Here is a 144,179-nt window from a genome sequence, read left to right on the forward strand (position 1 = left end):
AGCACAGTGCTGAATTTAATGCTGGACTGAACAATGCCCAAGACACAGATCAGTCTGAAACAAGAACTAACTGCTGCAAAAACAAAAGGCTTTTAAAAATTCATTTATTTAGTTCAAATTTTGATGCAGATTTTATGTTTGTTTTATGAATTGTTAATCCCAGATGATTCAACCACACGCACTTCTGATAGTTTAGGTTGAACATCTCCACATGCTGAAATCAGTATTTGTGCAAAACCCTTTCATAAAGCAACTTTAATGGATAAACCTCAAATCCAACCTATCTGCTGTATGTGGATCAGGTGGTCAGCCTGTAATGTTTAGGATGTATAAGCCTGGAGTAGAGCAAAAAGTGATCATGACACTAGAAAGTTGGCTCAAGCCATAACAAAGCAGTACTTGCTGATTAAGTGGTAGAGCCTTCAGGAGATGTACTGGGAGCAAGCATGGACTGCTGCCCTTGGCAGTGAATTGGGTGTGAATAAATGACAAGTCAAGCTTCTGTGAAAGGTAGTTGAGGAAGTTATATAATAGAAGCAAGAGCAGTCTCTCTTTGAATAATTTGAAAGGGTCTGAGGAAATTTTAATCAGGGGGTAGGGCTGTGGTTCCCCAGCCTGTGCAGGAGGGTGGCAAGCAGGTTCATGACTGTCTGGGCACCCAGAGCAGTGATGTATAGCTGGAAAATCTTGAGAAACATATTGGTGCATTGTTTTGCTCCTGTTTTGGCATTTATGTGCCCTGTTCTAGTGCCCTGGTATATGTGGGAGATATGATTTCTGAGATTAGAGTGCCAACCTGATAGAAGAGTTCTGGCTGTTTGTAAAACATAACCAGAAGAAATTTTAAAATGGTTAAATCGCCAAGAAGTTGGTTCACATAAATAAGAGTAAGAAATATGGAACACTGTGATGCTTAATTCACAAGTCGCTTCTTCTCAGTCATCAATTTCATCTGGACTACTTCAGCCAGCAATGTCGAGCAGATGTAGAAGTGCTTGCTGAGTTCACTGCAAATATTTGAAACAGTGTACAGGGGGCTGTTGTTGGTAAAAGACCAAACACAGGTATTGTTTTAATTGCCTTGCGGAATCTTTTAATAAATAGCTGCATGCTTTTTGTGGATTGGCCTCACAAATTTAAAGCTTTGCTTTGCCTGATATAACAATTGCTCAACTGCATCAACAGGAATAACTTGAACACTTCACTGCTGTTTTATTAAAATAAATGTATACAACTTCAAAAGGCAATTAATATTTACTTAGCTAAAATGTTTCAAATATTAATCGCAGCTTCAAAATGTTGACAAGCACTAAAGCCCAGCAAGTAACATGCTTTGATGTGTTTGTCTTCTGGCAGCTGAAGAGAGAACTGATTTAAAATGTAAATAATTAGTTTGCTTAATATTTTCTTTCAAAATGTGAAATCTGTTTGTTTTTTTTCCCCCTCAAAATTGTGGTTTAAATTACATATATATAAATATATGATTTTACAATGTGTCTCCCAAAAGAAAATGGATTCAGCTTGCTTCCTGACATCCTACTGACTTAGTTCTGTGCCTCTAGGTAACTCACTGTTTAGATTTGGCACATGTTGGCCTCAGTGTGGCACATTTTCCTATTTATCTGTAGGCACACAAGCACCCCTGCTGAGGCCACTTCTCCATTAAGGTCAGCAGGATTACTTAGTTTATTTAAGATTAAATTCATACATTTTTAAAGGATTGCTGCCATAATAAAGATATTTTATCTTTTAGTATGAAGGGAATATTTACACCTTAGGCATTTCAAAATATGCTTTTAAGGAAATTGTTTTAATTATTTTGCAACAAAATAGACCAATTATTGAGGTCTGATTCCCAGCTGGGGTAAGTCAGCTTGCAGACATTAGAGGGGCTATGGTGGTTGTAGCAGCTGAGGTTCTAGATCTACGTTTCCCTAAATAGATGATGCAGATGTACAACTTTTACACTCACAGTGGCAACTTAACAGATCTAGCCGGCAATGCAGGAACACCTCGCAGTCCCAAAGGAACCCTTTTATGCCTTACCTACACAAATAGTCTTTGAAACATTGAAAGCACAACAACTAAACTGAATTTTGTATTACAAAGGCATGACCAGAGAGGAATTTAGGTTCTTTTTGAAAAGAATATAATGACATAGAGCTCTGAGCAAAAGCCCAGTGATGCTCTAGGCCTTTCTGCTGCCAGCACAAGGCAAGTCCCATGAAGGCCTGTGGGACACCAACCCTGCTTGTGGAAAGATGCAGAGGAGTCAAAAAGCTCGAGAGAGCCTCACCAGGCTGTTGGGGCTGCTGCAGTAACTGATAGAGGGCACACACAAGTGACATCCCTGGTAAGCTCCTGCTATGACTGAATTTAACGCCCTGCAAACCTATGAATTCTGCCCACGTCATATTGGATACTGTGTCCTTCTGTGATATCCTGTTTTACAAGCAGATGAAGGTTTCTAACCAGATGGCAATATTTACACATTTCAAAGTGGCATTCAATTTCCCCTCTGACATTAAAAGACACTGAAGCTCCACACAGATAAGTTATTTACAATGGCAATCTTTGCACAGTCTGTGTTAAATACAGCCAGCTAACCTTGCAAAAAATTACCTACAAAGTCATCCCAACAGAGTTCCTATCAAGACTGAGAAGGCTGGTAGAGCAAGTAGAGATGTCTGGGCCTACCTCACCCGACTAGAGACCTTTGCAAAGGTGGTCTACAGCTGAGCTGAGTCCTGCAGGTTCCCTTCCCAGTGAGGGTGTGTGTCAACACTGACACCCCAGAGGCTCCTGGCTTGTGTTGGCATCTGCCCACCTACCTTTGTGGAAACCATGTGCCCACTAACTGTCCCATTTTTATCACAATTAATATAAAGCAGAGCAACGTCAAGAGTTTTCAGTCAGTAACAAATTAGTCGATAGGTGTGCCTTCCTCTGCTAAAATCTACACACATAAACCCATGCTCCTCTTTAACTCAAGGGTAAAAGGAAGAGGTTCTGCTTCACATTCATTTTTTTCAACTCAATCATGTGCTAAAAGCTATTCACAGGAGACTGCAATAGCGAGTCCCTTAGTGTCTTTGCCCTGTCTCTAGTCAATTCTAATCCCAAAATGCAGTTTAGCTATGTGTGGATGTGTCATGTTTCATCAGGGTAACACATTTACAGACTGACTGCTCTTATTTACATTGCTTTCATCTCTCCCTTTCATTGGCATTTTACAGTATCATATTATCAATTCAGCCTTTGGGAAAGAGGCCAGTGTATAAATCTTTAGAAAAAAGAAGATCCTGAGTGGATTAGCAAGTGACAGATGGTAGGCACCATGTCTTACCATGCTGAGGCAATCCACATGGGAGGCAGGTTGCCAGGCAAAGAGTATATCATGAACAAGTTCCGGCCTTACACAACCGATGGCAAGCAAGGCAAAGGCCATCCAAAAACCTGTGATGAGGAAAAGAAGTGCAGCAGCTGCTTCATACGCAGTCATGGTGACCAGGTATGAAAGAACCAACCAGCTTTCCAAGGCTAAACCCCCCAGGATCCACTGGGCTGGCACAGTGCAGCTGCACACCCACGTACCAGTGGCAGTTTGTGATTCACAAGCAACAGCTCAGGCGTAAGCTCAGAAAGCAGCTCCCTGCTTTTGGGACTGGAGCTAGCCTGCTTTAGACCAGGATCAAATACTCTGCATAGCACTGCACCCTTGCAGCTGGTCATTCCAGTTCACCATCCCCAAGGACTTGATTTAACCTGGTTGAAACAACAGCAAAGGTGCCTAACAAAATTCCACCCTGCCAGTCCTCCACCCCAGCAGCAAGCAGGACAGACCTCTTAAGCAACAGCAACCTACTCATGGTAGTGCTCCAGCACAGACCACAGGTTTCCCATCTAAAATACTACAACAGACACAATATACCAGCTCTTTGCCACCAAATCCTCCCTCATAAACAAGCAGCAGCTTTTTGTTGGAAGCTGAACAGCCTGATGCAAGGCTATGCCCAGCCAAATGCTACCTACTCCAAGTGAAGGGCTGACTTACAATTAACGCAAGACTTGGAAGTCAATTTGCAATATGGATGCTTATTTATTTATTGTTTTATCATGACACATAAAATACTATGGCTGCAATATCAGAACATGGTGTCATTTATAAAATACCAGTATTATTAATGCGTTGGTAAGATACTGTTAACATTTACAGAGAGGTGTATAATAATCCATAGCTTTGCTTAATGGGTTGCTTCAGTGACAAAACACCCTGGCAAGCAAATGATGGATGGAATACAGTAACTCTTTATTATCATGGTTTTCCTCCTTAATTACTAAATGGCTTCTAATGATATCAATAATTGTTGCTGAATCTAATCCTTTTGAATATGGAAGATAGATCCTTTGCTTTTACAGTATGTGTCAGAATAAAAGAGAAGCATCTGAAAAATAAGGAGATGGCATTTCCTTACAAAATGAGATGAAAAAATAAAACAATATATGGAACTTTCAAGTGTTTCTTTTCATATTTAAAGCTCTTATTTCAATATACTGTATTTAAACATTCTTAAATAATCATTCTGTACCTTTGATCTTCTGTTTCACCTTTGGAAACAAATAGAGTAATCTCACTATAAATGTGTGCAAATAGAAAATATATAAATATATTTACGGCCCACATCATAAAAAGGTGGTCTCGGAATTGTCATTTTTACAGTGATCAGTTGGGGTTCCTTTCATTTTGTCCTGCAAGTTATTTGAGCTCTGTTCTTTTAAGCCTTTGAAGTCCACATGCAGAGAAGAGCCAAGCACATACATACTGTCCTGTGTTTCATTTTGTAAACTGCTTGACGACGCCTGTAAAACAGTCCCAATGTGACTGAACAGTGGAGTTGATGTGATCCACTTCAACAAACTGAAGTCTGCTTGGTCGACTGCTGAGCTCCATGGGAATGTTGTTGCCACAGGCAACGACTCCACCTCTGAAGTGCTGCATCTGACTTCATGAAATCCCATGGACCTTTCCAGACTACTTGCTGATGAGGGGAGCTTGTTTTCCCCATACAATACAGCACCGTGGGGAGAGACAGCCACAGTCTGATCTGTTTTATGTTCTGCCTTTGTTTGCTCTTGGAAAAGTGACTCGCTTGTTTGAGAAGATGTTGGCAAAGGTGTGCTTTGGTTATTAGCCTTATAAAAATCACTAGCATTTGAGCCAAGGCTTGGTGAGAAACTGTCTGCAAAGGGTTGTGTCTGATGTATTGTCTCCTTTACATTCAACTTGGTCAGAAGTTGGGTGCGAATCTCTGGGGCCAGTTTACTCAACTGGCGTCCAAGCTGAAGCTGGGTTGGGAATAGTGTTCCCTGAAGGGTTCTGTACAGGAATCTGCAAGAGGAGAATGTGCATGTGAAAAGAAATGAAAGAAGGAAATACCCAATATGTTATTAAGAGAAAATATTCAAGACAAAAGTACAACACAGAAAAATAAGAATGTTCTATATGTTTTTCTTATGCTTGACACAAGCAAGCTTGCAGATGGAAAGCTCTGAGTGCTATGCTAATATTTTGATTAATAACAAGCAGAGTAATAAATCTATGTCTTTAGCCAGTGATCCATCTTGTGATTACACACAGTCTTTCATCCTTCCCAGTGAGGAATCAAAGGCAATGGGGATCAGCCTCCTACATCTACAAATAGCCAAGTAGGTCTACAACGTACTATCAGAAATTCTGTACTGTGCACTTTATGTGAGGATGGATTGAATCCAGAAGCATCACATAAAACCTCACAGGGTAGCAAATCTCTGCATGGCCAGGAAGTTCAACCAACAGTCTATAATTATCCTGATCCTGTGGTCTATGGCCATGAGCTGTGGTCTTTTCTTGTGGTCAGGAGCACAGAACAGGTTAGACAACCTGACTTCATAAAATCAGCTGCTGAAAAAAACTGATTTGGGTGGTAAGGCAAAATGAAAGAGAGGGAGTAGAAAAAGAAATGTTTCTTGCCCTCCCAATCACATGCATAAAGTGCCTTCATATATGAGAAAAGATATGAGAGAAGATACAATACCTGGGCAGCAATGCAACGACTGGTGATATAATGCAAGTGAAATAGAATATAGGGTCTCCCATCAGCCTTTCCATAGTCCAGTAGGGATTGGATGGAGGATGGCAGACTGGGCAGGAAGCATTGTAAACCAGAGCCACAAAGAAAAATAAAATGATACTAAAGATGCAAGATGACCAGTTGAGAAAAGTCTAGACCAAAACAAAAAAAACCAACAACAAAAGTATAATGAATCTTTATATTCTGAGAAATATGCTGTGACTCTTAATTAAAACTTAATTTCTGGAGTCAAAGCCATGCACAGCAAAGAGTTTAGAACCTTGTATACTTAAAAATTCTTATTATAGATAAAACTCTACAAAGCTGTTTGCAGATCACAGTTTAAAACCTTTTTCATGTTTGTTTAAAATGCTTACTAAAAATAGAATATGCTGATGGAAAGAAACAACAATCTTCTGTTTTTTAAAGATAGTGCTAAGAGAAGAATTATGTACATGCCAGTGAGTTTCAGTGTAGGCTGTGGGTACCTTACCCAAGTTTTGGTTTCGATAGCCAAATGCAGTATGATGGTGAAAAGAGCTATTGTGGTGATGGGAGTTCCCCAGGAGAAGATGTCCACCTCTGAATCATAGTAAGTCTGTAAGAAAGGAGACAGAACTTAGCCTAAGCTGTATTGCCAGTTCTCCTCAAAATGCTTAAAATAGAAAGGCTTAAACCAAACACTTACAAAATAGGGAATGAAGAAGCAAACCAGACTTTGGTACATAGCATCAATCATGTTCATCCAAAACATGTGTGGTTGGTACTCCTGTGCCATTAAAAAAAAAAAAAAAAAATCAGATCATAATGAAAATGCTATTTGCCAGGATAGTTATTTTGAGGTGTATATTTCAATGGGCAGTTTTAAGGGCTTGGGCAAATACCTTCATAACTTCACCAATCACTCAGTTAACCTGGGGGATGAAGCTTGAAGAGTCTACCTGCAAGTCACTCTGTTCTGGGATAAAAGTCATTTCCCTCTTTTCTTTATTTTTTTTCCTGGCAGAGGGTGTAAATTGATGCTCAGGCCAGGAAACATTTATGAATGTGCCCAACTTTATGCACCACAGTTAGAGGAGTTAGACTCTAACTACAGTTAGAGTTTCAGGAGGAGCTCTGAGAGTTTTAAGAACATGAATAAATGGCTTCTACATCACATACACACAAGCACAGAGTATTTATTCACAAAAGAGAAACCAAAAAATTCACATATACTTTGAGAAGAGGATCCACAACGTCAGGCTTTAGTGGTAATTCATGCATCAATGTACGACATGTTACAAATATGTACATAAAACATACATACATATATCTCTATGCATGTGCAGAAAATTGCTTGCTAAAAACAATATTAAACTAACGTTTTGGTTTAAAGAACTATACAATTGCAGAGGTATGGATGGTCATATAAAGTACCCAGATATAAGAAAAAATAGTTTGTAAATGGCAAAAGTTTTATTTAACTTTGGGATATAGTCTACATCTCAAACCATGAGGTTCATCAGGGCTCCTTCCCTTTATGGAGAATATCAGTGCAGCCTAAAAATGGGAATTGAAAGATGCTTGGAAAAAAGTATGGTGATATTTGGCTTACTGAACTAACAGGTAGTTAATTACTGCATCAGGTTGCTCAGAGGGATTATGGAATTACCACTGTTGGAGACATTCAAAACTAGACTAGTTAAAGACCGGAGAAACTTCATTTAGGTTTGAAGCTGTTTTGATCAGGGGTCTGGACCAGATGGCCTCCAGAGACATTTAAATTATTCTGTAATTCTATAGACTTCGAATCGGTGATATTTTTTTGAAAGAGATCCTACCTGAAGCAGGATTTTTAAGTTTTTAAAATGCCTTTTTAGGTAATTATGCAAAGAATATGACCAATAGATTACAAAAAAACTTAGAGTGATCTCTGGGCTTGTCTATGAGAAATAATTGTACTGTGAACCTGGGAGAGTTCTCAGTTTGCCAACTGAAGATAGACACAACCTCCCAACAAGCTTAAGCCATTACAAGATTTCTATCACCTTAAAAATATGCAAAAAGAAGGTATTAATATTACAGATTTTTAAAATGCAATGCACTGGAACACAAGAAATACAGAAAACGGAAAACAACAGATGAAAAAGACAGAACTTGGACTAACAGACTAAAAATAAGTTACACTAATATGCTCTTTTCATGTTTCCAGGATGGTGTCTAGCAATGCCACTACATGTGTGGGGTACCAAATGCAGGTGTACACTTAGAGGTAAAAAACACTCACTGTCTCCTCTCAGAAGACACAATGTCAGACACTTTTAAGAAGGTTTTTCCTTGGAAGGAATGTCTCTGTATGGATAGTTTTGCCAAGCAGCATAATTTCCCACAGTACACTGTACCTGTAATTACCAGAAATGGTTTGGCTTGAATCCCTCCTGGAATTCCTTCTGTTTTCATTGTACAATTCAAGCAGGTGAGGATGAGGTGTTTTCAACAGATATTTCAGCTGAATCTGTCATCTGCTGGTGACTGCCTCCCTCAGAGACTAAGTCTATTGACCATGCTTACTCCCAAAGCCATCTTTCTCTTCAGACTGTTTGTAAAGGGCTGGGGCCTGAAGTTTTGAGTAAGTACTTTGAGGTTATTCTGCGAAAGCACTAGGCTGCAAGGTGCAATCTGTTTTACCTTTATGGTTATTTGTGAGCCTGGGAGGTGTTCAGCTTAGACTGACTTAAAGCATCCAGCCTTCTCTCTTGTCACATATTAAAAATATAGCTGGTTGGGGGTTTTTTGTTCATTTGTTGGAAGGGGGGTGGGTTTGTTCATGTTTTGGTTTCATTTTTTGTTTAGGTGTACTTTTGACATTTTGACTCAGATAGGAAATATCACAAAATAATAATACTGACTTCTCAGACTGTTTTTATCAGTCATCTACCCTTTGGGACCAGGGTTGGTTTTGAGTTGAAACTAAAGATGTTCAGTAAAGAAATTACAATAAGCAAGAAGTTTTTACCTCCATATTCTGTCCACTTTTATAAAGCTGAGGTACAGCAATTAACACTTCAGCGGGCACATCCTTATCTAGAACACCAGTGATGAGTTGTGGAAGAGAAGAGAAGAGTAAATTAAAGAAGATGAGATACCACTGGTCAATCATTGAAGAGCCAGAGAACCCACAGTAGAACTGGTACCAGAAGAGAAGGGCCACAAACATCTGAAACAAAATGAATAATGCTGTAAATACAACAAGATAAGGAGGATCATCAACCCATTGTGTTCTGAAACGATTCCAATTTCAGTTTCTGCAAGGACTTATCTATGAATCCTAAACTTATGAACAATCCTTCTGAAGATATCTAGTCTAACTCACTTCCTGATGTATGGACCTCTTAGCTAAGTTGCAAATATTTGGCATGCCTGCAAGCCTTTGTGCTGCTGGAACCTCAGATCTCAGGCATCAGGGATGACTTCACATAAAATTAACTTTCAGTTCAAGTGAAATGCTGAGGTGCAATTTAACTAACTGTATAAAGCTCTCCCAACCACCACTGACCTCTAGGTATATGAATACTGATGTCATAGCACTCACATGACTATTATAAGAACAAATATTTCCATAATAATATCCTCTGCTGGCTTGAGATGTTTTGGGAGGCTTTTCTGGTCTACAATAGATAAATGAAAAGCTTTTTAGCAAGGCCAACACGAGACCAGCAGCAGCAAGGAAGACTAAACTGTAAGGTCTAGAAAAGTTATCTTAACTATTCTGTCTCTGTATTTTGACATTCAGCAAATTAGCAGTGCTGTAAAGATTTCTCAGTCTCCCTTACTCTTCAGCTCTATAAAGAAATCAGCTGCATACACAGCTGCAGGGGAATGGTTCATGTAGTTGGGCTGGAATCACCCAAAAAGAAACAAACCACACAACTGATTTCTTCTACACTCTCTTCAGCATGAAGAATCTTGAGGGTTTTAGGGCTCAGGAGAGGTGCTAACCTCACCTGTTGATGGAGGATTTGAGGTCTAGGAAAAGACAGGCAGCTTCCAAGAAAAGGAAATAAACTCCCAGGTTTGGTTCTCCTAAAACTACAATTTTTATTATTCTCTGTAAAGTGATTAACACTAAATGAAAGGTAACTAGAAAAATGTTGGAAACTGTTCCTCAAGGGTTTTCCTCATTTTAACCATGAAGAAGGGAAATGACATGACCTTTCCTTTCACTTCCTCCTCTTTTTGCATTCTGTTCTCAAAAAGCTTTCAGCCAGCTGGAGAACATTAACCCTTCATGAATTTTAGATATACAGAGGAAAATATAGATCTTTTCTATCTGTGTGCCAAAATGTGGGTGAAATTTAAACATAGGAGGAAAAAATGTCTATGGTCTGCTTAGTCAGTGAAAGCTGCTGTAAAGAAAGTAAGCCTATCTTGTGAAGTGAAATTGCCACACCATAAGAAGGTCAGTCCTGCAGTACATAAACGTATATATATATTTGTGTGTATATATATATATAGCAGACATATGCTCAGGTAATGTTTGCATACTACATTGAAGTGGCTTGTATATCAGTGGCAACATACATCTCACTGTTTGCGAGCCCATACTATAAATTAACCTATTAAAAGTTAAATGGTAATATTTTTTTAAGGATCATCTCTAGAAATGTTTCTGTAAATACCTTTCAAGAAAAATATCTTCCTCTGGCCCAAACTGAGTTACCAAAGCTTCAGTACAGTTGGGTGGGACATGGCAATTTCATTCCAAAATTGAACATATTTAGAAAATTATTTCCTTTCCACACCCAAACCCAAACAAAATTCCTTGCGTTATTTCTCAAAAAGAAATTGCAATAAATACATAAATTTAGATACCTTTCTCTTACTCATTTAAAATAAAATAAAATGCACCTAATCCAGGAACTAAGAAATTTTCTCTCTAGAGCCTTGTTAATAGTAACCTCTCTTGGAAACAGTTTGGTTCTGACAAAAATGGGTAGTTTGATTAAAATACAAGTCAGCTGAAAATTTTACTAGCACCTCTAGTATGGGTCTCAGCAGTACTGTTGAAGAAAGCTGTACAAACAAATGAAATTTCAGCAGCCAAGCTTAAATCAGACTTTTTTCCCCTGAAATTTTATTTTGTATTAAACAAGTGTTTAATTCAATTTCAGATAACATGTTCTCTTTTGCTTCTGTACATTACCCCCCTGAATAAGACAAAACAAATTTAGATAAAGATTTTAAATAAAAAAGGTTTCCTTTCTTTCCCTGCCAGATGAGACTGTTTTACAAATGTGGTCCCAGACAGAATCTCTCAGTGAATGAAGAGGATGTCAAAAAATGTTCAGTGCTGTCTTGCAGAGATAATGTCTGAAGAGGAAGATGTGCATGCTTGTGGAAGTAGAATTTTGTTTACACGAAATCCGTTTTCATCAAGCTCATATATTTCTAGTAATTCTATGTTTTAGTTTATATTTTACTTGTATTTTTATCGTCTCCACCAATCCAAACACCTTTTTGTATAAGTCATCGAAGTTTCCAAATGGCTTTTGCAGCAATGTGGAGTTTAAACTTTGAATTAAGCAGGTTCTAGTGGAGAATGGAGAATTTCACAGTATGAGCAAATGGCGAAAAACACACTTGAAGAAACAGAAAACTTGCAGAACATTTGCGGTGTAGCTATCTCAAGTCTCTGTGGAGAATCATCCAGAATAGTCTCCTTGTAAAAGGATCAGGTGCTCCTACATTTCCTTTTATAATAATCTTTCCTTCAGGGCAGGCACTGTGTCAGACATATTCATGTCTGGATACCCAATTACAGCTTTAGAGTCAGTAGCAACAAGTATTTCTCAGAAGGCTCTAAAGGGTGTCAAAACAGAGCTAACACAAAGAGATTTCCTCAGTTATTTTCTAGCCTTGAGGCAGGAGCGTCTGAAAATGTCTTACTAAAACTGGCATAAAAAATAATACTTGTAATCAAGGGGAGTTGTACCAAAGAAAATGGAAGATTTTAAAAAACTGAACAAAAATGTAGATGTGTAAGTGGCATCTCTGACTGCTTATTGCTGGAATGTCTTATATTTTTTACTTCTGGGTTTTTTTAGCTATTATTTTGATATAAGATGGCTATGCATACACTTCTTGGAAGTTCAGATTTGATACCGTCAGTTGGTATCTTGAAATATCCAGCACTGGGAGTGGGAGTACAGATGTTCGGCATCATTCAGGATCAAGCCTTAAAATTCAGGCCTTTGAACACCGGCACATATTTCACTTCTGTACTTCAACTGGTGTCTCTCCACTCAGTGCAGCATTACTTGAATCTGCTTGCTAGTTCTGACTCAGGCAGCACCTCAGACTGCAAAGTCCCTTCTTTCTTCTGTGCCTGGAAGGACATCTGCATGCAGTCTGTAGTCTGACCACAGAAGGCATTCTAACACGCTTGTTTTAACACAAAGATGCTTTATTAATTCTTTAACACCCTTAGGTAGTCCTGTGATGTTCAAAATTTTGAGCAAATTATAGTTTTCTCCCGATAAAAACTGAGGATTAGATTAAAACTGGAAAGCAACTTTTACAAAACTGAAAGCTACTTTTTTTTTTTTTCTGATACTGAGGATAAAATCCAGCCTCCTGCACACAATTCATATATTGCCCTCTGGAGCAAACAGAGGTGTGAGCGGTCTAGTTCTCCATTTTTTCCTGCTTCTTCATATACCTTGCTCCCAAGGTGATTTGCAGCTGTTGTAAGTGAGCAAATCTATGTGCCTATGTCAGTGACTGCCACCCAGCTGGTGGAGTTCTTAGTTGTCTTGTTAGGCAGTTTTCAATCAATCATCTTTGTACTTCAAGATCAATGCAAAGGGCCTTTGTTGAGGCGAAGGAGTTGAGCTGCCAGTAGCTCAATGCCCAGTACTGGATTCACTCCTGTTTCATACACCAGGGAGGAAATACAGACCCATCATCTGCTCTTTACCATGGTGTGCTTCCTTGCTAATGCACTCTTTTGCTTAGTTGGGTGTAAGATAAATCAGGAAAACAACTTCCCAGTTTCTGCATCTGAGACACAGAAAGGACTCAAATTATCTCAAGTCACTAGGGAATATGTACAGCGATTCATAAGCAATGATGAGATATGGTCAGAAAGAGAAAACACACTCAACCACTACTTTGGACCAATACTGGTGGCTTTGGCATTACAGACTTCTGTATCTAGCCAACTAAATTCTGCAAAACTACTTTATAAAGAAACTTCTCTGAAGCAGTGCTTGTTATTTCTGTTACCTAATTTGCACATTCAGCAGCACACTGTAGCTGTTATGGAGTGGGTCCTGTATTTCTGCAAATGGCAGCCAGCTGTCTTTCAACTCTGCAAATTTCTTTGCAGCTTATTTATAAACCATTTTAAGCCTGACCTAATGCTCACTTAGCACAAAATAAACCCTGGAAACATGTGGTGCTACAAAGGTTCCAAGTCAAACACTTACTGCATTTTTGTAGAAGAAATACAGCACCATGTTGGCGAGTCGAGAATAACACCAGTGGCCATGAACAAGCAAAAGCTTCTCCAAATGCCTGAACCTTGGGATTGCAAAGTCACTTGCCATCACCGCCTTAAATGAAAGAAAAGTTGGAATCCTTGTTGTAAAGCATCACTTTCAACAACAACAATGAATTTAGTCATCTTCTCGACTCATACAGTCAATAGAAACTGTACTCATGAGGAATGAAATCCATAACAGCTCACATGAAAGGCAGCTATTGCTCCTTTGATTTGAAATACCCGTGAGCAAACCCAGCAGCTTGGCAGAACATGCAATGCGACCTGGTCGTTGCCCAAAGGAGTTTATAGTCTACATTCCAGATGGTGAAAAGCAACAGCAAAAGGCGAGAGGTGGGTAAAAGGCTGGCAATGGCAGTTGCCTGAGCATGAAGGCTTGGGGTCTATATGTGAACATCTTGGTGGCTGTAACATCTTTCTCTGTGAAAACTACAGTATGCTTAAAGGGCAAAATGAATTTCCAAAGAATAAAATGGAAAAGTACAATTAAGTGGTTGCATCATAATTACTGGACATTAAAAGACAAAACAATAAAAAGATTAGTTTTAATTACATTTGCTCTGCTGGTTTATGAAGTTTACTGGGCTGTCCTGAGATATCAGGATTTTGAGGGATTTTTAAAATTGCACGTTTTCTATAACTGTATATGAAAAAAAATACACTAGATGAGACTACCAGGGGACTGTGCAGACTGTCAGATCACACTGACAAAATGAATCACCCAGTTTCTCTCTAATTCTGACTAAATTTCAGGGTACGGTACATCTAGATGAGACCTTCTTGTGTTATCACAGCTATTTCATGATTTTCCTTAGCCCTAGGATCACACTAAGATTTCATTTAATATTGTTTTACATTTCATTTCCTATTTTGGTATCATCTTTCTTTTCACAATTCACAATTTCACCTTTCATGAGGAAAGGTGAAAACCTCCAAAGGGGCAATATCTTCCTCACACTCTGCTGGGTATATTTTGACTGCATTTTTAAATGAGACATCTTTCCTTTTAAGTTTTCCTAATTCCCTTTCTTGGTAAATCATCATAAGGTCTCCGTTTTCCCAAGTAAGTGCTTGTATAAGCTATTAAAATAAACTTTAAAACAGTATGCAAGAGAAGGCATAAGAATGCATTGCAATTTAAGAAGTAGATGTATATAAGCACTGAGACATTTTTTAATATGTTGACACATTCTAGGATTTCTCAGGTACTGAGACACACTTGTTATAACCACCCAGCACAGAAGTCTGATTTGTTTTGCAGACATACAGCTATCTTGCAGTCTGAGAAGAACAGAGCTATGCTATGTCTGCTTCCTTGTCCTCCACACCATCTCAGCCTATTCCGATGTCAAAACAAACCCGTTAGCTTCGTTTGTGCTTCTAACATAGTACTTCACAGCACACTGTGAGAAGTGTCAGGATCTTTTTCTTTTTTAGTCCATTTTTATTACAGTGAGGAACACAGTAAGGAAGATAGTGTTATCCAATTACATTTGCATGTTTACTTAGTCTCAAAATATCCCCTCGATTTTCACATTTTATTTTTTTCTTCCTGCTTTTTCACAGGAAAAAGTGAATCATGCTCCACATGCTTCCATAGAATGTGGAAGGAAAATGAATCAGACAGTATTACTGTTTTGGACATCTCAATGCTCAACGCCTTCTGAGTACCTGCGTGTGTACGAATCTGACAGTTGTTTATAGTAGAGAGTTCTGCATGATTCCTTAGAACCTGGCAGAAAAGGAAGGGATCTATAAACATTTTCCACTCTGTTGAACTTTCATTTAGAAAAAAACAGATAGTTTAATGAGTTAATGAGAAAATAGCTTTCAGTTTTGAATAACTGCAAAGGCCAGGGGCATTTGAGGACTGGTTGTTCTAAGTGCATGAACTCAACTGAAAGTGGCATAAAGGGGAGAGGAGTCAAAAAAATGCTACAAGCACTATATATTTGCATTAGCAAAAAAAAATGATCTGAATACATAGGTGGCAAGAGCTGGTAAGAGATGATAAGACCAAGCAGTTTGGGGGAGACTTTTTTTAACTGATAGGCATGGCGGGGCCCCACAAAACCAGTCTTCTCTGGGCTCTCTGGAATTTGCACTGCCTGCAGAGTGATACTGCAGAAGTCATGCAGAAATCTCAGAGCCTGATGAAGGTTGAAGAACAACAAATACACTTGGCATCAGCTTAGTCCAAGAATTCCTTTTCTCCTGCTCTCTCCAGCCACCAAAGTCAGACTCACAAGGTCTATGGCTGGGATGCCATATGCACAATGAGTATCTGAATATTTTTACAGTAGGGTTTTTTTGAGTCTAAGTTACAGCTGCTAACATGATTGGAGAACCATTCTTAACAGATTACAGCCCTGAAAACTGTCTGTTTGAAGTGCACTGATGGCCTTTTATTGGCCCTGGAGATTACTTTGATTGAACTCACTGGATGATCAGAAGAAGGAGAAAAAGTGTAAGTGCTATGCTGGGTCAGGCTGAACCCTATCTTCCCTAGTATCCAGGCTTCAAGAATGGCCAAGAGAGGATTCAAGGATTCATACACATTGAAAGAGTGCATGAATAAATAAGAAAAATCTCTACCGACTTTTCTCCAGTGTAGTGTCCTAGCTTCTGTTGATCTGCATGCCAGAAAATGCATAAGTTCACACCCAAGTTCACAGCTCACTTAAATTTTTGTTTCATAAGTTTGTGTGTTGATCCAAATAAATGAATTATAGCATTAACGCAGTTCCATGGAATAAAATTCCATAGCCAACGTGTACACCGTGGGAAGGAGGCCTCTCTTCTCTTTGGAGCAAAACATCCAGCCAACATTGCAAAAAATGCAATGTGGGTCAGAGAACCACCCACTGATAACTAAGTTAAGGAGCATGCTCATCTGCTCAGGTCCTCAGGATGGAAACACTTCCCACTTTCTCTGAAGAGCTCTTTGACATATACTGAACTACTCTATTTTCTCATGTAATCAGTTTGCCCAAATACAGGGTAGGTTGTAGAAATGAGGTATCTTCCTCATTCTCTGCATCTTACTGCCATGTCTGGTACTAATGTGGCAACTGAACCGCACTAGCAGTAGAGGAGGCCGAGGTAATAGATAATACATTCCATACATACATATCCTCTCTTCTGGGAATGAGAGAAGTGCCTCTTATTCAGTGGTAAATACATTAATCAGGGGCAGAATGCATCCAGAAGACTACAAGGCCAGTCCCCTTATCCTGCTGTTCCCTGTGACAGGAAATGTGGAGAAAACCAACTCTTGGTATAATGTGTAGGGAGCAGTAGTTCTGCAAAGGGCTGCAATTTCCTCTTTCTTCACTGTTTTGCTGTCTGAATAGGCTGAGTGAGTGAGATGTGTGGATGGCTGGGCTAAGGGCCACCACCACACATGCAAATAAGCTGCATGAGTTGTACTGTCGTGTGCAGCCACTCCATGGAAGAAGTATACCCAAGCAATATAGGAGAGGAGAATAAAAGCCAGAATAAGATGAACATTTATTTCCTAAATAATGCATAGCTGAGCTTTTTTCCTCCTTTAAACCAGTATTTAGCTAATTATTTCTTTAATCATATTGCTTAGAGGGATCCGGTAAGTTGAATTTTCTGAGATAGTGTGTTCAAACTCACCACAGATCTGAGAACAAGCACAAGCTCAAACCTAAGCTGAAAGCACCCTTATGAAACACAACTGGCACTCCTCAGCACAACTTGCTCCTTCTCCTTTATTTGTGCTGACTATCCCAGAGGCAGCTTGATCAATCTGACCTGTGGGAAGTGCCTGTTTCATCCCTTCATAGGAGTGCCTTCCACTGAATGAGCAACATTACCTGCATGCCTTCTTGACCAGAGATCCCCACACCAACATCTGCCACTTGAATCATGCTGACATCATTAGCACCATCACCTAAAGATGACAAAATACAGTTTTGTTGTCACTAGTAGACCAGGAACACTTAGCAGCAACAAAGCAAAGGAAAAACAGTTGTTACTGAGTTGTTACTCATGGTTGAGTAGAGAAAGGGGAGTGCGTACTAAGTGTTGGGTGGCTTTATTAAGGGAGATGTGGGGTAGAAAAGGATATATCTTTGGAATATAAGGTTCAAAGGGCAAAGTTTCCAAGACATTGTGATCTATGTAGACCTTTTTATCATAGAAAAGTAAAAATAAACCGAATCTGTCTCTTTTTAGTTCAAGTATTGGGCCTGAACTGCACCAATAGTAAAACAGTGGAAGGCTGAGAATGAGCTTCTCAGTACTTCTGCTTCCTGATTAACTGTCCACCTGCAATCAGGTATGACTAAGAATTATATGAGCAAGGAGGCCTAAAGTCAATGAGGATGTCTACACAGTACAAATAAATAAAAAAAAATTAAAAGTAGATGAATGAAAGAAAAAGTCAAGAGACTAGAGTTTACAGTTCAAGATCTACCATTAAATCTACTATAACTGGTAGATTTAATTGGAATGGTTGCACAGTTACCACTCCTTGCTCTGCTTCCACTCATGATACCACAAGTGATAGGTGCCATAGAAAGGATACCAGAATGAGACATGTATCTATTCTGAACCTCTTAAATTTACAACTGATGTACTAGTGGAAAATGAGACCCTATTAGCTGATGACAAGACACTTGGTTTTAAACTTCAGTGGCTGAGGTGTACATCACTTCTCCCCACTGTTTCCCTGTTGTTGGCACACATAAGAGTGGTATCCGATCGCCCGACAAAGCCGATGTCTTTGTGACTGTGTGACATAGCCCGAGTTAGCTCATATTGGTTAAAAGGAAAGATGCATACTGCTAGGCTTTTAAGCCAGAACAGGAGCTTGTGCTCAATTCCTTAGGCTCAAGATGCTCAGAAAGAATGAAAATACCGGCTGCCCAGTATCCACTAGTGTTTTTAAGCATTCTGGATAATTCAAGTAAAGGAGCCAGACGTTTTTTACAACATATGCAAATGGTTATGTCCACAGTCAGCCACAGATATAAATTCAGTAGGAGGGAGGCATAATTGAGCAAGATATAATACATTAAGCATGAGGATTATGATAATCAGCACATGTTTGGTGATGAGGGTGTGACACGAGTCTGGCAATTATTATATGTACTTAGGGTTACTCATGGGCTGGTCCAACCCACATGTGTTCCTGCTATGACTAACCAATACAGGTAGATGAAAGCAAGTGTGTTTGTGACAAAATATGCTGCAATCTAATGCAACAAGAGCCTAAATTTCAGACAGGGAAAGAAGAGCTGGTTGGCTTTTCTTGTGTAAAATTCATGGAAACATGGAAGACCCTGTCAAATCTAAGACAGGCTGACTGCCCCTTGGCCAGTTGAGTGAATAGCTGGGAAGAAGGGTAGGTGTTGGCATGATGTCAGTCGTAAATCCACTCTCTGTACTAACAAGGCCAAGTCATACCCTGTGCTGTACGGCTGATTCGTGAACAAAAAACCCAGAACCTTGAGTTTAAGCATGACTGGACAAAACAGTACTGAGCATAGCATTTTTTCTGTGCAATACAGCGATTGCAAAATGGTGCTTTGCACAGCATCAGCTAACCCAGATGTTCACAGTTGTGTTCAGACATGTCAAAATCTCATAGCATACCTGGGTTCTGATTACCTAACTTCTGTAGGATGAAATCCCAAATACTACTTCAGAGTTCTATCTTGGTTTTCATTAAATAAGTTAGAATAAATATGTTAGAGCTGTCTAACATGTTTTCAGACAAAACTGGAAGCCTGTTTCAGTTGTGAGGAAGCTGGAAGGGTCCTACTGCAAGTCAAAAAATCAAAACTCTCAAGACAGGCTAGTTTAAACTGAGGTATTTACCTATTGCCAAGGTCATTGCTTTGAGTTTGTCTCTGACTAGTTTCACTACCATGCTCTTTTGGAGTGGGGTAGAGCGACAACACAGTACTGAACGGCATCGCTTGGCTAGTGCAAGAAATTTATCTTCTAGCGTAGGTTCCAGTGCATAAGCTAGAGTCCTTCCATCAATCACTAGGCCCAAGCTGGAAAGCACAGAGGCAGAGGGTGGATAGAGAGGGGTGAACCCCACAGTCATGTTTCCAGTAGCTTCGTCTATTGTGTTGTTTGAAAATTTAGACTCTACGCATTGCAGACACTGTTCCAGCAAGACAGCACATGTCTCCTGAAAAAAAATTCAAAATAAATATGCTTAAGAGAAAGGAACATGTATTCAAAGGCTTTTGTTTGCTGCATGATTAGGCATAATGAATATGGGGAATGTGTTCTATTTGCTGCGCTGCTAAAGTTTTAATTTCTAAAAATTTTCTTTTCTATTTGCTCCAAACACAATTCTTGCAGAAGTTATGACAACAACAAGGAGTAGAAAGGCTTAAAATCTAATTCTTCTTTAACATGCAGTATTGTATGCTAAACTTATTTCTTTTAGCTCCTTCTCAGAATAGCAGTGCTGGGAAATGATACATAATTGGTACTAAGTTAAGTATGGTGATGAACACCATTATGTATACGCCCACAACTCAGATCAAAGTGTTATGCATTGTTAAAGGCCAATTAAAGGTTATTTAAGCTTAATTCTCTCTCCTAGCTATACTTAACTAAAAGATGTTATTGAGAATATATGAACGTTTAGAAGAAATGCTATTGGTCTTACAGCAAAGTATGACTAAAAAGAAAAAAACATGGAAAATTAATTTACCAGTTCAGTTGATAACTCAAGAACGGCAAATGCTGTTATCTTTTCTTCCTTTTTGAAAGAAATTGGAGCTGGATACTGATGGCCTACCTCTCCTCTGCTGATCTGTAGTCCAACTTTATCACCTCATTTAAGGACTATAGCACTATCAGTCTGGTTCCTTGTATGTTAGACTGTATCAGTAACCAATTTGTGACTGTCTGCTTGCAACAAGTTGAGTACAGAAAAGATCAGTAATTCAGAAGGATTAGAAAAGGTATATTAGGAAGCAAGGCATTACTGTAGATGTGGTTTTCTGCCTCTCAGTGTTAGCATCGAGATTTAAGTATTGCTTCTATCTCCAGAGAAAAAGCCACCTGAGAAAACATGAATGACTGAGTTATCTAAATACTAAATATCAGTGGCAAAAAATAAAGCACAAATTTTCAAGAGGTTATCAACTGCTTTTTTCCTCAACATGTGTTTAATAACAGGCCTTTTAGGCTCATTAGTACCAATAAACAAAACTAGAAATGTTTTGAGAATGCATACCAAAGACGGGTATTTATGCTGCTATGGCATATTTTCACTCATGGTGGAATTCACTATACAAAGTTACATATCTTCAGCAAATTTATGATACATGAGACTATGATTTAGAAGCATGATTCACTGAAAAGTATTCAAAGACGTGTCCTACCTGAAAATTATGGACGAAGCAGGAAAAGAAGAAAAAAAAAAAGAGGGAAAGGAAAAAAAGCCATCAAATTTTTAGTTGTACAAATTGAAAATAAGGCAAAACTAGTTCACTGGTAAACTTGTATATTGGATATGCTTACTGGTGATTCAGCATTCAAAGTGATGATTTCTTCATCGTGATCTAGTAGCTTGCAGGCATATGCGATATTAACAGCTGTTTCTTGCTTGTCTCCAGTAAGAACCCAAATCTGCAACCCAGCTTTGCGCAAGTTTGCAATGGTTTCTGGAACACCATCCTGTAAACGGTCTTCAATGCCAGTGGCACCTAAGCATATAAAGAAAGTGAAATATTCACCACTAAAGGAACACTTAGGGTTCCCCAGTTCCCCTGAAATTGCAAGCTTGAATTTAAAAATACAAAACAAAATCAAAACAACCAGCAGTCATTTTTATTGGAAAACAGCTAAATTACCAATGGTTACAAGATTTGGGCAGCTTTTTGGGGCTATTGAGAAAGAGGAAAGGAAAGTAGCAGGGGTAAACCCTTGCATCAAGAGTCAGCAAATCTAGAATTCAAAACTTCAAAAGCAACCCGATGCCACTTCTAGTCCCAGAGGTTTACAAGGCTTACTGTCTCTATGCTCTATGTTATCTTCACTATTTCTTCTGGATGTTGCTAGAGAAGGCATTGGTTCTCAGAGATATTTCAGTTCTTAAGGGTCCTTAAAACCCTTTTCTCAGTGAGAAGAGGCTGCGTCACTAGAGATTTCTCCCTTTTGAAGGGGAATGACAGCAGGACTGCACCTTTGCAGCAGCACATTAGGCTGCAGACATAAACCTTTTCCTGCCTTGTTGCTGCTCTTTGCTCTTGCAGAAAGACACTAGTGGTCAAATGAGATATAGCAGAAAACAAATCATATTGGCCATGATGAGAAAGTAAAATGTGCCTTTTTCATGCTTTCACTGTATCTTTTCACCTGTTTATAAGAGATTGGGTCTCTTTTTTACGCTTACATAAATCGATTGACGGAGACAAGATTTTCATATATATGAAAAGCGGCAAAAAGCCACTCAAGACCAAGCTCAGTGTAACCACTGATACATCAGTGCTCCACTGAGTGTCAGAGAGATTTCAATGTGAGGAAATGCAAGCCTAGCTACTAGAGAGTGAGGAGGTGACAGACATGTAAACTACCTGGAACAACAGGAAAAACAAAATAAACTTTTCTCAGCTATTTATTATTCCCATGGTTGTTCCTTGAAAAAAAACCCAATTAACAACAGAAGTCCACCACTCATTTACGCGAAAACACATTCATTCTTAGGGCAATGTTGGGAAAGCTATTATTATCCAAACAAAGGAAAATATATTCCTTTTCCAGACTCACTTCTTATTCCCACAACCTAATCATAACTGATCATTGCAAGATACAAACCACAGTATGAGGTTCTTGGGGAATGACTGAGCTGATAGTTTACTACTGGCTAGAGCTCGCTAGAGCTCACTAGAGTGCAGTCAGAGCCAACAGGTACAACCATGGTGGAATCATTTTCATAGAATCATAGAATCAGCTGGGTTGGAAGGGACCTCCAAAATGGTCAACCCTTGATTCACTACCGCCGTGGTTACTAGACCAAGGCACTAAGTGCCACATCCAGTCTTATCTTAAAAATCTCCAGGGACGGAGAATCCACCACTTCCCTGGGCAGCCCATTCCAAAGCTTGAGCAGCCCATTCCAATGCCTGATTGGCATTGATTACTGTGGTCCAAATTAGGCAACTCATGCCCCCCCTTTAAGTCAAGAGAGAGAACCAGACACTTCAAGGCATGATTCATCTAACCCTAAAGTGGATATCAAAGACAGATCAAATGAACTGCACTTTCTTTTTTTGTCTCTCCATTGGCTGTATGTCGAGTCTTAGAGATCTGTAGTACATAGATCAAAAGTTGGGTGAGGTGGATCTGTCTCCCAGAGACAGGCATGTTGGCAATTAGTGAAGATTGTTTTCTTTGACAGTGTTGTGTCTGTCCCAGTTTCTTCACCAGAGAAAGCAGCTGGATGCATGGAGTAATAGTGACTATACATACATTTTAGAATCTTTCAACATCTCAGCTCAAAAGAGTATGAGCAATACTTTTTACATACACTGATTTTAACTGTAAGCCCTTGCCACAGAACACACAGGCCCTGAGTGCATGTGCTGAGAGTGATGTGTATGAGAGTTGATGCCTCTCACAAATGCAGTTTGTGAGCCTTGCTTTATGCATGTCTCTGGTGTCCCTGGAGTCATGGAAGTCTCTGACATGTTGAAGCGGCACTAAGCTAACGAAATTCTGTAGACAGTTTGGGCCAAGTCCTCCTCTTGTTTAGAGCAGCAGTTCCCATTTATGATATTATGTCAAATTCATCCCTGGCATACTCCACTCATTTCACTAGTGATAAAATGATGGCAGGAGCAAGGAATACAGGGTATGTCTGCTATGTTAATTATATCCCATTCCTTAGTGATGCTTCACATGACAGCCACGATAAAGTCCCAAAGAAGCCAATTTCTGTACTGTCAGAAACAATTTAAAGGAAAGAACAGATTTCATAGCCAAGCTTCCAGAAATTTTATCACATTTTAATTTCATGTCCGGCTCTCATTTCATTACCTAAGAGATGCAGATTCTTCTCTATCCGCAGTGCAGACTGAAACAGAAGTTCTTCGCGATTTTCAATAGAGGATTCTGCTTCTAAATGAGTTTTTAACCAACAGGCATACTCTTCTTTGCTGAGAACCTATTTAAGAGTATGTGAGGGCACAGTCAATGTGATGTAGAGGCATTCATACTTTACTGAATAAAATGAAAAAGAAGTTATGAATCAAGAACAATAAATTAATAAGTGCCTTCCGTAATCTTTGACAAGACTCTCCTTAAAAGCAAACTAAAAGACTTCATTTACTTACTCTTTTTGCGATACAGAGAGTCCGCAGCCCATCTACAGCATACAGATTAAGGTAATTCTGGGTTTTGCTTCGGATTTTTTTTTGATGTTTGCCCCGAGGGTCGTCTAGATAAGAATAAAAAAATAAATTACTGATTGAAAAATAACAGCAGTTGAATGGCCTCAGAGAGTAAAAACTTGTATACAGTACTCATTGTACCAGCACTTTATGACTGATACTTCTAAAGAGCTGTTGATGTTTCCTGGGAAACTCAAGTAAAACATTCCATTTGAAAAAAAAATAATCCTTTTGTTCTATCTTTTCTGTCTTCCCTCTTCAAAAAAGTCTCTGTGAATGTATGTGAGAAAGACCTTCTTTTTATTACTCCTTAAGTATTTCTTTGGCTTGAATATTTTAAGAAATCATGATAATGTTCACAGCAAACAATAATGTTAGAAATAGAAGTATGATTTCATATACACTACTAGCAAACACTTTTCCACAGCTCATAATGTGTAGAAAAATGACAGCTAAAAATAGCACTTAGTTTTTCACCAAGGTTAATATCTCAAAAGAAGAGGAAACAGTGCTCTGTTTTGTATATGTAAGTGCATGAAGGTCCTTCTGTCCATTAGTGCTGTACTGATACTACCTATCAGCCTGAATCAATGCAAGAAGTTCTGGGTATGACTATGATTTTTAGAAGAGAATTTACATGTAGAGAGCTCAGAGATAGTTTCTACCTTGCATACATCAGTACAACTTCCACTTACCTTTACTCTTCATTTAAAGTCATTTGTAGAAACTCAAAACCAAGACTGAGCATCTGTTTATTTTCTCTCTATAGCTGGGATTGGTTCAATGTGCTCCAGCACAAACACATATGTGTATTGATTTTGTAGAAGGAAGGAAACTGGGAGCTTGGAATCCCAATATTCTGGTTTTTGTTCCATTTATATCAACCACGTATCAAAACATTTCACTCACTATATAGCTATTTCCTCACCTTTAAGGACTATCCTATCCTCTCCAGGCCTGTAAAGCTGGGAGCGTACATACTAGTTGTTCCTAAGGGACTCTGTGAAGATTGTGTTATTTTCTGCATACCTTCATTTCAGTTCCATCTCTGATTAAGGTCATGTGGTGAATACTGAAAGGAATATTCTCATGGGCTTGTCAATCTATCTGTTAATGCTACCTATGCTATCACTGTTAGTTTTCTCAAAGGGACAATATAGATATGCTATTACAGAAGAACTTCCCTACAAATATTATTTGCAATTTCTTACACTATAGGTTGCAGCTCCAACACACACCACCAGCTTACTTCAGAAGCTATTAAAACAGCTCACAACTAGATTCAGCTGCAACAGAAAGTGGAATATGCATATACAGAACTAGCAGCCTAACACAGTTTCATTTAGCTTCTTTTCTATTTGTGCATGATAATCTTTTTGGCATATGTGACTTTGCTGTGTAATATAAGAAACTTTTTTTTCTGGAAGAAGTACTGCAGCAAACCTTCTTCAAGACTTCCTGTATTAGTGAGTTATCTTTTTTAACTTTAGAACAATAAAGCAGGCAAACATTCTTCCTAATTTATTGTGATACCTTAGCATTCTAGAGAAAAATGCCATATTTTTTGCACATCCCATATTGGAGTGGCTTATTTCAGTGGCTCACTGATTCCAAATGATGAAAACTTCAATAGGTGCTTAAACACATCAAAAGTTGTTTCTTTCCCTTTAAGGTTACATGGTGTTAATCACTTCAGATCCGTCTGAATACCATGGGTGCTAATGCATGCACTAATCATAATGTCAAATGCTTATACCTCCTTCAATGAACAAAGACAGTAATTCTCTACAAGTAGAGATGTGCACACCATTTTCTGTGCGAATTCTCAATTCCAGTGTGGAAGGCTGCATCTCCCTCCTTCACCAGCAAACCAATGACAGCTAAACCCCCTTCTAGCTGCTCATGTGCCTCATCAGTCCTACCCTGAGATTTATCTTGTGCTCTGAAGTTAGAAGGGGGAAAAGAATCTCTTGCAGACAAAATCCAGCTGTGGAGTTCCTTTTTATCTGGGATGCAGTGTCTATGCTGAGCAGTGTGACCACATGCACCATGTCAGTGAAAAGCAGCAAGTAAATCTTCTCCAGAAAAATGATGGAGCACTGGTGGCCTTCTGCTTGCTTCATTTCCTTCCATAATCTCAAGCTTCAGAAAGCCAGCCCAGTCATTGTTTTCTCAATGACTTATGTTCACAGTTCCTGTGCGAGCTGGGTATTGACTCAAACAGTAACTTTCTTATTTATGAACACAGTGTCTGTTGAGATAAAGTAAAAATAATACACTCTTGGGAATAATTTCAAGGCTTTTGGAAATATTTGTACACTATCAGAATACATCAGGTTCACAGTCTTAACTAGATATACAGGCAGAGCAAATGGAGTCAATTCATAAACATTCTAAGTTCTGAAGTTCATAGTGATTTACACTTTTCTGTAAGACACAAATGAAGCTAAAACATAATACTTCTGATTTTGGGCTCTTCCTCATGTCATTTTAAAATACTCTTCCTCCCAAACAGGGACTTCTGTGTCTGACAGGACCCAGTCATGCCATGTGGTGTTTGAGCTGGGAGATTATGGAAACAGTGTTGCCTCGGTCCTTCAGTCTAAGGGCACAAATACCCCCGAAGTCTGAAGATACAGGCTTGAATAGTGTAGAGTTCACATGTCCCTGAAGCACTAAGAGCAAAGAGCAAGTTGTGGGATTGTCATGTTGATTCACTTATTGGTCATTTCCTTGAAATGATAAATGGCTGAATTCTCGTAGCATTACATCTCCTCTCACACTCATGTTTCACTGTCACCAGAGAACATAGATTAAACCAGTGACACATCCTACAATATAGATAATAGCCACAGCATACATCTTCTGAGGCTTCCTTTACCTGGAAAAGACCTCCCTGTAATGGGAAAAAGATGCCATACCCGAGGGAATAAACAACAATTCCACTGACATTAGGATACTGAAGGCAGAGACTATGAATTCAGTTCCAGGAGCGAAAGCTGCTCAAGACAAATGTCAAAGGTTTTTCAGACAGATCTGCTGAAACATACAGAATTACTGAAGCCAGCAGTGGCTTAAGAGGACTAGAAAGCAAGGGTAACTGCTTATCATGTTCTAGTGGCCGCACTTTACATTGCTTGCAAAAGCAAAGTATACTAAAACTTATGGTTCAGTTTGGGCTAAAAACGAAAACAAAACAAAACAAAAAAACCAAAAAAACCCCAAAACACCAAAATCAAACAAAAAAACTCGCACAGTTTCACAGTCACCTTGAATTTGCTTGCCTGTAATGATGGTGGAATCTGTATTTGCCCGCTACAGAAATTGCTCATTCCCACACTGACCTTCAGGAACTCTGCTTCCCCCTCTCTGATGTATACCACCTTTGATAATGTTGTTGTTGTTTGCTTTTCTGACTGGTTTTACTGTTCTTACCCAGGTGGGCCCTAGACCTGCTTGAAATTTCTCTGAAAATTCCTTGATCCATTGAATCTACTGTTAATGGACACTGAAGCTTCAAATGTAGTCTGTTATATGGTGACAAAGTATTTAAGATTTGACATAAAATAATTTCTTCTTTTCCTTTTAAAATTCAGTTCCCATTCTGAGAACTCATTTCCAAATATTATTTTCTAGGTATATTATTAGAAATTCTCAGTGCTACAAATTCTGCATTAGTATTAGTACTTTGGAGGGAAACAAGTTTCCACAGATGCTCTATGTGCCTTCTGTGATATCAGATCTTTGCTAGAAAATTATTCATGAATACTTTGTTTTTAGTTAAGGACAAGTTGTTCTTAATTTTTCTGGCTCAGCATTGATCAATATGGTTGTAAACAGAACACTAATGCCAAACTTTTCTGTATTTCACTGAACTAAAATCACACAGTGTAAGTCTTTCACTATTGTTTACTCCAATTAATGTCAAAGTAACCACAAAGTCAATGTGTTAGTCAAACATGGGAAGTACCTCTAGCACTTTTGGGCTCTGTCCATACATCCTGGGGTAATCTTTAAACACTGGATGAAATTCAGGGTTGAAAATACAGTAAGTTAGATGCAAACTGGTTAATGCAAACTGAAACCCGTGTGTCTCCTCTAACTTCTGAAACCTTACAGAGTTCTTCTGGAATCCAACTGATTACAATTAGTAGCTATTTAAAGTAGTCCCCATTTCATATGACATCTGGGTGCTGGAGAATTCTCTGTTCTTTAGGGAAGTTTTGGGTTCACATCTACTGCTAGGCAACTATGTATTTGAAGCCAAGATTTCTTGTCTGAACAGCATCTCTCCTTTTGCCACAACCTTTTTGTTTTGATGGCTGACTGATTCAGTAGTCCTTTAGCAGCATAGTCAAACACACATAAATGTGCTTATTTATGCAACACGTTGCAGCAAAAGAATGTAAAGATTCACAAATGAAACAGAGGGAAGCTGCAATAGGAAGTGCTTGGGTTTCATATAAAATACTGCCAGTCCAAGCACTGGCAGTCAGGTTTTCCTGACAAATGCAAAATGCTTTGGAAAGTTTCAATAAATTCCCTCAAAATAAAATTTGCTAGTAGAAGATCTTCTACAGAAATTATTTTGACTCATTCTTGTGAGGTAAGGAACCCTCAATTTGTTGCAGAAAATTTGCTATAATAGCAAAATATTATAAAAGAATAGAGACAGCTGCCATTCACTATATTCATAACAAAAGCAGGCAGGTCTACTTGCTAGAGAAGGCAATAAGATACGATGACATCTTCAGCAGTTAAACAGAACTGCCTCACCCCCCCCCAACCCCACTCCAAAGGTAAGTAAGAAGTGTACCTGAAGAGCAGGGTAGAAGAAGATCCATAATAACTGAATCTGCTCCTTTAGTGTAAACATTTATTTCATCTGTCAGAGGATGCCTGACCACTACTGACATCCTCTTCCTGACAGAATCAAAGCCCAATGTGTGTAATACTTCAAAGCTTAAGGTTCCCAGGTGAGGTAGCTCCACTGATACCTGGTCAGACAGCCTTCCAACCAGAGAACAGTTATATGCCCTTGCTGCATAGACAAGAGCAGCTTCATCTGGACTCTCTGCTTCATAACGGAGTTCTCCTTCCTCAGGTGCACTCCCCACCGCTGTCCTGCCTTGCTGGGAGCTGTAGCCATTATTATTTATCTGCACAGAGTATGCCAGCTTCTCATCCAGTTTTATTAAAGTGCTCTCCGTAGATGTAGATGAAAGCACACTTAATCCAAATCTGTGCATTGATTTGCTTGTAGCTAGACTAGATGAACTGCTGCTGTTAGATCCAGAGGTCAATCGACTTGGAGCGAATCTTCGTATGAAGTCTTCAATGGTTTTTACTGGAGATTTTAGTTCAAATCGGTCTCTAACCTTGAGAAGTTAAAAAAGAAAAACGAAAACCAACAATGAACAAACCCCAAAGAAAAGCTATACAAGAATTCTGACATGGATATTCAGTCTAACCATCTCCAGCTAAAGAGCAGAATTTCTTTGAGAGCAAAAAGTAATGGTATTTGTATTTTGAGAAAAGAAAGTAAATGGACAAAACTGACTCGACACGAAAAAACCCCCAGACTTACTAGAACTTCGGAATTGTACCTGCATATGAAAGTACGTGCTTCTATTAAAACTGTTTTTTCTTCTTTAACCTCCTCAGTTATGACTGATGGATAGTCTATCAATGTTGCACCACCACCATCAGTAGTGTATACTAAAAGCTACCATTAGTATGAAACATAGTCATTCTTTGTGCATATTCTGCGAAGGTATTAAAAAAATAAAAGTTCACGCAAGATTTTTCTAATGAGAAGTGTGGTATCGGGAAAGTTTTATGAAAATATGCCAATCTTGACAACATTCTCAATAGACACATGTTGAGATAAATAATTCCCCTGTCTTACCTTTCAGCATCAAAGCATTTTGCTTCAGTTTTATCATTCATGTCAGTTTACATAATTCTGTTCTACAGATACTATAGTATTAACAGTAATAGCATATTCATAGCGATATACATTATATTATTGTATAACAGTGTAGCATTCCTGAAACAGCAGAACCGAGCATTCTCCAAATGTTTCCTTGGCACAAAACCACATCATTTTGCAGACTAGTTCAATTCTTATTCCAATCTGGAACAGAAGCAAATTGCAGAATTTTCTCCAGAATAGAAATTCCAGCTGCTGGCAAGCTTTAATATTACATTCCATTATAGTTCTGTGTTACAGATCATCTTGGGATTGTATTCTTGAAATTCTCATTGACACTGGTTTAGGCCAATTTAAGCAGTAATGATCATTATTTCTCATAATGAGCTTAAGATGCATCTTTTATATAATTTGGAAGTTTTAAGTGATGTTTTTCAAGTATATTCTGTTTTAAAACATTTTAAAAAATGTCTCAGCCTTTTCTTAATTTAATCCATACATACGAAATATTCACTGACAGCCTATATCATTTTCTGGTAAGTCTTGAACATTTACAAATTAGTTTCCATACACACAGACATATTTATGCTTATTAAATAAATACATTACAGTACAAGAAATCAGGGAAGTTTCAGAAGTACCTTGAAACTGTTGATGAAAGCATATCTTACCATGGATATAAGTGAAATAGCTGACATACTCTATACAGCTAATGCTTCACTAAACCCTCTGAGTCACACAGTGGTTCTACAAGTCTTCTCGCAACTAGTTTTAGTTGTCTCTCACTAGAATAGGAGGTTTTAGTTTCCCCAGCTTATAAGATAAATTAGTATCAAGACAAAAGAAGCTTAAACTCTCTTTTTCTGTTTCTTTAACCCACCTTCTGTCGGGGCTGATTCGGTGCAGTAACCACAACTGTATTACATATAGTCAAAGCTATGAAGAAGTCAAAAACGTCACATAGTTCTGGACTCAGATGGGATAATGGCTGTTCATGGCTCCTCATGACCTCCAGATGCTTTGCACATTCATTCACCTTTTCTAACAACCTTGGGTCAGGTGTGATGTCCTTTTCCTAAGAATAAATAGCAGTGTTTAATATTAAGTGGTTCTGCAAATTTCCAAAGCAGCAACAAGAAATTAAAACATCCAAAGCAGTGTCAATCTCAAGAATTTTGTGGTGGTTTTACACCACAGAGCAGAGGTGGGAAGAACTGTAAGACACCAATTCTAGACAATAAACAGTTAACAGTGAGCCTACTGGTAGAAATGGAAATGTGAGTAATGTGTTACTAACTTTTTCACTACAGATAATTATAACAGCAATATTTATCTACTTTGGAGGGAGTGGATAGGAGAAGAGTTACATACTAATTTTCCTCCCTCTCTCCTGTCTAATTCAAGACATATATTATCTATTACTAAAGAGTGGTACACTACAGAGACCAAAAGTGTGGAAAAAATAGACAGCAATGACATTTAAAGCTTGGCCTTACATCAGAACAAGAAAACAAAACCATCTTTGATTGTTTGTTAGAGAACAACAACCATCCACCCATTTGAAGTTAATTCATGTGGGTTTTTTACATTGAAATGCAGAGCACTTTCAACTTTATTTCATCAGTACTTTCCACTTATTTAATATATTTCTTGTGAGAGCAAACTCCAGTACTTCTTAACACAGGCAGAGGCAAAGATACAAAAGATTAAAAGACAAAGTGATCTAAGCCTCTTTTCTCAGTAGAATTTTATCTCCTGATGCTCAGCAGTTGATGAGTATGAGTAACCACAGAACCCCATGTGTAAAAACTGCAGCTTGGAATTTTATCAAAAGAGCTTACTCTTGACTGAAATCAAGAAGTTCCAGGAGCGCAAACAGCATCTTTCATTGTCCATATTTGTAATTTGCTTTAAGGGTGAATTTGTGTTAACAGTGCAACAATGCAAAATCCCTAGATAGACAAGATTTGGCTTCCCTCCTCTCTTATTACCATTCAGCTCATGTAAAACTTCTACAGAATTACAATAGTATAAAATAAACAAAATGAAGTTGCAAGGACATTAACTCACCATCATTTTGAAATGTAAAGATTTTTACTTTTTAAAATACAACACATGCAAATGTTTGATAACCACTAAAACACACTAAAAATTATGTTATGGTGCATGTCAACAGTGTCTGAGAATTGAAATACATAGTGTCCACCCCAGCACTTACTAGTTTTAAAATCCTCAGACAAAAGAGAAAAGAGGCATATGCAGAACAATTAGAGCCCTTGACCTCAAACCTTATGCTACTTTCAGCTTCTGTAGATAAAAGCAAGGCATAAATTTTCTTTCCAAAACCAAGGTGTAACTAAACCCAAAGGTTTCAGATTGTCTTTACCTTCAGCTTGTTCCCACAGGAAAGGTATTTAGATAAGATCTATGACAACATTTGATTGTTTTTGTACAAACAGCTGTGACTCCAGAAGCAAAACCACCAAAATGAAGTCTATAAGAAGTACATAATGTGTTACAGATTTCTTTACCTTCTTTTTTTTATTTATTTTTATTTTTAGAACATAGCTCTATTAAAGATTCAGGACATTCTGCATTTAGTTCTCATGACTTACCATTGGGCTACTGAATGCAGTGTGCTTTGAGAGTATGCTCGCTCTTTTTGCTTCAGCTCTGCTACCTGTGCGCCGGTGGGTTTTGGTGCTTTGGCTCCTGTGTATTACTTTGATGCTCTGATGGCTGCAGATACTATCGCGCTGGGATAGAGTTCCTCCTTTTGGGGCTGCCTCATCTTCCTCAGAATCAGGTTCTTGGTACATTGCTAAGCGCTTGGCTATCAGTAAAAATAAAGAGGAACAAATGTGGCTTAGAAGGAGGGAGAGGGACATCATGACTTTGTTCAACTGATCCGGTTTTAATATTATACTGTGCTTTCACAGTAATAATGAATGATTCCATTATCAGGAGATAACAAAGTGTAGTCTTAATTGAATGGTAGTATCTAATGGAGGATACAGATAACATAATTAGAAATGTAACACAATACAGTGTCTCCCTTATCATCACACTCTGAAAGGCAGTTAGGCTTTGCAGTAATTCACTGCATTCCTACAGACTATTCCACAGCTCTGCCTGATGAAATCAACCAACTAATTTGGTCTTCACTTGCAGTCTGAGTAGGAAATAAACAGTCCAGAAAATTTTCCTGTCCTTTCCAACAGAATACAGAAATTTCACAGGAAGTATTTTCCAGCAAAAATGTCACATCTACCAAGTACCAGTTAACTGACATCTGAAATGTCCTCGGAACAACATATCTACAGAGCACTACTGCCTTTACTTTATATACAGAGATGAGGTACAAACAGTGTAAAAAGCCTTGTTCAAGGTCAGGGCAATCTGTTGCAGAGTAGAGACATGAACACAGGTTCTTGAATCCCAGCGTAGTGTTAAAACTACCTGGGAGTCTGTCCCTTTCTCTCTGCATGACAGGGAGGACAATGCAGCATGCAGTAGGAAAATGAAGGTACCCTCACCTGCTGCAACACTTGTTTCTATCACCATTTGCTGCAATGGCTCACACAGAATAAAAGAGTTTTTCCAAATGATGTATCTTAGATGAATGCTTTCTCAGTCAAGAATCCAACTAAAACAATGTTAACAAACCAATCCTGGCAGTTTGATATAAAGAAATCAAAAAGAAAACAGAAAGAAGAGGTGTGAAACAGCTGTGGAATCCTGCTCCTCTCATGACAGGCTCTGTTTAGCTCTAACTGATAGATAACATATTTTTTCATTCCTAAAGACCATGGGCATTTAATAATCTGGGTTATTCATTAGGCAGACAAATGCCACTTTAACGAGTATCTATTTATTCCTTCATTATGTATTAATTGAAAGGCTCTTCATTATACTTTCAAAATAATCCACGCTATCCAGATATACAGTACAAGTTACATACTTGTGGCTCAGCTTTGTTTTCCCTCTCTAGTGTAACAAATTAGATTTGGCTAATAACAAATGATAAATCACTAGAATGTAGGTTAATTATTAAGGCATTTAACAAAATAAAAGAAAAAAATTCTTTCAAAATACTTCCTGAGAAAAATCTTGCATTACATAGGGTGAGTTTGGCACAGGATCACTTTTAACGTAGCTGGCTTTACGATCAAAGAAAAATCCATCCTCACCATGCGCTACAATTTCCAAACATGTTTTAGCTGTCAGACAGCAGTTGGAGGAGTTGAAACCAGACCACACACAGTACATGGTGATAGCTTCATCAGTGCAGTATCATAAATCAGAGTTTTTTTCAGCTCCATTTGGAATATGTTAGGCTTTGTCTGAAATATGGGAAATGGGAGAGTTTCCCAGTGCTGGACATGAATGCACACCTGGTCGTTGCTCTAACTGAATGCCCAGGTATGCAACATCTTCCACTGCACTCTGGCTCCTGCTGGTAGAAAATTCAGACAACGGAGGTAGAAAGAGCCATAGCCATAGTTCATTCCATCTGCACAGGTTGCTGCAACTTCTTGCACATGCTTTGGGCTAGCACAGTTCTAAGCTGTCCTAGGACTCCTGCCCACTACTTTCCACTTTGTTCTGCTCTGTAAGCCTCTATTCATTTTCCCAGTGGAAATGAAGATCCCTATACTGTGAATTTAATTCAATTGATTATAGGTTTGTCTGTATCAGAAGGAATCTGCACCAAGGATCCAAAGTGATCTGCAGCATATACTAAGCACAGATCCAGGCCCTCGATCAAGATGAGAGCCAGACTGCTCACTGTTCCCCCCAGCATCACAGGTTCCTTTCAAAGAAAACCCAGGCATTCAAGGAAGAAAGGAAGGAGGGAGCCATGTGGACATCACAGTGTGTTTCTTTAGGATGATGCCTCAAGAACCAGAATGCAGCAGAACACTGAAGGGCTTTTGTCCTTCTCTACACTGGGGAGGTATAATGGAGTGCACATCTGGGGAGATATGATGGAGTGTACATCCTGGGATGAGGTTTGTGTGAGGGCAGCGCCCAGTCCGACAGTGCAAGCTCTGCATTCATTATCTTCTGCAGGTTCCCAGTTACATGCTGCAAACTCCAGGCTGAAAAAACATTGCTCAAGATGACACATCTCTAACGTTTTCTGCACTTTACCAACATTTAAGATTTAAATAAGTCATAGGAAAAACATTTTTGTGCCTCATTTTTACTACAGCTCTCAGCAGCAAAATCAGTCTTGAGCAGAGTCAGCACGATGTGTGGACATGGCTACTCTGAGGAAAAGCATAAAAAAGGCTTGTATTTGCCTTAGGGATAATCTTTTCCCAGTAGATGCTAGACATTTGAATGGTACACTGACAGAATGTTGTGCTGCTGCATCTCATAACAGGTTATATTCCCTGGGAAAGGACTGGCTACAATTACTTACTTCAGCTTTGCAAAATGTGCTAGCCAGTTGGTCCAACTTCTTTCTGAACAGAGTTTTTAAAAAAAGGATATATTTTCTTAAATAATCATACCTAATTTAAGCTTTTGCTCTGAAAACACGTATTGAAATATAAGACCTCAAAGACCATGAACTGAATAATTTTATTCCATGTATAAAAACTCTACGGTTAAGCAGAGAATGCATTTCATGGATAATACATTGTTATGCTTGCATACCATATCTCTGGATTCCTCATTGCTCTTTCTTCTTTCCTGCATTACATCTAAAAATATTTTGTTTATACAACACAGCTGCTGTTTCCTAATGCAGCGCTCATCTTATTTATTAGAATTATATCAACAGCACAGTCCTCTTTAGTCTATGTAATAATACCTATCTCTTGCTCTCTATATAGGTTTTCATTGTAGCACATTGATTTAATTGTTCCTGCCATTGAGAAAAAGGGGGAAGAGGGGTAGTATGAACTAGACTAGAACCTCATTTAAGCAAGTCAAATGTAATTCTTTTGATACAAATGGTGTTATTTCAGTTTATACCAAAGTAAGCTTGACAACAAAAACCAGGCCTGAGCACCTTTCAACATTTTCTCAAGTGCTGTCTTACACATTATGCAGCAAGAATTAAGAAGTTTGAAGAAATAATGAAACCCGGTTCAATCATTATTGTACAGTTAAGGTTCATATTCCTTCAGCTGTGCACAGAGTGCTTCTTTGGGAACATGCTGCTCTCTCCACCCACTCAGCCCTCTCCAATTCAGAACCTTTTCCTGTGAACATGATAACCTGAAAGACATTGTTGTGGGATGTTTTTCAGTTTCAGCACTGAAAATTGATGTCCTTGATCTTTTTTTTCAATAGAATTTCTTATTAAGGGCAAAGACACAAACAACTCTGAAAACACAGCAATGCAATTCATGAAAGTCAAATTTTACTATGCTCCAGTTAATTTTATATTTATGGCATGAAGAAGAAACAATAATTAATACTTATTCCATTAACTCTCTTCCATCTTTCTGAAGACAACAGGAAGCTATAACACTTCTGTAATAGTTGCTAAGTATTTGAAGATACATTCTTTTATGTTAAAACCCCATTTCTTTAATTTCATTTTGATTTTGCTTTTTTCTGTTTTATCTTCCATGCCTATGTTCTATGACAAGGCATCTATGACAGATACAGGGGGGATCTGCTGCCTTGGAATTTTTGATTTTTAATTTTTATAGGTTTTAGAAATAGTTATTTAGTGAATGTAGGTTTTAGAAGTAGCTGTATTACATCCCTTACCCTTTAGCATAGTAGTTACACATATCCAACTTTATTACCCCATTCTGTATCAATCCCCCCTAAATTCCAGCAGCATATTTAGTCTCTTTTTCAAGGCAGGCCTTCATTCCGTTTAAGAACATCTGCCTCCTGGCCTGGACAACAAGATATTACGCAGCCAAAGCAACCTTCAAACCCAGAACTTGGGAAAGCCTCCAAGGCTGAAGAAGATGAAGATGAGGAAGAGAGGGTCCTAAAACGCCCCCAGACTCAATTCCCGAGGGGTGGGTCGGGGGGCGGAATGAGGCAAAGGCCGGGGGGTGGACGAACAGGGATTGGATGGACATAATTATAAAAATTGTAGCACCTGGGTCAGGAGGTATGTGCGTGGTTTGTATTTCCCAGAGCCTGAGAGGTTTCATTAAAACCTTCCCTTACCTCCTCCTTAAATTGCCCTGGAGTTTTTTTTCTCCCTGAATCTTTTAGACAACAGTTGCCACACAGCCAGATGTTCCACTAGCTAGAAACATAGGATCAGGAAGCTGTAAAGAGCTTTCCTTCAAGCAGAATAAAATGGCAGACCCCCTAAACCAGAATAATTCAGCTGTCAGCGTGTGGGCCCTATTTCACTATGGGAAAATTCCATTTTGCCTCAAACTGTTGAACTGTTACTAAACTATCATGAAGTAAATCTAGATGTGCAGCACTTAACTCACACCACCGCACCACTTTATTTCCTAATTATTTTGTAAGTGCAAGCTTATTTCACTTTGAAGTGCACTCTAGTGTCTACATAAAGATTCAGTCAAGCAGCTAGCAAGCTATAAATTTGTACAAGTGTGCTAATATAATCTTAATTCACTTTTCAAGAACTTCCCTGTAAGGACAAGTCTTGAGATCAGAAAACATCAAGATTTCCCTTCCTCTCACTTCTTGGCATTAATAACCTTAAGTCCTTCATTAAGAACTCTTTACTCCATTTAGAAATAGAGACAATTCCTTCTTTTCTTGAAATTTTTCAGAAAAATTGTCAGTGTAGGTATATGCTTAGAGAAAAGTATTCCTTGTCTCTAAATATGAGTTATTCTGTTTTTTATCGGATTTAAAATGGGGCACTCCCAATGTGTTCTACATCTGCTCATACTGATTCTCTCCTTAGTTATCAATGAAAATTTTTCAAAAAGCAATAAAAAATGTAAAGAGAAACTACAAACAAGTTATACAGAGTGCCTGAAGCACGCATTTCTGCTAAAGGTTTTGAGCTTTCTGGAGAAGTCCTAAATGGACTGTTCTGGTTTCTGAAGATTGTAAAATTGTAAAGGTGGCAGGTAAGTCCCCTTGGAAGCAACAGCTACATTTATGGAAAAGGCTTTTTCAATTTTTATGCCTTTAAAAGAAAAAAAAAATCAAATTCTCCAACATGGCTGGAATATGCAGTCTATGTTCTCTTGACTACACACAAAAAGAGTAAGAAAGCTAACTACAAAACAGGCCCCCAAACTAAGAAAGAGATTTTTTTAACATAATGCACTTCCCTATGAAAATTACTTGCTAGCCAACCTTTATCAAGAAAAGGTGGAAAGCAGAAACTCTTTCTTAGATTTAGTGATTAAGAAACTTTGCTAGGCAAGAGAAAACCACTGAGGTTTTCATCATCTGCCTTCACTCCTATAAACTTCTCTTATTATTATGTTGTCTAGAGTTTTTTTTCATAGCCATTGAAAGGAAGGGGGAGGAATTCAAAGACTGAAAAGTTCTGATTTTTCAGATTTGTGTGGTTGTATTCATGGAGATTCAACTCATGTTTTGTCAACAGTTTCATACAATGGGTAGCTAAAACTAGAAAAACAGAGATCACATCCCATAGGCAAGAGTGTGATTAATTCAGCATTTGGAAAACAACTAGGACAAATGTCAGGCCAAGACCATCTGGTTGTAGCTAAATCACGTAACGGCTTTGAGAAGCACCATCAGTTTTTGGACTTATTGTCTCTGGAATTAGCACACAGACTTGGGGCATGGCCAGTTCCAAGAATTGTTACAAGCTGTCTACTAGCCTGAATGGAAGAGGTAATGGAATGGCCATGCAATTTGCCATATAGGGAAACAACTCCTTCCGGTTTTTTGTGGATTTTTGTGGTTGTTGTTATTATTGTTGTTGTGGGTTTTTTTGGTGTTAACATTCATTTGGGCTAGAAGGTAGTACTAATTGGAAGAATAATTCTGGGATTTAACCAGAGTACAGTGCCAACGGGCATTGCATAAATACCCAGGACATTTATGAATGGGATGATCATTCTTCAACTGGAGTGGCCCATGACATATCTTGCTCCTGAATTAACACTGCAAATCAAGAATAACCTTTGGAAGAGACCACAGAGCAGAATTAAGAACTCAGGTCACACAGACATGAGGCGGGAATTCTCTTCATCTGTATTGAGAATTCCAAACCACAGAGATAGAGACATGTATTGGAGAACCATCACAGATGAACAACAGCAAGCCTGATAAATTACATCCCACAAATGTTTAATTTTCTCCACTACCTGTAAGGTTACTGGATGACTATCTTCCATGCAAATAACTACAAATAGGTCAGTAGAATCCCATCCCTATCAACATAATCTCCCCAGGACCCAAACATGCAGCATGAATTCCCATATTTTGATCCAAATACGTGCATAATCCACCACCAAAATACTGTGACTTCAACAGTGATGAATATTTTATAGCGCTTGCATCATGGAACTGTCAATGAGTATGCTCAAACTTTCTCCTACAGCCTTCACAAGCATTCCTGGATTCCTCTTCGGCACTAAGATCTCACATAGCAGTACCCATGAGTAATACTTTGTACTACCTCCAGTTGGTCAAGAGATTCTGTCCCACATTAGTGCAATTTATTGCCCTCTATTATTCATGTTTTTGTCACCTCTTGTCTAGACTAAAACAATGCAATACTCCTGCGCATACCACAATCAGCCTCATAAGAAGCTCAGAGCTAATAGAGAATTCTGGAGGAAAATCTTTTCTCCAGCAAATTCATGAAACTGCCCCTTGCTTCCCATACTTAAAATAAAATATTAAGTCTCGCTCAGGGTTTCAGTTTTTATTTTAGAAGAATGCAATTGCTTCAACCCTGCATAAGGTCTGCATAAGCCTCTGTGATGAAAACCATGATTAACATGTCCGTGTCTGATGCAAAACAGAACTCTCCCTCACAATCATAAAGCTCACCTTTCACATGGAGAATTTATACAGCTTTGTGGTACAAATTTCCAAAGACCACTCAAGAAAAAGACATGCCACCTCAAACATGCCAAACCTAATACAGCATAGCATATGCCTTTTAAGTAGCTCCCAAACCCAAAAAATTGTGCACTGCACACACAGGTAGAGGAAGAAGGGGAAGGATCAAACTACATTTAAGGGAAGTCACATGCCTTGCTTAATGCACTAGTGGATGAAACAGAGATATGCTGATGATAAATACAGTATAATAACAATCCCTAGGACATAAAAGAATGGGATAATTTTTCATAACTGTGAATAAATTTTAGGGAGAAAAGTTTATAATGCAGCATAGAGAAAATTTATGAAGGTTATGCACAATCTGTTGGTTGAGTAATTAATAGACATGCAGTAGTCCTAGATCATGCTGAAAAAAATGTTTCAAAAGAAAAGTTCCAAAGTGAAGAAATTTCAGAGTTCAATCTGCCAGTGTAGACATAACTGTCCCCCCCTGTGTGTGTGTATGGCTCAGCCCCAGAGTATAGGGCCTCCAAACGACTTCAGAGAAAAATTCGCCAGAAAGTCTTACCATGGGGAAAAAAAGTGTGCTACATCTTACCCTTGTTGTTTGATATGGCTGAATGGCGCTGTTACAACTGAAATTTCTCTCCCAGAATATATGCCTGAGGCAAACATCTGGCATGGAAAACTTGAACCAAACAGTTAAAAGTTTAGTAAAGCTATCCATAACAGAAAACAGGATCTTATCATGAGCAGAGCCAAGCAACTGGAGTAACAGGCACTGCTACCCAGCCATAGCAGAATAACAAACTTAGGCCAAGGATCTCAGAACAAGGATATTTCCGTACAGAGCTATCTATTTTTACAGTAGAAAATGACCTGTTACCTTCAGCTTTTAAATCATGACCGATGTACAATAATTTTAAACTAATTTCTTAATCTAAAGCACTGTTCAAAGTTTCACTCCAAGTAACAACCCACCATTCCTGAAAAAAATACTCACATAAGCGAAGAAAGACACAAGATCGTCTTTGAAATAGATAAGAAAAGACAAAGGCATTTGACTTGGTTTTCTTGCATATATGGTAGCCTTAGGTCTCTTGCTAAGTGAAAGATTTTAGAATTTTCTAATTCTTGAAATCTTCAACAAAACCTCAGGTGCAGAGCAGGATGGCATCAGTTATAACATATGCCCCTAAACATATGAGGAAAATTCAGGTAACTCTGGTATAAGACACAGAAAAGCAGCTGACAAATCATTTGCAGGTAAGCACACAGCAATGATATGTTGTTAATGTACACCATAAAACTAGAAAGAGCTGTGATAGACATTTTACTGTATCTAAACAAGAAGGTTTCATCAGCAGAAAAAATAACTTACGGTTATAAAATCAGACTGCAGAACTGAGCTAACAAAATACTTGAAAGAAGAATAGTTTTCATTGTGTTATTAATACTGATTATAGAAAATGTAATCAATAGAAATTATCACCATTTATATAAAGAATTATAGAGAAAGATCTACTTTCTGTAGAGGAGAAAAAAAGAATAAAATACTGTGTAAAGGTACTGTGTATAAATCCTGTGTCGATTTAAAAATTGTATTTGTCAGAAGTTTTATAATGACTGGAGTTACAAGAAAGCCCAAACACAGCCAAAGGTGAAAAGAATGACTGAAAAAAGAATCAGTTTATGTATTTATTTGACACCTCTGTTTGTGTGAAATTCACTCTTCTTTCATTAACATTTATATTGCAATCTGAAATCATAAGAGGAAAGCATGCACAAACTAAGATTTCTGTTAAATACAACACATTTGAAGAAAAAAGATCTGAAAACTCAACACTCGGATTCAGGAGCCTCAGTTTAGTCTACATATTAGCTGATGATACCAAGCTCTTAAAAACGCAGGGTTTCAGTCAGAAATACCATCTTTCTGCACTGTTTCAGTTGGCAATACCATCATTCCCACAAGTAACAAAGTACACTCGGAAATTAGCATGAACAAGCAAATGATCGATGGCAAGGAAGAAGTAAAAAAGAATTAATAATCAGAGTGTCACAAGCAGTATCAGGAGTACAGCAACATACTCCTGGTTCTAATTCTTCTCTCTTCTTACCTACTGTGCAGAAGTAGGAAGTCACAGCTTCTCCCTGCTTAATTCTTTTCTGTAACACTGGGATAGTAACACTACCCAGACATCCAGTTTCTTAAAAAAGAGTGCCTTAACTGTAAGGTCTCAGTACTACTTTAAAGTAGGAGAAAAAAACCAACAATCCTTGCATAATCCGAAACTTCAAAATATCTTGTTCCAAGTTGACATCTTAAAATCTTTCTAAAGCATGTTTTAGGTTTCCCAGTCTCTTTTTATTATCTCTCTTATTCTTATTTGTAAACTGAAATTCTGTAGTGGTCTTTGAGAAAACTTTCTAATAAGTGATCTTTATATGTTGCATAGAATAAGAAACTTATTTTTTGCAAACGGGAATGCAATATTGTAGCTGTCAATATATTCCTGAATACAGACTGTGATTTGAAGAGTTAAGATTGATTATTTCAAAAATTATAACAAAAAATGTTAGAGAAAAAATCCACAAATTATAAACAAATCACAAAATTGGAAATTAGTTCAGAATTTTAAAAGGGTGATGAGATGACAGGTTGACAGGGGTAACAATCCTAACTTTTCCTTGTGACAAACAGCGACTTTTTACTGTTTCAAGAACCTGATACTTATAGATATTCTCTCAACTGCAGTGTTCATACAGCAGTGAAGATACCTTGAGACAGATACCTGTCACACAGGAGCACTGAAAAGAATCTGACAAACATAAAATATGCTGTTTGATCAGATTATGTTTCTTGTTAATATGTAAACCTGCAGCTTTGTTTACATTTATTTCACAGTACAAAAAGATAATCTCATTCCATGTTTCAACCAGACACTAATCCGTCTGTATGCTTAAAGCTGTTATTTTACACTATATACTTCAAACACAGCAAACGATTGCGATACCAGTAGCAATATTTAATTTGCTTAAATTAGCCATGTGCTCAAGTGCTTCATTACATCAAGAGCTAAAGCCAGAAGCTTTAACTGCCTTGACAACATACTTGTACTAGGTATTACAGAGTTCTCTGATAAGATTGTCATTGCTAGCTGAACACAGCCATCAAATTACACTAATCCGAAAACAGCTGTTATGGAGTTTGCTGAGTGTGCACATGTGCAATTTCTTTTGTTTTTCTTTTTGATTTAAGATTACAGCAACTTTTATAACTACTTCAGATTGCCCAAGGTACAATTGTTAGATAGAAAACAAGACCATGAGCTCACCGTTATCATCATGGGAATACTCTGTTCCAGAAACAGTGCATCTTCGGAAAACCATCTTGTTTTCAGTAAGTGTCCCAGTCTTGTCAGAAAAGATAAACTGCACCTGACCTAAGTCTTCTGTGATATTTAAAGCTCGGCACTGCAGTTGAGAGTCTGTTTCTTCATCATATAAATCTTTATCTTGATGAATAAAGTATACTTGGCAGATTTTAACTATTTCAATGGATACATACAAAGAAATTGGAATCAAAACCTAGAATACACAAAAGGAAAGAATTAGGAGAAAACAGAAGTAAGGATACAATAAATTATTAAAGTTTGTTAACTTCGTACTAAACTAGAACATAAAGAAGCTATGTAATTTAAGCATCTACTGTAAAGTTACTATCATGTTTGAAAGAGTTTATCTGTGGTGAGTTGCAGAGCTGGAATGCATTATTATGTCTAGAAGGTTGATTATCAACACTTGGACAGAAACAAATCTTTTTGAGGCTAATAAGCTGAGCTTGAAACTAGCTGGGAAAGGAAAAGAAAAATAAAAACCTCAAGCCAAAACAGAAAATACAGCCAGAATACTGCAAATGTAAAGGGACTGAATAAATTTGTTCTGCATAAATAATAGACTGTTTACAGATTCACTTTGCAGGAATAAGAGAAACAAAATGAGAAGTGCTAATCTCTCCATAGGAACAATTTCTTTGGCCTGCAAATTATTTGAATGAAGATCACATCTCATAATTGCTGCAGAAAGAGAGGTGAAAAAATTTCAACTGTTTTTTGAGGACTGTCAAATGAAATAATCTAATTTGTACCTGAGTTTTCCTCTGCAGATGTTTTTTCAGTACAGAAGTTCCTGAGTGCATACCTTACTTAGTTTGCTGAATTAGATATGAGGGATAAATTATAGCATGTATGTAAGTGGCAAATGTGGTCACAAACAGAAACTACAGTGAAAAGTAGATGTTTAAAGAATTCTGTGGTGAATTTTCTTAACCAATATCATAAACCAATCCTTCAGAGTAAAAAGTACTTTAACATCCTTTTTCACTCCCTTTTATAAAGGAGTTGCTGCCTCCAGTAAAGCAACCTCTTCGAGTGTCCCACTAGGCAAACTTCCCTATATCCCAGTGACATGAGATTCTACTACCTCTCTTAACTTACTGCCACCTTTACCATTCAAGATATTTTTTATCAGGACCGAAAAACTTTTAACAGAGTTTGCTATCTGGCTGTGATATGGATTTGCTAAGAGCAGTATATTTGGAAAGATGTTAAAAAAGAATAAAATTTTTGTTCATATCAGGACATTGTACCCAAAGTGGCATCCACAGTCTTAGAGGTGGTGTTCCACAGAGGGTAGACAGGAGGCATAAAGCTTGTTTTACCCCTGCAGGACCCATTGCATCCTCACTTCCTATTTGTTTAAAATAAAATACAGAATCACAGAATGGGTAAATTTGGAAAGGACCACAGTGGGTCATCCAACCTCCCTGCTCAAGCAGAGCCACCTCAGAGCACATTGCACAGGATTGTATCCAGACAGTTCTTGAATATCTACAGTGAAGGAGACGCCACAACTTCTCTGGGCAATCTGTTCCAGTGCACAGTCGCGTGCACAGCAAAGAAGTTCTTCTTTATATTCAGGTGCCTCAGTTTCTGCCTATTGTCTCTTGTCCTGTTATTTGGCCCAACCAAGAAGAGCCTGGTTCCATCCTCTTGACACTCTCACTTCAGATACTTACGACTGAAGTCCCTCTCAGTTGTCTCTTCTTGAGGCTGAACAAGCCCATCTCCCTCAGCCTTTCCTAATATGGGAGATGCTAAAGTCCCTTAAACATCTTCACAGCCCTCCACTGGACCCACTCCAGGAACTTCATGTCTCTCTTGTACTGAGAAGCCCAGAACTGGACACAGCACTCTTAATCCAGACTCACTAGGGCTGAGTAGAATGGCAGGATCACCTCACTTGACCTGCTGGCAATGCTTTTCCTAAGGCACTCCACGATACCATTTGCCTTGGCTCCAAGGGCACATTGCTGGCTCACAGATAGCTTTGCTGTTCAGCAGGACCCCCAGGTCTTTCTCTTCAGAGCTGCTTTCCAGCAGCTTGGCCCCCAGCCTGTTCTGGTGCCTGAGGTTGTTCCTCCCCTCGTGCAGGACCCTGCACTTGCCTTTGTTGTATTTCAGACAGTTCTTCTCTGCCTCTCTCTCCAGCCTGTCAAGGTCTTTCTGAAAGGCTGCACAGCCCTCTGGGGTATTGGCCACTCCTGCCAGTTTTGTGTCATCAGTGAACTTGTTGAGGTGGCCTCTGCCAAATCGTTGATGACTAAGTTAAACAACACTGAGCCCAGTACTGAACCTGGGGGGGGTACCACTAGTGACAGGCTTTCAATTAGACCCTGTGCCACGGATTACGACCCTCTGGGATCTGCTGTTCAGCCAGTTTTCAGTGAATTTCTTTTTAGTGCTTGATTTGCTTCTTACATGCCTTAGTGGTAAAAGGGAAACTACACATACTGCACATATGTAGCTTTATTACCACAAACTATGAACAGAGGTGACAGCACATACAACTTGATTACCTGGAAAACTATGATCACTGTCAGAAATAAATATAATGAAGCTAAGACAGGTGATAAATATTTGCCATCAGCTCCTGGAACATCAAAAATTGGTTTCTTCTTTTCACCATATTGCCATACCCATAGACCATGACCTGTAGAAGAATTGAAAGAGAGAAAAAAGCAAATTGACTCCAAGGAAAAGTGCTTATGGTATGAATTTCTTCTTAGAGCTATGTCGGAAATTGGTGTTTGTTTTCTACTATTCTGCATGACTTCTGCAAAATGCCCCAAACCCATGTCTTTTTCTGCCTTGGGATTTGGGGTTTGAGAAAGGGGTTTGTCTGGTCTTAAGGACAGCATGCAAGACTCATTTCACATAACTTTATCCAAACAAAGTGAGCTGGCTAGTCTGAGTTAGTAGTTTAGACAATTTCTGTAATTACCAAAGAAAACTTTGGTAATTTCTTCAGAAAGTGATTAATTTCAGTGATATTCTGTGTTTAAATGAAAGAACTCCACTGACTGCACTAGGTCTATCACTAGTCAGCTATCACTAAACTAGTTTCTGATGGATAAAGTCAGAAGAGACTTTAATTTTACTGTGTGAATCTTGTCCACCATATGTACAGAACTAATGAAATAACAGCACCAGCAGAATCAATAGCATGGAAGCTGAGGAATGAAAAACAGAAAAAATACTGAGCTGTGCTCAAAACATTTTTTCAATTGATTGTGCTGATAACTAAATAAAGATAAGATTGTTATTATTTCAGTAAAATTATGTTCTTGCTAAAGGGACAGAACGTTGCCTTTTCCAGTAAAGCACTAAGATTTACAGTCCTAAAAATTCCAAAATGGTATGCCTGACGCTTTTAAGGTTAAAAAAGGAAGAATTCTGCCACAATAAGACGCATTCAAACTATTTTCACTATTTGTCAGAAATTAGAAAAAAAGGACAAAAGTCTACTTAAAAAGTAATCTTTTGTAAGCCATCTTTGAGAAGATCCCTTACATCTTGATACAAAAACCCAGCACTAAACTGTTGAAAAATAAATCTGCCAAGTGAGCACATTATTTTGTCCTTATATGACCAGTTTGAATGGATTACCATCATGTCTTTATTGACGTGTATATTTTCAGTCTTGAGAGCAAAAATCAAAAGCTCCACACTGAGAATGACCTACATAAAGACTTGTTTTACAAATATCCTTAGATTTTCAAAAGAATTAAGTGTTGTACCTCCACTTACAGTTTCTCAACAGAAGCTACAAAAATTGCCTGACTTCTACAGAACACAGTTTTTAACGTCTTGAAGCACCAGGCACCTCTGGTTTCCAAGGGCTCGAGTAAATGTCTTTCCAGCTGTCTGTGGTTGTCACCACCTCCAGCAGTTTGCTCTGGCCCTCTGCTGGTGGCTTCCAGCCTTGCAGCAGACGGGACACAAGGGAAGGCACCCCTGTCACCTACCACGCGCCAACTCCTTCCCTTCACATTCTCGCCTCTCAGGAGTTTCAGATGAACTGAAGCCGCTCTCAGGGCACACCCCACTGCTGCTGCTCTGGGGGCAACACCTCGGTTGCAGTGGCAGAGGGGATAGCTGCAGGCAGCGGCTCCCTGCAATTGGAGCCTAACCATGACACTTGCAGACTGGCTGCCCGGCACTGAGACACTACAAAAGTGTGTCATGAACTCAGTGGAAACAAATATGCTGGGTGATTCACAGCTGGAAATACTCATCTTTAAACAGTATTTAACAATACCTGGAAAAAGGCACACAGAGACATATTTAAATGGCATAAGATTGTTATTAAACTACACCATGGTTGTTAGGAAACATTCTGGTGTTTATGCCATATGACTCACATACAAACATTACAGAACACACAAATATTAAGGACATGGAATTCATATGCCATACATAAAGAGTAATTTTGGGTGCCAAATGTAAAACTCAATTCCTCCTTGCAAATGAATATTAAAAAAAAGGTCTGAAGAGAATTAACCTGAGCTCCAGCAGTTCCTTTAAGCACTCCAAGAAGTCTAGAGAGTATTCTACTTCTAATTTATGCAAACTTACACTTTTACTTACTTCTTCTATGTTAAATCTGCAGCCTTAGGGATAGCTTTTCCGTGTTGTACACTGTGCTCTGGATTTAATAAATAGTACTGGGTAATAGCACTGTGCTAATTATGGTGATTTTCTGCTCATAAATTACTTTGTTGACTGATTAATGGCATGTTACACTCCACCACCTGTAATTTCGATGGGAGTACATATAAAGTGGGTTTTTTTGGACTTGGCATCCTTGAATGGGTAGTAGAATCTAAGCCTCCAGATCTCTGTGCTAATAGCATATATTCAATTGACACTAAGAAGCTATTTAGATGAGCTTATGTATTGACATATTTTGATTTCAAAGAAGAAAACACAGCAAAAATTAGCATGGAGGTACCTTTATGGATTTCATGTTTTGGCAGATACATATGTTTTCAATAAAGCTAAGTGCATGAATACCAAGACAGTGTGACACTTAAATTCCTACTTGTAAAGAGCACTTACCAATGGCAGAGAACAGACACATGATTAGAAGTATGAGGACACACCAAAGGACGTCAGCATTCATCTGTCTTTCAAGCTTACTGCGTTTGTAACGTGGTCCATTATTATTTAACAAAGCTTTTGTCTCATGCCCTGCAGAAGGAATTGCATCAAATGTGTCTTATGGAATTTTGTTACTATTTTAAGGAAACTATAAAAGGGTAGAATGTCTCTTAAGACAGAAAAACAGCTTTTACCTGCATAGATTACTATTCCTGCAACTTCTTCTGTATTTCTAATGGTACATCCACGTAACAAAAGATTATCTTTGAACAGTCCATCTTTTTTTCCATTTTTATGTATACTACAGAAAGTTTGAAAACAGAACAAAACACAGAATATCAAAACATTAAGCTTGTTAAATCATACTGTTCTGTAATATAGCAAGCCCAGGAAACATCTTGAAATTTAAGAAGTTTTTTTCTATCTGATGGCAAAATATTTCCTTAGATCTTCCTCCTGGGAAGATTCTCTGTCAGATTTTGAAAACTGAGAATACTTACCGAAGGATCCCTGACATGCAGCCGCCCAGCTGGAGCAGCACCAGTTGCTGTTAGATATACAAATGTACTGGACAAATGCTCACTAGAGATGTGCAGGCCAAATCGACAGCATGTGTGCAGCCTAGCTAATGCTTTGAAAATGCATTGGACTTCCTGTGCATGTGCAAACTGGCTGAGCAATCACAGTTAATCCAGTCCACCTAAAAGCAGCTGTGTAGTGGATATGATTAACCCACTATTCACATGTTCTTACCAAAGAAATCCTAGAAAGAAATACGGTGAAATTGGGAAAGGACTGCTTCAGAAGCAGCAATACTAAGGAAGATGTGCCAGGGATAATAAGTATCAGTTCAGTTAAAAGGAAAAATATTCCATGTATTCATCAGCACGGACAACAGAAATTCCTTTCAGAAATGTCTCACCAACTATCTAAGAAAAACCAAAATCACCTGCACCCTGGTGATTCTTGTTGATCAACACCAAAACACATGACGAAAATGTAAAAAAGTAACATTTCCACTACAACTTATTAACTACTGTGTATGAACTGACAGAGAAACACAGAAAACAGCCTTACGAGACTTAATAGGGAAATGCTAAACAATAATAACAATCAAAAAAGGGTATCAGAATATTTTAAGGTAAAAAAGACAAACCAAATAATAACTTCAAACCGTTTTTAAATGAATAAAATTTCATGTAATCAACTGCAGTATCCTAATACCTAAGAGAATATTAAGGCAAAGTCTGAAATGTTTAAATGTTCTGTCCTCACTTTCAGGTGTCAAAACCATCACACTTTCAAAGTCTAAAAAATGGACTGCTATAAAAAACTAGCAAAAGCTGGGAGTCCAAGAGAAATCCTGAAAAGCACATGTGCTATACTAAAATTAACACTGTGCTGCTGCAACACTGAATTTTATGTCTACCTGGATTTGAGCATTTAAAATTGTGTGTCCTCTGAAATCTGCAAACTGGTTTAAAATTGTGCTTTTTTTATAAAGATGGAGTTCTTTTTATTTGCTTCCAATTTTCTAAGCCTTTTTTCTGTTAGACTCCTTTTGTAAATGAGAACCAAAACTCTAACTTTAGTACATACTGCTAGGATCTCAGGCCTAAGAACTATATCAAATATCCTGAGATATGTAAGAAGAAAAGGTTCACATTGGTAAATTCTTTGTACTTGTTCCCAATCTAGTAGGACTACTTCCAGATTATTCGGTAATGCTGATTATGCTATGTAACCTCACTGGTCAATGCTTTTAGCAGAATATACCTGTAATATATACACACATTTATAAATAAGTTTATAAATATACACACATGCATATACAGTCTTTTTTAGTTCAGTGCAATAAATTATACCCACCCTCTGCTCAAAAAAGTATATATATTAAAAGCATTGGTGTTTCAACAAGTGTGCTTAGCTTTTCACTTTAAAGATGGAGAAAAAGCATTAGGTTTGACAGCTGAGGTAGCTGCAGTAGTGATAAGACTAGAAACGACCAGAAATGGAGAAGGAAGAAGTAGATAATATCAAGTTTGCAATTCTAACACAAAAATGAAAGGTGGCTTTTTCATCAGGAGAGAATTTCCCCTGCTCAGCCCATCTTCCCTGCCAGCCTCAGATACAAGAACAGAGGTTTTACTTCTGTTCTCTTCAGCAAACCTCCTTAATCTACTGCCTCACCTTTTGCCAAAGAAGCTTCAAAAACTGGGGGCTGCCCAACATCCCTCTTACAGTATGCCAGTAGGTGTCAACTTGTCTGGGCCTAAACTATGCAAAATAATTTCTTAATGATTCCATATTGTCAAAATTACATTGCTACCAAGATTCTGTTATTCCACTGCTCTTTAAAGCTGAATTTACATTAGCTTTTCTCATAAATTCATATTGAATTCCCAATAAAGTCTCCAAATGATTGTTATGATTCCTGTTAATAAATGGGACTTTTAAAGGATAAACCTACTTAAGTAGTAATTGCTCTGGCTTATAATTTTATAGCCTTCATCAAGTTTTTACACTTCACAGTAACAGTGAACTGTGCCAGGTATATTGCACATGGCAAACTTTATATATAATTACTTGCTTATTTGTTCTTATTATCTCATTTTACAAAACTCCTCCAAAGCAATGGTGCAACATCTGAAGTTAACCTGTGGGTGTCAATACCCCAATCTACTGCCCTGACCCACAGGCTGAGCCTTCTGACCACATCTCATCCTTACATGCACTTAGTGCTGCTTTTTACTTTTCCATATCCAAATGAAGTCAGACAACTTAACTGTTGCTCATCAGATCTTTAGAAAACATGGATGAAATCAAAATCTAGGAGTAAGAAGCTGGCAGAGGCTGGAGGAAACTCTTGTTTCCCTCTTGTCTACAGTCATGCCCAGTGACTCGCTAACAGAATATACATATAAGACAGTTGGGCATTGATGCTAAAATGAAGAAAAAATTACATACATAAAGATCTGGATTAAAATAATAATGAAAACTAGAGCTAGATTAAACTGCTCATTTTGATAACAAACCTGCCAATTCTACAACTTTATGTCTGGGTTCAGAGATGGCCTAGATCCCATTTCTAGCCCTGCAGAGTTATAAACTTTAAGCTTATTACAAAAGTTGAACAGTCTGTTTTCCCCTATCTGGATTCAGGCCAGTATAAGTTATAGGCAAAGAAGGAAAATTTTCTCGGTCATTATTTAAAACAGTGTCCAGCTGAAGCCTCTCAGATGCCTGGAATGCAAAGGCTAAGCTGTGAGGAAACGTGCTGCCAAGTGCAGGTGCAACGCTCTTTTTCTCTACAATTTCTCACATGGATGACACTGCAATGTTTAGTATCTAAGCATCTAAAATACAAATGCACCATGAAGTAGGAGAAATGGGCAGATCAGATGCAGTTAGCTACTATGCTACAGTACCCTGAAAGCGTTTGTATAGAAGTAAGAGTTTGGGTTTAATACAGCAACACAAAAATAAGTCCAATGGTAGCTCACTTCAGCCTTCTATTATGTTTTTCCTTGTTATGTGTTTACCAGCATTAAATAACAAGGAAATGTATAAAACCTATGTTCAAATGAGAGTATTTTCTTTCACTTTTTGTTTTCTTGTCTTACAAAGCAAATGATAGAGTTGGTATTACTTTCCAAGGCTTGACACTCCCAAAGAAAATATTTAACAATCTTAAACATAGTTTCAGTGATCAGTCAGAAACTTCCTGACTATAAACTGTGATGAAACTTAGTCTAGGTTGTTTTGTGTTTTTTTTTCCAGAAGGCGTGGCGTTACTGTAGAACACTAGAGAGACATCACTGTATATAAATATACAAATTTGTTTTTCCTTAAAAAAACTATAACATGATTTTATATCAATTTGGTTTTGATATGACAAGCTTTGAAATAGAAATACACACATGTATCCATATGATTCATATTAATCTTCATGTTATTATTAATATCATAATTATTACCATTATTGTTACAATTCCATGCTATACCTATTTAGGTATGATCAGATAAAGTTGTATGTCCTTGCCTAATAATACTTTTTTTATTTTCAGAGAAAAGTTGAAAAGTCAGAATGCCAACTACGACTTTTCTTTTTCCCTTGCCCATATACACACAAAAAGGTAGAAACATGATTTTAAGGTCAGTTTTGCTATTTTTGGAAGCTGGCATGAGATTCTGAATTTTTGCCATGCATACTGGCTAGACCCATACAGGCAGGGGGCATGTTAGGTTTTATTCTATTCTTTTTACACAGAATACTTCTTATAGGGGAAATAAAAGTGAGGGAATATGCTTGAGATATCTGAAGGTACAGAAACTGCAAAGCAGTATTAAAGCAAACACCTGAGCAAAACTAGTACTCTGTCTGTGTGTCTGCACACCCCAACTGTGTTCAATGCTGACCGTGGCAATATAGCTGAAGAAGTCATATGCAGTAATGTGCTTGCTACGCTTTTGCAGATAAAGAGTAGGGCCAAGCCCATCTCAATGCATTTTGCAGTATTTTTAAATTTTTTTTAATATTGTGTCTCCTTTTATTCTTGCCTGCCTGTGCCACATTGGTTACCTATAGTGATCGTGTTTCAGAAAAATTGTGGGGAACAGAGTTTTTTACAAGTTTAGAGCACACATACAAAAACATTTCTGTTCCCCAAAAGATTTGTCAGCACAGGCATTAGAACCAAAGAGCATTTCATATTTCAAACAGAAAAAAAAAAGTCTTAGTCAAAAGTGGAAACTTACTAAGTGGTCAAAACTTCAAGCAAACTTCAGCAGTAATGTCTCAGCACAGCTTTTACATATGGATTTCTTGACAGTCTATTATTTCATGGCACTCCTATTTAAATATCTCAGTATAATTTCTTTTCAGTTGAGCTATTATTGGCTGGTAGCTATCTGAACCATTCTTTCAAGCAGCAACCTTTGGTAAGATTTTGAACAAGAATTAAGATCTGAGTTTAACATGGAAATGATATGTTTCAATGCTATATGTTACTACTGTATGATTTGAAATAGACCCATGATTTCATTATACTAATGAATGAAATCTAAAAAGAGGGGGAGGAGAAGCCATCTGTGATAAATTAGGAGACTGAGAATTTATTTGCTGAGGAGTTGGTCCCCACTCTTTACTTCAAACAGCCCATGGTCCTTCAGCTGTAAATCTCTTGAAGCATAGCTGATGAGAGTTGGAAATCACCTGATGCTTTCTGCCATATTCAGAATTTGTGTCTTTTTTGCTGTGTCAATATATATTCACATCATTTGTGAAACAATAAAATATGAAGAAGATTAAATATAACCAATATTGAATAATAGCCATCCAAAAGATAACACCATGTTTTCTGCTACATAAATGGTTCTGTAACTTACATGCCACAGGCCTTTTCCATATGGAGTAAATAAGTAAAAATATAATGAAAAACAAATTTACGCATATTTTCTATGGTTTTCAACCTCTGCTCAATATTTTGGGGACTAAGATTCACACATAGAGTGTGCTAGAAAAGCTACCACAGTTTCTATTTCCATATCTGGAAATGGCATTTCTGCAGTACAGCAGGCTCTCTATTAATGGAGACAGTTACACACCCTCATGCAGTAATGTCTAATACTAAACTTTTATCTTTACATGAACTGTAGGGCTTTGTGCTGCTAAATAAAGGAACACGTTTTCCCACACTACAACTTGCTGTAGTTTCAAAGAAACTGTCCCAATTTACACCAGTTGACAGTACATCCTACACAATCTGTGACATCTGAGAGTAGTAACTGAGGTGGGTAAATGGCACCACTATAAAAAACTCCCCAAGTTCCAGCAATTTACCTTGTGACATTTACAGAATTTAATACTGTTTATCACTCCGAATCAATATGGGTGGGAAACCATTGTATTTGAAACACAATTATTGTGTGCTTAACTCTCTTCAGGCAAACCTGGGCTCTCTCCATGTGGTAACTGTATGGAAAAGTAAGTTTGCAAGAATCCATCTCCTAAGTCACCACAATCAGCTATGTTAGAAGCAAAGTGCTTTGCACATCCTAAAACATTTCTTTTGGAGAAGGACTGATTGGCCAGATATGAGCACCCAGTCAATGCAATTCTGTTTGTTTAGAATTAAGTCAAGTGGGTATAGGTGATGTGGTAATGTACAAGCACACCCATCATGTGAGCAAATAATTTTTTCTGTCTGAATGAGAAAAAAAGAATAATGCCATAGCTGGAGAAATATATGATTTTCCTCATTGACACATATATTAAAAGAAACATGCAACAGATCCATCTTCATAAAAGCAGTGTCCAATGAATTGCATTTGTTTGTTGCCTCTCTTGGACTGGTTTTCTATTTCTTCCCATTTCCAGATGGGCTTTTTTTGATGCATGGAGGGAAGGGAGAAGAGTGTCTGTAACTGCAGTGGTTTATGCCTTCATTTCTAGGTGTAAACTGGTTGAAGATAACTAAATTCATCCTAAGGAATGGAAACATGAGGCTCCCATCTCACATTAAAGTGGGGATCCTCTACAAGGGCTTTAAATATGCAGCTCTATTTAGATGCGATGATGATGCAACTTACATAAGTCAGTGCAAAACAAACCAACATTTATTTTATTCCATATTAGAGAAAAAAAGTGTATACTGAAGGATATTATATGAAATACTCACATGTAACCTCGAAACCTACTTAAGTCATTGTTTGGCTTCTCACATTCAATGACACTGGTGAACTTCAAAGGGTCAAACTCTGAGTCCTGGAATAATAAAAATGTTAATTACTTAGAGCAAATACCTGTAAATTTTATATCCAAAATCTCTTTCTTTTCCAGCTTTTGTAATATGTTACAGTCCAGTTTTTTTCCAAAGGCAATCAAAGCAAAGACATTGACAACTGGGGCTGAAAACCAAAGGGACCCGAGAAACAAAATATCCCTTACAAGGATGACTTTTTTGTTCTGCAACTGGAAGATGTGAGTTTCTATAAACATTAGATAAAAGATGCTGAGCCTGGCAATCAAATGAATTTGGTCTGGAGTAGGAAAATGAAATTTACCTGGGAAAGCTCAAAATTCAATAGCATCATTATACTTCATGTTCAGTGAAGCTACTGAAAATCTAGGACAATATAAGTCAATATACTGCCAATTACAGCAACGCTAATATGAGCTTTTGAAATATTAGCAAGACTTCTTAATTGCTTTATGCCAACAGAGATAAATGAATCTACTACAGCAAATTACACACATATAGCAGAATACCTCTTTCTTAATTATCACTTAAAAACATTCTTGATTGTCTAGCTCATTATTCTGACACTGGTATTTTTGCTGACTATATAAGTTTACCTGTAGTTAGCACCTTGTTGTGTTTGAGGAAAAACATCATGTCACAGCATAATTACTTTATTTTGTTAAATAAAAATCAAGGTTCTCCTTTCTTTGCCAGATCAAACAAACTATGCAGTGAAAGCAGAGATATCTGATCCTGTTGCTGTGGAGAAGGCTGTCTCCATGAACAAGGACTACCTTTATAAAGCTGCTTTGCATCACACTTAAATAAAAGAACCAATTGTGCATTATCATATTACTAAGCTCTCAACAGCTAGCACTTCATATCTTACGCTTCATAATGGTTTTTCTGAGCAGCTGTAGATCCCAACCACTACTTTTTAGAGCACACTTGTGAGACTGAGAATCACTAACCAAAGGACAAACACAATCTTATTGCCAGCTTCTCTGAAACACACAGGTGTCTGTTTTTTTGATATTGACTCTACTCAGAAGAGGTGAAAGAAACCAGATTTTAAATTAGAGATAAAAGAAACTAGAGGATATGTCAGAATAACCACTGGTACCCTCCTTCATTTTTCTATCAGTTACACCTGGAAGAACGACAGACTTACAGTATACAGGAGACAATTCAAACCACCCACGCCTGACACTTTTGAAAATCTTTTCTGTATTTTCAAGAAACAAAAGATGATAAAGAGAACTGTGAAGATGGGCTGTCACTTAGAGACAGCTACAGCCCACTGGAGGAAAGAAAAACTTTTACATGCAGAATTCTGCTTGTAAACAAGGAAGAAAAAAAAAAAGGAGTAAAACCAAAAGACAGCCTAGAGCAAAGATTGCTATGCTGAGAATCAGACTCCCCAAATTATGTCAAGGCTGACAGCCAAGTACCTGAGCCATTGCAAGAAATCCAGATGATCTTCTCAGAACTAAATACTATTGGTATTTCAGCTCATAAGCTGTATCTCCTGGTCAGCCTTAAACTTCTCTAGGTGACTGAAGTTTGATGCTGAGAATGTTTGGAAGTACCTAGTTCTATAGAGATACCTAAGACGTAATTAGGTTGTAGAACGGGGCACGTATAGTAAAGCCACACATTCACACCCCTTTTGACCCTTGTTCCTTATCTGCTCACTTCAGACAGGCACAGACACCAGCAGTCACAAGGAAGCAACCACTGGCTAAAACAGACATTACAGAGCTTTCAGGCTTTGACATCTGAAATCTGCTACTACAGCTCCTAACTGTACACACTCCAGTAGTCACAGGTTCATGTTACAGAGACACTATACCAGCAGCCAGGGTTATCTGGCAGCTGGCTTTGCCTGAGCTTGTTGGAGAAGGTGAAGTTCTCCCAAGTCACACCAAAGCTTGCTGTGTTGGGAAAGCCTGTTTTCTCTACATAACACCTACTCTGCTCTTCCAGAAGATGATCTTTTCTTTCCTTGCTCCAATATCTTCCTTGGTAGAAAAAAAAAAAAAAGGTACAGAAAAAAATAACCTACAACCATTCATCACTGTAGCTTAAACTGCATTTGTAAGTTGGAGGGAAAAGACTGGAATGGGAATAATTTCTTGTCTTTTTATTATAACATACTATATATATTACATTTAATTTAGCACAAAATTTCATTCAGTGGTCTTAAAAAAAGAAAAGAAAGAAATTTTAACATCTTTGATGAATGCCCTGAGGGAATCCTAGACACCTAATAATAAAACGTAATGTAATCAAATGCAGGCTTTGTATGGCTGCTGAACTCAGCAGAGAGAGCGTGTTTTCAGTGCAGTACAGACACATTAACTTCTAGAGCACTGGAAGCTTGCAGACTGGATTCCCTTTCCGCTAAGAAAACTTGCCAGCAAGGCCAGCTATTTAACAAAAAAAAAAAAAAGGTACTTAAAGTCTAGAGGCTTCTAAAGTCTTCACAAAAAAAGAAAGATTTTGTAAAGATCAGAGAGGACTAAGCGTACCCAACTTACACTATTCACTACTATGGAATATATTGTCTTTCTCCCTCCTTTGTTGAATTCTTTTAATTTATTACTCAGCTTTGGAACTAAAAGTACTTTATCACTAAATCTAACTGTCTGTATATTTGTATTCTGTTACAATTAACTTGAAATATGTGCTTATGGTCTTTAACCAGACAATATCTGGGAGGAAAGAAAATCTAATTAGAATAGTAGTTTACATAAGGACACAAAGCTGATGAATTCTGATTTATGGCAAAAGCTCTTTGGTTTATTAATAAATCAGATCACTCCATCTCTCCATCTCTCCCCTGTGAAACGGAAGGGTAGATCTACACTGTATATTACAGCTCATGACACTGTTTTGATGTGAAAATGCTTGTTGGTATATGAAAGAATAAATATGTTAAATACAGCCTGTATGTGACTGCTTTTAGTGCTTAGAAAGAAGCACAAAGTTAATGCAAGATTTCACAATGATCAAGGTTATGTTCCTTTTTATGCTGCTACCTACATTTTGGCAGCAATTGAAACATAAACTGTAATGATGTTCTCTCTCATAACATAGAAGTTAAAGCCAAAAGTGGTTTTTTCACAGTGCACAAATCACTATTTGTGCTATTTTCTTTGTAAAAGTCCATGAAAAAAAATTATCCCCCACTACTTTTAATTTTTCTCTTACGCTGAATTTCTGCATCACTGTTAAGACACAAAACCCAAGAACAAAATATGGTCAAACACTGAACTTCTCCAGATCTTTGTGCACTACTTATCTGGTATGCTTTATTTTCCTTATCTTACTTTTCACTTAGAGAACTACTGGGCATTAAAGCCGTCTCAGCCTCAAGAGAGATGAAAAGCTCCATGCCTAGATAGACTGCAATCTGAAATGAGGCTTTCCAGCACCTAATTTCCCTGAAATCTTGACTTATGTGCTGTTCTCATTGTCTCCCTGTGCACACCAACAAGGCCAGGCCATTCACAAAAAGCAGCTGAACGCATTTTTTTTATTTTCTGAAAGTATGTGTCATATTTATTATTTGGTACCTCAGCAGGTGTCCCAAACTTGTGCCTTGTACACTACTGATCTGAACAACTTACTTTCTGGTTGATACAAACCTGGGAGAGATTCAAACACTGCGTATTTTATGTACTAAGGGATTCTGTAGAATGTATTTCATTTCTTCAGGACACCTCTTGCAAGGAAAACATTTAACATCCTATCCATAAATCCTACTTCTTCTACTTAAAACTTAGGGAAATTCATTTTTAGTCTAAGTGGAACAATGGAAAAGCTTATTTTCCTTACATAAGCAGACTTAGTCAAAAGCAAAAACCTGCTAAATATTGATTCCTTCAAAACTGGATTTCAAATTAAAGTTAAATTGCAGATGCAAAGGGTTTTGTGGCTAGGCTTTTAAGAATGCTCTAGCTATTACACCTGATGAAGAGTTCCATTTAAAACAGTATCTTGACCTGTGTCATATATCCTGAAAAGGCAAAGTGTTGAGGAGAAGAAAATGTTACAATGCTTCTACAGAGTGGGGAATCAACAGGTAGATAGATGAAGAGACTATAAAGATTTGTCACAAAAAAAGCAGACTGAATTTAGCTCTCTCCAACATGACTTTGTAGCTTCAGCCGTAAAATCATTCTGAATCTCTGCAGTGAAATGCCAACCTTTTCGATTCTGCTGGCAACCTCACGAAACTGTCATAGCTCAAGGAGCAAAGCATGCTGCTCTGCCAGATGAGTTTGACAATTACACAATGTTCAAACAACATATTTCCCTTCATTAAATGCCTGTTGTATGAGTGATTTAATAGTCTGCTAGTGATATTAATAATGCACAGTTATTAAAATGTTTTCCTTTATGCATCTGCCCTACTTTACTTCTGCAGAAACCTGACTTTGATGTTCAGTCCTTCCTTCCAATAGGACAGCAATGAGTAAATACCCAGGACGCCCTTGGGTGACAGTGACAGTTACCCACTTATCACATTGTGTTTACTGGCTATGCTGGGTATCTTATCCAGACTTCTCCCTGCAGTACAATTGCTGATGAGGGCTCTGGGATTTGTTTTGGCATGTATGCCTGGAGGAAACAAAAAGGGAGAAATGGAGTCATGGAGACAACTCAAAGAAAATATTTAATAGACAGAAATCTGCCTCAGCCAGAAAAATAGCTTTTCCAGCTTAAAAGCTTTTAAGTGCACTAAGAACTCATGCTCCTAATGCATTGGTCCATCCTATTACTGCTTTATATAGCAGTACCCTGCATTTACCATATAAAATTAATCTGACCTTTTATTAATGTGCAACTGGGATTACATACTGATGTTATGTATCCAAAGCATACAGACTGTTTATATACTAAAAGAGTCAAATGTTTTAAATGTCTAAACTGCATTAGTCTCTCTGGTACAATTTATCTGTGTCACTAATTCACAAGAAAAGGAAGAAACAGTTTGATCTATGCTGTTTAGGAACTAAGAAGATCCATCTGTACAACAGAATTTAATAGTTTTGTTTGCCACACTGACAGCTACTACTATAATTGGATTTCTTTTTTTTTTTTAGTATTGGAATATTGGAACTCATGTTCAGTAAGCACTGGAACACCCGAGCAAGTCAAATACATATTAGGGGGCTGATCTTCCTCTGGCTGACCTAAGTTTTCCCCTTTGTAGAAAATAATATGAAGGAATAATGCAATATCCAGCCTGCAGGAGAGAAAATGTTGCAAGTGTTGCTTGCAAGGCCTAGAAAGACCTCAATAATTCTATGACAACCAGCTGAAGAAACTGCTGTTACTCAATCATGGGACAAAAGTACCAAAAAAAAATGTCAACAATGCTGAAAATACACACATGCAAGTTCTAATGTCTCTTGGGATGACGGCCACTCTTAGCAACACACCAAAAATTACAGGGGTATGAATGAATTCATTCATGGACCTTAGTAGTGCTGGAAAGGGAACAGTGTTTGTCAAGGCTGAAATACAGACCCAGATCTGGACAATTAAGAAAGTGGTATCCAAAAGCCAGTCACTGAAATAAATGAATGGGCTCACACCTTGTAAGAGCCAACCTCAGCATTAGCTCAGCGCTTCAACTAAACCACAAACGAAGCCTCTCAAGGGTTCACAAAACTCTGTGTACAACCCACACTGCTCCTGCAGAGGCTTTTCGCTTCATGGTTACACACAGATGTAACTGTTCCCACTCTCCAGTTCTTCCCCCTTTCTGAAGAGATTTCCAGCAGTCTTTCTGCTGCATTTTGTAACTGCTGGATGAAAACGTCACTTGATTAGTAGCAGAAGCATTGCACACTCATTTTAAAGGAGAAGCACAACAGCTCAGATCAGCTTCTGAATATACCTTGCCCTACTCCTGCTCTGGTCCAGGCTGCTGGCCAGTCTGACTTCTTGCGGGATGAAGTTCTGCCAGAAGAAATGGCAGTGGGAAGGACTAAGACTCTTCAACCAGAAGAGGAAATGTTAAGCACTGCTCTTACATCATTCTACAAATCAAACCCAAAACATCAGAGTCCTGAAAGGAGAGAGTGTTTGGTAATGCAGAGGTTTCCTTATGAATGGTAAAATCTAAAATTAGCAGCTGTAGTGTCAGGATGCAGTTAAACAGACCAAAGCTTGATGAGCCCACCTCAACCTGAAGACAGGATAACTAGATAAAAGCATCTTTACCTTGCAAGTTATTATGTTTAAGAAACATCTCTAGGATGTGAAGGAAAGCTGTAACATACAGCAATTGACTAAGGAACTGAGAGACTTCAGGCCCTGGCAGTGGCAGGGGAGCGCAGAGGGAAAGAAGCAGTCCTAATGAAAAGACACCTTTTATTCCACAAATGCTGCTACAAGGCAGCATTTATATTGGCACTATCACAGTTTTTTCAGCCTTTCCACAGGCATTTCCAGTGTGAGAAGGCATTATAACCAAGTCAAAACTCCCCAAGCTGGACACTGGTATGATGTCTTCACTTGGATTTGTATTTTGTTTCAACATTCACCATCACATGCCTACCCTACTGCAAACACAGCAAGAAGAGTGCACCTTCTCCACTTAATCCCAGCTGTTTCTGTTCTTTCCTCTTAGCCCTGTGGAGAGGGTGGAGGAAAGATTAAGTACAGTGTGAAGATTAAGTCAGTCTGAAGGCAACAGGGCTGTGGTTGCCATGTACAGTACATTGGGGAAGTTGGGATGTTTGCAGAATACTTTGGCTAAGAGTTTCCCCTCTGACCTATTTTCATCTTCTATCTATTCTACTGAACAAGTTCCTTTTCAATCAACATGCTAAAGTCACAGGTAGCAAAGTGGAGAACACCTTTTCAAGGAATTCAAGAGGGACTTTTTTCAGATACCAGCTGATTGCATGTATTTTATGAAGAGAAATTCACAATGGCCTTGCCAGTTCCAAAACTGGGAAATGAGCTGAGGGGAATGAAAATATATCACTGTGGTAGAGGTGAGGTTCACTTCCCAGTTCAGCACTCTAATCAGCCTCACATTTCAGGCACGCACAATGTTCCTGCATAGTCTTGTCTTCAGTAATCTATATGCTTTGTTCAGGTAAGTGTGGAAATAAGACATACACGAATATGACCTGTTCAATAAGAGCACAGCAGAACAGAGGAGTCTATTATTCTTGTGCAGGCTTTCCTCACAAATTATTCTCTGGGTATATGTCATCTACTTGGGACTTCTGCAAGGACTTTGATATGTTCCTCCACAACATTCTTGCCACTAAATCCAAGAGACACAGGTTTAATGGATGGTCTCATAGATGGATAAGGAATTTGCTGGATGGCCCTGTCCAAAGAGGTGTAGTCAATGCTTTGATGTCCAAGGGGAAACCAGTGAGTGGTGTCCGTCAAGGGTTTGTACTGGGGACCACTGGACATCAGTGACATAGACAGTGGGACTGAATCCATTCCCAGCAAGTTTGCAGATGACACCAAGCTGTGTAGTGTGTTTGGCACACTGGAGGGAAGCGATGCCACCCAGAGAGACCTTCACCGGCTTGAAAGGTGGGCCTGTGCAAACTTCATGAAGTTCAACAAGGCTATGGGCAAGGGCCAGCACGTGGGTCAAGGCAACTTCCAGTATCAATACAGGCCGGGGGATGAATGGATTGACAGCAGCCCTGGGGATTAGGATTGGGGATACCAATGGATGAAAAACTGAGCATGAGCTGACAATGTGTGCTGGTAACCCAGAAAACCAGCTGTATCCTGGGTTGCATCAAAAAAAGCGTGTCCAGGAGGTTGAGGGAGGTGATTCTGCCCCTCTACTCCACTCTTGTGAGACCCCACCTGGATTATTGCATCCAGCTCTGGTATAAGTAAGACATGTAACTGGTAAGAGTGGATCCAGAGGAGGGCCACAAAAATGATATGAGGACTGGAACACTTCTCCTATGAAAAAAGAAGTATAACCATTACAGTTCTGTGTGGAAAACAGTCCAGTGTCCAGTCATGCACGTATAGGACAACCACAACTCGCTCTTTTATGAGCACATACACATAATGAAAAGTATCTGACCATCACAGAGTCATAGCAGAGCTTGAAAGTATGAACCCAAGTATAACCAATGAATGGAAATTTTCATGTTTTATTGAAATAACAGTTTTGAGACATACAGCCAGCCACTTCCCATGTAAGTAACATTTTAATGCAAATTTGTACTGACCTCTATGGCCTTATCAGTACTAAACTGTGTAAAAGACTTGGAGGGTAGCAGCAGGTGGAGAAAAGAGAAGTGGGGTGAGGGTTCATATCGTTTATGCTGAAATAAATAGAGGAGTTCCTCATATCGTTGCTCTGCCTTTTCTGGCAGAAAAGCAGACCCCTTCTCCACCTCAGTACTTTCAAAGGAAAGTGAGACCATACTGTTATAGCTGGAGTTACATGTGGTTTAATACTGTGAACCCTTCTGCTCTGGAAAAGAAGGTCTTTCCATCCTTTTCTAACCACTGATACTGTCACCTGGGATGGTGGTATCAGAGGGAAGTGTAATATGATGTATTTCCAGCTCAAAATCCCGGACCTAAAATCAGGAGTTCTCAGTGTTATATTAGAAAATCTCATTTCCAAGAACATATTCCAAATATTTCCTGTTCTCAGGCCAACGTATGGCTAAGGAATAAACAGTTCTAGAAATAAGCTTTTGTTCAGTAAAACTGAATTAGGCTACATCAGAAAAGTCAAGACAAAAAAAAAATTGGAAAATTTCTTCTTAACTTGCTTTAAATGTAGATGTTTACTTTTCTATAACAGGAAAGCCATATAGCATTTTATATTCTCTATGGACCTGAAATGCTCTCTTATTTTCTAATGCTTTTTCAGAGAAACAGCAGCATGAAGAAATGCTGAGCTATTGATATAGAGAATGAAATATCCTGCCTCTCTAGAGGTCAGATGCAGCATAAGCACTGGTATAATGCATTTCCTTACATGGATTTACCACTGTTGCACCAGTGCTGGAAGGATTACTCTAGGGATGAGAGGTCCTTCACAACTCAAGCTTAGATTCATCAATTTCGCCCCTTTAACCTATATTTAAATTCAAAAGCAAACAACCAATGGCAATGGTAAAAGTACTCCAAGCACTCTTCAGAACTGGACTCTCTCTCTGCCCTCCCCCTCTTCCCCCAATGCTTAGATTATTCTATCCAAAATTTTCGCTTACAGTTATTCAAATTCTTTGTCCCTCTAATGGTGCTCTCTCGAAACTCAAACTTGTGGCCTGGACACCTGCACAATGGAAACTAGAAAGAGATGCTAACCTTGCTTAAGGCTGACCAAAGAGGAAGTGAACCATCATTCTTGAGTTTTTATTTCCCCATCCTTTCCAGTGCGAGACTGCTGACTAAATGGCGTGGAGTGAAAAACTGTTCTCAGCCTTCCTTTAGGACTTTTTGTTCACAAAAAGTTTGCCACAGCACTGATTTTGGTCCTACTCTGCATCAGGTTGTTCTGCATGCATCTGTTATATGTTTGTTTCTCTGTTAAAGAGGCAATATTGCTTCCTCTTTAACTAGACATGCCCATGGTTTCCACACAAGTCATCTCTGAACACAATACTATCCAATAAAAGATATAACAATATAGGTGTAGAGATTTTCATAGGAATTCACCCCTCATCAAAGAAAAAAACGTTCAAGGCATGACCTCAAACAAAAGTCCTTCATACGGTGTGATATGCTTGCATTTTGCATTGAGAAACACACCTTTTTACAAGGTTTATCTTCAGCTAAAGTGTAAAACTAAAAAAAGTTTTAATTTTATATCCTGGCAGAGCATAGGGAAAACCATTGTTTATTTTTGCTTGTTGGGTTTTTTTTTTAAACTGTCTTTTCCCTTAGGGAAATCTAATTTTGGCAACATGTGTGGGATGGAGCACTAATCTGCTATTTTAACATGTGCATATCTGGAATTTTCAAGCCACTTTTCATCACCTTATGAACCTTCTCAAAATATTGCAAAAAAAGAAAGGCACGAGGAATAACCCCAAAAAGAGAGACAGTGGCTGTTCTTGTGGCCTGATTCTACCCTGTTAAAGTACTTAGAGTCAAAACAACACTGAGTCAAACAACACTGATTAGTTCACATCTACTTGATTATAATAGTGTACTATTCCCAGTAAATTGCAGGTAGATGATAGCCTGAGGGTACTCGTAGGATAGGAAGTAACAGCTAGAGTATAGCTATACCTGCTCTTGTCTTGCTTTAAAAGATCCAATCAGACTCTTTGAGATAACAAGCTCATATCAACAGGTAAGTCGAACACTAGCCTGCCTGGAAGTTGAGCTGGTTTAACTTCAGCTGTTCTCTCAGACTGGGCTAGTTTAGTCAATGCAGACTGATGCACAAGAAATCTTAGATCAGTTTAGACTAAACCAAAATTCAAAAATCACTTTATTTTCTCTTTTCTTTTCTTTTTTATTTTAATTTTTCTTTAAGTGAGTAAAAACTGAATGCATAAGCAACATCTACACTGAGATACCAAGGCTGCCCTGTGAGTTGTTTACATGCAATTAGCATGAATTGCCCTTGCCAAAGTACAGAGCAGCCTGGAGCCACCAACAGTCAGGCTTACAAGGCAGCCCTTCTAGAAAGTAATCTTTGCTTCTCTTCTGGGTCAGCTTCTGCCTAGGACTCACAGGGAAAGAAATAAATGGTATAAATGGCCTAATGCTTAGAACAGGGAGCTGTGGGACTGTTTTCTCTAAGTTCAGCTGTACCCAGTGTATTTCCAGCACAGCGCAGGAACATGCAGGGCTGGAATAAAAGCTCGATCTGTCAATTTAGCCCAACTTCCAGGCTGGGACGGATGAGCAAATGTGCCTGCAGTAAGCATAGGCTCTGTGTTTATACATATTCCAGAAGGGTTCACAAACTGACTTGAGAGGAAATGAGACTCATGAGTTATTCTGGTGCTAGTCTGCATGCAAATGAACCTCCCAAACAGGCAGACAACAAATTCAGATGTGCTTTTTAGACAAAGTGAATAAGCACTCACGAAGTCATTTGCAAGGCTTATCGAAACCTGTTTAATCATGCTACTATGAACTTGTTTTAAACTAAGTTCTACTCTTAGGAAAAAATGAGAGGAAAAAAAAAATGCATCCCTTATCTCCACCAGTTCTGAGAGAGATACATGCACCTCCTCACAGGGGATGGCAGCTGCTACATTTAGCTTAGCTTTCAGCTGAACTGAAGCTTTCCACATAAACATCCAGGACACAGGCACTGGTTAATAAACCATAAGCTGCTCCAGAATCCACAGTGAGTTTTTGTGGATTTTGTTTAAAGGCATAGTGAGTAAAAACAGTGGACCAAGGAAATGTAAATGTTTTTCATGAGTCTAGATTCATACTATCAAAATATCCTAAATCAAGTTTATGAAATCTGAAAGGGAGTTTTGAGCTCTCACAGCCCAAAGTATCTGCTTATCCACTCTCTGTAGAGCAGCTGACATGACGTCTCAGATGGCTGAAAACATTCCATAAGCAATGTGGAGGGTGTGGTGGCACAGCAGCTTGCCGAGTAGCACAGAAAACACATTGATTCCTCCTGCCTACTGTGTCTCCTATTAGACACCAGAAATGGCTGCTGTGACTCGGCAGCAGCGAGAGTGGGTTTGAAATTAGAAGGAAACTGGTAAAATACCAAGAAACAGTTGTTTTGTTTTTCTTTTTCCAAGAGATGTTTACTGGTCACTGCTAGCACTGTTAGATCACTCATGGTGAGATTTAGCACAGTGCTTTTCCTTAGCTGCACTTGCCAATGCTGCACACATGGACCTGATTTGTACTTCAGGGTGAAGACGGTGCACTATCCTTTTGGTTTTACAGACATAGCATTCAGAAGTATGTTTCTGACTATTTTAAACATTTCTAACACATCCTGTTGCTGTAGTAGCAGAATAACAAGAACACAGTATTTAAAGCCTTGGAGGAAAAAATGTCAAGGCCTTTGAAAACTCTCCTGTTTACTTTTTTCTTTTTTAACCTACTCACTGAGTGATTTTCTTTTTTCTTGACTGACTATTTTGAGTGTACAACAACAAGGTATAGATTCAAACTGGTGTCTTCAGGCATGGAAGCCACAGACGAATATATCAGTGAGTCTTCTCACTGCTTGTGTACTGATACAGTATAGAATCATGTACAGAAAATGCAGATTTATGTCAGACATATCCCATTCGTTAACAAACATGCAAAGCTAACAAGCAGTGTGTTCCCAGTCTACTATAAATTACTCAGACAATTCAAAGCAGTACTAAAATAAACAATATTTCTGGTCACTTGTACTATAAAGGAAAACAGTTTCTTGGAATTCACAAGCCCCCAAATGCTGATCTTGGATTTTCTGAGCATATGTTTAAAATAAAATAATGCCTCCAAAGCATTGGAGACGAGGATACAGAAAAGCTTCTATAATTGCTTATTGCTTCTTCAAAAGTCAGGCTAAAAAGATAGCAGAATTGTACTTTTGTGAACAAAGATTTGGAAGGGAGAAGCCGTAAAACCTTTTACTCTCTGAGACTATGGACCTTATATGCTGTTATTTCTGAAAAGAGACACACAGAGATTCTTCAGAGGATGCTGGCAGAACAGTTGCCCTTCCAGAGGGCAGCAGTACCCAACATAACAATACTGGGCTTGCTGGCCTTTGGAGAGGGCATTTAGAGAAAATGCTGTGGTTGCAAGAAAACCGTGTAGAGCACACCCCATTTCAGTGACCCCAAATTGGCTACCAGGCTCTGTATGAGAGCTCGGTGTAGACCTGTGGGACTGTAAATTGCATGAGTGCACACAGGGCAGGAACAGAATCAGAAAAGCATACAAGTAGCTTAAAACAACGGTTCCTACTCCCACCCCCACTCCATTCCCATGCCCAGCAGAGTTACTGGTATAGAAATAGCTATCCTTTGTTGACCTACTTCACTGGCATGTGTTCAGAAGTTATCAGTTAGCTCATATACAAAGCACAGACAGGCCAAGCTTTGTTAAAGTTTCTTTTAAATACTTAAGATACTGCTACAGAGACATTATTCAAAGACAGCTATTGACAGTTGATGTTTTAAGAAGAAGCTTCCAAAAAAATCTATTTCTTGTCCTGTGATAAGCCACATGACAAGGCACGTCATTCTGTAAGGGAGGTAGGGAAAGTGTTTAGCAGTGTGGGAAAGAGAGGGTCAGGACTACATAATCTATTTGTTTGTTTTCCTGCTTGAACAACAGGGCTGCAGAATGACACAGAACAAAACAGCTACGAACATGACGGAGAGTTGTTCTGCTGAGCACAGTATTAATAAAAAATGTAAAAGCATTCTTGGACAATACATGAACAGGTTGGGATGCAGGTCCTGTAAGAGATTTGGGAATGAGCTTCTCTGAGGTTTGGCAAAAGGATGGTTAGCACTAGGTGCAAGAAAATTTTATGAGATCTAACAATAAGTTCTTTCCAGTTGTCACAACTTAAGACGTATCCAAACAGGAACTACACTTCAACCCAACAGATAGGCATCACCTTGTTATTCCATACTACTTGGCCATGGTCCTACTATTCATCCAACATTTCCCAAGCAGCTCCCTCAATCTCACTGGTCTCTCAGCAGGGCAGTATCTTCAAGAACGAGTATGAGCCTATCCCTACTAGTATGGAGTGTGAAAGCTAATGCTGCTGCATGAATTAACAGTGTACATAGACAGGTTTTGGCCAGGACTTTAATGAGGATGGCAAGTATTCTGCTGGATAACTTATGGGGTGCTGTTACAGAGAGGCTCTGTGATGCTGCAGCTGCTGAAGACTTAGTACTTTCAAGTGTGCACTTTGCTACAACTTAGTTGATGCAGGAACCCAGGCTTGGATATTTCCTGCTTTCTCAGCTATTTTAAGAGAGTGGAGGTAGTCACATGTGGGTTTTTTACAGGCTCTCTTTCAATACTTGACTCCTTGAGGACCAGTCCTGTTTTCATTGGAATGAATGAGCATTCTGCCACTGCCCCCAGTTTAACCCCTGATAATTTACTATGGACCTCACTGCTATTGTAGCATGGCATCTTGTAATCTGAAATTTATTTAAAAAATTATTTATCCCCATTTTTCGGAGCACGCTTCTGAGATAGAAAAGTTCCATAATCATCTTATAATAGAGAGAACTAAGATATGGAAGGAGGATGAGCCGGAAATCCAAAGTGTGCCAGGTGTCTACAAAGCTGACTGTAAGTATCTCTATGATAACAGATTTCCTCAGTAAAGCAGGGTATGCTGAGCAAGCCACGCCACGTATACCCTGATGTGCTTGGCACATAAAGTCAGCTATGCTTCCCTAGGCAAGAACTGTCTCCTCAGCCTTCTTCCCCAACAGGACCCAATTCAATCTTTGATAACCTTTAACCTGCTTGAGGAGAAAATAGCACTGCCACTCACTTCCACACAACAGTCTAATGGTTACAGGTCCAGTCAAACTGTACAAAACCCAGAGCTGAAGTCTTTAGCTGCCTGGTTTGGATCAACAATTTAAACCTCATCACGTATGCCAAAGATGAGATTGCAGGGGTAGTCCCTCCTGGTTTTTCCTACTGTATCAATGTATGCATGTAATCACTGGCTGAAGACAAAGAAGTGTCTCTACAACTGATGGCTCAGGCACACATCTAGGCTCCACAGCTCACAGGAGCAGGGGAGTCTGTAGGGTTGGCAGGTGTCCTCTCAGCCTGCCAGCTTCCAGGAATAGAGCTGAGTCACTACATACTGCCAGGAGGCCTGGAATCCCAAGACAGCATAAGGGACTCCTTTGGGCAGCAAGAGTCTTGAAAGCTAATCTTCTGATGATTTATACTTGGGCACATTAATTCCTTTCACCATGTTTACCAACACCTACTGCTATGTGTCCAGTGGTCTTGGATTACAGAAATCCAACCATCTGCTGTGGATGAGTGGAGGACCTGGTGCCTTCCTGGGTCATTCTGTGAGACAGAGCTGGGACGTGTCCTTACCTTATAACTGTACCTACAAATGCAAAACATGCCTGTGTTCAGTAACCTAAATAAAATCTACAGATTTTATCCTACATAATGTACCTGAAGTCACAAAGGAACTCTATGTTGGCACAAAACCGTGATACATCTTTGAGCACCTCCCTGAAGCTCTATCCACTGGGAGAAATTTCCTCTCAGCGGGAACAGGATGGGATGTTTGAGAAGCAATTCAATTAACTTCTTTGAAACAATCAGAGTTTTTGAAACATTTGGCTTGCAGCTGATTAAGCTTCTTGCCATGTTGGTAGCTGTCATGTCATGTCTAAATTCTATGTGGAAATCACTGAAGATTAAACAAGTCTTTATCTCATGTTTTTACAAGCTATTCAGAGAAAGGATCTACCTACCATAAAGAATTATTTGGAAGGTACACTGACTTTTTTTCTCTTGGTTGGATTTTAACTTCATTAATGCTGATCTACCTCAGTACAACTCCAGGCTTCCGTAGTTACCTTTGATGACAGTATTAAGGACAGCAGCTCCCATTGCAAAATCTCTCAAATGAGAAGAGCTACTAGGAAAAAGATGTAGTGGAATTCTAAAAATTTTTTTTTTTCTGACAAATACAGGAAACTGGAGTTAGCTGGTAAGAATGACGGGAGAGGAGGGCACACAAATAAATAGTATTTCAGTAAGACCATTAAAGCAAGTAAAACTTCAGGTAATTTCCTCTAATTCTGCTGACAGTAACTGACCTGGATTATGTTTTGTTTCAAAATAGTGCTGTTGGGCAGAGATAAGCACAGTGAGAGAGCAGTAAAACAGTTTTTGAGCACAGACAACTCCAGAATGCATGCTCGCTGTCCCCTTAAATCTTGCAAGCTTTAATGCTCCAAGTGCTGGAGGGATATTCTGCAACACAGTTTCAGGCAAATTCCTAATTGAAACTGATCTGGTTTACAGGCAGGAAAAGCATTTATTTATATTTAAGTATCTTCTCCTTGGGCAGTTAAAATGTGTTTTCAAGAATCAAGCTACAATAGAAGCCATTAAAAACCCCCAACATTTTCCAACCACACACAATTGCCCCAAATAATTCTTATTCAGATTCAGGGAAAAATTATGGTAAAACTTCTGATACTATGATGAGGTCAGTTGTTGGCAAGTGCTCTCATTTTAATGACAACCATAACAGTAATTCATTAGCACTACTAGAACAATTAGATTTAGCTGGTGTGGAGTGTATTGGTAAACAGCTACTTACTGTTTACCAATTCTTATCTTAAATGATGACTTACCAGCTCTAAGAACCTCCTCACCACCTGTCTTTGTTTTAAGTTAGTTTCACCATCCAGGTTAGCTGTTTCTATATGGCACAGCCCATCGGGATCACTCGAGGAGAGCAGCAATATGTCAGCAGGTATAATTTCATTACAGCGAAGCTGCACAAAGTCTCCGACTTTCACTTCTTTCCAGTATCTGCTTATATATTTCTTCTCATTTCTGAAAAAAAGAGGACATTTACAGGACACATAAATCAAAAAAATGCACAGACTGAGATGCTTTTGATAGATCTGGTTTGATTTGTATCAGGAATACAATGCCTTTAGAAGATTCTCAGGAACTCTCCAATCACTCTGGGAAAAGCCAATGCAGAGTGCCAGGAGGCCACTTCCCAATGACTCAGAACCATGTCTGAGTTACCAAGACACTGTTTTAAGACCCAGAGGACATGCTGATGTTAGACTTGACTAAGCAGGATAAACAGGAGCTTCACATATTCTCCTTTCCCTCCCTCCATGCTCTGAGTCACCCATCTGATCCCGTAAAGGGGAGGGAGCCGTTGTCCATAATGTGTGGAGTCACTTTTAAGGCAAGGGGGGATATGAGAACAGGTCTGGGTGCAGAACACCTGCTTGACTCCTGAATGTCCTCCATCATGTGCCACCCTCTGATGCACCCTCAGACAGCTTCCACTTATTCCCTCTTTCCAACGGGGACAAACTCTGTATAGTGCTGCACATGATACCTGGACAAAGTTCCTAACTGAGAGGAATTTGCACTATTCATCACTAAATGTAGAATTACAAGGACATGTCATGTGTGAAAATGCAGTCCCAGCTGCTCTACTGAGAAAGGACACTGTCATTTCTTTAAAGTATTTCTGCTGTATTTCCATTCTAGCCTTAATGCTGTCTGTTACATAGCTAATTTTTGCTTAGTTACCCTGAACCTTTTGTTTTGGAATACAACCACTAAACCTCTCTAGTTTTAAAGGTCGTGGTGGTTTGCTACTTCTTTTATTTTTTAACTTTTTCTTGAGAGCAAGGGGAAAAAGGAACAGGTGGTTGCTTAATTAATTTTAGCTAAAAGTTCAGGTTTTAGTTTTATGGCATGCACAGACTCACCTGTTTTCTTGGCATTTGTGGAAATTGCTTTATTCTGCTGTGCTTTTGAAAGAAATTAATTTCAAAACAGCTGCAATATTGACTTGGCAAAATACCTCCTGAAAATGGGAAGCTGCTATTCTGACACTTTTCTAAGCTGTCAGAAGGCCTTTTGCCGTGCGAGCACCAAGATGGTTGTCACTGCCACTGTCACCAGAGACAGTCTCCTGGGACAGCACTTTCAGGGGAGATCTCATCACTCCCTACCACTACCTGAAAGGAACTTGTAGCCAGGTGGGCGTTGGTCTCTTCTCCCAGGCAACCAGCATGAGGGACAAGAGGGCATGGTCTTAAGCTGTGCCAGGGGAGGTTTAGGTTGGATATTAGGAAGGAATTTTTTACAGAGAGGGTAATCAGGCATTGGAGGTGGTGGATTCACTGTCCCTAGAGGTTTTTAAGATGAGACTGGATGTAGTGCTATGGTCTAGTAACCACAACAGTGTTGGATCAAGGGTTGCTCTTTTCCAACGCAGTTGATTCTATGATTCTGTGATTTTAACTGGCAGAATGGGATTCCGAAGGAGGGTTAGGAGTGGTGGCAGCTATTTTGTTTTTTAAAGTATACTATTTTAAAATACATCACTTTCAGCAGTAATATGAATAGATTTGTAACCAAGTGGAAATACCGAAGTCCTAACAATGTTGTTACTTTGGAGGTACTGATAGTCATGCCTTCACTGGTGTTACAGGAATTAGTAACTTAATTGCCATTTATTCACATATTTAGCCCAAATCCTGAAGAATAAAGGGTCAGGTAGCATAACAAGGATGTATCAGATCAGGTTTTACCTCCCAGAATTTTTTCATTGTCTTTTCATTACATCCAGTTTATAAGGGGAAGAATGAAAATTATGGCTGTGATTGCCATTTTGATAAAGCCTGAAAAGGATTAGTAAGAGCCAAGTGTAAAACGTGATAATCTAACAAAGGCAGGTAATGCACATACTAAGTGCTGAAATTACCCATTTTCTTCACAATCAGGCTGAAACAAACATTTAACTTGTCTTGCTAGTGAGTATGAATTGCTTTGAAACCCAGTGCACCATAACAGTACAAATTACCGCACTGCAGATCTGAAGGGTTTGTTAGCTCTGCAATCTGTAACTCTGAATCCCTTTACATGTTCTGTTGTTTTTCATTCTTTTTAATTTACTGTGCAACTGGCTGACATACAAATGCATGTACAATGAGCAGCAGTACAAAAGCATAATCAGGCTAAAAACAGCAAGTAGTCCCATACTATGCTATAAGCACTACTATTTTTTATTTAATTTCTATTGTTTGAAAAGCATTTCTATTTTAGCATTTCCTCATCCCTCACATGCTTAGCGACTGCCACAACTGTATGCACTGTGGCAGGAAGGGTGGATATCGAGCAACACAAGGCCAAATGGCTCTGCTGGAGTAAATGAAGTTGTTCAGCCTGGAGAAGAGAAAGCTGCAGGGAGATGTTATCATGGCCTTTCAATATATAAAGGGGGCTTGTAAGAAAGACGGAGAATTTTTACCAGGGTCTGTAGTCATAGGACAAGAGGTAACGGTATTACCTGAAAGAGGGTAGGTTTAGATGAAACATAAGGGAGAAATTTCTTATGATTAGGCTGGCGGGACCTAGAACTCGTAGCCCCGTGTAGCTGTCAATGCCCCATCCCTGGAAGTGTTCAAAATGGGGCTTTGAGCAACCTGATATAATAATGAAGTGTGGCCCAGCCTCTGGCAGGGCTATTGTACTGTGATCTTTAAAGGCCCCTTCCAAGCCAAACCATTCTATGATTCAATGAATCCACGAATGCAAGACCTCCTGCACATGCACCAGGGCCCGAGGGCACAACCGCCTTCATCAGACACACAGGAACAATTTGGCCCAGTATTCCACTCGATCAGCTCTAACAAGGGTCAGGTAGTGGATGGAAAATTACTGTCTTCATGGAAAATTGCTTCCTAATCCTCTTCAAACAGGGTTGCTCTATGTCCTCTAGCACAGCTTTGAACTTGTCTCATTGCAGCCAATGAATAGTCACAGCAAGTGTTCTCTGCAGAGTATGGCATAACACTGTTTTCAGATGGGGTGGGTCACACTAGCTGAACTACGAATACATCAGTCCTTAAAGAGCATTCCTTTAACGTGATCAGCCTAATCTTCTGGACACGCAGGTTTGCTCACCTCGAGACAACCATCATACCTCTAGCAAGTGCAAACACAAGTGACCCCAGAGATAAAGTTAAATTTTTGCCATTGATTCTGCAGAGACAGGACTTTGTTGTCCAAGTTTTATATCACCTACTAAATGTTTATTCTTGCTGTTATACTGCACCAGTAAAGTTTTATGATATAGAGAGTTAGGAATGATGGACTTTATATAGCGAAGGAGCCCAAAATGATGAGAGTCCTCTGCAGTCTCAGTACAGGGCTTCTGTGGTGGTGCATCCCCCATCCCTCTGCTCTACCTCATCAAGTCTGTTCTACAATCTCAGTAATTCTTGTTAGGCCTTAGCCTTTGTGTAATGACTTGGGCGGTGAAGTGTCCCTTGACCGTACCAGGAACTCTTATGCAGCTAAGGCAGAGTGGCACTGTTTATATCAGGAACACCTGTTGCCTGACCAAGGAGAGGAACGAGAAATAATCAGTCATCCCCTAACAGACCATTACTCACTTGTATCATAACTCCAGTGGAACGATACCCCATTGTTACTGGACTTTTGAATAATTTCAGGAATTATCGACTTGGATTATGGTCAGGATGGAAGCTGATTAATGACTGAAGCCAGTCGTCTTATGACCCTATAAAGAAAGGTCCTAAGTGAGGCCCTTTGAGCTCTCCTGAACCACAGCAGGCTGCATCAGCATCAGAGTGGGATGCCTCTCAGAGCTTGCAAGCTCTCAAGCTGCAATACTCCGAGGACTGTCACCAAAAGCTGATGACTGGTCCTGGGCTGATATCCCCCACTCCTTGAGGTTCAAGCTTCTCCCACTGAGAAATGCCAAATGAGTATTTCACTGACACTCAAGTGGAATTTTTAAAAGGTACCTTTGTGCATATATATATATACACATAACATCTTTGTGTCTGCATGTGTGCATGTGTGAATTGATTTAAACACCCTACAGATAAACTGAGTTACTCTTGTGATTATAGTTAATCTTACTGAATCACTAAATTAAGTCAATAATTGACTGCTGCTAAATCCTCCAGACATAAACTCTTGCCTAGGTCTGAGGCTAAGACTGGACTCAGCCACACCTAGGCTCCATCAGGACTTTAGAAAGCAAGGGGATCTATTCTGAATCTTGTGACCCAACAGCAGGATTTCCCTATTAAATCCCTTAGATATCCTGTTGACCAAGTCTGAGACTAAGTTTGGATGGAGCTGCACCTAGGTTCCATGAGAAGTTTAGAAAGCAAGAAGGTCCACTCCAAAACTCACGACTCAACAGAGAAATCTCCCTTACCCCTTGCGACCTTACCCTTTTGCATCCCTGACCCCTTTGTAAATCACACAAAATTGATTCTATTTTCCTTGTATGTGTCATCAACGTAGTAATAGAATGAACCTTGCCATCAAACTCTGTTAAGTCACACTTTCACAAATTTATATTAAACCCTGCTTTTGCTAATACCTTTGATGGTGACTATTAAAGTGGACTAAACCACCCATTTGTGGCAGCTGCAGGCACTGTTTGCAAGGGCTTTTTTAACAAAAGCTTTCGGCAAGTTTAAGTAAACATCATCAGGCCTCCTGAAATATTTTGCTGAAAGGCTTGAAGAATTCTGACAGGAACAAGGAATGGGAGGCACCATCTAAGTGAATCCAGTTCCCTTCAGTGGTTGCATAAAACCATGACACGGATATTTAGCCCAGAAGCTAACAACCCACAACTCTAGTTCTACCTGCCTTCATTTATCATAAGCCTGAAGATACATTTTATTACCTATAATATACTTATAGGCTGATGCTACAAGAAACAAATGCTGCAAACCGTGATGAACCACAGGAAGAAGTCAGAGATACTAAATCTTTCAAACCTGGAGAGTTACATAGAAGTCCTGCAAATCAATATGCTGCCATGAACTACTGACATTCTGCAAAAAGGAATGGATAGATATTTTTGTTACTTGCTAGTTAAATCACCATGATGAACTATTAATTTTAGACCAGCTATACCCAGCTACTATAATGTGTTGTGTTGAGCTCACATATTAAAAATGTGCATCCTCCTGCACACAACCTAATTTTTATCAATACATTTGCATGCAAAGAATTTATCTGTCATCTGTGGTTTAAAACCACGGTCATGTAAATCTTCATGCTTCTCTCTGCCACAATTGGAAGCAGAACTTACCAGTGCTTTCACTTTTCTTAGCATATCGTTGCAGGTAAACATTGACTGAAATGTAAAGATAAATAGCTAAAAAGTCAGCTGGTACAGCTGCACTGACATCAACACTTGTTAGCCGACAACAAATGTCACCCGACAACAAATGTCACCCAGGCAGGAGTCAAACTCCTCTAGAGGTTAATGTTATTTTGCCATGATAAAGCATATCTGCTTTTGAACATTAAAAGGAAACTCTGAAAGATCCTTTCAAGTGTATGAACACAGAGAAAAATATGTTATTGCTATTAAAAATTTGTATTAGTCTACCTACTGCACATATTTGACCTATGTTCTGTTTTAAAACAGAACAGCCTACAGGTTTGTGCCAGATTTGAGATTGGCTTTGGTTAGCAGTAAAACTGCTACTTTGTTCAGCAAAAACTGAACAAATCAAAAAATATTGATGATTTTTTTCTTCGAATGTCAGTTTATAATTTGGAAACACAGAAACTCATAAATTACATTTTCTTTTCCTATTAACTACGCTTTCCCCTCTTCTGGTCTCCTTTGCAACGTGAGCTGATAAAGATCATGCCCATAATTTTGGTCTCTGGACATGCAGATACCAGTTTATATCTACACAAGGTTGAAGATTTTCAAATCATCTCCATTCAAATATTACAAAAATAATTGTTTACTTCTTTTGAATGTCTTTTTACTGGTTTGGCACAATAAGGAATTATTAAAAATTACTTAAGATAACAAAACTAAACATCTTGCCTCTTTTTTTTTTTTTTTAAGTTTGGGAAAATTATCATAAGTAATGCATGGTAAAGAAATATGAAGGCTATGCAGCTGTAATCTGTCCCACTTGAGTGAGGCCTGCATACTAGAAGTTTTATACATTAAAAATTGAGAGGATGTGGACTACTGGGTAATCATTTTTTGTTCTTCATTTCCTGTACTTTTCCAATGACAAAAATTACAGTTAATGAGTGGGATGGTTGATGCAGATTTTCTCCATCAAATCCAGTGAGTGACTGGGGCATCTGTGCTTCTATGTAGCTCTGCCCTAGCTTAGTCCCAACTAAGCTCCTACATTCATCTTAGCAGGTTTTGTAGAATACATTTACGAGAAGATTAGAAGATGTTCTCTTGTACCTTTTGAGGTGTTCAGCCTGTTCTGTCTGGCTTACACAGCATAACTCTTCTTACTTATGTTGTGGCTGCAACCCAGAGATTCTCAAGCCTCTCAAAACATCCAAGTGAAATCTTGTTTCCCAGTCCAAGCCCATCCGCTGACCTGCTTTTGAAGTAACAATCGTCTTCACTTCAAAAGAAATCTGACTCCTTTGCCTTTCCTGCCAGCTGAGGCTGGCCATTGAACCAGTAGGATTTTAAAGAAACACAGCAAGAAATTAAGTCTGTGGAAGAGGAAAAGCCCTCCACAAAAGACAGGTGAAAGAGTTGTTCGGCATCTACAAGGCATACTTTGGATTGATTCTTGATGTCAGCCAGGTCCTTCATCTCAGGAGGTAGAAATAAACTGGGGTAGCACAACATATGTTTCAGGTACATCTCTGCTCTCAATGACTTAAAATATGTTCAAATCAGTTGGTTACAAGTGCCGTGACAAGTCTTCTGGTTAGAAGCAAGCTAATTAAAAAATACTTGAAGCTAATTAGCAGGACCCAAGCAGAACAGCAACTTCTGAAGGAGAACCTCAAACTATAACACAAATACAGAAGTGTCATATCAGCCCAAACTATCTTTAGGGAGGCTCCAGCATCCAGCTGTTTGTCAACAAGTACTTCATGCTCATACAGTTCTCCCAAATTGTCTTTTCTTTCCCTTGCCTGGGTTGGAGCCTTCACCTTCAATCCCCACCTCTCCAATTCCCACACTCCTGTAGGTGTGAAGAGGGTTCACACTAATTGAGTTCATAGCACTCTATAAACACTTCAGTGGCAAGCAGAGATTTGCATAAAGTCATCACAGCCTACAACAGCAGAGCTGGTGGACAGCACCAAAATATGTGAACAAAAGTGCTGTAATTTATAACCAGTACCAATTATGATTTGAAAACTACAGGTGTAGCAGTTATCGGAGTTTAAAAACAAGCTATATGTGAGACCAAGGCATACACTGCACAAAGTCTGAACATGTCAAGTATCTATGGAAACATGCTGAGAACCATTTGTGTACAATTACAATGTTGTGGCAAAATGAAGGAAAAACCTGTAGCATAAGTTAATGCCAAAGGAGGTTACATAGTGCCCAGAATATGTCTCCATTTCACCACACATGATAACATCTGTTTCTATGAAAATAAATCATGAAGAGACTCTGAATCTGATATTAATCAGACAAAACAGATTAATAGTGTGTGTTTTGGAGAAACATTGAAGAGAATGAAATCTCTCCATGGCTGAAGTTTCTAAATAGACTCCGTAATCTTCACATTATTTTAATGGCACTTAAAATATATTTTCATTGACTTCAAATACTTCAAATATAATTTTTTTCCTTTTTTCTGGAGGATTAGCATGTGCTAATGTATTTTACAGTTGCAAGAAGCAAATATGCATGTATAGCAATGATGAGGCATAAAGGTACTTTTTATTAAATTTACACTTTCTGAAAATTGTTAATTTTTCTGCTACTAGTCAAACTTGCTATGAAATAAAAAGTACTCAGGAAACCGCAATGATTCAGGCTTATAATGTGGAAGTAATAATTTAACTTCTCTTGGCAGTGTTATCTCCATTATTATACCTCGTGTTGAAAGAAACCTCACTATTGTTAACTATAATGAAACATTTGCTACCCGGAATAAATGATTTTTCAGCCAAGAAACTTGTTGTAGCAATAACAACATAAAACATAAAAGCAGAACATGTAATGAAACTTTATACAAACTGAAGAAAGAAAACGCTGCCTTTTAGAACTTGGTTTTAAAACTAATGCTGTTCCAGAGAGACATCTAGTATTAGGATCTCTGTAAGTGATATGATTCTCAACACTCTTATGTCTACTGGCAAAAATGTTAATAAAGTCCTATCACTCTTCCAGTAAACAGATATACTGGGAGAGATGACTCTCAGTTGCTTTATATATAGCAGGACAGATAGGTAACGTTTAGTGTTGCAGCTTTCTAAAAGGATATCACACAAGGAGGTGGAGAAGTGGAAGAACGGTCTGGATGTGATCATGCTCACAGCCAGGTAAGATTATCATCCTGATTACCAGAGCCATCACAGATATTAACACTGAATGTTTACATTACAGTGCTGCTCCAAGCCACTGCAAAAAGATTCGGCAGAGCTTGGTGCTCTGAAAACATGGAAGAAGAAACAATTCCCTGCCGGAAGGGAAACTACTCAAATAGTAGATATGCAATGACACAAATCTCCTGTGTCTTCCTAAACCATCAAAGAAAAGCAGGAACTCTTCCTACAGCAATTCTAGCTGCCAAATTTTGGTAAGACATGAGCTCTATGTAGAAGCCTTCCAGGGTCCTTCTCCCCTAAACCAATAATTAATAGCATGACGACACTTGAGAATACCATCCAAGTGCCTAACATTCAGGTGCTAGCTAGAGGAACAAATCCAGGGAACTAAATCCTCCAGTGGACCAACTCCTCCATTTGGTGCTCTCCCACTGCATTTAAGGCAGTGACCATTCCAAGGGAGTTCTTCATATCTTAATGGTACATCCTAAAAGGTAAATTTAGCATAGCTCTGCACAGTTACTGAGGAAAATACCATTCTTTAACAGATTCAGACATTTCAATGGAAATTTTATTCCTTCTCATTCCTGTTGTTCTACACATCTGCCTCATTTGATCTCAGGACAACCTGACCCAAGACATAACAATGCATTAGTATATTCACTACATATACACAAAAAGCCATTTGTAGAGAATTTCTAAAGAAATGTACTTCTGAAGAAGCGCAACAGTTTTTATTTAAAAAAATCATTCCAATTCTTTCAGGTTAACATGAGACAGCTGAAAGATTTTTTTATCAGAAAAGGTACTTACTTACATACATGGTCCTCATGGAATTGTTCACTGATAGTTGGGGAAACTACCTTTCTGCACATAACTGCACATATCCTTTAAAATTCTAAAGGGCACGTTACCTAACCACTGCAGTAAAGCACTCTAGAAGTTAACACAGTTTGTCTATTTAATGTTAACAAGATAATTAGTGAAAAGAACATTTGTAATTCATCATTTTCACATTTAACAGGCAAAATCAATGTCTCAGACTGAATATAAGTGTTCAACTTTTTCCAGTTCCCCCTGAAATCATTAAGTTTTACATTTTCCTTCCAGTTCTGTTCTTGTCTGGGTAACATTCATCCATGACATCCATCTCATTTGGATGTTCTCATCTGTTCTCATCTGGACAATCTAAAGCACAGGTTGAGGACTGGAAAAATACTGAATACCAGCTGAGATCTCAGTGGGTCCCAGGGTGAGGTGGTCACATTCAGAACAACTGAGGTTACGTTTTTCACGTTGTTGCCTCTAAATTTCTTCTGGCTGCAATTCCAGAAATTAGCTTTAGCCCATACACCGGACTTTGTTACTCCAGTGCCACACAAAACTAAACTGCTTACAGAACTGGTGATCATTAAAAGAAAAAAAGAATTAGAAAAAACCTCTTAGCTGTAATATTATTGGAACAATCTTGCAGAGGAAAACAAATTTGGATGCTACTGTATATTTGCAGAAAAGTTTTTTCTACCCTAAACTAAGGTGTGAGACTGTATAATATGTGGGTTACTGACTTACAAGGATATTGGAAGGATGCACTGGTGCACCTGTTTGTAATCTTATGAATTATATTTAACTGTAGAGTTTCTAAGAAATTCCTTTCTCATTGTATGAGGACATGCATTCAATGGAGATAAACAGGAAAACCTCAAACTCAGGCACACTCAGGCACACCTCTGTTGACAGCAAAAGGTACAAAGGGAGATTTATGGTGCTATCCTAAATAAAATTGTGGTCTATCTCCACAACTATTCAGTGAGAAGAAAGACAATGGGGTGCTGGAGCATGTCCAGAGGGCAATGGAGCTGGTGAAGGGTCTAGGGCACAAGTCTTATGAGGAGCAGCTGAGGGAGCTGGAGTTGTTTAGACTGGAGAAAAGGAGTCTCAGGGGTGACCTTATCACTCTCTACAACTACCTGAAAGGAGGTTGTAGTAAGGTGGGGCTGGTCTCTTCTTCCACCTAATAAGCGACAGCACAAGAGGAAATGGCCCCAAGCTGTGCCACAGGAGGTTTAGATTAGATATCAGGAAAAATTTCTTCCCCAAAAGGGTAGTTAGGCATTGAAACAGGATGCCCAGGGAAGGGGCTGAGACACCATCCCTGGAGGTATTTAGGATGTGTAGATGTTAGGAAGTGGTTTAGTGGTGGACTTGGCAGTGCTGGATTAACAGTTGGACTCGATGATCTTAGCATTTTTTTCCAACCTAAATGACATGGTAATTCTATGATAAATCCCTGAGTGACTCCCTGAATTCAAGCATAAACATCCACCCCCAGCACCAGTACACTCTCAAGAGGGAAGGAGCAGTAAAAGGGACTACAACTCAGAAGAATCCTAATATTTCCATGTAGCTGGCAAAGAATAGGCCTTAACTTGTTCTTTGGGCTGATCTGAAATGCACAGCTGAAGTTTGACACATAGTGACTTCTCTTAGGCTATATCTAGCCAACTCTTCTATATTTAGCTGCTCTCATAGGTTATAGAGCCTGTCTTTCTGGATCACTGCTTGCCCCAGCAAGACAAGAATACAAATGCCAGGAAAAGCAAACAGCCTCAGGCTGTATCTTAGTAATAACAGACGTTTAAATTACCATATTGTTCTCAAAACAAAATTGAAAAATCTGAAAATCTCTAAAATTTTGCTATAAAATAATAACAAGGTGTTTCCCAAGAATGCTTTCTTAATGAAAATCATTAAAGCCCCATCTAAACTGGGATGGGGGAGCACTTCCCAGTATTCATGCCCAAGTACACAGACTGGGTTGGATCCTGCATTAGATTGAAACCAGGGTGTGTGTAAGCCTCAATTTGCTACGGTCTAGGTCCTAAAACAGTTTGAATTCAGCCTTATATAAGGCTGAATTTCTGTTTCACAGAAATTCACAGAATATAAAAATGTTCCTGTCTTCCATCAGAGAAGAATCAGAAGACCGAGCTCCATGCAAATTATATGCAGTGATATGAATCTTTGAAGGTTTGAGTCAAAACAATTATGCTTAGAGATGCAAATTTTATATTCAAAATTCTTGGTGAAAGTAAACAATAGAGATCCATATTGAAGAAGTGAGAAACAGAAAATGCAAGATTCTACTATTTAAAGGAAACGTAGGATGCCTTTAGTAACATTTGGGTAGTTCAGATTCAACAATTTGACTACTGTAGGTACCTACATATAAAAAACTCAGGATAAGTATTCATTTAATGCTTTCAGTGTCAACTTGACTATGTTTTCATACTATCTGTTGCTTCCCTTGAATTAAAGATGTTGGTCTTCACCTCATTAATATTCCAAACTTACTGAAGCCAGTCAATGAGTGTAGTTGAATATGAAATACTAAGCTAGAATAATACTTTTCACAGTAACGTTTTCACAGAGAGAAATATAGTCCTTTCCTGTCCCACTGATTTACAATCAAAATGACTATGAATTATAGTGAGCCCAATGGAATTATGAGTTACAGTCACCTAATGCAGACAGTACATCTCATCCTGTTAATGACCTTGTAATTACAGAGCTCTGCAGGGAAGCACCTTTGCCACTTGACCACAGCTACTGAACTATCATCAATAAAAAGGTTAATTTATAACACCATCAGTACAGATTTTGATAGCCTGTTTCCATCAGTTTACCAGACAATACATTTTCACAATGAAGTATATATTTCCATAATAATTCCCATAATAATTATCCACACTTCTAAAAAAAATTGAGATTATAACATGATTATTTTCAAGAGCTTTTTAGTTATCAGATGTGTACATATTTCTACATATTTAAACAAAAAACTTACAAATATAAACTATTCTTAACTATTGCCCTATTATAAAGAAATAGCATTATTTGTTAACGCTGTTTCACGGAACCTCTTTTTTAATTTATTTTGAAGATTTTAAAATCTAAGCAGGCCAACTAACAGGAATCTATATTGTGCTTTGATTCTTTTTTCATAAAAGGGTTACCTCATCAAGTTCAATCTTCCTTGGAAATTACTAAATAAATGATTTGCAAATATTGTTCCCACAATTAGAAAAAAAAGTTCATGCATGATTTTCACTTATTGTTCACTAAACTACAAAACCAAGCTACAAATCTTGGCCCAAATTCAGCAATGTATCTAAACAGAGGTCTAAACTCAGGCAGCAAAGCACTCTTTCTGGCCAAACTCCAGAAAGACAAATTCTCTGTAGTTCACATTCATACCTTCCTTGGGGGAAAAATGATAAAACATCGAAATTCAATACCCTAGAAAAAATAAATTGCAAGGTCTTTATTGCAGCCAAAAGAAGAAAGTGACTGGCTTTTGAAATGCCCAGAAACTGAGTGCAGAGCAAGCCATTTCAAAGAGACTACTTACTGAAAGGGTTTGAAACACAGAGGGGAAACAAAAAGCCTAAAAGAGCTTCTGAGATCTGAAACACCTCAGCAGGTGGCAGCTACCCTGGTCATGGGAAGAGAAAAACAGTACTCAGCAGCCTGGCATACACAGACCAAAATGTTTGTGCCACAACCTCTAGGCGGAAGCTAATTTAGAAAGGCAAGAATATTAGCTTTGAAACTGAACTTCAGTCTGATCTCACAATATGCTATTCCAAATGAAACCAATCTAGTCCTGCAGACAAAAGTTGTGGACCTAATGAAAGAAATTTTCCTCCATAGCCCTTCCTCACAAGTCTGTAAGAAATTAAAAAGAAATTAAAATATTTGAATCCCAGCTTTTTAGAGCTCGTACATCACCATTTTCATCTCTATTACTCAAAGCAGTAACCAAGGGTTATTTTTCACTCCTCTCCCCATCATAAAAAACATATCTTAAATGCGTGCGTTTCGTTCCTTCCCTAATGCAAACTCTTATCAAGACACTCATTTCCAGTCTTGCCTCCATCCTTTTTCCCCAGTTGTTTTGCTACAATCACATTTCTTCTTTATCCTCAGCAATTAGTGGCTTTGGACACAATGGCTCTTTGCTGCATCCAGTTGAAAGCTAAATCCTCTACAAAACACCTTCCACCTCCTTACCTAGTCTTTGCTATACCTCTGTAGGCATTGATCTTTCCTGTTAGCACCTCATGCTTGATCATGTATCTTTTTTTTAGGATTCCTCTAATGGATGAAACACTTTTCCAGACATTAAGTGGATTGCATTTAGTTCTAGATCTGTGAGGTTAAGTAAGGAGAAGTCTTTGTAAGGAAGACACCCCAGTTCATAAAACTCCTAAAACTGAAAGTCATGGTTGCAATCTCTCTCTGATATGGGGCTTACTCATCAAAGGAAAATAATCTCTTATCTGCAGGCATGAATTTAGACCAAGCCGCTTTGTAAATGCACAGTACAAATTCTGAAAATGCTTTCCCAACTATCCTCAACACAATCCATTTCTTGTGTGAACATACATCAAGAATTACTCATGTCATCAGGACAGAAATTCATTTTAGACACCTTCCAACACACACTTGTCCCTGCACCAGTGTGCTACTGGCGTGTGTGCTGCCTAAAGCTCTGTTTGTCTATAGAGACAACAGACATACACCACTGCACTTTCAGAACTCCCTGACTTACATATAAGCTGTGATATTAGAGCAAGAGTGTGGTGTGAGAAAGTTGTATAAATTCTTCAGAGTTAAGCTATTGTAATTTTTTTTTTTTTGCTTAATCCAAATAAATATCTTTCCTTGACATTTTTAGACTTATATTCATTTATTCTGCATAAAAATAAGCAAAATGTTTTATGGAGCACTGGAAAGCATCTCTTGTCATTTTTTGTTTAAGATGAGAAAATAAATTGCTATTGGCCCAAAACCTTGTTTGAGAACTCTGCATAGAGAGTATCATTTTCCTTCATCTTTTCAAACAAGACACAGCAAAAACAGTGATATCATCTTAACCTGTAGGGAGCTCCAAAATCTTCCTGTCCTACAGAGCATGCCTTCAAAAAATCCAACCCGATAAATTCTAAAAGTAAAAGGAAACCACTGAGTTCTGCAAAGGTTAAAGTATTTGTCACATACATATACACAGGCATATTTAGTCTCTGGAGACTGTCAAATGAATCTGTCAAATTCACATGCTGAATATATATTGAGGGCTGCACTCCTGAAGTGAATTCCAGGAAAGTAGACAGAAGACATTAAAAATAATCTCAGTGGACTATATACATTCATTTTCATACACAGGGCATACTAGATTTTAGAGAGAGGCTACAGAAAAATTGTCAGTGTTGCAAAGATCCACCTCTGAGCAGCAAGACTTGCTCAGTTACTCCCAAGAAATGTAGTGAGGGAAAACAAATTTCTTTATTTGTCTTTCACAGCCAGCTTTAGTTCATTTGGTAAAGCATGTTGAGTTCTGTACATTTAATGACATATAAAACTAAAGGAAACAGGAATATTTGTGTATGTGCAGTATGTACAATACACACTACTACACTTTGTTATCAATCATACTTTACTTCCATGAGTTCATTTGTGAAACATTACAGAAACAGCATAGGTCCAGTTTTCATGCTTTGATTTAGAATTATTTTGAGTTTATTTTTTTAATAAATCTGGAAACTGAGGATAGTGACACTGAAAAGTCTTCCCAAAGGACAGAGGTATAATGATATAATCCATAGATTGGGATTTTATGATTAATACAGTTTATCAACAGACTCTATTTCTTATTAGAGTGAATTTTATGCAAAGAAATACTACAATCAAAACCGATAATAGAATGTATCATTCTAGCTGGTCTACCTTGATACAGTAGCTCTGTGCCCCTTAAACCCTTAACAGAGTAAATGAAAATACTTTATCTTTTCATATGCACATACTGATAGCTATCTTTGAGTCAAAAAGCCTCAAATGATTTAGCCTTGCAGTGGAATTAATATTCTGTACTCAGTTTAACCACCTTAAAGTTCAATGCTCAGCTCAGCAGAGCTCTATCTGCTGACAGTTATCCCTAAAGTTACCCAGTATTTAGCTGGACTCAGGTGTTTGGAACTCAGGCTGGACTCAGTATTTCCCCAGCGAAACATTACAAGACATTTCAAGCCTCACAAGTCCAGACTGGACTTCAAAACCTGTCTGAAGTCCTGTTTGTTGTAACAAGTGATTATTTATTTGAGCTAGCATGCACAGTAACAGCTTCAAAATGGAAGGTTTTAAATATGGGTGTAGGACTCTGGCAATCCTATGTTTATTACAGATTGCGAATCTGTCCAGCAAAGCACTAAAACTGAGAGAATTTTAGCCAAATTCCAGCATCTACTAGCTACAAAAGTGTCACACTAGTGACAGACTGTGGTTAGAACTGACTGGTCAGCTTAAACCAAACCAGGCTGTGTTTGGCACAAGCCTAAGACCATCATCATATGAAATCCAGAGTAAATGAAAAAAGATGACACTTTGTTTCCTAAAAACAAGACAAGTATGAAACAGTAGAATGCAATCAAAGTTGCCAGATCATAAAACACTGGAACAAAGTATTTTAAAATCATGTAATCTCACTTTAAACAAATCTGCAGAAGTAGGTTTTTGGTTTGCATATTGTTCTCAAGTGGCAGATCTCCCTGTCCTAAAAAAACTGGGACATTTTAATGGCATTGCTATCATTTTGCTTTCAATGGAAGTTTTTCTTGAGGTCTCAGGATAGACACAATGTCTGTACTCCAACAGAAGATGGAATACCATCTCTAAGTGTCACTAAATCTATTATTCCTGGTCTAACAAAACCTATTGTCCATAGATCAGAAATACAAAAAGGTGTTCCTCTGAGGTAAATCAATTTGAGCAAATCTAAGAAATTAACCTAAGTTCAATAATAATGTCTACAATCTATGGAGGTAAATTCTCTAATTCCTTTACACTAAAAACCTATGGCTCTTTTTTTATACAAAGACAAGCAATTCTTCCTTCAAGAAGAATCGTATGTTTTGGTATTTTTTTTGATTTTTTTCCCTAAAATAGCGTAGTGGAAAAATGAGAAAAGATATAATTGTCTGCAGACTGTGACTACTTTAACTATTAATGTACCTTATTCAACTCTATGCCTAAAGTAGATGACTTAGCAAGGTAACCATTTATGTCTTTTTATGGGTGAATAACTCCCCGCAAATAAAACTACTGGTTGCATTGTACTGATCATGATTTGATGGTATTTAGCCAATTTTTACCTAAAAAAAATATTCTGTTGCAGTCTCTGAGAAATTCTGGAGTTTATGTAAAAGTGTGGACTATTATGGTGGTTGAAGTGCTGTGTATTAATTGAAGTGACAATATGAGCCACGTGAGTCTGGATTTTGTCACCAGTTGTAACAGGGTATACAGATCCACTCTAAATTCCCACTTTTTTGATTTTGGGTTTGGGTGGGGTTTTTTTAACTTTAAAAGAGATTTAGGTACTATGAGTTTCAAAACTTACAATCATATTTTTAGGGTGATGATATAACACGTGAAGAAATCATTAAGTGCCAGAATGAATAACAATGTCAAAAGAATCGCAGACCTCTCAAAGAGTTACATGTCAAAATTCTCACTTATGACAATTGCAGATTTTTGGCTGGCTTCTCTGGCAATAAATAGCTGCAGAAAAACACCTATGAGGATGTAATTCTAAATGTGATTGCATTTCCAAAAGCTTAAAAGTAAAAGAAGAAAAGAGAGCACACAGAAATCTGACTGTAAGTGCTGTCATCAATATAGTATTTCACAAAAGGTTTTCGGAAATGTTACTTTTAATAGCATCAAGTGTAAAGAGCGGTGTAACATGGCTTATAAATTACTAGAAGGGTTGTTGACACAGGTTAATAATAAACGACAGCATATGCAATAGAGTCACAGAAGAGTGCTTGATTACTCCAGTTTTAGTCACCGTCAAAGCTGTAGGCAGCGCTGTGCATTACAGTAAACTAGACCCATCAAATACACAGAGTACAGGACCTAGTGAGCTAAGTTATCGTCTTTCTGCTTTATTACACAGCCATGTTAAATTCAACTGATGGGTTTATTAGCATGAGGCTGTATTCAGTCAGGTTTTAAGACAGCTCCTCATTTCAGAGTCTTAATTCAGTGCTTGCAGAAAGACGCAGGATACTCAGGTTAAGTATAAGATTTCTTACCACTGTAATCAGCTCTGAAGAACCCCTCTCCTGAAAACTCTCTGAAAATTATGTGTATGAAGAAGAAATGAAGTGAGCTACTAAATACAACACATAAGCCTGGGTTTGTAGTCCGTGGATGGAAGAGGGCTGTGGTATCTGCCCATCATGTCACAGGTCAAGATGATAGAGAGATTAGGACGTGAGAACACACCGAAGAACATGAGTCCCACTCACACTAGATGAGGGTGTGGATGGCAATGCTATCTTGAAACAAAACAGTTGAAGGTCGGCACAATTTGTAGCTAAACACAGAGATTATTCCATCATTTAGCAGGGATTTCTACTCCTCTGACTGCTCCGCAGGGACCTCAGCAGTCCCTGGAATGAAAGGGATGAGAATCTGGGCAGAGTTCAAAGAACACAAACATGCAAACATCTTTATGAGGAAATATAAAAATAACTAAGTATGTTGCACAGCACATTCAAATAATCTGCAGAGGCGTGATAACCTTACAAATACTGGGAGCTATTCTGTGAAAGAGGGAAAGCATATTAAGTGTGGTACAAAAGGGCACATACAGAGCGAAAGAATGAAAATCCATCGGGTGTTTTACATCTGAACAGCAAATACACTAACATAAACTATTAGATTGGGGCTACTAGACTATTGTGCTCAAGTAGCACAACATCCACATATGTTGACAGAAACTTATTTTATTCATATCTGTGGAAGGGAAAGGCTGGATAGCCCCATAGCTCATCCCAAACACTAGCACAAAAGGGGCACTGGAACTTCATGTTTTCCCTGTGTTGCTCTAGGAAGATAGGGCTTTGCATGTTCTGAACACAACTGGGCCAAGTTGAGTGGTTACCCTGTGCAGTTCACCACAGACTGCTCACCACTGCCTTCCTGTAAGATGTGACTGATCATCACACCAACTGCTGACACAACTGCTGGTGTAGCTGCTTCCTAGGTCAGGACAGTTAGAAAAATACAGAATCCCACTATGAGAAGTGCTGGAGTTCATCTGGATCACTTTGACTGAACGAAGCTAGGAAGAGACCTTAAAAGCAGCTAAACTGAGCAGTGGAGGGAGTGGAAGGGGGTCCTGGGGATAACCAGATCCAAGATGCAAGGCTCAGCTTCAACTAGAACAGGTTGTGTAACCACAATGCTGTCCCGCTTCATGTCAGAGAGGATGTTTCTGCTGGAGGAAAGCAATTCTTTCTTCAAGCCTTTTCAAGTCCTCTCAGCTGAGAAAGCATCACAGTTTCCATAACTGTTCTGGCCTGTCCACTGCCCACTAACCTAAGACCACAAACTGTCCAACACCTCAATTGCTACCAGCAAATATGGAATGCTCCCTATTGTTACTAATCTGCACAGGATTTAAAAAAAACCCAAACCAACCAATCAACCTCAAATAAGAAACTCTACCATGTTTATGATCCCCTGCCTCATCTAGCATTTTACCTTAACCGAGTATGACATGAAGAAAACAAAAACATCCTCCCTGACCCCTTCACGCTCTCCAAGACTTGTTTTTCTGGGGGGGTTACTTGGCACGTAGCTTAAAAATGAGGTATTAAACAGAACTGCTGAGTGAGGATGTCTGTCATGGACAAGCATCTCTGAAACTTCTAGTACAAACCCAAACCTGACCAGAGAGCCTTCCTCTATAGCCACTGTCTGAGAGCTGTGACCTTTCAGTGATTCAGCTTTGTCCCTAATGCACTGCAACATGCTCAGAATGCTCTGTTAGGAGGATAAATGAGTTTAATGAGTAGTTCCATTCTGGGAGACTGCCCTGCCAGTATATTCTGGGTTGTGTGGTTCATTTCTTAAACTAAAATATTCCCTAGGAAAAAAAAAGAGGACAATTCTTGGCTGCAGGGTGGATACAGAAAGGTGGTTTTCCTAAATAATAAATTAGGTCAGTCTTTAAATAAGTCATCTCCTTCTGCCTGGATAAATATTTACTCCTTCCAAACTAATATTAGGTTTATGTGTCTCCCAACAATTTTGTTCTGTTCTGGTTTTTATTAGGAGTTCTGGACTCAGCCACGACAGAAATCTACTAGATAGATTCTGGGGATTAAAAAAAAGGAACACCAAAATAACAAAACAACCCTCTTGGCTTCTAGTTTTCAATAAAACAGCCCCTGTTAATTTAGCAGCTAGGCAGCACACATTTTAAGGTAAGCTTTTTCCCCAACAAAAATGACAGCTGGAACAAACTAAACCCAAGAATCTCCAAATGGAACTTTAACATTGGAAGGCAGGAGTTTGCATTTTCAAAAACAGCTGACAATTTATTACAAATTGAATATTAGAGAGGTCTTATCCTTCCAAGGCCCAGGGCTCCAAAAGACAGTTGTGTCAAAGTCACTGTTTCGAGGGCACAAGGCCCTACTGTATGGCAGGGTGGTATGTCACCTGGGCTCAGGACAGAGCACAGAGAACTACTAGAGAAATTCAACAGGGATTACTTGAGAATGAAAAATTAAAGGGAGGGCTATTCCACAGCACACTGTGAATCTTAAAGATGCCTGATGGCAGATAGACTGTCATTTTCAGAAGTTAGATGCTTTTCTGGTTTACAAGAATTTTTGTTTCAAATTGCTGTTCCCTAACTAATGATTTTAGTTCATCATAGAATCATAGAATGGTTTGGGTTGGAAGGAACCTTGAAGATCATTGTTACAACCCCCCCTACCATGGGTAGGGATGCCACTCACTAGATCAGGTTGCTCAGGGCACCATCCAACCTGGCCTTGAATGAACCTGGCCTTTATCCATAATGAAGAACAGCTTCAAAGTTTTCAGTGATCATTTTGTGTTCATGAAAAAACTTCTGGATCCATTTTGAGCTTTTAGAATGATCTAAAAGTAAATCAAAGAAACATTTATTTTCAACTAACTATGCTTGGTTTTCATGGTGAACAAAACAAAGCCAAGAGAGTGGCTCGATTACTTCCAGGAGAGCAAACCTGAGAGGAAGAGAATGGATGCTTAACCACGAGGGGGTAAATCCCTGGACAAGACTAAGTAGGTATAAAATTGTCCATGAAAAAATGGAGGCTGCAAAGAACAGGATTTCTAAGGACCAGAGAAAAGCATAGTAGGGCACCCTTCTCATAGCAGTAGTCTGTGCCAGTAGTGCAGGCACTTTAAGGAAGAGCGTGGTGCACACATGAAGGAGGCACACGGGTAGCAGGGACAGGGCATCATGAGGCAGTTCCACCTCAGCCACACAGTAACACATTTTCTGAAAATAAAGACCCTGACACTACAGTGAACCCTAGGCAGCCCTAGGCTTCTACTGGCAGACAAGTTTCTGTCCCCACTGAGCTCAGTAAGGCATTGAAACCTACATCAATTTCAAAATGGTCAGGAAAAAGAGCACATAGGAGCTTATCACCAGGCTTTGCTGCAATTCACAGCTCCTCCCTCTGAAGAAGAAAGGCTAACAAAAACCTGAGGAATGGAAATTTGAACATTTACCCTTGAATTTTAGGACAAAGAAGAGAATTTTCTCATCTCTATATATTCTTCCCTAAAACTGGGAACTGTAAGAGCACACAGGCCTGGTATCACTAAGCCTTTCATGCAAGGAAAGCCAAGCAACAGCAACCGAAGTCAGGTTAAGCTCTCAGTGGCTTTTATGAAGAGAGTTTTCAATGTAGAGTCTCTTGTTCTGAACCAAATACAAAGCTGTACTTGTTTATCCTTTCTACCATAGAGTGTGTGCATAGCTGAAGCAGAACAATCAGCTTGATGAAACATTCCTAAAAAAAAAAAAGTTTAATTTTTTTATTATTCAAAAGAGGGGAGAAAAACAAACATGTAATTTCAGTATACGCCCAAGAGCTTTTTTCCAAAAACATTTGTATTTGTTATTAGATCAAGTATTATTAGTAAGTATGCTTTGCTGGCCACATCAAAGCTCTTTAATTTATCTGTGATCAATCTGTGGTAAGCTTTTAAGAGAATACCTTTTTTTTTCTCCATCAACTAAAAAGAATAAGCAGGAAAAAAATATCCTAGACATCAAACTAATCAAATTATACATGTTTTTGGTCTCTAGCAGCTCCTTAAAAGTAATTCTGGAGAACAAAGTGGTCTGCTTTAAAATTACTTACAATTAGAAATATTTGCCATTTATTTTCCTTTCAGGAAAGTCCCAGTGCTTTATCCCAAACTCACTGAAGTCACTGAGGTTTTTTGCAGTGTTTTCCATGTGCTTTGGAGCAGGTCTGCTGCATTCAGATTTCTGTCAAGCAAAAGGCTCTGAACCAACCCCTACACTCCTATGCTAGGATGGGTAGGAATGGGTTTAATCTCACTGTGCTCAGAATATTGTGCACAATGTTTGACACTGCAAATTTCCCCCTGTATTAATAGCTGATTTGCTACTGGGCAAAATACAGTCTTCAGTAAATAGTGAAAAACAGAATACTCTGCTAAAGTGATAAAGTAACATGTAATTTACAGTCTTAAAATGATAGATTAATTTTATTTACTTTAACTGTTCACATTACTTCTGATGCTTATACTTTTACCATGCAAAAAGAGAAAATTAATTCCAGATCCATTAGAAATACTGGGACTTGTGCTTTTTAGTCCAAGCAGGAGAAGCCTCTAGATTCTTTTGGTACTATTTATAATTTGGGTTGTCAAGAGTAGATTAACAGTTAAATGAAGAACTTTGCTTTGTAATATGAACAGATAATGTGAGGTTATGTAGGAGGAAAATCTAACTAAATCGTGACCTTGTGAATGATGGGGATAATACTAAGTTTCTAACCCATGGATCAATTTAACTAATTAAGAAAGGATGAGAAATGACCTGATCAAAATTTGTTAACAGAGCAAGGCTTTCTGAGGGAGGTAATGAGGCAAGGAAAGAATAAGATTCACTCATTAAGACCTAAATATAAACGAAGTTCAGATGGAAAACAATGCACAAGTTTTTCATTGTACCACATCAGGATGATTCCAAAAGGGATGTGGTGGATTTGCATTCAGATAAAATCTTTAAGACAAGATTTTCTGTATCAAACAGCAAATGATGCAGAAATCTTTTAAAAAAATAGCATCCCGTGTCATGAAGAAAACATAGTTATCAGACAACAATTATCTTGGTATCACGAACTGTAATCTGTTTTCTGTGGTGCATTGCCTTTACATTTTTTAGGCTTTGATCAAAACATAAGTTTTTGTACCTGAAGTGCCCATCAACATGCTATGCTCCAGCACAGAGGTCTTGAAACTACTTTTAAATGACTTTATTTCTAATGACAGATCAGAAATAGGAAGCTGCTAATTTGTAGGAGAACGCTTTTCAAAATTCAGCTTCCTCGCACCATTTTCCCCTCTTAATTAGGAAAACAGTAGTGAAATTAGGCATTTGTAGATTGTGATTCTTAGAATTACTCGGATGCCTTTGCAATCTGAAAGGTTAAAGCAACTTTATTTCAAAACACCTGCCGTGTTACTACTAGAAATAGTGCTTTTCTACAGCAATTCGCACCCTAATCACTTCCCATCTGACGAAAGTCTGACTACCACTGTTACTCCGCAAAGCTGTAATGAGATTGAAGCACAGTGTGAAAACAAAACTTTTACAGATAGTTGGAACACTTCCATTTTTTGTTTATTTGTCTGGCATATTTTTTTTTTTCCCAAGAAAAAGCAATTAAGTACTCTCTGGAGGAAAGAGACTTAACTCATCATCCTTACCTGTCGAGTAAGGATCTCTCTGTTTAAAGCATGCCTCACAGCCCTCCTTAGAGAAAATGTGCACCTCAGCCCTTCCTACAAGTTTGTTCAGGTTGTATTTATAGAATAAACTTACAGCTTCTCATCCCATAGAAACACTAAAAAACCTCTTTTGTTCAATATCACTGTCTGGAAATAAACAATGGCATGACAGCAGTAAGTGTGATAGCAGAATGACTGGGTACAGGTTTGGGGTTTTTTTTCCAGTAGAATATACTAAATTAGATTTTATCCCCTTGTTATATTTGTAATGTTCCAAAACTGCGCAAAAGGGTACTGGGACAACAACTTAGCTGAGATGGACCAAAATAGCTGAACCAAATAGGTTCAAATAAGCAGACCGTCTTGTAGTCTTTGTAGTGTTCAGTCCCAAAACTGGAAGCAGTTTCAGTCCCAAAAACACGACAGCAGAAAATTTACCATTTTACTTGCCTAAGTGAGAGCAGAGGGTTTTGTGATTTTTCTTACTTTTTTATGCGCAAGCATTTTTCTAGTGAAGTACAGATCCAGCATTTTAAGCCTACTGACAATAAGCTTGTTTTTATCTTTCACGGAACCAATGCGTAATGCCTCCCGCATCTCCTGGCATTTGTAGATGCAGGTGGAAAATTACTGCTGAGTGCATTTCAGGAGATGTCCAAGAGCACATAGGCAGATTGTCAGAGCTGGGGACAGGAACAGACTTTAACACTGCTGAGTTCCAGCATTCAAGTAATTCTGTACCTGAACTGCTATAGTCCAAAGCCCTTCTATGGGCCTGGTAGGAAAGATGTCTTTCATTTCCAAAGTTTAGATCTTGTACATGTGCTTTTCGGGATGCATATTCTGTTTTGAAAAATAAAATGGCTCCTTCTTTTCCCATCTTATTTAAAAACTTGCCCTTCTTTTCCCTCTCCTTCCTACCCTGTGAAGATCAAAACAGAAGTCTTGGAAAGAAGCAGAAAGATGTGCCCCTATGACCAAAAAAATGTAGAGAAAGTCACATTTGATTTAAATTTTTCTGTTATGTATTTCTTCACAGAACAATTTATCTCTATCAGCTCTTTTACAATGTCTCTTTCCCTTCTACATAAAGCAGAACATTAGTATTGGTCCAAATGGCCTGATGTTTACAAAATTATTATAGAGGTACAGAAGACATCAGGGGCACATCAGGAGACTCTTTGAGGTATGTGACATTTTCCCTCTTTTTATGGAGGATACCATTCTGCAGAGATGTCAAATGCTACTGAAAATGAAAATGCATTTAAAATGCCTGTATATATCTGAAAGGGGAATGGTTCCTGCAGCATCATCAAAGCTTTTAGCACTTCATTTTAAATGACCATGAATAGCATTTTAGTATCCCATTTTTTATAAGAAAACCTGACATATTCAGGAAATGTAAGAAGGTCACCAAAGTAATTTTCTAGAAGGATACTACAAAGGGTTAACCTAACATTTTTCCTTTGGCAGTAGATCTGAGTGAACTTAGATACACTCACAGCTTTGAAAAGCCTGTGTTTCTTGGGTGAGTGGTGACAGAGGTACATGGGCAGAAAGGCTCCATTCACCAGTAACACGAGGTTGACGTTGGAGGGCTCCCTCGGCACTATGCTGATGCAGGGCTGGGGGTGGCCTGGGTCTGGACTTGCTGCTGGGTTTGCTAGCTTCAATCACACTTGATAGGAAAAGTCTCTCCAGTGAGAAATGAACCATGACAATTGCTGGAAAAACAGCAGGTGCACTAACAAAATTACAGGAGTTTTGACAAAATTGGGCCTATAATGGAGCACGGGATTTGGTGCTAATAAGCAGCTTAGTGATACAGGCAGCATGATGAGAGCTGCTTCAGAGAGAGCACATCCTGGCCTGTATAAAGCAATAGAACTGCAGTAATTAGGCCTAAAACTCAGTTACATTTAGGTTAAAACTGGTAAAAAGTTTGATATTTACAACAAAGTCAAACAGAGGAGGGGTCTGTTAGTATGACTCAATTTTTTTATCATCAGTGTAAAGGTAAAATACTGTCCTGTTTAAGACCATCGTTATGCACATCCACATCCACCCTCCTGGTGAGACAAGGTTTTCATTTCACCTTATTTGAGCTGTCCAGAAATGAGGAATCTCATCTCCTCTACTTGCTTAGATGTCTCCACAGCAGATGGCAAGAGGGGTCAGGACACCTATGGTGGGTGATTCTTCCTAGCAGAAGATGGATAGGATCAAGAGCTATCTGGAGATGTCCATCTTTTTGCACAGGCTAATGTGTAGGAACAAGAGTTTAGTGGGACTGAATGCCTAATTTCCAAATAGCTGAAGACACGTAAGAGAAATCTCATGCTGATCTAGATGGTTCCAGAGAACACCAAACAACTTCAGCAGCTTAAAGGAAATTGGCTGGTGGATACAGACGCTAATTTATGCCTTACTCCCACCCCTTCCAAGAACCCCAGCTTTCCCTTTGAGCAAAAGACATGTAAGTCTTTTATTTTGCTGGATAGAATCACAGAATGGTTTAGATTGGAAGGGATCTTCAAAGACTATCTAGTCCAACGTCTCAACTATGGGCAGGGAGGCCTTCAACTCAACCAGGCTGCTCAAAGCCCCACTTAAACTGACCTTGAACACTTCCAGGAATGGGGCATCCACAGCTTCCCTGGGCAACCTGTTCCAGTGCCTCATCACCTTCAAAATAAAGAATTTCTTCTTGATGTGCAATCTAAATACTTGAGTTTAAAACTGTTGCATAGTCCAGTCCAAGAGAAGGTAAGTGAACACTGAATTTGGCTTCATGTTTCCCTCACTTATCAGCACTTCCTCCAAACAAGTTTTCCAAAAATACTCTCCTTGTTTTCAGTTTGATGACATAAATTTATTAATCCTCATGCCCAGGTGTTTGCAGAACTCCTCATTACCTACAGCTAAAACCTGTAAGACTTGCATGAGAAAGGTTTGTCATCTTCTGAAATATTTTCAGAATAAACATGCTAGAGACAGTTTCAGTATTAACCTTTTTGCTTTGAAGTCTTTATTTGACCTTTGGAACAGATATTTCACAAGATTATTTGTAGCTAAGGAATATGATGAAGAATTTGAAATATTCTCTCTTATTGTGTGCAGTTTTGGTCACTGCAATCTAAGAAAGATGTTAAGCTATTAGAGAGCCTCCAAAGGAGGGCAACGAAGATGGTGAAGGGCCTCGAGGGGAAGCAGTATGAGGAGTGGCTGAGGCCACTTGGTCTGTTCAGCCTGGAGAAGAGGAGACTGAGGGGAGACCTCATTGCAGTCTACAACTTCCTTGTGAGGGGAAGACGAGGGGCAGGCATTGATCTCTTCTCTGTGGTGGCCAGTGACAGAACCAGAGGGAATGGCCTGAAGTTGTGTCAGGGGAGGTTTAGGTCAGATATTAGAAAGAGGTTTTTCACCCAGAGGGTGGTTGAGCACTGGAACAGGTTCCCCAGGGAAGTGGTCCCGGTACCAAGCCTGACAGAGTGCAAGAAGCATTTGGACAATACTCTGAGACACATAGTGTGACTCTTAGGGATGGTCCTGTGCAGAGCCAGTAGTTGGACTCGATGATCCTTGTGGGTCCCTTCCAACTTGGCATATTCTGTGATTCTGTCCATAATTTGTTACAGCACATACGTTTTTATTCTGTATTGCAACTTTACTTCTAAAGTGTTACACCTCTACCAGCTGGCAACTGTTATTGTGCAGTGACATTTTTTCAGTAAACAGGCATTTCTGAAGTGGTTATTTTTGCATATGGCACTTCCAAATGTTTTGCTTTGTCTTAACTAGCCCACTTTTTTTTTTTTTTCTGGGGTGCCTGACAATGCTCTTTAAAAATCTTTTTTATTTCACAGTTTCCCTGGGAATTGTGGAAGAAGTACAGTAATTATAATCCATTTACCACAGTAGTGTTGGGACTAATCAGGCCCTTACAGATGGTAGATACAGATTTCTTTATAACTGAAACTAAATAGTCTCTCCATAACCTATAACAGTAGTTTTTCCATAATCTATTTGCAACTTCATTTAAAGAGATTGTGAAATCAGATCTCTAATAATGCAAAAATCCGAGAAAAAAATTAAAAATCAAGCTTTTCCACATAAGATAGCTGATTTGAATATCCCTGAAATGAGAAAATCAAGACACTGAACTTCATTTGGTTTTAAGGGGAATCAAATCACAACAAAGACCTCTCTTAAAAGTTGCGGTTCAAACTGCAAAACCTCTGAGATAAACCATGATTTTCCCATTTTGAAGACTATGACTTTGACAACAGAAAGGGTTATGCAACTTGCTCAAGATCCTTTTGAAGACCCTAGTGGAGACCTGCTGATTCCCTGAAAGTGCCCTTAAGATTCAATACTGTCCTCTTTCCCAAAATGATTGCTAAGGCCTTTGAGCAATTCAGCAAGACACTAGATCAAACAACAAAAGATAAAAAGGGGCAGGAGGGAACATGACTAGCATAGATGGGATATTTAACAGTGTTCTGGATCAACAGGAAGGAAACAGTAAGCACATTTTCATTTACCAATACCCCTGAAGCCCTGACTTGAGGAGGATATAGCTTGCCTTGAGAGTGTTGATTTTCTCACACAGATGATGTTCCCATTGTGCTACAGGGAGAGTTCATGTGCTTGTGAAGTCACATTAGTCTGTCATGATATAGCAAAGTGTCCATCAAAAAAAAAAAATCAAGGGTTGGATGTAAAGCAAAATCATCACAAAGCCCTAGTTTTCTCCCAGGGCTCATTTCAAGGCCCAGTTATAAAGCACTGAGAGTTCATTTTTCTGACATTAGAGAACACAACTACATTTGTCTTTTTCCTTATTTTTTAATTTATCTTAATATTGGTCTTAAGAGACCACCTAATAATCAGATTTTGCATATTTTTCTCTATCTCTTACCTAGTTGACCTCTACAGTACTAACTAAAAAGCCATTGGTTTTTCCATCTTGCAAACACAATGTTTTGTTCATAGAGGCTGGTAAGAAACACTCTGTTTCTAAAAACATGCAAGCAGAAAATAACTCAAGAATGCTGATGTAAAAAATAACTTGTTTTGGCAAGTTTAAGTATTTTGTGTGTGTGTATCTGCAATGTGTTGGCAGGAAAGTTAATCTCTACTTCATCCTAAATATTGTAGAAGAATAAATAAAATACAAAACCCCCAAATACCAGTGCTTGCCAAGTGGGGAAAAAAACCCCAAACCACAGTGGTAGAAGAAAAATATTTACTTCCCATCACCTGAAATTGTTATGGGTACTAGAGAGTATTTAGGAAAATGTCTTTTAAAAAAACACTGAAGTGTTATTTTAATAACTTGAAACAGGAGACCGAGTCAGTGGTATTCATGTGTGAAGTCTGGCTCTGTTCTTCCTTCTCTTAGCAGGCTGAATTAAAGACTGCTTGTACCACCCTTGCAGACTGATCTCTTTGTCAACCATCAGCACTCTCTGTGCCAAGAGAGTTCAAAGCACAACTTCAGAAGTAAAGCACCACTCCTGGAAATGTAAATCCAGGACCAAAAGTTTGAGCTGGCCAAAGCATAATCCCAGGACATGATGAAAATATTGGATTTCCAATTTCTTGGCTGTTGTGTACTGCCTGTTCCCAGGACCATAAAAAACCTGGTTTTTTGGGTCATCAGTTCCTGGACTCTTTGAAGGCCTGCAGACAAAGACCTACCTCTGCTATTTTGTAATTGCTACCCATTCAGTGGCTGTTTGCTGTCTATTGCTCAGAGGTTTCTTGATAAACAGCACAGCTATGCAAACAGAGAGCTGTCCTAGCATACAAACAGCTAAGACAGCAGAACTGTCACCCTGGCCATTTTCTCCTATAACTCCTCAGCTGCAAAGCATCCAACTGATATTTAAAAAATGCCCTCTGCTTCCTCACAAAGAAACAGCTATGACTCCACTCATACCCATTTTAAGACTTATTAAACTCCCAATCATATTTTAACTTTCTCAGTCCAAGAAGTGATCAGTTAATGGTGGTGTCTACAGCTGTAAACATTGTAACCTCAATATTTCTTCTTGATTAGAATGTGTATGTCAACCAGGTTCACAGAGTCTTCTGAGGTGGAAATTAATCTTGAAAATCAAGTTGGAGATTTCTGAACCAACTGCTGCACAGTCAGCTTTCCTCCTAAAGCAGTGTGACTGTAACAAAATGTTACGTGCCTCACGCAGGCTACCTAACCAGCCTTACTGAACAGCTCAGAGACATTAATCAGAGTCATTCTGCGCTGGGCTTGCCACACCAACACAGCAGCCTGCTGCAGTGCTGATACAGACCTACTTGCCGGGTGGAATAAATGTGTCTTTTAGTTCCCCATACAAACTACCAAGGACTGCCCTTACAACAGAGAGAGATGCAGACAGATGTCAAGTATGAAAGCCGGTGATGTTTAAGGCCATGGGAGGTGATCCCAAAAATCATAAGGAGGGCATTATATTGACCAAAGGAAGGGCTGACTTGCAAAAAGTATCTTATTTTTGAAAGCCAGGTGAAAACTCATGGTTCAAAGTGTTCTCCTGTAGACTTCTTTCAGGATAAACATTACTCTGGAACATGAACTGGCCACACTGCTGTGGCACAAAGAGGTTACTTTTTTGAAGCTTCATAAAACTCCTAAAAATATTGTGCTCCCTTCCTAAAAATTTAAAGGCAGCTTTTTCACTTAATTTAAGTTCTCAGCAAAAATGGACCTGGCAGAAATATGGCAGAAGGATAGCAACTTGCAGTAGCACTTGTTTACTTCTACTTCACTTGAATATCTTAAGCCTATATCCTACTTGCTTCATTTCCTTTTCAACCCTGCATCATGAGTCTTGTGATAATGTGATCTGTGCTGATGTGGTAGATCACACCTGTTATCCACATGTGTCTGAAAAAAACAAAGGAGTGTTTTGATAGGGTTCTATTTCTTACAATATACTTTCTGATCCAAAGTTATTAAGGAAACAATGCTGCATTAACTGCCAGTATTGAGAATGATGGCTTGCTACACATTTCAATTAAGTTGAAATAACCCCACAAAATTAAGCACAGTCATGCAACTTGTAAATGCATTTACTGAACATTCTTACTGTCTTTTTTCAGTCTAAGAACAGTAAATTAGAGCAGGGTGCAGGGTCCCGTACTGCCACCAGCTGTGCCCCATCCACACACAGAAAACTGTTAGTCATGTGAACCTGGTCATGTTTGAGCTGACAAATTCTCTTACAAGACAGCACAGCAGTAATGGCCCATATTGCATCCACAGGAACAACCACCTCTGCATGGTGCTCTGAAGGTGTTTTGATATACTAGCTGGGACAGCCATGTTTCATGCTGAATGTGTGTATAAACATACCTTTTACAGCTGGGAGTTTTAAGGACTGGCATCCATGTAACCAACTGCACAGGAAGTCATAGGAAAAAAAACACCTCTCTTTTTCTGAGCTTTGTCTCTTATTTGATTTAGACTTGGGCAAAAAGATGAAAAGACTAAGCTTTCTAGATACCTGGTGCACACTGCGTATCACCTTAGAGCTCCCACTAAACATGTGCAGGTGTGTAGCACCATAATAAAAGTTACAGCAAACACTGACTGGGGACCCTTCTTGCACAGACAGTATTTTCATATCGTGTATGATCTCGGTGGAATAATCTGCTGTGGAATCTAACTGTAACTAATGAGTTACAAAAGCAGATCAGAAAGGAGTTAGACATCAATAAAGACACATCCCACAGAAGTCTTGGACATCTGGATATATGCTCAGTAAATGGAAAAGTAAGAACTCTGCTCCCAAAAAAATCAGCAATCAAATTTGCATCTAGTTTGAATAATGCTCAACTAGCAGGGGCAATGCATCATTGGTCTTAACCACTTCTCTCTGTAGATTTGAGTGCATTTCTAAACTTTCTGCCAGTGGTGAAAAGAATGTTTTGTAATTTTTTTGCTTAAAACTTCTTGGTAGTGTGCAGCACCATCAACTCAGGCATGCTTTCTGTGATTGCAGATACTGGTTAAAAACAAAACAAACGAACAAACAAAACCCCAAACACGAAACCTTTCTAGAAGTTGCCAGATAGGACAGTTGAAGGGAATGCTATTATGACTAACAGGTTGGATTCCATGAACAAAACTATTTCTAGTGATAAAGCATAAAGGTTAAACAACTGAGGACAAGACTGCCAGATGTAAAATGGAAAGTTTCCAATTTAAGAGCAGCAGAGGAAGAATATGAATTAATATGGAAGGACCAAATTAGCATTTTAAAAATCCTCCATGCCAAACCAAATGCCACTGCAAATAAACTCAGGAACTCTCCTCCTCCTCTTCTGCTCCCTGCATTCCAAGGAGGATTGAATTTAGAATAACCATGGGGAATTTTAGAGAAATCTTACACTTAAATGAAGCGCAAAGTCTTTGAAAGATAGAGAGACTGTATGTTCTTCAAAGACACTAGTACTGTCTTTGTCATGGTAGATTCTTCTTCAGTAAGTCTGTTTAAAAAGAAAGAAATGTTTTGGACTTAAGTTTTCTCTTTAGTTTTATCTTTAGAGACATTGGTAAAGATAAGATGAATTCTTTAACGGTTTTGAAATAGAGTATAAACTACCTTTTTGTTAACTGGAAGAAAAAACAAACACACACATACCCACCCCCACATCCACCAAAAAACTCAAACAAAAAAAACCCCAAAAACATACAAACAAGAAAACCACCAACCAAAATATAAAACACATTAAAACCGAAACACTTTGCAAATACACAAAATCCTCCTAGACTACATTTCAGCGCTACTTTTGTTAGTTCTACATATAGAGATACACTGTCAGTCTGGGGATTCTATACTGCAATGTTCTTTGCAGATGGGTCTTACTGGTCTTACACAGATTCTTCTGGCATGAGCTGGCAGATATCAGTCCATTGTGGTATTCCTCAAATTGAAGATATATCATGGATTGTACAGTCCATGACAAGGATTATTACAGACTTTAAACTGGACTCTCAAAAAATGGGTGCACCCATCAGCACTACTAGACTGATGGTTGGCTGGGCTGTGGTACGGTTTTTCTGTTGAACCTGCATTTTGGAAATCTCCCACAGGATCTGACAGAAAGAGGAACTTCCACACACAGCCATGATTCCAACACAAAAAGCAGACAAACACAGGGAACTGCACTGAAAATAAGTGAGAGACATTTATAAGACAAAACCTGATAGGATACAGTACATTTAAGTCTGAATGATCAGGAAGAGCAGAGTGTCAAATGCTGCAATTAGATTAACAGGATTCAGAACTTTTAAGACAGCAAACAATGGCATGACATCTTATATGGCTACATGGTATATCTACATGAGCCTATGCTCCCATATAGACAGGCATTAAAATTCCAGCACATAAATTGGTAACCAAAGATAAATCAGTAATTATCAAAATAAGCAGAATAATTTCACCATTGACCTCTCTGATTCACCTAGCAGTACCACCTGCAGGTCTGAACATCTGAGCCTACCGGACAGAAAACAGAAGCCCAGTAGCCCTACATGATATTTGTGAGACACCTGACAGTGAAGCCCCACTTTCACTCTTGTAATGTCCACAATTATGTCAAGCACACAACTGCCCTCTGCATTTTACAGACACAGTTTACAAAGTGGTTTTAGTCACCTAATATTTAGGTACATCCAGACAAATAGAAGAAAGCAGAACTAGGAACCTTGTTGCAACACTCATCCCCAAAAGCTGCATCTGAAATTAAAGAGCAAATAACATCCCAAAATACAAAGATTCCTCCCATTATGAGGACAGCCTCAAAAACTCCACAGAAATGCAAATGCAATCTGCAATTAAAAGAGGAAAACTATCTCAGAACTCATTGTTTCCCAGCACTGAGATAAATGATATAAATACATTTCACGAGTATGAACAATAAGTTAATGTCTATTGCTGAAAGCAGAATGTGGCAGAACATGAAGCAGGGGATACTGGGTTATCCCCTTCACCTGACAGGTGAACATACTTGCATCTGTGATTCTCCAAGATTAGTTCTTAAATAAATCGTAAAGTATATTGAGCAGGACAGGTTACTTACTCTTCTACAGTCAAAAAATCATACGGAGCATTAACAGGAATTAAAATCTATCCCTTCTGAGTTTAATAATGGGATGGATTCATCTTGCCTGAACTTAGCTGTATAAGCAAGTCAGCTAGTTCAGCTTCACCTGTATCATCACAGGAGAGAGAAGGACCTCTTGATTCAAACTTTCTAAGGCATCTCAAATAAGCTGGAAAGATTACCCCCTGCTCCCCCAGACCACTCAGTGCTCTCCACTGATTTTGGCACAAGCATAGATGACTCGGTCAGACTGGACATATACTTTTAGCTAACAGACATGTGATATAAATCTCACCTAAAGAATATGACAAATTCTGTTAGGAAATACCTTTGTCAGGTCAGAGAGAACTAATTAACACTTGAGAGGGCTTCTTGCCAGGGAGCTACAATCAGCAGCTCACTACTGTTTATAGGGAAGACAACTAATGGCATATGCAGAAGGGTCAAGATGCAAATCAGTGGCTCTGTCAGGAGACAGGTACCACAGTCCAAGCTCCTCTGATAAAACAGGAACCTATGATAGTGAAGGAAGGAATATCAAGATGCTCTCAAACATGCAAATAAAATCAATACAGATCTTTATTCTGATAAACAGCTTTAGGTTCACAGCTCTGCAGGTATACATCACAAGGAAGTATAGCAAGGAGAAGCTGACAATTAGAACACGGAAATCCTAAAAAGGGAGAAAAAGAAAATATAGAAAGCATCTGAACCTCCAAATGTAAGTGTAGGCCCATGCAAAAATAATGCACTACAACTGAAAGATCAGACTTTGGTGAATTATACTTGATTTCTTATAATCTATTTTTTCCCCAAATATATTACACTTTTTTAATGTATTACTGAATTTCCTGAGTCTATAAGGGTTTGTCTGCTAAATTTGCCTGCTAAATTTGTTCACCGTCATCTCTTCTGAGGCATCTTACTCTACGTTTAGATTTTGAGAACATGCTCACAGATGTATTTAGGTGACTGCTGTTTAGCCCTTCCTGTGTTGGCCTCAATATTTTGGGAGTTTTCACAACAACTTTCCCAACGACTTGTTAGTGAACACATAAAACCAGCTAACATAGACAAAACAGGCATAGTCAGGTTGCTACTGGAAGGCAGAAAGGTGAACAGACAAGGGTCAAGCATACAGGTATATGGTTGTGCAACCCAGAAAAAGCCCAGGAAGCATAAGAGAATATACAAATGCAAAAGACCTGTGTTTACAAATGCTTTCACTTCACAGTGGACTTTCTATCCAAAAGGTCCAAGCTAAAACCACCATCAAAACTACAGAAATACCAAATATTCTACAATAGTTTTGACACCTTCAGTGTTAATGTATCAGCACAGATATGTAAGAACACCCTCAGTGTTAATGTATCGGCACAGATACCTAAGAACTGGAGTGCAGTTGTCAGTCAATCATTTAAACTCTTCCTTGAAGTAGGTCAGTATTTCCAGGCAACCAGAATATAAAAACAAGTGACCTCCATGCCTGTGGTAACAAATCTCCGGCAGAGTCTGGGTTTATGAAATGACTGGGCATGATGCAAATGTTGGCCACAGCACTGAAGAGAGTGGCCTACTTGTCACTCTAGAGAAATTGTGGTCAGACAAGAATAAAATTATAACAAAATAGCAGAGGAGATGGAAGACGTTTCCCACCCTTGAAAACGTATGCCTTGCCAGTTCAACACTGTCCTTTAACCAACATGGCCTGAAGGATGTGGGCTGACCACTGCAGAGATGTTCACCCACAACAGTTCTGAGAAACAGAGTAAAACATTGCTCCTGTTGGAGCAAAGAACCAGATGGTAGTTTGCCAGCTCAAAAGGGCTGGATACCCCCAGCAGCTCACAGGACAGAACACTCTATTAGCTACGTGGCTAGCAGCTTTCTGTGGACAGGCTGTGTAGCTATAACCTAGAAAGAGTAAAAAAGACAAAGACATTCCTCTCAGCTCATATCTTACAGGCACTGTAAGCTCTAAGTTTGAACCCCTCTCATTGCCACTTCCTGGACACAAAGCAAAGATGAAACCAATTCACTCAGAAATATATAGGTGATCTTCTGAAAACTAAATCTGAGGTTTGCTTTATCTAACCTTTCAGAAGCAAAGATACACTTGTAAATGTACATTTCCTCAGTTGAGCTCCATATTAGGGCTATTCAAGCTTCTCCTTTGCACATCCTCTCCCCCGTGCATCACTACTAGCACCTACCTAGGAAAAGCTGCTAGCTAACATCTTTTACACATATGCATTGTGGCTGCATTCTGGGTGTGAGTCAACTTTTGTCCTTGATATGCATCAGAGGAAGTTGCTGCCCATAACTACACAAATTTACCCATAAGAGGGGAGTGTCCTAGCTTCTAGCATCAAGGTGGCTCCTCACTTTATGCCATTCACTGCAGTGAAGCTCTCCCTGGCCCACTGCACAGACTCCCACTGTCTTGCTTCCACATTCTGGCGAGACAAGGTGAGGCAGTGCTGATGAGTAGCAGCAGGGTGCGAATCATGTTTTTGCTGTGGATCTCTTCTGGGTAAAAACACGACTGGCCACTAACACAGCTGCATTGGTGACAATGACCAGGTGAAAACACTAAGGCTGAAGGTAAACCATGAAAACTGGTTCACTTCCCCAACTATATGAAATGAAACAAATTGTTCTGCTTTTCATGTACTTAATTGCTTTCAATATATGTGCTTGCTAAAACCAAGTCTACACAGCATAAATCCGGCAAACCGAGCATAACCCTGAAGCCATGCATTTGTCTTGCCAGCTGCACTGACTACACTGTGTATATACACCTGTCCTAGTTAGAACAGCTGGGACCAGTTCATCACTGTGTGGGTGTAACCCAAAACTGTGTATTCTATGCCATCAATAGACCATTTACAGCAGCTGCCCAGAGCACGCCTGACCCCTCAGGCTATGAGCTGGGTGTTAAGAGGCCTGTGAGATAGGAGGATGCTCCTCTCCTCCTGCCCTGAGGGAGGTACTGGGCATTCCTGCCTGAACCTGAGGATATATAATCTTGGGGGTCTTGGGACTTCTGTACCACTCGTGGGATCCAGAGAAGGACCGGAACTTGGACTGGACTGAGACCACCACTCTCAACCTAACTGTGACTACCACTCTCAACTAGACTGCAACAGCATTCCCAACCGGACTGAGATCACCAACCTTGACCAAACTGCAAACAGCACTCTCACCAACAGGTTTTCCCTCTCCTTTTACTTTTTGGACTCAGGGGGGACCACATGGGGCTCAGTATGGGGAGGGGGGCCCAATGAACACTACTCTGTTCATGTCCCAGGGTGCTGGGTTATACATCTGGGTTTTGTGGGTTAAAACCAATTCTTTGTCTGTGTAATTGTATTTATTGTATTATTTTTATTAAATTGTTATTCTGACTTATAATCTCTTTTGAGTTGGGTTCATTTCCCCTGCCGGTTTACCTTTAAACCAGCACAACACAAAAGCGTCACATACCCAAAAGGCCTGGTATTGTAAGGAAAGCTACTCTTGCTCAGAGCAATTACCCTGCAAATTGGGAGTATGCTGGATTACGTGACAAGGGGAGATTTGGCACTCAGACTTCTGTTGCTGTGTCCAGGTAAGTAACCTGTCCATCCAGGAATGAGGAGCGTCTGTAAGCCTGGGGGAGGGGCTGTAAAACTCCTACCCAGTGACAGGGACCCTTCCTATTTTTCTAGAGGACTGGTCTCCAAGTGGGAGGAATGTCCTGGCTAAGTTATGCCATGCTAGCTAGTAAGCAGTTCCATAAACGTTGATTTTTGCGTGGTTGTCATGGGTTTCAATTCTGGTTTTCAGTTCTGCTGACTCAGTGACACTTGAAAGGTAGAATCTGGAATCACAGTATCAGGCAGAGTTGAACAATACATGCAATTCTTTTCTCCTGCATAGGTTCTCTGGAAATGCCCTCTGACAGAATCAAGTAGAGCTATTATTCTTTTGGCAAGAATCATGGTCTCAAGGTAATAAAGACACATGACAGGAAGTAGATCTGCACACAAGGTGGCCACCTATAATTCTGGGCTGTGGTCTGTGATCATGGTGTCTCTCTGGAGCAGGATGTGTAACTGCAAAAATTAATTTGGGGACATCACAGGTCTTCCAGTGGAGATTAACAGCATCTTCTTTGGCAGTTAGCCAGAGGCATGTGAGACAGCCTACAACGGCTCTCATGACATCCTATACAAATGAAAGAGCTTAGTAAAAATAGGAAAGCATTTTTCTTTTCCAGTAGAGAAGCTCAGGCACTTAGAAAATTTGCCCTACACTGATTAGCAAATGAACTGCATACATACAGTTGGAGAGAGAAATGGGTTCTCCTGTGCATTGCAGCTGGCTACATCTCAGAAGATTAGCACAGACACTCCTTGCTACTTGGATAAACTGTACTGCAGAATAAAATTGCTCCCTATCAATCTAATGGAGAAGCCTCTACTACATCTCCCACTGAGTTTACTCACTGTCAGGCCAGCTAAAACTGAAACAAAGGACAAAGACAAAGTAAGGTGAACAGAGCACTTTTTCTCTGAAATTCAAGGAGGGAACACTGACTTCACCAACAGATTCAGACTGCTACTTTCTGCTGTCAGCTTCCTGTGCACCAAACTCACTCACAGAGGAAACTGAGTAATTCCAGGTAGTTTCCTTTTCAATCACATCAAGTGACGTTTGTGTTCTGGGAGAGATGACACAAGCTTATTTCTTTTGGTGAGAAATGTCTTATCTGCCAGCACGTTTTGGGACAAGAAGCTACTCTGGACTATTTGGGTAGTACTCCTCAGAGACTGGTGTTGTCAGCAAAATAAGGCACATAAGAAGTGAAGTGGTTGCAGGGCAAGTCATCATCTAGCTATTTTAGAGGCCATGAATGGGATCTGCTGTGCCTTTGCGAGGATTTGGTAACACTGCTGTACCTTGTTCTCCAAGGCTGGAATTGCTTTCACTGTCAGGTTGACAGAGGGGAGGAAAAAGAGAGCGTATTTTGGAAATTATAGAAAACACGTTGACTATGTCAAACTCTCTTCTCTCCTCCTCTTCAGTTTTGCAGAAATAAATTAACATTTAATGTAAAACAGTCTGCTTTGATAGCTGCCTGAATGCCCCATTAAACATTTTCCACACCTCAGGGGAGTCAAACATCCTGTAGTAAATTGCAATTTGTCATGGATTTTCTAAGTCACAGGTTGACACAAGAAGCAGTTATCAGTCTCTGATCAGTATGCAGAGGCCATTACAGTCTTTAGCAATACTCTTTGATGGACACAGTAAGAGTTAGAGAGTAGATTTAAAAAGCAAAGCTCTTTGGTTTTGAACATATGGCTCCTACAAAAATGTTAGTGGAGTTTATTTCACCAACACAGCACTGAGTCAGTAATAAAATGTAATTCCCTGAAGGACAAGTGCCATTGTTTGTTGTGATTGTAGTTATCACTATTCATCTTCTATTTACATACCATGTAAATGTATACCATACTTTGTAACAGCACAATGAAAACAAAGCCCCTGCTTAGAAGAGTCTTAACACTTCTGCCCCAGTGACAAATCTAGTTCTATAAAATATTTAAGAGTAGCAGCAGTGTGCAACCTGGAATTACTTGGAGCAAACCTTTACACGTGTGATCCACAACTGCAACCAGAGCCAGTGAGCACTGGAAGACAGTAACTGCAAAGAAAAAATCACCATCCTATCCTCCAAGTCCAAGATAACAATGCAGAAAAGTAACTAGCCAAACAAGACTTCACTGTTAAGACTGAAAAGCTGTAATCTCCATTCTTCAACCTCCATCCCTGGGTGATGGAAATGAGGAAGAGGAACAAAGAGAGGGGACTAAGATCATCACAGGTTTGCAAAACCAATTTTCTGCAGGCTGGGCTCTAATGCCTTTTTAACTTCCCTCCATTTAAACCAACTAAGGGTTTTGGCTGTGATCCAGCATTCCTAGCATAAGCACCTGTACAGAATTGAAATTCTAGGTGACCTGTAAAACTGTCCTCCTAAAGTAAGTGCCTCATTTCCTCTGTATTGCCAAATGAGAGACGTGCCCTTAAAGGCCTCTGGAGAGAGGCCCTATTAACTCCTTTTGGCTAAGAAATCTTCCCTCTTTGCCTGTCAAGACCCTGACTGCTCTAACAGGCAGACCTGCAAAGTCCATCATAGAGCAATACAAGACTGCAATTCTTCTGCATGTTTCATTCCTCAACATATGCTGCCAATTCAAATTCAACAGCTTATTTCAATTTATTCAAAGAATCAGATCTTTTCCCTTTCCACCATCTGACCCTAGAAAGCAATAATCTTCTGAAGGACTCTCCACAACATTGAGAATTTCTAAAGGAAAGCTGTCTTCTTTCTGTGAAAAGAATCTGCAACTCTCTTCAACATTTTACTTTAGGTTGCTGTATTGGGTCTGACTGAGCTGGAGTTCATTTCCCCATAGTAGCCCTCACAGTGCTGTGCTTTGCATTGATAACACACCGGTGTTTTGGCTACTGCTGAGCACAGCATCAGTTGTGGGCAAGATCCTGGGAGGGGGCACAGCCAGGCCAGCTGACCCAAACTGACCAAAGGGATATTCCATACTGTATGACATCAGCTCAGATATAAAAGCTAAGGCAAGGAGCAGGAAGGCGGGCATTCATTGTCTCCAAGGGCTGCCTGCTGAGAAACCACTATGCGTGCTGAAGCCCTGCTTCTCAGAGGTGGCCAACCACCGCTGCTCATGGGAAGTAGAGAATAAACCATGTTACGTTTTGCTTTGCTTTGCTTTTGCGCATGCAAACTTCTGCTTTGCTTTTGCTTTAAATAAACTGCCTTATCCCAACCCACGAGTTGTTTTTCCACCTTACTGTCTCCCCTGTCCGGCTGGGAAGGGGAGTGATAGAGCAGTGGGGTGGGCACCTGGCATACAGCCAAGGTCAACCCACCACAGTTGCATCATCCTTTGCTGTTCTGCTGTCTCATAAGTGTTGCTAACTATGAGCCATGGAGTCATTGATTCAGCAGTGGCTGTATGAGAATGGGTCATCTGAGTCCACACCACTGGGCAGGCAGGAGGAAGAAGGCCTAGTCATTGTACCAGCTGTCAAGCAGTCAGAATAGCAGGAGAACAGCATTTTCCCCCAGATCAGTTACTGCGCCAGAGGACCTCAAAGTAGACTCTGCTTGTGTGCTGTTGAACCTCCTCTTGATGAGCTGCCCTGAGCAGCAGTAGGCTCTGCCTGTCGCTGCATTCTCTGTCTTGTAGATCTTGCATCATTAATTGCTGCTTGTATCTAACAGGGGACAGGTACCTCAACAGACAGGAAAGCATGTATGGATTATATATAAAAAGTATACATGACAGAACACACAGTATCCAACTTGAATCTTTCCTTGGTCACTAAACAGTACATAAAATGAGACAGAGGGCTTTTCTCTGCTACTGTGAAGCAAAAGTCCCTGTCTCCATTTGCTGACTGTTATAATTCAATGTTGTTTTGCTGTAGTCTGTGTTTGAGGTGGCTCTCTTGCAGCTGTGTGGGAGGCTGGCAGGAGAGGGAGCGCATCACAGCACAGTCCAGGCACTCAGATGCCGTCTTGTAGAAGGCCTCTTTACAAGCTAGGAAGTACTGACCAGCAAGAGCAGAGTCACTGCCCCCTGACAGCCCTAGGGCAGCACTTTCATTAACCTGCCCTACCTTCAGCAGCATCTCTATCGAGGACAGCATTTGCATCAAAGTCTGCCTTCACAGAGAGGAAGTGGCAAAGCAGGGGGAGAGAGAGACAGAGAGAGTCTAGCTTGCTCAAAAGGTAGTAAAACTGATAACAGATCAACAGATGTGAGGAGAAAGCTGTCATTTATTACTTCCTTATGCAACGCACTTCAACATTTTTCCAGAAACAAAGAGACTAAGGAAACAAAGTAAAAGCCACGATCAATCCCTTGTGTTTCTCCTGGCATGACACCTTTCTGAGAAAACAGCTTTTCTGAACTCACGCCCAGCAACTTCAATGACCTTGACACAAATCTCCCACTCTTGGTACCCTGTCACTCAAGTTAGCAAGAATCTTAGCTTTCATCTGCAAAAGCAGCAAGTTTCTAGTCCCATCTTGCTCACTGGGGCTGAAGAGTGTTCAAAAAGGTGACTTGCTGAAGCTTTAAAAATGGGCAGATTAAAAATACGTAAGCAAATTATTTTAACCACATATTTTGATTGGATTTTTTAGTTGTGGGAGGGAAGTTTTTCCTAGGGGCTACTGGAAGCTGAAAACAGGTGAGCTGCTACTGGCAACCAGGCTTCTGCAGTGGGCTGTAAGCATGCATTGTTCAGCTCTGCTTCCAGCCAGAAAACTGTGCCTGAATAGGTGATGGAGCTCTCAAACTTCCAGGTTCGCTGCCCCACAAGGGTTTGGCTGACACGCATCTTTGAAGCAAATGCAAAGGAAAACCACTCCTAAATTAATCTTGTGTAAGTGTCACTCAGCAGCAGTAAAAGGAACAATTCTGACTTTTACTCTGCAACACCTCAAGTGTTACAAAGGGCAGTGCACTTAGCTGGGATTCCCAAAAGACCACAAGCAATATTAACACCAAAGGTACACCTTTTCTCATAGTCATGTCTACTTTTTTTGGTATATGGAGAATTGCTGGGAGAAAAACATTCCAGAATTAACATTCCAATTCTAATATTCATTAATATTTTGAACATCTTCTGCAGCAGGTACTTATTTCTTTTCAACCTAGGAGACACAAGAGCTTATTTCTAAACTGATTTTGTTAGGAAAAGGCTATATTGAGCATCTTCATTAGCACTATTTTACTTTACTGCGTGAAGACCCTTACAAGACCTCCTGCCATCCATCTCCCTCAACACCAGAAGAGGTTAGAGTTAAAGACAACTACAGGCAAGAAAGGCACTAGACAAAGGCATAGGTTAGCAATGCCTCTGTGCAATTTGACTAGGCTGCTTTCAGTTTAGTACAGAAATAAGTCCATTTTATTTGTGTTTTCATGCATGCATATCTGCTGATGAAGAAATATCCCTGGGTGAGATTTCTTATGTGATGTTAGTTTGTGAAAAAACCTGAGTCTGCTGATCTTAAAAAATGCAGTCTATTCTGAGTTCTTTTTCAGCTTTTTTTTTTCACAGAAAACCCAGCCTACTTTGAGTTTTTTTCAGTGTATTTTTTTCACATGCCTTTCTTGCAATAGGAAAGTTGCTCTGTCTCAGCGCTTACGTCAGTACGGAGGACCCCTCCCAGCTAGACTGTGGAATTAGAGTGTAAGCTTCTTGGCACGTGTTTTGTTTCTGTTCAACTTAGAAGCATCAGAAAAAGAATTAAAATCTGCTTTCTCGGAAAATATATTCTTCTCTCATTCCCCAGTAGCCTCAGCCTACTAGGAGATGACAGTCTAGCATTCAGAGAAAAGCAAAACAAAAATTCTGTAAAGCTGGATTCTGAGCACATAAATGTTGATGCAAAAGTCCTTTCAGTCTGACTCACAAATACCAACACAGTGCTATAAATGTACTGCCCAGATCATTAAAAAAATAATAATTCTGAAGGACATAAATGACCTAATGCTCCATCACAAGCACCGGGAAATAGCAAAGTCACAGGGAATGATGACACTTGCCACGATAAATGAAAGTGAATGTTGAATGGAAAGACTGGCTCATTCTTTAGAAAGACAAACAAAGTTTAGGCTTGCTAATTCACAGGTCATGAAACCTCACATACCTAACTGAAATTCAGGAGCCTCTAGCCTCTATCTGTCCTTCACTCACTGAAGATTTAATAGCAGATTGAGTGAGGTCTCATATTATTATAACAAAATTCATGCCTGAAACTATACATGAGTGTAGTTTACTGCTCACATCGAGAAGTGTTTTCATAAAGGCTTGCAAATCAAACACTGCTGTGATGCTTACATGCACTTTGCAATGCAGTGTCCTTCCTTTAAAATATAAAACACAAGTCCAGAGCATACGTGTAGACCTATAAAAAACGTTTCTTAGTAATAAATCAGTGATTTACTGTGGGACTCCACCAGTTAGAGAAGCTTCACTTTCACCTGCAGGACTGTATGAACTCCCGCAGTTGTGAGTAAAGAGTTGGGAGATACCAGTTCAGGGGCAACTGGAAGTTTCTTTGCACTCCATGTGGAAATGCAAGCCCTCCACAACGGACCTGCTCACTGTCCTGCTTCCACGTCTCCGCTCGCCTGAATCCTCGTGCCCGGCGGGACCCCAACGCTGGCTGCCACCATAGCACTGCCGTCCCCGGCACTCACCCTTCATGCCTCACCTGTTGTACACCAGGCACTCCATGTGGTTGATCTCCTGGTCGGAGCGGTAGCGGCTGTAATCCTCCCAGAGGTCCTTGATGGCGGTGACCGCCAAGATGAAGAGCACGGGGGCCAAGGCCAGCTCCGGCTGGAATGCATTGACGGCTGGCACGAAGTTGAGGAGGGCGATAAATACAAAGTAGACGTTAGCCAGGCGGTGGAATTGCTCAAAGAGGTTCTTGGGCAAGAAGGACAGTGCCGTGTACTTCGTGGTCTTGAGGCGGTTGCAGGCCAGGACCGTCTTTTTGGGCTTCTCCGTCTCGGCCTCAGGTAACAGCAGGCTGGAGCGCACCAGGCGCGTCTTACTCTCCTTCTTCCTCCGCCTCCTCTTCCTCTGCCTCTCCTTCCCCTCCGGTAGCACCTGGGGCGCTCCCTCTCCTCCTGCCGTGCCCTGAGACATCGCTGCCGCCCCGTTGTCCTCGCCGGGGCAGCGCGGGCAGCTCCCACCGCCAGGCACGGCCCTAAGTTATCATCCTCCGCCGCCCGCCACGGCTCTCCTTTCCTCTTCCCCTTCGGGCGCGGGCGGGGGGGAGGAGGGCTCTTACGAACCCGCTCCCAACCGCTCTGCTGGGACCTCTCTCGCTTTCTCCTCCTCCTCGTGGGCCGGGGATGGGACGTGGGCAGGCGGCGAGCCGAGCCCTCCTCCCGCGGGCCTCGCCCCGTCCCGGGCGCGGGGGATGCGGGGGATGCGGGGCTGCCGTGCCGTGGCCCCGGCGCGGCGCTGTCGGGGCGCGGGCAGGGCCGGGGGGAACGGCGGGGGCCGCCCGCCGGGAATGGGGAGCGGCGCTTCCGCGAACAGCCTGCCCCGAGCGCCGCGCCGCCCCGGGACACAGACCCGGGGTGTGACACTTTCGTCGGCTGCTTTTGACTTTTAGTTATGTGTGGAAAGCAGGAGGAGGGGGTTTGAGTGAGGAAATTAGAAGTTCCTACTGAAGCGTCGGCGCTCCGCACCGGCGTTCATCCACTGTGCCGCAGCAGCAGCTGGTGGGAGTTTTTGCCATCTGACTCACGTCAAAATACTCCACTTTCTGACTGAGACCGTGTGCCGTGGTTGTACCCAACCCTGTGCTTGGTCTGGGAGATGCAGTGCAACATCTCCCAGCTGCTCACGTCATCTCCATTGGTGGTGGAGGTGGTGCCTGGGACAACCCCGAAGGTGGGAACCGAAAATGAGATTTCTGATGGACTGCATTAGGCACCACTGCCAGCCCCACACACGTCCAGGCAGTGGTGTGCTCTAACACGTGTTTGCCTCTATTGGAGTTTTCTATTCCCTTGTAGTAAGGTAGGTCTTTCCAGCAAGGGGTGGAAAATGCCAACCTCTCACTCTGAGGTTTGCACTCCACGCTTTCTGGAGAGAGATGCAGCTGTGGGTGATGACAGAAAGCATGATGGATAGACAAGAAATACAGATGAGGATAATCCAGACTGAAAGACTTAGTCTAAAGTCACAAGTAAATAAACGTAGTAAATAAATGCAGAAGTTTAAAGAACAAATAATATGAAAATAATGAGATTATTTCTACCAGGTGTGACATAAGCCTTTGCAGCATCACTTCAGGCTGGGATTTAAGAGCAGACCCTTTACATAAGGGATTCCTCAGATAGCATGAAAGGCTGCACCAGGTCACTCCAGGATGTGTCTAAATGGTAGCACAGATGCGTTTTGTGGTGTGACCTTTGGTCCTGATCCTGTGATATCTTAAGGTGGGTTCATATTGAGTACAATAGCAAGCCCCTGATACCTGTCAGTGTGTTTCTTGTTATCACAGAAAAAAGGCATGAAGTATGCACATCTGGTCTTGATATGAAGTCATGCTGTGTCTCCATCCTTCCTTCTCCCATTTGCAATATGTTTGTAGTTTGCTTTTTAAAGTCCAGATAATTATGAACCTCCTTCAGACCCTGAGGCACTAGGTGAGTGCTAGTTCAGCACATAACCTGATATTGGTGCTGTGTGAAGTCACAAACCCTTTACCAAGCCTGCTGTCAACTCTTCTGATGCTACTGCAAACCTAGTAGGGATTTCCTGGGTTCCTCAGCTCTTGGAATATGGAAACAACAAGGTTTTACTAAGTGCAAGGGGAAAAGGGAGAATTGGCCTGGGTTTCTTTGCTAAGTCTGCTCCTTTGTTGATGAGGGAAAAAGTACAAAAATATTAACAGAAAAAAATGGGCTAAATTAAAAAGACCCTTCTGATTTCAGTTTTCTGTATTTTTTGTTTGTTTTTGTTTGTTTTTGTTTGTTTGTTTTGCTTACACTTGGTGCCAACTTCAAGAGTGAGCTGGAATGAAAAAAAATCCTTTTCCTGTGCTTCAGAAATGCTGAAATAGGATGAGAAGGACACATTATCACTCCACAATATCCCCACAAATTGAGCTTCACCCATCCAAGGGCTCCTTACAGGCAGCAGAGAATACTTCAAAAAGTGAGTTGCTGGGCTTTTTGACACTTGCCTGCTGGCCTCTGCGATCCCTTATTGTGTGGGGCTCTGGTTCACCCCTGACCCCCAGGAGCTCAAGCAGTGTTCAGGCTTCATCTTTTCTCTAGATGGCCCTCTTAGAGCAAACTTTGTCTTTATTAATGCCAGGTGGTTCATGAGTGGCTTTAGTACAGCACATCTGAATAGAGAGATGCTGCAGACACCAATGTTGTAGCGTAGTGTGAACCTGTGCCGGGAGGGGAAGGGAGCCTGTTACAGTGTCTGAGAAACAGGTGAGTCCACCACATACTGATGCCACATAAGAAATGATGTATAGATCAAGCTTAGCACTGCAGATTCAGCAAATGGTAACTGAAAGTAAATTGAAGATTAGATATCTAGTAATATTAAACTTTCAATCACAGTGCTCAAGGCAAGGTAAGAAAAGATAATTCTCATGTAACTCTTAAGCTGCTTGTTTAAGGAAAACACCTGTGTATTGGGAAGTTTGGAGAGCCTAACCTGGGATGAATGGTACTTACACTTAGGGATATTGGCCAAATCTGTGACACCAGATATCCCAAAATTGTCAGTTATAACACCATAGTTATAAGAAATAGTCCATAAGTCAGTGGGCTGTAATGTAAAACCTGTTTTACTTGCATAGTTTTGGAGTGCTCAGGGTTCGTCTTAACAGGCTTTTTTCTGCAATGGAGTAACAGGAGGGAAACTTATTTTAAAGATATTAAACAGAAGCTGAAAGTTCTTATGTAATCCTCAGCTCACATAGTAGAGTTTTACAAAAGATACAACAGCAGAAAGATAGCAAACAATTGGGTGAGAGCCTCTGAAGACTCCTGTGCTAAATCATTTATTTCAAAGCAGTTTAAAGCTTTGCATTTGAGTATGCCAGAGTTAAGGGCCACCCTTGCAAAGCTTCACTATAAAAAAAAGTGGAAAGTATGCCACACCCCACTGGTAAAAAGCTGAAAAGCTCTCCTCAGGTTATTAACTGGGACTTTCTCTGTTGCCAGTAAACTGCCTTTTTATTAATACAGGCGTGCTAGAATGTTGGAAGGCAGTGATGAGGAAAGGATGTGGTACACCTCTGCTTTCTGTGTAGTCACACAAGGAATCCAAAATTCTGGATATTTATGCTAAAACTTGAGGACATGTAATCCACGATGAATAAAAACAAGAGTTAACCTTATTTTAAAAAGCCTATAAAATCTAGTGTTTGCCAGGCTTTTCTAGCCAAAAAATTTGGCAGTGTAGACACTCCCAGGAATTTAGTCCTTCCTTTCCATTTCTAAGTAAAACCGTGCACTTAAGATTTGAGAAAACATGAATATTTGTATCTGAACTCATATCTGAGCTCTTCCTGCCCACACTGTCCAAGTGTGTGGGGTTCCAAATTAGAGGCAGGCAGACAGTAAATTCAACTTTTAACTGGTACAAAATACACATTCGCAGATCTGGCTCTAGCTTTTGGATTACAAAATGACAAGTATGTTGCTTTTGTTGTCAACTGCAGTACACCTGAATCTTCTGTTAATGGGATCTTCTGAAGGAAAGGGGGTGAAACAGTCCAGATGATGCACAGGCCCTACAAAATATCACGCTCAAGAAACGTGAGCTAACTGGAAAAACCTGAGGAGCCAAGAACCAAAGACTAGATTTACTACATAACTTGAATTAAAATTTGGATCCTTTACTATTTTTTTCAGGGTCATCGGAGCAAAGTGTTAAAAATGTGCAATGTCTGAGGATTACTCTGTTCTCCAATTGCTCTCTGCCACTCAGTGATGTGTCTTTCTTTGTTGTCACATGGCTGTTTCTGACTGTCCTTCATGTCCCTCATTTTGCTGGGTGTCTGCTCTCTGATTTCACCTGTCATTAACCTGAATCCAGCCTTTGGTGCCCAGTATCTCTTGAATTTCTAACTTTCCCCTGAGCCTTTCCCAGTGACTGACTCTTTTCTTCAACTGTGCACATTATCTTCAGATCAAGGACTAAAGTTGAGGTTCTGAGCATGAATTATGCTGATAATATGCCTAATGAGTTCATCTTTGATATCTTAGGCCACGAAAAGCTGAGTCTTTAGGTATGATACTGCCTTTAAGGGTAGTAGGAACTATGGGATTGTCTGGCCCAAGATACTGTGCTAACTTGGCCTTTTAGATGCCACACACCCTCCAGCTTGAAATCATTATCAAATTGTTATGCGAAGAAACTGGTTGCTTAGAGATCAGATATCCATTTTTATTCCTCTTCTCAGAGTCATCAGGTCTGATTATATTGGAAGTATTTTCTATGGTTTGAGGTTTTATCAGTATGTAAGAATCATAACACCAACCAGAAAATGCCTTTGGCCTGATGGCTGCACGGAGCGGTTTGAAATTGGCATCCACCTGAATGCTAAGGATGAAAACCCCATAGACAAAGAGAAAAAATCCCAAATATGTTACTGATGTAATAACTCCTGATTTGACTTGTCATGGTTTCTGAATGCTTGGAGTTATTATTCCACTTTAACAATTAACTTCTTCCTATCATAGGAAAGTGAAGCAAATCTAATTTTAACATATTGTCTAATTTTCTAGGTCACTTTTTAAATATTTATATGATCCTAAAATAAAGATTTTGCATGTTGGATATTGCCAGAAACATCTGTCAAGTTAGTCCTGATTCTCATGAAGAATCTGGACTTACTTTAATATTAACATGCTTAATATGATGGGACCACCCTGAGGCCTCGGTCAGAGTCTGGGACTTTAAGAACTATAAAAACAACTGTAAAGACATGGTACCACGCATCAGACAAAATCTGTTCTGCCCTTTGCAGATGAGATGTATTCCATCTGGCTCTCTGTAAAGGAGACAGGCATACACGTTTTGAACTAGCAGAAAGAAGGCAAGTGGCTTTCAGTGTGAACAGTCTGCTGAAAATGCCAGAATTTGCTAAGGAGAGACAGTAGCCAAAATGGCATTATTCCTCATTTCCTTCCAGTCTCTAGGAGATACGTAGATATACACAAACATGCACATGCATGCATATATATATATGTATATATATATATATATACACACCACAAGCAGTCTGCAAATCATAGAATCATAGAATGGCTTGGTTTGGAAGGAACCTTAAAGATCATCTAGTTCCAATCCCGCTGTCACGGGCAGGGATTTCACCTCCCTCGACCTGCTGACCACACCTCTTTTGGTGCAGCCCTTAATGTGGTTGACTTTCTGGTGTGCAAGTGCACATTGATAGGTCATGTCCAGTTTTTCATCCACCAGAACCCCTAAGTACTTCTCTGCAGGGCTGCTTTCAATGAGTTCTTTCTCCCAGTCTGTGCTCATGTCTGGGATTGCCCTGACCCATGCGCAGCACCTTGCACTTGGTCTTGTTGAACCTCATGAGACTCTTGTGGGCCCACTTTTCAAGGTTTTCAAGGTCCCTCAGGATGGCATCCCTTCCTTCAGTTGTGTCAACTGCACTGCTCAAGCTTTGTGTCATCTTGTTGAGGGTGCACTCAATCTCACTATCCATGTGTAATTGATGAAGATATTGAAGAGCACTGGTTACAAGAGAGAGCCCTGGGGGGCACCACTCATCATGGACCTCCACCTGGACCTAGAGCCATTGACCATAGCTCTCTGTCTGCATCCAGAGAAATCCCATTTCTTTGTTTCTTAACAGGCAGAGAAGGGAGATTTGGGTCCCAAGGTGAGCAGGAGCCATGTGCAAAAGAGAGGAGTATTCAGTGTTGCAGCATTAAGGGAAGGGAATCTTGTGCAGGGCCCGAGTAGCCCTGCTAGACCTTTTTGGTGCAATTGTAAGACATTATTGAGGAACAACTTCTGCCTTTTGGAAGTGAGAGCAATGCTACAGAGACTTAGCAAGCCTCTCACAGTCTGCATGCATTTCACTGAAAGGTTTTTCCCATCTACCGTGCCCCAAGGGCACCTGCATCTTGCATCCTGCCAGCTCTGTGTTGCAGAATCTCCTGCTCCATCGCACCATGAGCCCGACCCAGCTGTTCAACCTGATGAGGGATTCTTGTGTGTAACGGACTGGAGTGGGAAGGAGGCTACAGCACTATGGAATACGTACCTTTGATCAGTGTCTTGTGTGGAAAGAAGCCTGCCCAGAGAGCAGAGGGGTGCCTTCCACTACAATCTGAAGAGCCATGTCCACTCTATAACCCTGTTTGCATGCACACCCCTGGCAAATGGGCCAACCGTTGAGCTGCAGGGACTGCAGATTTGGAAATCTGTACTACTGTATAATAAACTAGATAAGAAACTAGTCAAGGTGTAGGACAGCTGAAAAAATAAAGAAATAAAGCATTCAGGTAGCTGTAGTTAGCTTCTAGGCGTGATACTTATGGAAAAAACCATTTTGGAAATGCTTAACGAATATTTGAGTTGTATGGAATAGCTATGAGGAGCCATTGATCAACATTTTGGCTTTCAAATCTGGAAATTTCCTCTAATGATCTCAAATAACTGAAAAAGTGCCACCCCAGTTGGTGGAGAGAGACTGGCACTTCTAGGACACCAAGAACATCCTAAAGTGGGTCAGAAGGTAAACAGGTCAGGTGAAGCCTATGCTCAAAAGCACATCATTTTTCACTGACTGTAGAAGTCATAAGTGATTAGTGCAGAGGAGATATTTCTCTGGTGGTGTCCAAAACTGAGTGAAGTAAATTTTCCCCTAATGTCTTGCCCAAGCCAGTCCAGAGCACGGAACAACCAGCACTCTGCTGTCAAAGACAAGAGTAAACTGGATGGGGCACACACAGTACAAGATGCATGCAGGAGAAACCCTAACCCTGTCAGGATCCTGTGGCCTCTCAGCTGTGCCTGGCACACCTGCCAAAAATGATAATACACAGTGGCAAGTTGCCCCCTTTGTGCAGTGGGAAGTCAAAAGGCAGCTCCTTACCTGGTTAGCCTCCCCACTTGCAGAAATACTTTTATTTTTAATGTCAAAGATGTTTACTGGGGAGCATCTGGTGGACTAAAGCAATACTGATTCACAGGGACACTGCAGAAGAGGAAATGCAGGAAAATCTATGTAATTAACTGCAGGAATAAAAGCAGACAGATGCTATTTATAGAAACTGCAGTTAGGGAGGACATGGATGTTAATATCCTTACTGCGCCAACTCTTGCTATTTCATGGCGAGTCTCACAGTATTTGTTGCTGTTCTTAAAACTGCATATCCTTGTATAATGGGAACTTGCAACAATTTCAGCTTGCTAAGGCAAGAAAATATGGTTGGAAAAAACTCGAAAGTGAGAACCCCAGAATAAAAAAATAAATAGGAGGATATGAAAAGATATAATTTAATGTTTTTGGAAACACTGTGATTTTTAATGCAATTCTGTGAGGTTTTTTTAATCCTATTAATTTTTAACACCAAGAACTTGGAAATTATTTGATTTGTATTGAAGTTGCTGTAGGAATTCCTGTATGCATAGAGTCAAAACCTGTTTCACACCTCCCTAAAAAGAAAATACTGTCTCAGGATATTGTTCCTGAATGCCAATTCAGGGTGTCTCTTTAAATGAAGAGATATCTAATGACATATCATACTTGTATTTTGCTATATCTGTGTTTCTTATAAACTGCCAAAAAAGCTAATTACAGATGTTTGAATGAGTTTTTACAGGAACTGGTCAGAGAGGAGCTATGCCTTCATGGAGAATTAACAAAAGGAAGTTGGGGCTCTTCTGCTGTTTGGTTGTTAGTCAGGACTTCTTGAAGAGAAAGCTGTGCAAACCAATGTTTTCTTGCTGGCTAGTCACTACGGTCAGATTTGCCTTTGTATTTTGTGACTCTGCAGTGCAAAAACAAGACTCCTATTTAGCTCAGATGCTGGGCACGCAGCAAAAAGAGGTGGCTGCAGGCTCTTACTCCTGGGAAGGCAACTGCTGCTTTCAGTCTACTGCAGGTCTAGGGCAACACTGATTGATTTTCTCCCGCCTAGAGCTGACTCAGAATGGCCAGGCTTAGTACAAAATGGTGCAAATGGGCTGTAAACAACGAGATTTGAAAAGAAAAGGAGGAAAAAACCTCAACAGCAGGAAAGTGAAAGGGTGACTTTCCTGCCTTTGGGGAACTCAACTGTAAGTAGAACTGATTGGAAAAAAATCTGGTTCATTCAGCTTGACTGCTTTGTTGGAAATCTAGTAGCCTGAAGAGCTTTTGCTGAAATTAAGGCAGTGTTTTCAGTGGTACCTGCTGGGTTTGTCAGGAGACTTGTGATACTACTTATGAGGATGTTTGCCTTATCTGCTTTTCCTCTTGCCCCAGTGGCAAGGGATGCCCTAAGGTCTGGGATCCCTGACTGCGGCACACAACCCTGGTGGCTGGGGCCCTTCTAGCTGCTTGAACAGCTTGCAGGCTTCTTAATGAGTCTGCTAGTATCAACAGAGAAACTGTCAAATGCAGTATTTTAGTAACACACAGCCTGAAAAATATTTAAAGTAAAGCAGTGCTTTGGGACCAATTCAGACTACCTACAAAATAATATAACCAAAAGTAGAAAATTCCTTGTAATAGAGCAACACAAGCTCCTGAATATTTCTGTTTTTAATACCCATGCCCAAGTTCAGTGCTGATTGCCAAGATCCAAACATCCAAACTGGTTGTTTCTCCCTTAAAAATCCCAAGCACAGGCCACATACTTTAAGATCACTGTTATATGTCAAACTTATTGTCTCTGTTTATATTGTATGCCACTGACCATAAGAAATAAGTCATACTTTCAGCCTACGAAAGCTAATGAACTTTAGTGGAGACCTGCTTTTAAAAACAATATTTAACCCAGTATTTCTGCAATGCCAAATATATTTGATCTGACTTGTACTGAAGTGGGTTGAGAGGTCTCACAACTTCCAGCCAGTTCCTCACAAATAGTACTTCCATGGTGCTGTGCTGGCATATTGACTTGGGAAATTACTTCTTCTGCTTTGTCAGCAGTGTCAGTGATCCATGTTTTTTTCCTTTCTCCATTTACTCATCCCTGCTGGTCATAATTTAGACAGGTTTTTATTGTCTATGTTTTTATATTATCAGGTAACACTACTAATCCCTGCATGACCATAAACACTCTAAATATACTATACAGCACCCACCATATGTACACAGTAAAACCACACATACATGTACCCATTTTGTGTATACACATAGTCTGTGCATACACATAGTCTGTGCATACACGCACTGGATCTATCTCTGCATAGTGTATAGAGATGTAGTACTCTACAGCATGTAGTTATGATATTGTAATCTGAGAGATTTCAGTAGGCCATTGCTTGCCTCTGTTAAATTAATTACATTCATTAAGCTACAGCTACAATTTCATAATGCAACTCAAGCTCCTGTACGCCTTGCTTCCAAGAAAAGCACTGGGCCTTAGATAACTAATGTTTTAAATAAATAAGATTGGGAAATCAGAAGGAATGACAGTTAAAGAGTGGCATATCAACAGTAGTTAAAAGAAATATCAAGATCAGCCAGCACAATAAATTCAAAGAGTGGAGGAAAATTGCAATGGCAACACAATGTTTTGATCAAAATAAAGCAATTTTTACTTGTAATGAAGCACTAGCCCATGATTTTTAAAGACCCATGCATTCAACAACCACAAGCTGCCTTTCAAGTTTACAGGCTAATATATCTTCATATTAAGAAAGGATATAGTTTATAAGTCTCTTTCAACGAAACACCAGATAGCTAACACAGCAATAAAAAACAGAAACTTTTTTTTTACATTAAAAAATCTCCAAGTTTATATGGCTGGAATTAGAGCTCCAACTAGTAAACCCTGGTGAGTACTGTTTATTCTGTTTATTCTTAATATGTTGACTTTCTTTTCACTATTATTCACTCTCTGCTTGGTTACAATACAAAACCATTTCTGCTCTCTGACCCTCCTTGTCTGCTCCTCTAACTCCCTTTCTCCTAACACAGACTTTGGCCAGATCAATATGACAAAGTGTTGCAAGGTACGTGCATCAATCAGGGATTGCTGAAGTGTGATCTGCAACCAGCATAGCTGTGCCAGCAGAAACCCCTAGTATGGATTGAGACATATCAGCAAAAGCACTCTTTTCTTTTGTCTCCTCAAAAGGGCTGCAACAATCCTTGAGGTTCTTCTGGGAGACTGGGAACTTACATGAGAATGTGTTATGTAAATATCAAGTGACTCAGTTTGACTGATGCAATCCTTGGTGCAGAACTGTCTCTTCCTTGACTCCTCCATGCTTAAAAACAAAGCAGAAATAAAGTAAGCACCAGCATACGATCACCTGGAAAGCTTAATTTTTAGCTCAGCTTTTGGTCCCAAATATTGTTTTGATCTGAGCTGCCTACCAATCTTTCAGGCAATGTTTGACCAGTGGTTTGGAGCACAATATGAATCAGGTATTTGGAAGGGTGTTATGAAGGAAACGGCTTAGCTCTTCAACAGTAGTTTCCAAATAGCCTGCAGAGATTGGGCCCTGGAATATTTTATTATTATCCAAGTAGCCTCTGGGACTGAATTTCTGTCCTTTCACACTTCTATTTAATGCATGAATTTTATCCCTTCCATTTATATTCTCTTCTCCACCTGACTAGTTTTCTTTGTCCCCACAGTGAATAAAGAAATTTATTCTTTGTTCAGGCAACCTGCAGACAACCTTAACCCTAATTCCCATCTCCATGCAACACACAGCAGAATTAGGTAGTGCACTAGCCCCTGGCAGATACCTGCTCCTCAAAGAATATAGAAAGCTCAGGAAGCACTGGCTGATGTCTTGTTGGACAAACCATTTCTTGAATCTCTTTGCAGATGGAATATTCTTTGCAGCTCATTGACCATCACATGAAAAAGCCACTGCTGTGCTTTATTTTCACATCATCAGCAAATTGTGGCACAGCTGGGAACTCCCATAATCTCTCTGCTCCAGATGTTTCTCTCCACTTTCTTCCCACTATATAAAATCCTCTTCTTTTTTTTCCCCCTGGTGATGGTTTTAATCACCTTACAGAAAATACTAGGTGGGATTTGTTGATTGCCCTGCAAATTAAGGAGTCCAAAAGATCCCAAGAGAAGGTCAAAATAAACCATTGAGCTGGTATTTAATTAGCATTTATCAACAAACAGATTTTAAAGCAAATGTTAGTACAGGCTTACTAATAAAGGGAAGTGTTTGTGTAGTGTCACTCCCACTCATTTTCACCTTGAGGTATTTTAGGGATTGATGACCTGGAAAAGTGAACAAGCAGTGAGTACTGTACAGACTGTGGGCAGTAGGAAAAACTGTTTGTCTAAATTCAGTGTTGTGACAACTTTGTGATAGAGACATCAGGCCCTGGTGTCCTTGGAGTGTAGGTGGGCGAGTGAGTCACTTATTGCTATCCTGACATACTATAAGTAGGTGGCTGTTCTCCATTGTCAGAGTATGGTCCTTCAATTTTTATTCATTGAGAGACATCACCATTTAAAAATGGATTTATTTTGGCTCACACTTGAATAGCCAGTGTCATTTTTCATTCTGAGCAATGAGCTGCTTAAAAACAATATACTTTATACCTGTCTACTGCCATTTACCAGTTCCATAGTCTCAAACCACTTTGTCTACTTCAAAACAGTGCAAGGTGTCTGAATGCAGATGACAATGGCTGGAAGCAAAACTGCAGCCAAAAACTACCTTGGAAAAGTGCTGTGATAGAAATGTCTCATTGCTGGTCGTGCTACCTGTGACAGAAGCCATACGTAGGAAAAGGCGTAGGAAAAATCACTAAGTAGCACAATGGTTAATGCACTTATCTTATTCCAGACATCATTTCCTCAGAAAGACTAGAAAAATGTGCAGATGGAAGAAATCTGCTATCTAAATGGGAGTTTAACACTGGATTTCCTGAAATGGTTTTGGTTAATTGTGAAAGTCTGTCAGAATTATTGGCACATAATATTAAAGAGAAACATCAGAGTTTATAGTTGCCTCCAGTGAACTGCTACAGAGCCTGTAGTCATTTTGCTAAGGAACAAATGACTAGATGATCTCCAGAAGTCCCTTCCAACCCCAAACATTCTGTGATTCTGTGAAATACTGCCCACTAACAAACATGTGGCTGAGGGGGCTGTTAACAGAGCTGTTCCAGAAGGCCTTCCATTATCTTTATTAAAAATGAAACATTCATCCAGACTAACACATATTTTTGCTACATATCTGAATTCTTAATTTTGTGATGGCCTGGGCAAAGCTGCTGATAATTTAGAAGAAAGTCCTAGAAATGTCTGAATCCAAACCAGCCAGCCACAGTATGACAGTTTGAAGGGCTTGTCAAGCTGAAAGATACTTATTCAAAACTGTGATTCCTCTTTCTGAGAGTTCTCCCACCTAACTCTCCTCTGCTCTTAGGAAACCGGGTGCGGACCCCAAAAGCATCACCAATTCTGCAGCCCTAGCAAGTTTCAGATTTGGTAACTGGTTTTCTGGCTTTGGGTTGATTTTTCTTCCTTTTCTTGGAAGGAAGAGCTTGTATGAAATTTACTTTTTTTTCTCCCTATTGTGTTCCATAGAGAAATTTCCTTGGATATGACCAATTGCAGCCCCATTTCTGTATTTCAGCCAGCACAGCCTGCTCTAGGAACTGCTTGGCCTTGGTCCAAAGTGGAAGGCCTTTCCCTGTTCTCCAGATATCCATCTCTTATGCACTGGTATCCTGGTCTCCAAGGACTACAGACATGGCCACTAGCTCTGAACACATCCAGCTTTCCCTAAGCAGTCTTTTTTTCTCTTTCATTTGTTCCTCCCAGCTCCCTTGTTTTACTTACCATCTACCACAGTGACTTCACTCAACCTCATCAATTCAACCATAGCCATGAGGCAGTTCGCTTCTCTCTGAAGGCTGCAAGTATCTGGCCTCCTTTTCTTTCTCATGATTCCTGTTTTTCTTGCACTCAGTGAGTTTACTTTGTTCCTCCTTTTCTGAAGAAAAAGACCCTGGCAGCTTGTACTTATACACCTATTCTTCTTAAAGCAGCGTACAGCCTTAAAGCCCAGAGTTACATGGTTCTAGCTTTGAAAGATACCAAATTTGTGTTTGGTACAAATAGTCACAACACCATTAATGCTAATAGATTTTTATCAGGGAATAATTAGTCTGAATTGTCTGTTTTCCATTTAAAATAACTATACAGAATAGATGTGCACTCTGTCCATCCACATAGCTCATTCATCCTCATTGCCTGTATCTCTTGTGGTGGACTGTTCTTTTTAAAGATTTCAGTGATAAAAAATGTTTCCATTTCTACTAATACTCCATTGTTGGCAAGTTTGGACAATTCAGCATACTTTTGATAAGTTTTTAAGGATTAGCTCTGGCATACTACATGCTTATTTTAGAAAGACTGCTTATGCATGTTTGTTAAGTTATAGTTGAATTTGGTGCTAGAAATAAATTCCTACAAACACACATTATTTTGAAAATGAATAATGTGGAGAATAATAATCTATAGTGAATACTTAAAGTTTTGCTCTAATTTTCTGTCAAAAAGTGACTATAAATAGCATTTGGAATAGAATTAGCAAATGACATTAGACTAAGAATTGAGAGTACAACTTCCTATCTTTCTAGGATCCAGTGTGGCAGATTTGATAATAATAATAATAATAATAATCTGATTTTTAAAAAGCAGTTTAGTGACCAGGTGAGTTAGATGCATACAGGATTAAAAAACCCTAAATCCTTGCTCAATTTATAGGCTGACTCAGTTTCAAGATCAAACTTTGCAAGCTAGCTGCCTGTCTCAAGGACAGCAGGATATAGCATGGCCTTCACCAAGAAAGGGAGTATTCTAGATCAAAGTTGTATTATTCTGGTCAAGGAAGTTTCCAAGAAGTCTGCTTTTAACCTGTGCCTTCTCTGTAGGTCAAATGGGGACTCTGCCTTTCAGGCTCTGAACCTAATCCTTCCAACACACCACAGTGAACAAGGTTTTAGGAGTTTTAGGAGTTTTTCTCTGTGTTTTCATCATGGATCACTCTGAGGATGTAGGTACTTACTCTGTCACTAGTGACAGGATCTACCAGGTCTGGGTCATCTTCCTGTTCCACCTAGTTCTCAGCTTATCTGGTTTCCTTATTATCTCCTTAGGTGTAGCATGGCATGGGGACCACCTCTCACTGTGGATGCATGTAAGGGCGTGTTGCACAAAGGGTTTCTGGCACACGCAAAACAGTGGTTTGTCAACTGTAAACAAAAGGAGGAAAGAGACAGGACAGTACAGAAGCCGGATGAGAACCCAGAAGAAGTCCAGAGAGAATCACAACTCACACAATGATCCAGAGGAACCACCACAAATACTTCAGACAAAAAGGTTTTGCTTTTTTTCCTATTTTACACCTCTTGGGTGCACATGGACCACTGGCTTCAAAGTAGTACCAGTAGTACTACTAGTAGTACACTTGTAGTAGTAATGGACATGGTGATTTAGCTAACAGCAGTGTGAGAACGGAGAAATATACAGAAGTGGTGATCCAAAGATAGGGAAAAAAAACATTCAGAAAGTTACTTTCATAGAGAAATACCATCAGGAAACATGTATATATGAATCTAATCCATTGACAAGAGTGGACAAAGCTAAGAGTTCCTCTGACACATCACCCAGGATCTTCTTTGATAATGAGGGAAAATAGCTGGTTTCATGTAAGATGTTGGCTGCAATGTGGAAGTAGGCAAAGGAGAATAAAACGTTTAAAATTCAAAGCTGTCCATGTAAGAGGCAGCGTAGCATGAATGGCCTCATTTGGAGTAGATTCCCATCAATGAGGTTTGGGAGGAAAAGCTGTCAGACAGCTAATAACTACTTACAACCTTGTATTGATTTGAATTCCTTTAGATTGGTATTAACCACAGAATATTGACCACACTGGTTTTAAAATAGGTTTGACTGGACCTTACCGGAATTCCCCCTTCCTTCAAATATTTTATGTCCTCACTTGAAACACTAGAAGGAAAAAGTGCCGTTTGAGGCACAAACCATTGCACTTGGGAAGCCCTCAAGCTCTCATAGTCTCGCAGGGGATGACTAGGGCAAAGAAATCAGTGTTTGTCTTTTCTTCTGAGATGCTGTAATGCCTCCTGCCCACACCTTCACTTCTGTCAGACACCTCTACCAAAGTCAATGGATGCTGACACAAGCTATTTTATTATCATTAAAGATCATATAGCTTTGCCAGCTTGGCAATAGTCTGCAATTTAGAGCAATTAGTTGGCCAGAGTGCCTTGATATTTACAGCACAGGACTATTTTCCTATAACTACAAAATTGCTATGGCTACATTAAATGCCAGATGCTTCTTGTTACCTCCCAGTTCCAGTTCACTTCAGTTAATACCTTAACTAGCACATTTTGACTGAAGCAGCCTCTTCCCTGTGCTCTTTCTTTTTCCAGCATAAGTATTTCCTTGCAGTGGTCATGTTCACAATCCAGACTGATAAAAACAAATACACCAGAATAGAGGCACTGTGAACTTCAATATAAGGGGGCATTAGTTATATCCAAAGGGCTTTCTGAATAGAAAAATTCACTACCCTTCTCTTTGTAGCCATCATCTGCTGGGAGGCAGGCACTCACCTCAGTTCATTCAGAGTCTTATCAAACTGAATTTTTAGTTTTTTAACCTTTCGGGTGTGGTGAGCATGTGAATAGAGGTTAAAAGCAGGAGCGGGGGTTAGCTATTGTGTTCTTCTTGTCCTTCCGTGCTTCTTGCCTGGTGGATGTTAAGGATTGTAAACATGGACTACATGGATAGTTTCTGGAAAACAAGCAAACGAACACAAAAACACACCCCCAGAGCAACCAATCAACCAAAAAAAATGATACAACGGAAATAATCTACTCCAAGTTAGTGTAAGCTAACTATAGAAACACTGTGCCAGGCTGCCATAAGCCCCAGAATGACCATGCAGGGCTTTGGGGAGGAGGACCTGTGGAGCACGTTTCTGTCTTGCAGCTCTCTCCCTGGCTGTATGTTGTTGTGATGGAAGCCAGGAATAAAAATCTCTTTCCGGTTTTTACGTTACGTGAATATCAGTGGCAACCCAGAACTAACCTCATCAGCCCTCGAGGAGGTCAGGCTGATGAGGTCAGATAATGATGAGAATTTATGTTTACTATAATTGTGATTCATTTCTCATGTAAAATTCACTCATCTCAATAAAGATGAATGGGCTATTGTTGAACCTACATAAACTGTTTCATACTCATCAGTAAAATGGTTTGAGGGGCAGCATGTGGTGGATGTAGCTTCTCTGGAACTAGTTCAGTATTTAACTCCTGCCAATGTACACTATGAGATTGTGTCTAATTCAATTTGCAAAAACATAAAATGCCATTTAAGGAGAACTCATATGTGGTTGGATGACTATGTAACTCAGATACCTTTGTAATTCCATTCAATGTCATTAATTTGATATGCTGAATGGTTATTTACAGACTCTAGTTCCATATAAAAGACAATAAACCTCAGAGAAGTAGCCACAGTAAGTGCTTTTAGGAGTTAGTTGGATTTTTTTTTCTCTGCTATAGCACTGAGGAATGCCGATGTCTCTTCATATCGTCTTCAGCCTGTAACTTCATTAGTATCATTACGCAGAAGTATCACAGCACTGAGAAATGAAAAGCAAAACAAAACCAAGAATACCCAGAGAAATTACTGAGATTGGTTTTATTCACTTAGTTATCACTATAATCCAATGAGTGTCAGAATCAGTAATAGTGAAGTCAAGAAAATTTAAGTCCCAATGTGTCACAAGTGTAACACTAAAGTAGTGTACTGGTATCATAACTTGGTCTTCTGACAGCCCTTTTTTAATTATTTTGTGTAATTTGATGTATGTGTGATCATCCAAGTTACCACAAGATCAAGCAGACAACAGAACCCAGTCCAACCTTTTCTGCAGCAAGTCAATTTGATCGAGAACAAGGGTGCCATTTTCATATTCTCAAACGGCAGAGCTAACCTCATTTTTGAAAACTTTCTCTGTATTTTGCTTTCTGCATTTTATTTTGCTGGAGGCACTATAGCTTTAACCCTCCCAGCCTGACTGCATCTCATTCAGCTGGATTAATCTTAAATCTGACTGTTATTAATGAACTTGAACTTGGAGAGTAGTTTGGTCTCAGGCAGCAGCAAACTCACCCTCATGTAAGCAAACAAATCAAATGACAAGAGAAAATATGCTGAGGGTGCACTTGGGTTTAAACACTCATGCATTGAAATTATAGAAACACTCCCCAGAAATTCTACGGTAATTTCTACTCTTGCATTCAGTGGTATGTACTATCACTGTGAAAGATTGGGTTAAAATGCATTTGTAGAGCAAAACAGTTGGTCATGAGAAAATGACACCCACACAAGGCACATTGCAGGGAATTTTTACTTTGGACTAGTTCTAGCTTTGTCCTGTGGTCTGGATGCCCATTAAAGGCTGTAGTGGTATGACAAGAAAAGCATAGTTGGTCGGGATGGCCAGGAGATCAGCTCCAAAGCACACTTTCAGTATGAACTGCCAGGGTGGGTGCACCCCTGAGGCCCAGTGACCAAGATGCTGCCCAGAAATTAAATCTTTGCATGGGAAGCTCAGCTGTTGCACTGGAGTTTCCCAGGAATTAAGAGTGGGACAGATCCATTGGTTTGAAGTCAAGATGGTAAATAACAGGCATGAAAAACAGGCAAAGAATGTGCAGGAAAATAGAAGATGGTAACAAAACAAGTCTTAGCTGAAAAGGAGGTAGGATACTCAGAAATTATGAAAAATGTATGGGAAAAAGCTAAAGACAAAGGAAATATTTTCCAGAACATCTGATGATGGTATTTTCCTCAGAAAGGGGTGCTCATTTGGAAAAATCTTGCAAAAAAAGAGAAAATATCCATTAAATGGGAAAGGCTCCATCTACACTTAAAAAACATTTAGCACACTTTCTTTACATAGGATATCTGAGTGCAGGATTTGTGAACACATATTATGTCAAACATTTTTTGGCTGGTTTGCCCCTCATTGAGTGGTAAGCACTGGGGAAAGAAATGAGCCTTATCTGGTTTGCTACCAGCCAAACCATTATCACCTGACATCAGGTAAAAAAATGAGCCTGAAAGAGTGAAGGATGCAAATGCTGGAATTTAGCAAGGTCAAAGAAGTCACATGGTTGGATGAAACAAGTGAGAAATCTTCTTAACACTTGTTTTCAAATCAGCAAGTTCAGCAGCAGAAGCAGCAGCAAAGCCTGCCTCGCCAAGGGACTTGTGTCTCATGGCTGGATTCTCAGGTGTCTAATAAAGCAGAAGCAGTGATCTGAGTTTTTTTCTCTCATGTGGGCTATTCATAATACCTATCATGTGCAATTTCCTGTGATTGATGGGTTGAGCTAGTGCCAGGGGCCTCTCCTTGATTAGTACATTTTTAAGAATCTCTCCCTTTACTTGTTAGGCTACTCCCATAAAAACAGATTGGGTCTTAGTATCACTGATGTTTTGATCGTCATATCAAATTTGATTGAAATATCTAAATGGTTCAAGAATCTGGGGGGGGGGGGGTATTGTTATAGGTAAAGAACAAGGGGATACACAAGACCAAACACTGATACAACAAGATCACAAAAGTTTTTTGTCTGTTAGAAACCAGGCTGAAAAAAGTAGATAGGAACAAGGTCTGCAAGAACATTATTTCTAGATTCTTGGCATTTTTTTTTGTTCATTTTAGTTCAGTTACTAGAGATTGAATGAAAAATTAAGAGTACCACCTAAAAAATGTGCAGCTGCTGCATGTCATCAAATTTGAGTGTTTTGCATTAAGTTGTTTGTTCTGAAGTTTGATAAAGAAGCTGAGTTTAATTGCCTTCCCCTTTGGGTTCCTTATAGAAATCCAAAAGTGCGCCTTTAAAGCATATGTTTTGACCAAAAAAAGAAGGAGGCTGATGTCATGGTACTGGCAACTGAAGAAGAAAATACCTGCTTGACTGAACTGCCCTTTTTATCCAGACTAGTGTGAGACAAATGCACTGAATCAAAGCCTAAGCTCCAGATGCCATGTACAGTTGGAGATGGCTTCCTGCCAAGGAGTTTCCAAAGCAAACAAGGAAGAGAAAATTTGTGTAGCGTGAAGTGCAGCCACACAGGGAGGCAGTGAACAGGGTGGTTCCCTTCAGTGTGGAAGGGAATGTTAAGTGCTTTAATAGAATGTTGTTTTAGCCAGAACAGAGCCTGGAAGAAAGAATATAATTTTCAACTCTGATCTTAAATTCTCTGAGCTTAATCAAATCAGTCAATGACATTTTGGCTGGGGGTGATAAAATACTGTGTTTGTGCCTTGCTTTAAGGCATGTCTCCATGACTTAGAATGGTTTCTGATATCACAGAATCATAGAATAGTTTGAGTTGGAAGGGACCTTAGACATCATCTAGTTCTGACCCATCCAACCTGGCCTTGAACACTTTCAGGGATGGGGCATTCACAGTTTCTATGGGCAACCTGTTCCACTGCCTCCCTACCCTCAAAGTAAAGAAGTTTTTCCTAATATCTAATCTAAACTTACTCTCTTTCAGTTAAAAACCATTACCCCTTGCCCTGTCACTACATGGCCTTGTAAAAAGTCTCTCTCCATCTTTCTTATAGGTTATATTCTGTCTGTCACAGAAGCACCTGGTTCAGGTTCACAGTTTAGAAACCTCAGTCCTTGTTTGTAGATTTACCGCCTAGGGGTTTGGTTACAAAGAAAAATAAATTAATATATCAGCTCTACAGCAGTCCATCTGGGAAATTTATAAATGGGATTGCATCTTCACAGGAATAATTGTGGAGGATTGCAGATTGAAAACAATGGCTTCAGTTTGTTACAGCAGAGGTCTGGGTAGCGGAAGACTTAGTATAGGATAACAATTTGATATCTGAGACTGTGATTCATTCAGAGACCATAGCTCCCTTCTGTACCCTCCTCCATCTGCTTATCCATTGAGCTAAGAAAAATAAACCACAGAAACTTAATGAGAAACAAATGTTGCTGCTGAGTTGGGCTGCAGTGGGAAGCGAAGCTGTAGAAACTACTTTGTTACTGTTTCAGTCACTTCTTTTTTTATGATAGTTAAATAATTCTGGGTTCAGTTAAATAATTCTGAGTTCTCTGCTAGTCCTGAAGTTTGGGACATCATTGCAAGACTGACCTGTGTCTCATATGCAAAGCTGATCAAGAAAATATGAAATTGAAGGCAACAGCATAGTCTCTAGGATCAGAGTGAGATACTTCCAGTGGCAGATGTGAACATCTTGGAAAAAGTAGTGGAAAGGACACTTGTTACTTACGGCATGTAGCAGCGCTGCTCCTACAAACTGGGTACATGTGGCTCTCTGGTAATTATTTACTGTGACTACATGGGAAGAGGGGAATCCAGAAAAGTGCCAAAGTAATGTGGGCTATTTTCCTTGTGTTGGGTAGGTGTGGTAGTGTGCCAGAATCTTGGGCACTGAAACAACTACCATATGAAATGAGATACGTCTTAAAGTCAGGCAATAAGCAGCTCCTTCTCTGGGTTTTTTTCATCTCTCTTGAATCCCTACAAGGATTCAAGTGTCAACTTCTGGGTGAAAGAGCCAATGCCGTTTCACAGGGGCCTAGAGGGAGATTACTGAGCTGCCTGGTGGGGCTCTGGAGAAAAGGGTCAGAATGGTTTAAACTGTGTTGAGCCCCAGCTTTCAATTCATGCTCTTTTCCTTCTCTTTAGAGGTATCAAAAGAGCAAACCCACTCCAAATTAGTGGGATTTTTTTCTTTTGTTTTGTCAAGAATTGCCGTAGAAATTCTAATCATGCACATGGTAAAAACAATGTCCACTAATACATATATACATATATTACCAGAACTCATATATCTAAGTCTTTAACCCTATTTAAGAAAACAATTATTTCTGAAACATCTATTTGCCATTTTGCCAATGTGGGCATTGCTTACTTTACTCAAAGAATAACACACCATTATCTTTAAACTGTAGGTGTCACTTGTGTTTTTATTTCCACTCTTCTCCTAATGCTGCAGAGTGCATAAAGTTTTAACTTGTGTTTGTTGGTGCCACCTGATCCCTAAGTGTCTGTATGGTTTTTTTCTATAGCTCTGTCTGCTTAGCAATTGCTTTTCTATGGTGCAGCATTTTAGAGTTGGTTACAATTCAAGGTGAACCAATTTTACACAGTATACACACACACACACACACACACACACATATATTATTTGTTTGTGTGTGTTTGCATTTGCACCGAGTGTATTTAAAACAGAGCTGTTAGTTTCCAAGAGTGGAAATAAAACCTGAGCACTGCAAGTATGGATTTCCTTCTGTGCATTTCTTCCAACACAATTATGTGAAGATGCAGGGACCTGTTATAGTAAAAAACCCAGCTACATCACATTTTAGGAGCCTAGTAGGTTAAAGTAGATTTCTGACTAATTCATTACCTAAAAAGTCCTCACAGTTCAGTGTGACCTGGGGATTTAATAGCAGCTCCCAGCTGAAATGAATGGTGTTTGCTTGGCTGAGCATCTTAGTCAGCTTTTAAAATTTTAAATCTGGTTGTATCCCTCAGGGCCTTTTAGATTCTCCAAGGAACAAACCCAACTGTCCTTGCAAGGCATCCCTGCTCAGGGGAAGGTAGACAGGTGATGGCACCTGGTGATCAAAGATGCCAAAATCATCAGGGAGCTCTACAGATACCACTTTGGGAGCTCATTCACAGATACAGCCTGGAGCAGATTGCAAGCCAGAGCCATCTGTGTAATCTCAGGGATGTAAGCAAAGCTGAAGCCAACTAAATGAGAACATCTAGCTTTTCTAATACATCACAGCCTTAACTACAATATGGAAGTTTATGCAAGTCTGTCTTTGCCAGATTGTCAACCTCAGGTGACAGCTGTCCAAGCAAAGGCTTGCAGCACTGTCTGATGTTCTGCAAAGAATCCCATACCTCTTCATCCGCCTTCATCAGCCAACAAGGAGGCAGAAGTCCAAAACGATATTTCTTTAAAAAAATAAAGTCCCACCAGATTCAGAACCTCAACATCCAGGCACAAAGTAATGGCAGGCAGAATGAGGAGAGAGGAGGGGAAAAAAAGGAACTGATGTCATCATTCTCCCCACCTCCATGTTCAGGTACTTCAGGTAGCAGTCCTATCTTGTCTATCAGCAGCAGCAGCAGACCGCAGTGGACTGAAGCCTTCTCTATCATCTTTGTTCAGTGCTGCAGTGGCACTGCCCCAAGGAGGAAGTGGTCCTGGTTGAGCTATCTCAGAATAAACACTGGGACCCTTGCCTTGCTCTTCTCTGCGTACTGCCTTACACAGGGCACACAAAACCTAAACTCAGCAGTCTTTCCCCAGAAACAGACACTTTCTAGAGAGATCACCAAATGATCTCTCTCCCAGAACGGAGCTAGCACATTAACATCTTGGTCTTGAAGAAGGCTGTTCACAAGTATGTAAGAGTTTTCCAAAAAACCATGACCATCCATGTTTCACTGACAGAAGGTACTGAGTCAGAGAGAAGCTAGCACTTGACTTGACCTATGTGTTACACGCTGGCTGATAAAACCAAGGACAGAACTAAGACCCCTCCCTTTAAGACCAAAACTGGTGCTTCACTCCTTGAAGACCCCACTGTCTCCATGAAGCAATGGTCCAGTCTGGGCACTGAGGAACTCATTACACTGGAACACACATGCATTTTTCTGATTTTTCTGCTCCTGAAAAAATATAACAGCACATGTTCTCCGCAGTGGTCTCCTAAATCAGTTCTGTAGTGTAAGTACTGTAGCTGATATTATATGAATTTTTACTTTATGACCCTCTGTGTTTCTTCAGCCTCTTTGGATTCTGGGTGGTGAAGGAGCTGAGAGAAGGAGCTTTATATAGCCTAGAAATGTATAAAAAAATCTGTTCAAGCCTGTAGTGTGAGCATCTGGGGTAGGCAGAAATGTGAAGGCATGCCTGACAGCAAGTGTACACTCTGTATAGTGCCACATGGAGAAGAGCAGCCAAGATTACCCCAAGTGAAATCTCTCTGACATAGCACAGCACCATGCAAAAATCTTACTCATTTCACTCTGGCTGTGTTATGCCTAAGGACCTCTGTGCTGAACTTCACTATGGATCATAAGCATGCACAGAACTGCCAGCTGTCCCTGGTATGCCCGCAGCACTGTCCACACATACTTACCTGCAGCTAAGTATCATCATTTATTTTAGCCAAACTATGGCTTGTTCTGGGAGTGCAGGCATAAGCCCAAGCACTGCTTACGCTTGGATGATTTGCTCTGTGGTGAGGACAAAGGCAGCCCTTGGAGCATGTCTAGTCTTTCTGAGGAAGAGAGGAAATTCACACTGCAATTCACTGGGAAAAAGCATCTCTGCTGGTGCAGGAAAGTAGGATGCAACTCCTTAAGTCTTAATAATTCCCTGGGAAATGAAGCACCAGTGATGATGCCATAGACGTGCAGGAAGGCTGTGATTTGGCCTAGTCACCTGGGGTTATTTTTCTACTCACCCTCCCTTTCAAATCATTGGTGTCCCTGGTCTCTGGGGTCCCCTAACATTTACAACAATTTGGTTGTTAGGCACCACATCCTTTCTTCCTTCAAATGTTTATGAGCTGCAACATCTTATGAATAAATAGCTCCTTCACAGAAGGGTTTCAATGGAGAAGATGTTTTACAGTCTTGTTTCGATCATCACGTGGCCTGTCAGGATGACTGATTAAAAGCCTTGGTATTTTCTCAGGTTATTTTCTGAGTAAACTTGATGCTGAGAAAATCAGATCATATTTCTTCTTTGTTTACAGTGATGACACTGACTTTTCATAGAGGATCAGGGAGTTAATTTGAGGAGAACTTTGCTTTTGTGGGACAATAGGTCAGGATGTCGCACAACACTCTTCCTCTGCAGCGCCATGACAACAACTGGATAGGAGGAGATATCTCTGCCTGCCAGCCTTCCAGCTCCTGAATGGTTAGATGGCAAAGTGTAACTCCTTTTCAGCCTTTGAGCAGTTTGAAGAGAAATTTCAGGCTTTTTCTTCTGCCCACATTAATGTAAAGAGCTGCACAACATGCGATTCCTTCTCGAGAAGGAGCTGTGGAAGCAATCAGGCACCATGGTAAGGATGGCTCAGGGTGGCTTTAAATGTCCTGTACCTTGAGTCAAGTTGTCTGTGTGCTCTGCTGGCAGTTAGCAGAACACTGAGACAAGGGTTTTGTTCTCCACCAAGGAAGTGCCCAAAACACTTGCTGGCATGTGCAGCCATGGGCCATGGGGTGTTGCCAGGATTGCCAGCCTGTTAAAAGTGCTCCAGAAGAAATGCTGGCAGCAACCATGGCCTTCCCTTCCCGGTGCTCAGCCTGGCCTGTGTTTGTTTACACCTGGATTGGGCTGATAGCATTTCTCAAGGGCAGGGAAGACCCTGCTGGGTGTGCCAGTCTGCTCCTCAGGCTGTTGGGGTCTAGCCTGTGGGGTTAAGTAGGGGCAGCTTTGGCGGGAGCCTTGCAGCCAGTTGCCCAGCAAGCAGAGGGACTATGTTCCTTGCTAAGGGAATGTTTTGGGGCTGAGCTGCAGCTGGACAGTCCGCCAGCACATGGGCAGAGAATGTAGTGTTGACAGAATGTTGCCAGGCCCATGCCCCAGTGAGTGAGGTGGAAGTGATCACCTCTGACAGATGACCTCCACCTGTTCTGCAGGAGACGGGGTGCATGAGAAGAGCACAACAGAATGGCTGCATCCTTATTGGCTTCCTTGAAGTAGGTCTTGAAGGAGACTATAGGCAATGTGATTTTTGCCATCTGCATGGGTACAAAGTGCAGTGCTGGTGCCTACTGTTCCGTGTCCACCCTTCCTACTGCCTCCATTCTTTTACTACCCTCTAAGAAGGATGGTTGGACCTGTGCCACAACCTCATACGTCAGAGAAACTGGAAGGGAACCTCGCCCAGCGTGATGATAGAAATGCTCCCAGCTTTGTGTCCAGTCATATCCTGGGCTTTCTAAAACAAGGCTGCTTCTAAATCAGTGGGGAAAGAGAAACACACTTGGGAGTGGGGGATCTTCCCACCAGTCTTAGATGTTGATTGCGGAGGAGTCCTTTGCCTTATTTCTCTCTGTTGGCTGCAGACGGATGCCAGCTGCCTTCTTTGAGAAGGCAGCAACTTCTGAAAGGATAAATTTAGATGAAGCCAATCCCCTCCTGAGAGAATAAGCTCTCATAGCTGTTGTCTGGTCCTTATGTTTTAGTAATGTCCTGTTCCCCTCTCTGAAGGCTAAAGAGCACATAGTCCTACTCTTTTTCAGTGATTGCTCAAAGACTTTCCTTACTCTGGGTGACTGCTTGAAAAATCATCCAGCTGAGAGCAAGAAAGGGAAGTGCAAGGCTGACTGAAAGGAGAGAGAAGGAGCTGGCATCTGGAAGAGTGGCACAGGAAAATAGAACAAGAGTCATTCTCCACAGAAATATTTATTTGTCTTAAGTCAGTATGCAAACACAAGGCACAGCTGTTGGCTTTAATTACAGAGACTGTGATTTGGTAGCAGTCTCCATCTGTAACCTGTGAATAGATTATTTTACAACCTTTTTACCGTGTCACAGTCTCGTTAAGGACTTTAAAACTTTATTCCACGGGAACTGTTCAAAAGGCAGTCTGTTTAATCACTTTTTAACCTTTAAGCTTAACAGTATCAGTGCAAATATCCTATTAAGAAAAAATTCAAGTGGGTCCCCAACATATTGATATACAAGTGCAAATGAAATCAGTAATAAGTGTCACGTTGACTTTATCTATATCTAAATATTGCATTTGCAGTAAATAACAGATTAGATAAAATTATTTACAGTTCAAAGAACATTTTCAGTAGAAATGAAATAAACCCCTAATAAAATAGTTAGACCATAGAATCATTCAGTGTGAACTGCTTAATTGTCAAGTGGTTTAGTTAGGATTTTAGGGCCCGAGCATTTGCAATAATCAGCTTCATTAGAGCTTCTGCTTTTAATATATTTTTAAAAAGCAACAGAAGAGTTGTCCTGGCCTACTAGGCACCTGATAATACATTGCTTATATACAGCCATAGATGTTTTATTTAAAAGCACATGTGAAAAGCCTCCCTGTATTAAAATAAAAGTTGAAGAGTTACTAGAAGGTTCCTTACTCCTCCCTTATTCCCTGCATAAGGGAGGGCTTGGCCAAGCAGGGGTTTGCTTTTTGGGGAAGCCAGATCCAGGACCATTGCTAAGGGATGCTATTGTTATTTTTTACAGTAGGCTGGTGTGGCTTCAGTGCTAACTGGTGCCCTCATCTCTCTTGGCAGACTCCAGCTTGCCTGTGCCCTCTGCTTTGCCATGGTGCACCTTAGTGCATGGAAACAGCCTGAGACCTGCATTTGTCACGAATGGGAAGCAGAGAGCGCTCAGGAGTGAATGTGGTGGTTGAGCAGTTTCTCTTGTCTTGCCCCTTTCAGAACAACACTGGTAGATCTCCTACTGACAACAGTCTCTTGGTGAATTTTGCATTTTGACCCAGAGTTCCTGCCCAGAAGAATGCTTCTCCCAGTCACTCATGGAAGTGAAGAAGTCTTATTCTCAATGGCAAAAGTGGATGGAGCAACAGATCTTTTAAGCAGTGCTGCCCAATCCTCCCCGCACCTCACTCACTACTGCACCTCTGCAGGAGTGAGGAACTGCCCTGCCTTCCTGCCCCGCCTTCCTGCCCCATCACTTTCCCTACTTCACTGATTTTATTCAGATTTCCAGATAAAGCTTCTCTTTCCTTATAAAACCTCTTTGCTTAAATTAAGAACAGTGCTGCAAGAAGAATCTTATAGCGAAACTGGGAGCCAGTACAGAGCACAGAAGATAAGTGAATTTTCTGCCAAGTGTTTCTTGGTACTGGCCAAACTCTTGCAAACCTTGACAAAATAAGTGTATGCCAGCCGGCTTATGGTTTGGTTTGTGGACAGGAGTAGGGCTCTGATTCTGAACATGTTCGTGTATATAAGCAACTTCTTGCATCTGTGGAGGGCTGGTGAAACTACCTACAATTGTAAACTGCTTTTAATGTGTATGAACCGGACCTTTCTATGGCCGGATTGCCTTTGTTATCTGCTGGGAAAATCTTTCTGCATTAGTTTCTCCCTGTTCTCTCAGGAAAGGCTGCATAGTCACTCAAGCAATCTCTGCTGGCCTTCCGGCAACTCTCCTTCTACTTTCATGTGCTAATGTACTATGGCGGGGAGGAGGGAGGGGAGGGGGGAAGCGGGCTGGAGGAGGGGGGGGGAAGGGGGCGGAGGGGGGGGGAAGGGGGCGGAGGGGGGGGAAGGGGGCGGAGATGGGGTATGTCCTGGCAGGGGCCAAAGGGTAAAGTTGCTCTTCATCACATTTCACCTATGAATTAAAATGAGCCTGCAGATCCTCACATGACAGAGGAACCAGCCCTCTGTGACAGGGGAAGGGTGAACAGCTCTCCCTTCTCTCTGGACAGGCAGCCATATGCTTCGCTTTGCACTGGACACCCTCCAGACCAAAATCTGTCTTTCACCCTCACTAAACCTCTCTAACCCTGCCATCCTCAGCCATCTCTGCAGCATGGGTTCACTTGTCTTACCAAGAGGTCTGTGGAGATACAAATGCAGCTTGGTGACAGACTGGGCAGGTGCCCACAGCATGACAAGGGTGATGGGGGTGGGAAGAGAGGTACTCACTACATTATTGGCTAGATTTTACTGGTGAGACTGGTACCACCTACATGCAAAACAGAAAGTGTACCACCAGGGAAGAGCTGGGCTCCACTATGTTTTTTATGTGAGCAAACACAGACATTGTATGTACCCCTGCAAGACCTATGGTGATAGAAAATGCCTTTGAGGTGTGATTTGGCAGCATGTTGAATCTGACAACCTATAACCTCAAGTGCCTGTGAAATGTGCCTGTGTTGACCGGGCACAAGGGGCACTACTCAGACCCTGCTTCCAACCTCGGGTCTGGGATAACTCCTGCCTGGCTGTAGGCATCCACCAAAGCAGTGGGACCCAGCCCAGCCTGGGGAGGGGAACTGCAG

General features: G+C 39.7%; 1 protein-coding gene across 2 annotated transcripts; it reads right to left on the reverse strand.

The window, feature by feature from the left end:
• Positions 1–4,079: 4,079 nt before the first annotated feature.
• ATP10A (ATPase phospholipid transporting 10A (putative)) lies at positions 4,080–116,207 on the reverse strand. 2 transcript variants are annotated; one of them, XM_027645781.1, is made up of 21 exons: positions 115,575–116,207; positions 71,524–71,728; positions 55,121–55,206; positions 48,635–48,741; positions 48,399–48,530; positions 45,857–45,990; positions 43,275–43,527; positions 32,589–32,806; positions 30,854–31,048; positions 28,858–29,419; positions 23,985–24,088; positions 23,689–23,815; positions 21,172–21,356; positions 19,501–19,822; positions 17,493–17,569; positions 13,577–13,702; positions 9,106–9,306; positions 6,799–6,879; positions 6,604–6,708; positions 6,075–6,262; positions 4,080–5,389 (listed from the first exon to the last, which is right to left on the reverse strand). In XM_027645781.1, exons 1-21 carry the CDS (start codon positions 116,012–116,014, stop codon positions 4,684–4,686), a joined length of 4,554 nt encoding a protein of 1,517 aa, XP_027501582.1. In that variant the 5' UTR covers positions 116,015–116,207; the 3' UTR covers positions 4,080–4,683. The 2 variants fall into 2 exon arrangements, with proteins under 2 accessions (XP_027501582.1, XP_027501591.1); XM_027645790.1 differs by lacking the exons at positions 4,080–5,389; positions 6,075–6,262; positions 6,604–6,708; positions 6,799–6,879 and adding an exon at positions 8,367–8,491.
• Positions 116,208–144,179: the final 27,972 nt, after the last annotated feature.

The sequence above is a fragment of the Corapipo altera genome, unplaced genomic scaffold, assembly GCF_003945725.1.
Source record: "Corapipo altera isolate COAL_440 unplaced genomic scaffold, ASM394572v1 0, whole genome shotgun sequence".
NCBI classification, from domain to species: domain Eukaryota; kingdom Metazoa; phylum Chordata; class Aves; order Passeriformes; family Pipridae; genus Corapipo; species Corapipo altera.

Coding starts and splice junctions, on each gene's coding strand:
- ATP10A (XM_027645781.1), bottom strand. CDS start 116,014: ATGTCTCAGGGCACGGCAGGAGGAGAGGGAGCGCCCCAGGTGCTACCG. Junction 55,207..71,523: donor TGAGGAGGTTCTTAGAGCTG/GTAAGTCATCAT, acceptor TTATTATTCCAG/GACTCAGAGTTTGACCCTTT. Junction 13,703..17,492: donor CTGGTCAAGAAGGCATGCAG/GTAATGTTGCTC, acceptor CTTTCATTTAAG/GCGGTGATGGCAAGTGACTT.